Here is a 124,795-nt window from a genome sequence, read left to right as displayed (position 1 = left end):
TCAGAGAGCAGCGTCCCTTGGGACAATCATAGCCCCTCTCCCGTTTGGAGCAGGGTCTCCCAGAACCTAGAGCCTTGGACCTTAGCTAGGCCCTGGCCAGTTCCCTCAGTGGGAGATCCCTGGCGCCACAGCCGGTGTCAACGGGTGGCTTGTGGTGGGAGGATATGGGGTTTGGGTAGCAATAAATCACCTGGCGACAATTTGTTAGTCATAAGCATTTATGCCTTTGCCTTGTCCCCATCCCCACTCCCCTTTCTTCCCTTGAGATCTGGGTAAGGGTTGGATAGAAAGGGTCAGAGAAGCTGGGTGTGGTGGTGCACACTTGGAATCCTACTACTTGGGAGGCTGAGACAGGAGGATGGCAGGTTCTCAGCCAGCCTCAGCTACTTAGTGAGGCCCTCTGCAACTCAGTGAGAACCTGTTTCAAAATAAAGAAAAAAATAGGGCTGGGGGTGTAGGTCAGAGGTAGAATGCCACTGGGTTCAACCTCCAATAACACACACACACACACACACACACACACACACACACACACCCCAGAAAGGGTCAGAGAGAGAATGCATGGTGTACATAGGATACTGTCCCCACTGGAGAAACTGAGCTGTTTCTATTGCCTAAGCAAATAATGAAGGTCCTTCTGGGTAGACCACCACCATGAGGTGGGTTAGGAGACTGGCTTCGAGACCGGTGACAGCTACATAATTTGTAAAGCCTGGTGGAGAGTGAAAATTCAGGGACCTTGTTCAAACAGCAAGAACAGCCAGGTGTGGTGGCACATGCCTGTAATCCCAGTATTTGGGAGGCTGAGTCAGGAGAATTGCAGGTTCAAGGCCAGCCTCAGTAATTTAGCAAGACATTGCCTCAAAATAAAAAAATAAAGAGGGCTGGAGGTGTAGCCTGGAGGGAGATTACTTCTGGGTTCAATCCCCTGTACAAAAAAAAAAAAAAGCAGGAACAAAGCTTTATTCTTCCACAGTCTCCCAAGTTCTTTTACTTGCTGATCCATGTCACAGTCCTCCAGGCACTGAGATGCTCAGGGTGAATCCAGACCCTCCCAGGCACTCAGGCTTCTGCTCCACAATTTGGCGGGAAAAGAGCATGTACCCAACTCTAACTCCATTTTCTTGGACCCAGGTCCCTGTTAGGGAAGGAGGGTAGCAGCTCTTCCCTGGTGGCATGAAATCAACCAGAACACACCCAGGGGAAGCTGGAGTCCCAACATACACACATCTCATTTGACTTCACTTCCAAAACATAAATTCAAAGAATTATTCAAACTATCCAGATGGCAACTTCAGAGCTAAGCCCCAAACACAGGATCCCCTTCTGAGGGTGTGGCCTGTAAAGACTGCAATGGTCAAATACCTATTAGGTTGGCCCTGCCTGGGACAGCTCTACCCTGAATCCCCTTTGGCTAATCTTTGTCCAGTGAGGATGGAGACCTTGGAATATGAGCTCAGGAGGGCTGGGAGTTGCAAGTGCTGCTGGTTTTTTCACTTCAATCACAGCTTCAGGAGGCTGTGGCCCTGAAGCACAATCCCTGTCCAATCCCCATCACTCCCTGGCCACAATCCTGGGGCCCATCTCTGTCTTCTCTTGCTCCTACCATGGTGTGAGAAGTCTCACCCAGCTCCACAAGACACTGGAAAGCCTCTTGGTCTAAGGCTTGAGATGCCTTAGCCTTTGGGTTTCTGGGTGAACCCCCCCCTTTTAACCCTCCAAGCCCGACTTGGTGGGTTCTGAGCATTCTACACCTGAATCTGTCAGAAATCTCAGCTGTTTGCTTCCCTGACACACACTGCACAGTCCTTCTGCCCCTCCTCCATTTGCTCCCCACAGCAAACAAAATGAGGATCTCAAGAGAGGTGTCCACACCCTGATCCCTAGGACCGAGGAATGCACATTACCTCTCCCAGGGCAGAAGGTACTTTGCAGATGTGATTAAATCAGAGATGCCCTCCCCCACTCCCAGATGCCTATGTTATGACCCTAACTCCCAGTAACTCAGAATGTGATGATATTCAGACATAGGACCTTTAAAGTGATATTAAGAGCTGGGTGTGGTAACAGGGCTTAGGGTATGGCTCAGTAGATGAATGCCCCTGAGTTCAAATTCTAGTAACACACACACACACACACACACACACACACACACACACACACACACTAAAGAGATGATTAAGTTAAAATGAGACCCTGATCTTTAAGTTAATTTTTTTGGTGGTGCTGGGAATTGAACAAACCTCTGAGCTACATCCCCAATCCTAGTGTTTATTTTTATTTAGAAACAGGGTCACTGGGCATGGTGGTGCATGCTTGTAATCCTGGCATTCCGAAGGCTGAGACCAGAGGATCACGGTTCATGGACAGCTTCAGCTACTTAGGCCCTCTGCAACTTAGTGAGACCCTGTTTCAAAATAAAGAATAAAAAGTAGGGCAGGGAGTGTAGCTCAGAGGTCGGATGTCCCTGGCTTCCTCCCCAGAAGCACAAAAAGGAGGAGGAGGAGGAGGAGGAGGAGGAGGAGGAGGAGGAGGAGGAGGAGGAGGAGGAGGAGGAAGAGGAGAAGGGGAAGAAGAAGAAAAAAAGAAGAAAAAGAAACAGGGTCTCAGCTTCTCAGCTGAACATGGTGGCCCACACTTGTAATCCCAGTACTTGGAAGACTGAGACAGGAGGATCATAGGCTTGCAGCCAGCCTTAGCTACTTAGTGAGGCTCTCTCCAACTCAGTGAGACCCTGTTTCAAAATAAAAAATAAAAAATAGGGCTTGGGGTGTAGCTGGGAGGTAGAATGCCCCTGGGTTCCTTCTCCAGTACAAAAAAAAAAAAGAAAGAAAGAAAAGAAAGAAAGAAATGGGCCCTAATCAATCTCTTTGGTGTTCTCATTAGAGGAAATTTGCACACAAAAGAAACGGGAGGGATGTACACACACAGAAGGAAGACCATGTAAGGAAATGGCAAGAAAGTGACCACCTGTGAGGCAAGGAGAGCCTAGAGAAGAAACCAACACACACACACACACACACACACACACACACACACACACACACACCAATCCCCTTATCTTGATCTTGACCTTCAGAACTGTCAGCTAATAAATTGTCAAGATGGCTGGGTTGTGGATTGCGTGTGTGTGTGTGTGTGTGTGTGTGTGTGTGTTACTAGGGATTGAACCCAGGGGCATTCTACCTCCAAGCTACGTCCGTAACCTATTTTAGTTTTATTTAGAAGCAGGGTCTCACTAGGTTGATGAAAGTCTCACTACTTTTTTTTTTTTTTTCCAGTACTGGGGATGGAACCCAGGGGAATTCTACCTTTGAGCTCCACCCCCAGCTCTATTTTTAGTCCTTATTTTGAAACAGGGTCTCACTGAGTTGCAAAGGGCCTCACTAAGTAGCTAAGGCTGTCTGCAAACCCTGATCCTCTTGTCTCAGCCTCCCAAATGCTGGGATTACAAGCGTGTGCCACCACACTCAGCTAGAGTCTCACTAAGTACTGAGGCTGTTCTTGAACCTGTGATCATCCTGTCTCAGCCTCCCAAGTACCTGGGATTACAGGTGTGCACCACCATGCCCAGCTTGGTTTTATGTTTTTTGAGGTGCTAGGGATTGAACCCAAGGTCTTGCACATGCCCAGCACTTGTTCTTCCACTGGGCCACAACCCCCAGCCTCAATTTGTGGGGTTTTTTTTGTTGTTGTTTTGTTTTTGTGGTACTGGGGATGTAACCCAGGGACATTCTACCTCCAAGCTGCACCCACAGCCCTAATTTTTAGTTTGTTTGTTTGTTTGTTGGTTGGTTTTTGCGGTCTGGGGATGGGACCCAGGGCCCAGGGGCATTTGACCTCCGAGCTACACCCCTTGCCCTATTTTTTTTTTTTTTTTTTTTTTTTTGTGGTACTGGGATTCCTGGAAACCCTTCTACCTCCGGGCTACACTCCTAAACACCTATTTTTTATATTTTTTATTTGGAAACAGGGTCTTTTAAGCCAGTGAGGCTGGCTTCGAACCTGCATGATCCTCCTGTCTCTGCCTCCCAAGCACGGGGATTATAAGCGTGCGCCACCACACCCGGCCCGGCCCTATTTTTTATTCTTTATTTTGAAACTAGGTCTCACTGAGTTGCAGAGGGCCTCACTAAGTAGCTGAGGCTGTCCATGAACCATGATCCTCCAGTCTCAGTCTCCTGAATGCTGGGATTACAAGCGTGTGCCACCATGCCTGGCTTTTTAGTTTATTTTTTGAAACAGGGTTTCACTGAGTTGTGAAGGGCCTTGCTAAGTAGCTGAGGCTGTCCACGAACCGTGATCCTCTGGTCTCTACCTCCCGAATGCTGGGATTACCTTGTGTTGTTTTAAGCACTATCATAACTTATTACAGCAGCTCTGAAAATAAACTCCTACTAGCCAGGCATGGTGGCGCACACTTGTAATCCCAGCATTCGGGACGCTGAGACCAGAGGATCACGGTTCTCGGACAGCCTCAGCTACTTAATGAGGCCCTCTGAAACTCAGTGAGACTGAGAAATAAAGACTGAAATAAATATAAAGACTGAAATAAAGACTGAAAAATAGAGCTGGGGGTGTAGCTCAGGTTTCATCCCCAGTATTGCAAAACAAACAAACAAACACTCCTATTCTAACTGTTGGAAGCTAAGTATTATTTCCTTTCTTTTGGTACTGGTACTGGGGATTGAACCTAGGGGCATTCTACCTCCTAGCTATACTCCCAGGCGTATTTATCTATTTAGTTCTGAAATAGGGTCTTGCTTAGTTGCTAAGGCTGGCCTTCAACGTGCAATCTTCCTGTCTCAGTTTCCCAAGCATTGGGATTGCACTCATGCAATTTACTTAAGTGTCCCAAGCCCCTCCAGCCTCATTCTGTGCCTTCACAACTGCACATCTGGAAGCCTTCTGGGCCCCACTAGCAACAAGGCCTTTCATAGCAGATAGAGCAGGATCATTAACCTGTGTGGTAGCACAGATGCATTGTGTGGGGGGGCTGGACACAGAAACCAGTGTGAATATGGTCACAAGCACACAACTAAGTTGGTGGGTCATCTCTGCTGGGCCATGGCAAGAGGTCTCCCTAGACTCCGGAACACACTGTGGCTCTGTTCTCTGCACACTGTGGGGAGACACCCCACTGAGGCCAGCTCAGGGCACCACAAGACAGGACTCTCAGGGTAATGGGGAAAGTCCCAAGACTCCTAGGGCAAAGCTGGAACAACTGATAACCTTCCAGTGGTGTAACAGACGGGGTCTGTCTGGTGTTATCTTACTGATTTTTTGTCCCCAACCAACAATCTTCCCCGTGTCACTAGATCCCCCTTCTCTCTTTTCCCCACTCCCTGCAGCTGAAGGAGGGCAGGTGGGTTGAAAGCTGCCTTTTGAGGATCCTGTTTTTCTCCTGTACCTTAGTTTCTCACACCTGATTAGGGTCAGGCAATGTCATTCCCCCCAACCTGGCAGGGACCTTGGTGTTTCTGATTCATGGGAATTGAAGTCTTAAATAAGAGAATAAATGAAAACAGATAAAGGGCCACAAAGGCAGAAAGGGATACTGGGGACTGTAAACATGTGGACATCCTTGGTGAGCAGCCCTGCTGGTGAGACGTGGGCTCTATAGCAGGCAAGATTAGGTAGCATTTTTGTTTGTTAGGCCCATTGGCTGAGGGACAAGATCCTACCTTAGGACTAATGGGGATTTTTGTTTGTTTGTGGTGCTGGGGATCTTAAGAATCAACATGGCCAGGGTTATAGCTCAGTGGTAGACTGCACACTTAGCATGTGTGAGGAACTGGCTTCGATCCTCAGCAACACACACACATGCTGCCCTCACTTTAGAGGGCAAAGCAAAGCTCTGAGAGTCTAAATGACTTGCTCAGGGTCATACAGTTTTTTTGGATTCAGCACTAGGACTAACCTAGGTCTTCTAAATCATCACTAGGCCTCTTCACTGCCCCAAGTGCCTGGGTTCCCTGAGAATGGGGGTGAGAGAACCAGGAGGCTGTCTGGGAACCAAGAAAGAAGAGGGAAGCCAGGTACCTTACATTTCTCATTTTAATTTTAAAAACTGACTTTATTCAACTTGGAAAATGAGTACAAATCCCTGGGTATTTTTCTTGGGGGGATTGGGGGTAGGCAGGAAAGAGAAGAAGAAATTTGAGGCAAGGTATGAGCATCACAGTGGCTGCCTCAGGTCCCCTGCCTGGGGAGGAGAGGGGTATGGGCTTGAGCGAGGAACTCAGGTCCGGAGGAACACCATTGTGAGGAGGCCTGGGGGTGGAGAAAGAGAGTCTATGAGCAGCCCCCCTCCCCAAGCCCCTGCTCTCTTTCCTCAGAAAGCAGGCCTTGATCCACGCCACTATGGTGCTCACCTAAGACGTAGGCTGCCACCAACTTTTGTCCCAGGGAGACATGCAGGACTTGTGGCAGCTGGCTGCCGAGTTCGTCCTGGAGTGGGAGCAGCAGGAAGGTCACAGAGACTATGCCCGTCAGCAAGAAGAGGGCGAAGGAGCTGGTGGACAGTTGCTGGCGGGGAGCTGGGAAGCGAGGCTCATCAGCAGCAGCGGCAGTGCCCCCACCCTCTCTCCTCTGGTCCCTCTGCCTTCCTTGCAGGCTTCTGTGAGCCCATCTGACAGGCAGGACCCTCTCCCCACCTCCTGTACCTAAGCACCCAACTCAGGACTGCATAATTGCTCAGTAGAGGGGTCTCATCTAACTGAACTAATAACATGATATTAAGTACTGTGGTTAAAGGTAAGGAATAACTCTTTCCTCTAGGAAGAAACCAGAAATCAGGGGAAATCAGCCTTTTTTCCCCTTACCTGATATAAAGTCTCAACTAAGAATGTTTCCACCAAAAGGGAGAAGACTGAACCCAGAGACTTGCTCAAATCCAATTTCACTCATTTCTAGAGTAGAACTCAAAAATTCCCACTGCCCAACTCACTCTCCTGGAAGTGTCTGGCTGGAGGTGGTGCTGTCCAGGCAGGAGGCCCTGGGTGGGGCGCTGGCTCAGGCTGCCCTTGAAGCTCAAGGGGGTGTGCTGGGGCCCGCAGAACTGAGGTGATGTCCTTGCGTCCCACCACTCGGCCCTCGGCCCCCTCCTCAGACAGCTCAATGCGGAAGCGGTCCTGGATGTCATAGTGGCTGGGAATGGGAGCCACATGGCGAATCACACTAGGGACAAGACAGAAGAGAAGCCCGTTGGGAGGAAGTGAGTGAGCGGAGAGAATCCAAGTAAATCTGGGCTCCCCCTACCCCCGGCCAAGCTTCCCCCTTAGGGAGGCAGAGGGTGGGGAAAACAGCTTAGAGATGACAAGATCTCAGGTCTAAGACAGCAGGTGGCAGCGACCCCTGGCTTCCTGACCCTCCCAACTCACATGTCAATGCAGGACTGAGGCTTCACGTAGCCTTCTGCGTCAAACACTGTGTATTTGGCAGGTGCTGTACACAGGACTGTGGGATGAAGACACACAAAGAGAACCTAGACAAGTCTCGCCTAGGTTGCAACACTGGAGTTCCCTCTATCCTAAGACTGGTTATGACTCTTCCAGTCACCAAGACTGGGCATCTGGCCCCTCCAGACCACACAGCCTCCCACTGCCCACCCGCCAGCGTCCACATCCCTAGCAGGAGACACACAAACATCACCTCGGAAGCGAAGCGCAGTTCCCGTAGGGTTATAGAGGGTCAGCAGCTGCCGGGGTCCGCTCCTTTGGTCCGCCCTGAATACTAGATCCGGGGGAAAGACCAGGACCGGGACGACGGGTCCCGAGGGAGGAGGGGCGCCCCGGGACCCCCGCCCAGGGGCCCCCGGACCCACCAGCTCCTGGTCCTGGGGCGCCCCACGGCGCATGCAGGCTCTGGGCGGTCGGACATCCGAGGGCAGAGCTCAGGGACAGGGACTGGAGTCTAGGGCTGGGGGGCGCGAGAGGCTAAAGGGGACAAGATTAGATCGTGAGGCAGGACCTCGACTGAAGCCGTTGCCTCCTCGAAACCCCGCTTGAGGCGGCTCCGCAGACCCTGGCCCAGGGCCCCCAAACCTCCAGTTCCAGTTCTGCCCAAGTCCCCGCCCCCAAGCCTCACCTCGATGGCCACGCCCACCTCACTAAACCCTGCCCCTCGTAGCGCCCCAATCCCGACCTTCTCTTCGGCTCGCGTCGCGATACCGACAAGCCCCGCCCACGTTAGGCCCCGCCCCTTCCGGCTTGTTCCAGGGCTACCGCCCAGTCTCCGCCCTCTAGAGAGGCCGCGGCTGGAGCGGCCCTTCACACCTCCGGCTCTCTAGGATGCCTATATCTGTGTCTACGACCCCTCCCTGACCTCCGCCCGTTCCCAGTCAGGCTTTGGTCTCCGAACAGCCGTTCGTGCTGTCATGACCATCTTGTGGTCAAAGTACCTGTCAATCAGCTTGTGATCGGACCAACGACGCCATCTTCCGAGAGTCCCTTTCTAGACTTCCGCCGTACGACCCCTTTCATTGGCCTTGTCGGCCTACCTTCCACCTAACTTTATTCTGATTGGTGATCTTAAAGACCAAACATAACGTCTCCCTCCTGGTGCCCATGATTGGCTCGATCTCAGTGACGTAAGAGCCTTACAGTCCCCACCCCTCCACTCTCGAACTCCTTCCCTCAGTAACTCGGAGAGGCAGGCCGGGGCCGGGAGCAGGGCTTTGTTTCTTCCTCCCCACTCTGAGCTCTGCCCCCTCCAAATCACTAGATCTTTTCCCAGGGCTTATCTTCTGTTTCTCTCTTTCTGGCACAGTCCTGGGAAATCATTTTCATTTATAGGGAATTAAGATTCGCTAAACGCCTGGGCGTGGTGGCGTACGCTTGTAATCCCCGCGCTTGGGAGGCGGTGACAGGAGAATCCCGCAGGTTCGAAGCCAGCCGCGCTGGTTTAGGAGACCCTGTTTCGAAATTTTAAAAAGTATAAAATAGGTCTGGGAGTGTAGCCCAGCCCGGAGGTAGAATGGTTTCCAGGAACCCCAGTACCACAAAAAAAAAAAAAAGATTCGCTAAACCCTGCCACTTTGATCATCCCATCGAATCTTTTGCAGGTGAGGGATGAAACCCAGAGGCATTGACCTCCGAGCTACACCCCCTGCCCTATTTTTTATTCTTTATTTTGAAACAGGGTCTCACTAAGTTGCAGAGGGCCTCACTAAATAGCTGAGGCTGTCCGCGAACCACCACCCTCCATTCTCAATCTCCCGAATGCTGGGATTACAAACCTGTGCCACCATGCACGGCTCTCCCATCGAAACGTCAACTCTTTTTACAGGTGAGGAAACAACCTCCTTGACAAGGTGAAGAATCTCAGTCTGTGTTACACAACTACTTAGCAGTGGAACAAATACTAAGTTGATCTTAAGGAAAAACCTTCCTTTACTAAACACCTTGTCATAAAAAGAATCCTAGCCCGGTGTGGTAGTGCACTCTTGTAGTTCCAGTACTTTGCTAGACTGACATAAGGACTGCAGGTTTTGCGTCCAGCCTCAGCAATTTGCGAGGCCCTCCACAATTTAGTGAGGCTTTGTTTCAAAATAAAGAATAAAATAGCTTGTTGTGATGGCGCATGTTTGTAATCCCAGTACTTGGAAGGGTGAGACAGGAGGATCGCAGGTTCACATCCAGCTTCAGCTAGTGAGGCCCTCGGAAGTTTAGTTAGATTCTGTTCAAGATAAAGAAAAATAGGGCTGGGGGTGTAGCTTAGAGGTGGAATACCCCTGGGTTCAATCCCTAAACACACACACACACACACACACACACACACACACACACACACCTTTTTTGCCCACTATCCTGCTTTTGCTTTCTTTTATAAGTACTCCTAATGCTGCATGAAGTAACATTTTTGCTCTTCCATTAGAATGTTCTCTCCAGTAGAGGAGGGATTTTGTTTTCTATTTTATCTTAAACTGTCTGGCTGGGTGTAGTGTCACATGCCTGCAGTCCCTGTACATGGAAGGCTGAGTCAGGAGGATCCCAGGGTGGAGGCCAACACCAGCAATTTAGGGAGACTCTCAACAACTAAGTGAGTCCCTGTTTCAAAATAAAAAGGGCTGGGGATGTAACTCAGAAGTAGAGCACCCCAGGGTTCAACTTTCAATACCAAAACAAAACAAAAACACCCAGTAGCTGCCATGTGGAATAAACAAATGAATTAGCGACTAGGATAAACTGTGCAGAAACCTGACTGGATTTAGGAGAAGAGCCATAAAATATATATGGAAGATTCTGGGTGAGGTGGCACATGCATGTAATCCCAGCAACTCGGGAAGTGAGGCCAACCTTGGCAGAGTGGGGGGAAAAAAATCTTTGGAAGAGAATTCTGGATAAAGGGAATAGCAAACCAGGCTTGGCAGTGTATGCCTGTAATACCAGTACTTGGGAGGCTGAGACATGAATGTCACAGATTCAAAGCCAGCCTCAGCAATTTAGCAAGGCATTGTTTCCAAATAAAAAATAAAATATGTAGCTGGGCGTGGTGGCACACGCTTGTAATCCCAGTACTTGGGAGGCTAAGACAGGAGTATTGCGCAAGCTCAAAGCCAACCTCAGCTACTTAGTGAGGCTCTCAGCAACTTAGTGAAATCTGTTTCCAAATAAAACATAAAATAGGTCTGGGAATATAGCCCAGAGGTAGAAAGCCCCTGGTTTCCACTCCCAGTAACACACACACACACACACACACACACACACACACACACTCTCACTCACTACAGCTGGAGGTTTAGATTAGAGGTAGAATGACCTTGGGTTCAGTCCCCTAACACCACACACACACAGACACACACACCATGGTGACAAAGTACCTATACTCCTGGTACTTACAAGGCTGAGACAGGAGGATCACAGGTTCAAGGCTAGCCTCAACAAGTAGTGAGACTCATCAGTCTAGCAAGAATCTGTGCTAAAATAAAAAATAAAATAGGGAGCCAGGCATGGTGGTGCTTGTAATCCCAGCATTTGTGAGGCTGAGACAGGAGGATTGTGGTTCAAGGATTCAAGGACAGCCTCAGCTACTTAGGCCCTCTGCAACTTAGTGAGACCCTGTTTCAAAATAAAGAACACAAAATAGGGCTGAAGGTATTGCTTGGAGGTAGAATGTCCCTGGGTTCTATCCCCAGTACCGAAAAAGATAAAATAAAATAAATAAAATAAAATAGGGCTGTGGTTGTAGCTCAGAGGTAGAATGCCCCTGGCTTCAATCCCCAGTACCGCATCAAACAAAAAACATTATTCTGTATAAAGTCTATTGAATGAATGAACAAAATCACCGAGATGGGCCCCTAAACCACAGAAATGGACATATGATCCCTTTCTCAGTTAAGAAACATTTATTTGGACATCAAGGGGGCACACAGGCCTGGGATTGGAGCTGGCCTGGGTCTCAGGCCTGGGACTTGGCAGCCTGCATAGGTTGGGAGGAGCACTTCCTCTTGCTCAGATTGGTGAGGATCTGGTCCTGGTTGGGTCGGTAGGCAACCACGAAGCCCTCTGGGTGAAGTACGGGGCCTCTGTTCTCTTCCATCCGGCCCATCATCAGATAACTAGTTCCTGGGGGAGGAGAGATGTGATTGAAAGCTCATATAGCTGAGACATGGTCAAAGGATCCTCGCACTTGGACCCTCTGTGTCTCATCATTTTAGTGTGGTTAAGGGCCCCCTCTCATTTCCCATATCTGTTACCTTTCTTCATTGGTGGGCACTGCCTGCAGGGCACATAGAACTTCAGGGAGGTGTCAGTGGGTGGAGAGGGCAGGTCTAGTCCTCCAGTTTTGTAAGCACCAATTAGATTGACAGTGACAGTGAGGCCTTCGCCGGGGCCCCGGACCATGGACTTCACTGTGGCAGTCACCACTGTGGGAGAATGGGGGTGAGAGATGAGATGAGAGGGCAAGGTGGCAAATGGCTGTGGCTAGAGGCACTGGGAGGGCAGGGTCGGGACGTGGGGCGTCTTACCCACATCACTGGCACAGAAGTGGCTCTGCAAAGTGCCTGTTCTCCGGCACTGCTTCGGGCAGGAGACACTGGGTACATCTAGAAAGGGAGGGCTGTTTGTGGAGGGTGATCTACCCAGCAGGTAAGAAGGACCACTTTTCCCCTAACAGCCTCAGTGATCTGAACTCTGCAGAGCTCCATCTAAGTTTGGTTCTCAGCCCCCACCACCAGCCCTTGGCGAGGAGGGGGCTCCAGTGAACGCTGAATGAAATGAATGAGCCACGGAAGAACTTTTTCTCTTTTTGGTAGTGGGGACTGAACCCAGTGGTTGGCGCTCTACCACTGATCTACATTGCAACATTCCCAGCCCTTTTTATTTTTCTGAGGGTTTCACTAAGTTTCTGAGGCTGTCCTCAAACTTGTGATCCTCCTGCCTCAGCCCTTCCAGTAGCTGGATTACAAGTATGTGGCCACCATGCCCAGCTAAGGAGGAACTTTTTTGGAGCAGCTCCCTTGCGCTGGCATCTCCTTCCCCCTTCCCAGACTCACTGGGGCTCAATGGAGTTGCCTGGGCTTCTGGGGAGGCTTCCGGCTTCTCTGCAGGTTGGAGTTTGGGCTTGGTGGGCAGTTTGACTTTGGGCCCGGCTCCAGCCTTAGGGCCAGGGCCAGTGGCTTGGGGACCTGGCCGGACATCCTCCCGTAGGCTTGGACCTTTTTCTGCAGCACCCCTTGGCAACATTCTGTAGGAGGCTGAGAAGCCATCAGCGGTGACACTGAGATCCGAGACGAACTGGACCAGGAGCTCATTCCCTTCAGAGGAGATGGGACTGCAGGCAGTGATGCATTGTGGCACGAGTCAGAGCAGGTTTGAACCCCGTTCCCGCTGCAGCCTGGTGGCCTTCTGACCTCTGCCCCTCAGCCGCTGGCCTTAGCTCCCCAACTTAACGGTCTCCATTCACCTCTAGATCCAAAGATTGACCCCACGGCCAGCTAGGCCTCTTTGCCTGCTCCGCGTGCTCTGCCCTCCCATTTGGAACACCAAGCTCAGATCCCGCCCCTCAGCGGAACAACACCTCCACCCAGAGACAGGATCCTCACCAGAGAAGACAGGCACTGCTGCCACCACCCACCCGGGTTCCGCCCCCTCACCCAGGGGACGTGTCCCCGCAGAACTTCCCCAGCCTCTTGGCATCGTCGCTCACGGCTCCATTGAACACGCTGACAGAGTCATAGCGGCAGTAGGTGTCGGGCTCCAGGTCAAACTTCCCAAAAGTCAGCGCGATCACCTAATGGTAGTACAAGCGGGGGCTGTGCCGGTGCCATGACCCTCTGACCTCCACCCTGCCCACCTTCTGCATGCTTGCAGCTGCTGTGTCCACCTTGTTCACCACCTGTGCCCCCGTGGCCCCCTCCATAAAGCATTCACATACCACTCGGAGGGGAACCCCCATGGGACCTGAACAAGCTTCCATTCATCAGTTTGGTTGGCAAGGCCAGGGCCTGGCTCACTGTCAAGAGACAGATACCCATTCTTGCTCCCAGTACCAAGCACACTTTCTATTGGTGTACCTTGCTTTCCTAAGATTCATCATAGTTGCAATTTTAGTTTTTGTTTGTGTGCAAGCAGGGTCTGGGTCTGTTTTCGGTCCCTACCAGAGCCAGTCTGGGACTCAGGACACAGAAGATGTTCAATAAATCTTTGCTGGCTGCATACTGGAGGGCCCCGCCTAGGTCCCCGTGGGCAGCCAGGGCAGGGGGCGTACCTGGTCCGGGGGTGCAATGATGTGCCAAGAGCAGCTGATGCCCGGGGGGTAATCGGACTCTGGCCAGTTGGGTGTGGTCAGGGTTCCCTGTGCCTTCTCCAGCCGCCCCCCACAAAACTGGTGCTCTGGGAGGGGAAAAGGGGCGGGGGTCGGGCGGTGGAGACCCTCACTCAGCTCAGGAGAGCTGGGCTGGGTCTGGACAGGCGGCTCAGATGTCTGAGTCTCAGATTGAGGGGATGTAAAGGGGGGCAGAAGAAAAGGGGGAGGTTAGCTGGGAGGGGGCCAGGAGGATCCGGGCTCAGGGCAGGCTTGGGCGGCCAGGGCCCTGGAGAGGAGGAGGAACTGGCTGGACACACTCCCTTCTTGCCCCTCCCCTACCCGCTGCCACACCGCGCCTCTTCCCCTGGGAGATCCCATCTCCCCAACCCGGCAGAAGAGTCTCCTTAGCAGGCTAAGAGAGCCCTCACTTTGTGAGGGTGCCCTCCACTTGGCCCCTTCAAGGAGGTCCCTGCCTCAAACATTTCCAGGGAGACTTCTGCTGCCAAGAGGGGATGATGGGACCGCAATCGGGAGCCCAGGGCTGGGTGTAGGGGGCTCCGGGTGAGGGGAACCTGGTCCCCTAGCCCTGGGGTGCCCCCTGACGCCCCTCGGAGGGAACCCGATTGCGGACGGGGGGCGGGCAGTTACTCACCGTCCCAGTAACCCCAGGCCGCCCATTCCACCCGTGGGTCCAAGACCCATTTCCGCCTCGCGCCAGGGGGGGGGCCTGGAAGAGGGGTGGGTGGGAGCGGGAGGGGGAGAGAAGACGGGGAGGGGGGACTGAAGGGGCAGTTAGTGAGGATAAAGGGCGAGGGAATTTTGGTGGCCCTAGGCTGGGGTGCAGGGTCCTCTGGGGGTTAGGGTGGGGCAGGGGCGGGGCCTGCGCCGGGGCGGGGCCAGGAGAGGGGCTGCTGGAGGTGTGGGAGGCTCACCGGTGCCAGAGGTGGCCCGCCCGCTGTACCAGAGCAGGAAACCTCGTCCTCCTGTGCCCTCGTCCGCTATCATCCGCAGGGTCACCTGGTTGCCGGGGGCCACAAGGGGCGCAGGCCGGAAGGTCCCGCAGAAGCGTCCAAGCCTCTGGCCAGAGGTTCCAGACCCGGCAAAGACCTCTAGAGCATCATAACGGCAGGCGGGATGCAGCTCCAAGTCAAAGACGCGGAAGGAGAGCGACACAGTCTGGCCCTCGGGGACCTGAGGGCAGGGACAGGGCGGGTACAAAGTCAGGCTACATACAACCCTGACAGAAGGCTCCTGCCCTTCCCCCAAGCATTCCCACAGAAATGGCCTGAACTGGAAGGGACCCCATGCCCACGCAGAGCAGAAGGGCTCTGCAATAGCCTGTGGTCTCTGGAGAGATCAGAGGAAAGGAAGGAAGTTGGGAGAATCAGAATCTGAGTTATGGGTTATGAATTAAGGCGCAAGCCTGTAATCTCAGTACTCGGGAGGCTGAGACAGGAGGATTGCAAGTTCAAGGATACCCTCAGCAATATAGTGAGACTCAGCAATCTAGCCAGACCCTGTTTCAAAATAAGGTTGGGGTGTAACTTTTTTTTTGCGGTACTGGGGGTGAAACCCAGGGGCATTCTACCTCTGAGCTACACCCTCAGCCCTATTTTTTATTCTTTATTTTGAAACAGGATCTCACAGAGTTGCAAAGGGCCTCATTAAGTAGCTGAGGCTGTCTGCAAACCATCATCCCCCTGTTTCAGCCTCCCAAATGCTGGAATTATAAACGTGCACCACCACACTCGGCTCGGGGGTGTAACTTGGATGTAGAATGCCTCTGGGTCCAATCCTCAGTAACACACACACACACACACACACACACACACACACACAGAAAGAAAGAAAATAGAATTAAAGTGCAGGGTACTTCTTATTGTGGGGACTGATGACCTTGGGGTGAGGTGCCACACCCCTTGTTGGTTGGGCCCGTCCCTGAGAATCATCTACAAGGGGGTGGTGACCAGAGAGGCCTTCTCACCGTTATGGTCCAGATGCACTCTTTACTGGGGGGGTAGAGGTTGGGGAAACCCTCACTTGCCACGTAACCTGACTCCCCGGTCACGTCCCCTCCACACAGGAACACAGGTCTGAAGAACAGAAGAGGGGTCGGTGAGGAGTGGGGAGAGCAGAGAGAGGGGGGTTCACTAATGAGCATGGGAGGCAGGGCAACGAGGGAGGCCAAAGGGACCCTGGGGGAGCCTCAGCCAGCCAACTCCTGACTGCCTCCCACAAAGGATGAGGGAAAAGTGGGACTAGCCACGGGGACCATCCCTCCAAATCCCCAGAGGCCCCACCCCCATCCCAATAGGAATTCCCGGAATCCTCCTCAGCCCCCCTTCCTCACTCTCCCCGCCTTCGCCTTCGCCCTGCTTGGCAGTCTGAGGAGCAGCCTAACTACTTCCAGATGTAGACCAGCCACGAGGCCTGGGAGGGGGGAGGGGGCGGAGAGATGAGGGGAGCAGCAGCTGTGATGGCCTCCTATAGGCCTGGAGATCAGGCTCCCTGAGCTCCCACCGATGCTCCTGTCCCAGCTAACTGCGCCTCTAACCAAGGCTGGCTTCCTTCCCCCCTCCTCCCCTAAGCTTGCTTTCATTCTTTCCTGGAATCCAGATGTCAGCTACCAAGCAAGTTCAGAGTTTTGGCTCTCCCTTCAAGATCCATGGGGGTCATGGATCTGGGTGCAGGGGGAGACTCAGGAGAGCAGAGTTCGAAGGGCAAAGGACTGGGAGTACTGGTGACCCCCAGGGACTGTGGTCTTGCAGCAGAGGGGGAGGATTTAAGCGTCAGAGGAGGGGGTGGGAAGTCTGGGGGGGATGCTAACAGAAGAACCCCAAAGACTCACAGGCATAAGCCTTCAGGAGTCAAGAGTTCTGAAGCTCACTCAAACCATCAGGAAGATGAGGTTGAGACCTACCTGGTATAGTTGGGGGTCTGGGTCTGCGCAAGAGGCAGCAGGGCACAGGCTGTGAGGAGGGGCCCCAGAAGGGAGGCTGGGGCAGCAGGCAGCATGGCAGGGGAGTGTGCTGGGGTCCTCGGCTGGAGGCAGCAGCTGAGTTCAGCAGCAGCAGCAGCGGCAGCAGCATAAGATAATCAGTGCCAGATGAGGGAGCACCGGGCGTGTGGGCGTGGGGACTGGCCAGCGGGGCGGGCGGTGGGTAGGCGGGACAGGGAGACAGCTGGGACAGTGGTTAAGTCCAGGGGCCTCTCGAGGTCTAGGACACATAATGACCTAAGGAGGAGGTGGAGCAATGCAGGGCAAAGGGAGCATCATCCAGGCATCCAGTAATGTCATCCAGACCCTCACTGTGTCCTGGGCCAGAGCACCCTGTGAGCTGAGCACAGTCTGATCCTTCCTGAGGACTCTGGCTCACCCTAGCCCACGCAGAAGCCTCACCCTGAATCACTTCACTTGCCTCTTGGTCACCTCTACCCCAGCTGCTTTCCACGGTACATTGTACTGCTTCCCTTCTGTCCCGGAACTAGACCAGGCCCAGAAGGAGGAATTCTGTTCATTTATTTGCTCTTCTAAATAGCTGAAGGTGCCGGAGAGGGGTAGAGAGGCACAGTGTCCTTCTTACTAAGAGAGGGAAGGAGGAGGAAGTAAGGGAAAGAAAGAACAGAAAAGACCAGGCCTGGGAGGTAAATGGAGGCAGAGAAAGAGAGACGACTTCCCTGGGCAGAGGGCCGTAGGCAGGGAGAGAGCTTTCTGGAGTCAGAAAGAAATGGTCCCTCAGGGTGGGGATCAGACTGGTAGAGAATCCGACCTGGGGAACTAAGTAGTGTAAGTTGACCAAGTTGTTGTAGAAGGTGGGGCCAGGTATTCCAAGTCATAAAGATTGGGTGAGGTGTGGGACCTGGGAAGGGAAAAGTAAGTGGAGGCTTCAGGTGCCACCAGCTCTCAGCAACACAGAGCTTGAGCCACTTCTGCCCTCCCTCACCCATGGGCCACGCACTGCCCTACCCCTTGCCCACAGCCCCCAAGGCCCTAGGGCTCCAAAGGGCCTCACTTCAGCCTTTTATTCTATTTGTCCATCAAATCTCTTGTCCATGATAGTCAGGTGGGGGCCCCCTCCTGGGCAGCCCCCTGAACATTTTACAAAAGAGCTCCCAGCCCTACCCAGCCATGTCCGGCAGTCCCCACCCCCTCGTGACCCATCCCCACATTCACACAGTGTTCACTGCCTCCACTCTGTCCCTCCTTAGCCCCCGGCCTAGGACCAGATTCCCTCCAGGGGTGAGACTAGAAGAAAGGGGTCAGCTCTCAGGGGTCGAGGAGCCCGGGCCGACCCCACCAGCAGCCCTCTGCAGCATGTCCAGGGCTTCCCAGAAGAAATCCTTCTGTGCGGCCATCAAGGGCATCCAGCCCACGATCTGCTTCATCTTCTCCATGCGGTCCTGCAGTGTGGGGCAGCTGTGGATCTGGCTCAGGTACTCCTCACAGGCCCGGGCTGCACCTCCAGGGTCCTGGGAGCCTCCAGTCCCCAGGCTAGGTTCAGGGCTCCCCACCACCCTGCTGGCTGGTAGGTCCCGATAAGCAGGGTAGTGCTCGATGTCATGGCTGGACAGCATGTAGAGGCATTCTCTGGTGGAGCAGAGGGAGCAGGCACACAAAGGGACCTTGGAGGAGAGAAGGGGCATGGCTTTCGCTGCAGAGGCTCCCAGGAAGCTGGGCTAATCCAATCCCGTGTTTCCCTCTCTGACCAGCCCTGAGCCAGTAAGTGAGCTACTGCTGGCTGGATGCCAGGGCTGTGCAAGGTTGGACAAGGCAGGCGGGGTCTGCTGAGGGAGAGAGCTGTGTGTGTGGCATTTGGGAGGTGGGGTGGAACTGAGAAAATGGGGCCACTGGGCCTCCTCAGGAATGCTGTGGACTCTCTGGCTCTCTTGCTCTTGCCCCCCTGGTTGCCCACCTGCCAGACCCTGATCTGACCTTGACATGAAGCTTGACGAAGGAGGCACTGCCCTTAGGCCAGCCAGGGAGGCGGCCTCCAGCCCCACAACCACAGCCCAGCAGCTCCTTGCTGAAGTCTGAGCCCTGGCTCAGCACCAGGGAATGGTTGAGGCCGCACCACAGGGCAATGGGGCACTGCAGATAATGTACCTGTGGACAAATGGCCAGGCTGCTTGAGTGTGGGAAACACTAAGGGACTGGGGGCTGGGGCAGATCAGGAAAGGTTGAGTGGAAAGCTCAGTGCAGAATTTAATCTAGGGAGGGAAGAATCAGAAGCCTGCACACTCTCCCCATCTCAGGAGGCCTGCACTGCTAAATTGGAATACCACTAGCTGTCCCCTTCTGCTACCCCTGCAGCCCCCAACAATCTGTCACTAGGGCCTGGTACTTTTTTTTTTTTTTTTTTTGCAGTGCTGGGGATGGAACCCAGGGGCATTCCACCTCTGAGGTACACCCCCAGCCCTATTTTTTATTCTTTATTTTGAAACAAGGTCTCACTAAGTTGCCAATGGCCTCACTAAGGAGTTGAGGCCGTCCACAAACCATGATCCTCGTGTCTCAGCCTCACAAGTACTGGGATTACAAGCGTGCACCACCACGCCTGGCTTCTTTCCTTCTACTATTCCTCCCTTCCCTCTCTAGGATTTTTTTTCTCTCCATCTTTACATTCCAATGGCCACCCTACTCTGGGAAAAACAAATTTTCCAAACTGATTTCTGCTGCGTCCTACCTCTCTTTTTGAAGCAGAATTGGCTGTGTAACCAGTCTAAGGTTGACCACATTCTTGTTTCTTACCACAGCTAGTCTTTCTTGAACCTCCTTGGGATCTGGCTTCTCTCCCTACCACACTACTGGCATGGTCTTTCCAAAGGCACTTGGCTTCCCAACTGTTAACCCCCAGGCCTTGCCTGTATGCTTATCCTTCTAGGGATACAAATAAGTAATTTAGGAGCCTTAGAGAAAAATTATAAAGTACTAGCAAGTGAGAATTTTGAAACTGCTGGAAATTCCACCACCAACCATTAGCATTTTGCTGGCTATTCACCACTGTTGCCTAAACAAATACACATTAGTTGTGGTTTTTTGTTTTTATTTTTTGGTCCTGAGGATTAAAATTAAAGGCATTCTATTTCCGAGCTACACTGCTAGCTCTATTTTTTTATTTTTCTTTTTACTTTTTTATTATATTTATTTACTATTTTTTTTTTTGTGGTACTGGGGTTCCTGGAAACCCTTCTACCTCTGGGCTATCCTCCCAGTACCTATCTTTATACTTTTTTTAAATTTGGAAACAGGGTCTCTTAAGCCAGCACGGCTGGCTTCAAACCTGTGCGATCCTCCTGTCTCCGCCTCCCAAGCGCAGGGATTACAAGTGTGCGCCACCATGCCCGGCTCTAATTTTTCTTTTTAAACAGGGTCTTGCTAGGTTACTGAGAGCCTCACTACTTGCTGAGGCTGACCTCAAACCTGTAATCCTCCTGTCTCAGCCTCCCAAGTACTAGGATTACAAGCATGTGCCACCACACCCAGCTTAGTTGTATATTTTTAAATAAAAAGAGGATTGTACTATGCAATCCACTTCATAAAGTTTTTGTTTGTTCTTGTTTTTAGGTATTGGGGGTTGAACCCAGAGCCTTGCCCACTTTAGGCAAGAACTTTACCACTAAGATTCATCCCATTATTTTTATTTTATTTAAGTTGCTTGAGCTGGCCTCAAGCTTGCCATCCTCCTACCTCAGCTTCCTGAGTACAGGCATGTGCCACCATATCTGGCTCCTCATAAAAGTTTTTTTTTCACCTAAAACTAAGGCATGACCATCTTTCCAAGCCAGCAAATGTGCCCCTACATTATCACTGTCACCACTAACTACCCTCACACTCTCTCTTATAACTTTCTGCTCCCAGGCCTCCTGTCCCAGATGCAGCGCTTCTTCCTCCCCTACCTACGGTGGTAGGGATAAGAGATTTGCTGCTCTGTTTTTGTCATTTCAACCTTGTTTCAACTTGGAATCTAATTGCCAGCTAGACATTTCCCAATTTAGTGTTTCACTCTTGCTGCAAAATAGCCAAACTCATACTCTTTCTTTTTCCTCAAAGTAGTAATCAGTTTCAAGGGCCTGTCCATTTTCTCCTAAAACATCTCCCATGCTTGTTCCTTTCCACTCTCACTGCCACGTGGCAGCCAGGCCCTTGTCTCAACTGCTGCCGTCCCTCCCCAGCCTCCCGGCGCCTTCCCACTCTTGGGCCTCCATGTACCACAGCCAGCTCACCTGGGCAGTTGCTGACTTTTCCCGTTCTAGAACCTGCAATGACTTTTCCCCAAGTCTACCCCTTTCTGTGCTTGCACCTACACCTATTTCATATCTCACTAGTTCCAATACACCCTCTCTCTGCTTTAATTGGGCCAGTCTTTTCACTGCTGCATATATTTGCAAGCTTTGTCTCTGTCTCCACCTTCACTGCATGGAACACTTTTCTCTATCCCTATCTGCATTTTATCGAACTCACAAAGCTCTGCTCACATCTCACTTCTAGTTACTCTAGCCCAATCAGGTGCCCCAGCCTAGCCCTTTACTAAGTTCCTAATGTATTTACAGCACACACAAATTCCTATTGCACTTACAAAATGCACAGCAGAGAACGGACCTCCTGTGCCAACCCTGGGTACGACCATGCAACAGCATCACGGGCATTACATAAAGACTGGCTTAACTCTCCTGGGGAGGAGAGAGTGGACTCTATCAATTGGTAAAGTGGGTAGATGCAAGGTTAGGGAATTGAAGGGAGAGAGTCAGAATGAGAGTTACTGGGAAACAATCTCACCTGTGTGGGTTCCCCTCGGTCCATTTTGTCCCCCGTTCCTAGTTGCCCATATCTGTTATTTCCCTGCATAAATATTCGGCCAAATTCATCCACCAGGCCAAGGTGATTGTAGCCAAGAGCACAGAATAGGACCTAGGAGTTAAGACAAAAAGGGCAGGTAGGCATTCAGTTCCTTCCAGAGGAACGCTGAGCTCCAGAGCCTCCCAACTGCTAACCTGCCACCCCCAGCTGATCTCTTGCCTCATTTTGGCCCCTCTCCCTGGGCCCCCTATCCCGCCTGATCAGTCATGTGGTCCCCGCTCATATCTCAAGCCCTCTGCCACTTCCAGTCCCTAGAGTCCCAGCCCTCTCATCTGCCCTTTCCCTCCAGGATCATACCTTGGCAGGCAGTGAGAGAGCGAGCGGCATCTGCTGGTCCAAGGGATCAAAGGCTTGAAGGGTCCCAAAGAGATCACGATACACCCCTGGGGTATGCACCTCAAAATACACTCCCCCCTGGTCTGGGGGGTCAGGAGCCCTCAGCTCAGCAGCTTTGGGCACCCATTTCCTAGGGATAAGGTCCCACCTGGGATGAAAGCTACAAATTCCAGGGAGTCTTACACCCACTAGAAATGCATTAGCTGCAATGCCTGGGAAGCCTAGACACATGCCCTAAGGGTTCATACCACAGAGCTGGGATAAGGGTAAGGGGTGTCAGCATTTGGAGGGTCTGTCCCTCCAAGGCTAGGATCTTGAGAGGAAGTGAGGTGCTTCCTACCTGTTATGTATAGGGTGCTGCTCTGGTTGGAAGCCATGCAGGTCACACGCAGGTGAGGCAGACAACGGGACACCTTCCTGAGGGCCAGCTGAACTGTGTAGGAGCGTGGCTGGTCCAGCTGGGTCTCATTCACTACCAAAGAGTAAATCTTCCCTTCCTCTGGGGAACAAAGGGAGGCGTACAATTATGTGGGAGTGGGGACTCACCACTATCCATATTAATATCCCATTGAACTCCCAAAGCCACACGGGGTGAAACATTTACTGCCCTAGATAGAGTAGGGCTGAAAGAAAAAGGGTAGAGATGAAATAAGGGAAGAGTGGCTGTGGCCTCACGTCTCCCAGATCCCATTCCCAAAAGGGGAGATACTGCAGCCTGAGAGATGAGTGGAGAGAAAACCTAGCAGTTAGATGTAGCAGAATCTGAGTGTCAGAAAGAATAAAGTCTGGGGATTTAGGGCCCTGTCTGGCATTCAGAAGTCCAGAAGGGTTTCAGGCTTCAGAGTATGGTCAAGTATAGTGGACACTGGGAAAAAAATGGGCATTGGGGGTATAAAGTGAGGTACCTGGCATGGAGATTGGGGGAATTAGAATTTTAAAAATCATGGAGGATCGCGGTTCGCGGACAGCCTCAACTACTTAGTGAGGCCCTCTGCAACTCAGTGAGACCTGGTTTCAAAACAAAGAATAAAAAATAGGGCAGGGGGTGTGGCTCGGAGGTAGAATGTCCCTGGGTTCCATCCCCAGACCCGCAAAAAAAAAAAAAAAGAATTTAAAAAATCAGAGCTGGGCATGGTGGTACATGCCTGTAATCCCAGCACTTGGGAGGCTGAGACAGGAAGATAGCAGGTCTGAGGACAGCCTCAGCAAGAAGTGAGACTCAGCAACCTATCAAGACCCTGTTTCAAAATAAAAATGAAATAAGGCTGGGAGTGAGTGTAACTCAGAGGTAGAATGCCCCTGGGTTCAATTCCTAGTAATACACACACACACACACACACACACACACACACACTCAGGCATTTATTAGAGCCATAGTTTCCAGACTATTTTTCCCCCAGCAGGATCCTTTATTCATATAAACTAAGATGCAAAATTCTATACCACGAGACAGATAAAAGGGGAGCTGTTTGGATTGAAAGCCAGAGCAGGTGGCACACAGGAGCCTATCTGAAAGGCCTCCATCGCCCTTCCTGCAGCAAGGCCCTTCAGAATCTTAGAAACCATCTGCAAGCTAGTGCTTTAGGACACACCTGTGAGCAGCAGCAGAGCCCGCTGGGTCTCCTGGCCAACGAGCACAATCTGTTTGAAGCTCATGGAATGGTGGAATGTCATCTTGAAGACCCGCTGCCCGCTGGACTGCAGATAGACCTCTACACAGTCACAGGCCCGGCTGCCGGTGGTGCCTACCATTCCTGGTTGCTCCCGAGTGGCCAAAACATACAGGTATTTACGGTAAACCGTGTCACATCTTGGGTCCGAGGCAAACTATGGAGAAAGGAACAAGGGTGCATGGGATCTAGCGTCTGGGAATGGGATGAGGCTGGAGCAAGTGGATGGGAGATGAGATTCTTGGGTCCAGGATTGGGAAATGAGGATTTCCCAAATTTTTTTCATATTCCTGGTAAGGGAGGGTAGATGTTCTGAGAAGTGCACCTCAGGTCTGGGGGCCTCAGGCCCTAGAGGAGGAGTGGGTTCTCAGCTGCCAGGATCCTGCTACTCACATCCTTAGCTCCACGACACAACACGACGTAGCGGCAGGCCCGCTTCCACTGGATCTGGCCAAGAGTGGAGGAGACCAGTGCGTTTTTGAGGAAGAAGAGAGTCCCCACGTAGTCGAGAATGAAGACATGATCCTTGGTAGGCAAGAAGCGGCGGTAGCCATGGGCTAGCAAGGGAGCCACACTCTTGCTGAGACATCGGCGCCGGCCTCCAAATGCCTGGAAATACAGGCCCTTCGTGTCTGGAGAAGAGGAGATAAAGGCTTAAGGGGTGGGCTTGACATAAGGAGGATGGGTCAGAATTTGGGCAAACTAGATCTTTCCCAAGATGGGGGAATAGATTCCTTTCAAAGGAGACCTAGGAAGCTTACATTATACCCATCTGCCCCACTTAAACCTAAGGCTGCACGTGTGCTTTTAAGTGAGCACCTCTTTGGTCTAACCTTGCATCAGGGATATCAAGGAAAAATAAGAATAAATAATAGAAAAGAGGTTTAGTAAGAGTAAAAAGGAAGGACCAAGAAAGGCCAGTGACTTCCCTCATCCCCAGCTGTGGATCTGCTTTCTGTTTTGTTTTTGTTTTTGCAGCACTGGGGATGGAACCCAGGGGCATTGTACCCCTGAGTTATACCCCTAGCCTTATTTTTTATTCTATATTTTAAAACAGGGTCTCACTGAATTGCAAAGGGCCTAAGTAGCTGAGGCTATCCTCAAACCAGGATCCTCCTGTCTCAGCCTCCTAAATGCTGGGATTACATCCATGCGCCACCATGCCCGGCTAGTTTTCTGGATCAGTCTTTTCCCCTAATCTCCCTGTCAGTGAAAGAAGTAATTGGACAGGGGCTTCCTGGAGTGGATGGGGTTTAGAGCACAGTTCTTAAACTGAGGGTGATTTTAACCTTCTGGGATACTGGTTGTTACAATAGGAGAGCTATTACTGGGATTTAGTGAGTGGAGGCTAGAGATGCTGTTAAGTATCCTACAATGCCCAGGACAGCCTCCACAACAAAGTATTATTTCACCCAAAATGTCAATGGTGACAAGGTTCAGACATCCTGGTTTAGAGGAGAGAAAACTCAAGGTTTGGGGATTGGGAGGTGTCTCTAGAATAATATTTGGTATATGGAAGGAGACTGAAGGGGTCTGTGAGTGGGACATCTATTAGAGGGTGGCCCTAAAGCCTTGGAGGAAGTATGCAGGGGCGTATGTTTGAATCTGACATATTTCTTCCAGAGCAAAGGGCCTGAAAGGTTGGCAGGGAGAAGTAGGTATCATCAGGCAACTTTACAGAGCAAGAGGGTTCCCAGAATAAGGAAGGACAGACGTAAGGAAAAGGGGAAGGTGTGTACAGTTAAGGATGGCAGCTCTCTTCCAGGGCCGGACCCCAGAACCCTGCTCTCGGAGGCGTGGACTGAGCCTGCGGCAGATGCGTCTCCACACGCCCTCAGCGTCACACACTTCATGGAAGTAGTGGCAGGTCTGGCCTAGGGCGACCACATCTCTGACTGGAAGGAAGGAGATGATATGCTCCACCTGAGGGTGGGAGGAAGGAAGTGGAGGTCATCATCAGCCCCTCGCTGCTCTGGCCCCGGTCCTTCATTCTCAATACTTACCCTCCCCCACAAAGACTCACCAGCTCTGGGGGGAATAGCTGGACAGAAATAGGGTTCCCTCTCCCTTTCTTCTCTTCATCCCCAGGTTCTGGGCCGCAAGAAGGGCAGCTCCGCTTCACCTACCAGAGGAAAAGGGGGAGTATGGGGTCCTGCAAGGGCCATATCTCTTTTGCTCCATGCTCCTGACCTGTCTTTCATGAACTCCTGACTTGGGGCTCATCTGATTCCATTTCTGTGCTGTCAAATCCTCCCATCTCTCTCCAGGTCCACGGGCCATCCCTCCCTGTCTGCCTTGCTCCTTGGCCCAGCTTCTTGACAAAGCCCATCCCCAGATCTCTCGCTGCCATCTCCCTGCCCTGCCCTGCCCTTCCCTTGCCTTACCACCCCCCTCACCCTGAGCCCCTCCTCCCGTCCGCACAGCCCGGTCAATTTTTGCAGCTTCTGTCTCCGGCTTCTCCTCACCATCCTGACTGTCCCCTCCCTGCTCCTGCCCTCATCTCTCCGGGCCCCGTGGCCCCCCGTACTCAGCTCCCTGGCCCCTGTCCTGACTGCCTTTCCCACACCATGTCCCCTGCCTGGGCTTGAGGGACCTCTGGGGCCCCTCTACCTCTTAGGCCCCTCCCCCATGGAGTCTGGGGCAAACAAACCTCCCTGTGACGTCACTGCCCAGCCACTGTGACCTAGTCTCCTTAATCTGGCCAGGACCTCACTCCTGGGTTCTAGCTCAGCTCTATCCACTGAACCGCTCGTGGTATGTGCATTTTACTGGAGAAATAAAATGTGAATTACTGATAGATGAGGCCTTGACTTTCAGGGAGTAGTAGTAGATTTTTCTACTTGACACCCTTTCAGCACTAACTGTAGAGAAACACTGGTGAATCCTTCATATCTCAGCAGGCTGGGGCCTCCTGGAATTTGTAGTTCAAGGGTATAAACTCAGAAAAGAAAGAAAAAAGTATAAACTCAGTTTGACAGGTGAGGGGGAAAGGGGACCCTGCTGTGACCACTTAGCTCACAAAGGCCTGCACCAGATGAAAGTGGGAACAATTTAGCATAGCTCTTTAGTCTCATGAAAGCATATCCAAAAGCAGACTGGTCTCCTGGGGATCGGTAACATCACTGCATGTATGAAGGACAAGCTGTTAAGGTGGGGAGAAGGGATAGATTTGTTCTGAAAGCTTAGGATATCTCTCAGCCTAGGCTCTGAGCTTGTGAGAGTGACATTTAAGAGAAATAGCAGAAGCAGAGGTTATGTCTGACCAGGTAGGAGCAGAAGCAGAAAGTCTACAATGATAAATCCAGAGTAGCTGGCTCTTCCAGGGACTCAGAGAAATCCAGTTTTATTAAAACAACTAGGATTACATAGCCATTAGCTGAGTTGACTAGCTGACAGACTGTTTACAACCCACTCCAAGTCCCTTTTTTTTTTTTTTGGGTGGTACCCAGGGGCATTCTATGTCTGAGCTACAACCCCAGCCTTTTGTTTTGAAATAAGGTCTTGCTAGGCTGCTGACAGTTTCACTACTTTGCTGAGGCTTGTCTTTGAACCTGTGCCTCCCAAGTGCTGGGATTACAGCTATGTACCACCATGCCTGGCCCAAATCCCTTATGGTAACTAGTAAACTGCTCCTTTGGGATGCCCAAGAAGGAATTTTAATAAGTGTTTGGCACATCAACATCTCAGATTTAACTTAGGAGAATGCAACTTCAGTTTTCAGGCAACGATCAGCACAGGAGGTGGACTTTTATCTTTCATTACTACAAAGGATATTAAGATTTCCAAATGGATCAAAAAAGCACTTTCCGCTGCCTTTTGCATTTGGATTCCTTTTCTCCATTTCATCCCAAGAAACAAGTTTCAAATATGTCCACTGTAAAAGCAGAGGAAATAAGTAAGCTTAGGGGAAGGATCTGGCATGGAGAGACCAGGTTACTAGCGGCAGCTGCCAGGATCTTGCTGTTTGCTCTGCTAACTTATCAACTTTCTCTTTGCTTCCATTTCTTTAATCATAAAATAAAAGTCTTGTTCCAGATCAGGGCCTGGGGTCCTTTCTAGCCTCTAAAACCCTCAGGTCTGGTCATCACAATTCCTGCCCAGGGGAGCTCCTCTGGTGAAGCTGGAGGACCAAGCAATTGCTTCTCCATGAGCTGGTGGGGGTATTTAGGTTCCGGGAAGTCGCCAGCCCTCCTCAGCCCGGGAACTCCAGGGTTGAGACTCGCTGGGCCTGATCGCAGCCGGAAATGGCCCCCGCGGCCTCTTCAGGGGGAACAGCTGCCTGTTGGCTGGCCTCCGGCTTTTCCCCGGCCTCTCTCACGCCCTTGTCGCTAGCCTAGCCCCCTAACATCAACAGCTTGCAAACATTACCCTATCCCCTGCTCTGCGTTCCTAGCCGGCCGAGTGCACGGCGCTCACTTCCTTTACTTCAATCTCAAAGTTCTAGCTCACCCGCCTCCTCCTTAGCGAAGGGACCGCCTTCTCGCCCATGCTATTGGTAGGTAGAGCCATCCCTCAGAGAAGAGGCCAGACCAGGTTCCCTCCGGAGGCTCTAATTGGTCTTCTTGACAGTCACTCGCCTGTATCTGGCCTGCGATTGGTCTTCGGTGGAAGAGGACCAGGCGCCTTTGGTTTGCGGTCTCTAGGTCTCTTATCCCTTCTAGTTGAGCACCGGCGTCCCCGCCTCCTGGTTGGATCTGATTGGCTCCATCTCCAGCCCTAAGCATTATGATTGGATACCTCTGTGCAGGGCGGGCCGGCCGGGAGCGTCGGCCGTTGGCGAGCGCTCCATTCTCTCCCCCTCCCTTTGCTCGCCTAGCTCCGCCGCCGGAGGCTCCACCCCCCTGGCGGGTTCTGATTCGCCGCTTGCGACGCGTTTCGGGACCACGATTGGCCCGCGGAGCCCTTGACCCCGCTTCCTCCTCTTAGAGGCGACTACGGCGGCTCCGAGGAGGGGGAGGGGAAAGGAGGGACTGCTGGTCCCGTCAGTCAGGCAGCGGGAGCCGCCGGGAGCGGATGGCGGCGGCGGTAGCGGCCCCACTCGCCGCCGGGGGTGAGGAGTCGGCGGCCGCGATCTCCGTGCCAGGGTCTCCGAGTCTGCCCGGGAGCCGCAGCGCAGAGCGGGCCCTAGAGGAGGCTGTGGCCACTGGGACCCTCAATTTGTCCAACCGGCGCCTGAAGCACTTCCCCCGGGGCGCGGCTCGCAGCTACGATCTGTCAGACATCACTCAGGCTGGTGAGTGCGTCGGGCCCCCGGCTCTCAGCGACCCTCATTTGCATAGCCCCGCCCTGCGCGTTTCCCGCCCCGCCCGCGTGTTTGGCCCGCCCCTTCACCTGGTGGTCGGGGTGCTAGCCGCTCCCGACTGGCGTAAGTCTACGGCCACCCCTCCCTGCTCTAAGAACCACCCAACAATGAGCGCACTTCTTGTTTGGACCGAACGCCTCGGGTTTCTGGCTGAGCGTTGTGAGAACCCCCCTTATTTGCATATTGTGCACCTGTAGACTGGTCCCGCCCCTCACCTGGTTGGCTTATTTGCATGACCTTTTCAATCTCAGTTCTGATCTTTCTATAAAGGAGTCCCAACGAACTTTTCTAACCACGCTTTTCTCTTTTCAACTCTTCCCTTCAGTTCCACCGAGATCCGAGCGGCCCCAGGCATCCCCCTTCCTCTGTATCACCCTAATAACTGAACGTTTCTGGTTGCTTTGCGGTAGTCCCGCCCCGTAAGGTCCAGGTCCCTCTCCACTCGTCACCCAGCCAGCCTATTTCTCAGAAGCAAATCTCCTACCTCCCCTCTTTTCCCCCTAAACTCTTCTGCCTATTATCCATCAGTCTCTTATTTGAGACTCTTCCTTCTTCCTGTGTCTGTGAAATCACTTTGGAGCCTGTGACCTCATAGGGACCCTAGAATTCCCTATTCAGTTTCTACTTTCCCTTGGGGAGGGACTTGAGGTAGTTTCTGAAAGGAAGGAAATTGTATCTCCTAGTTGGGAGTGCCGGTCTCCCTGGAGACTTTCCTTCCATTCCCCACCCTCAGGATCCCTCTAATCATGCCACCTCCACCCTGGCGTCTGTTGATAGGTGCGGGTGGGGGGCTCCACTATGACAGGTGAGTTGGCCTCAGCTGCTCAGGAGGCAGCTTATGACCTTGGGCTGACAGCTGGGAGGTGGAGATCAGGGGAAGGGAGGACTGCATTCTCCAACTTCACCCCAGGGGAGCCTACTCCTGCTCCTTTCATTTTCTGGGTGGGGAATGTGGGGTTAGATGAAAGAGTGTATTTCTCCTCAAGCAGGTGCCCACTCACTCAGCTGGCCCAGGCACATTCTGCTGGTACTGTTCTGGGGAGAATCCTTCCACTTTTCTTGCCCGTTATACAATGAGTGCATTGGGTGAATGGGCAAGCCCCACAAGCCATTCCTATCCCTCCCAGGCCCCTCCTCTAGCCCCCAAGCTCCAGATTGACCTCAGCAGCTGTGTGACACTCACAGTCTGTTCCCTTTCCCCTCCCCCTTGCTTGTTTTTTGACAAAGACCAAATGTTATTCTTTACTTCCTTAGGGCTCTGTCTCAGTGAGTGAACTCTTGGGGAAAACTACCAAGAACTTCAGGGCCCCTCCCAGCTTCTGCCCCCTCTCAGCCTCCTCCCCCAGCATTCCGGCTCAGGGTGCAGCCAGGGCTCCTTGCATGGTGAAGGGAGAAAGTCTCAGCTTCCGGAGAACCCTTCTCTGCCCTTCTCAATCCTTTCAGGGCCCAGGTTCTAGGCCAGTTAGTTTCCATCTGGTCCAGATTTCTCTCTTCTGTCCCCTCTTCCAAGCAGAGTGGTCCTGGCCTGGGGTGGAAAGGGGAAGTAACAAAAACAGAGTTGTCCATACCCTGCCCTTCATATCTTCTTGCCCTCCAACCCAGACGACAGCCTATGGGGTCTGCTGTTGCATCATTCTGAACCCTCTCCTGCTTTCCTAGCTCTTTGAGTGTCTTCCCTGCATGTTCCATATGCTTAGAACCCTGATACCTTGTGGACTCTGCTCCTGGGCTGATAGTAGGAAGAGTCCTGAGGTCGGGGGGGAAGGGCTGCTCTAACAAAGGAGAAGTGTAGCTCATTCTCTCACAGACCACATCCTGTGCCTCTTGGGCCCTACCTCCTCCAGCCTGGGCTCCCTTCTGCTCCTAGCTTTTACTCTACTACTGTTTACTCCATCAGAACCTGGTCTCCATCCTCGTCATCTACATGCACACACACATACACATATACATTTATGGACACAGAAGAAGCAGGCAGGTGTTGGGTGCTGGTGGGAGGATCAGATGTAGTCATCTCACCCTCTCCGGAACTGTCTTCTCCCGTGCCAGGTCTTCTGTCTTTGTGTACCAGGGTTGGAGCACAGAGGGAGAGTGAGTGATTTCTGGGACTTCAGGCTATCATCTTCCCTGGAAAACATAGAACCTATCAGAGACAACCTGATGGATTGTTTTCATTTCATGGAAATGAAATGTCCTGTCACAAGACTCATTTCCCTGGGGATATGCCCCAGCTTCCCTTCCCTTTATCTTTTGCTTCCCCCTACCCCCAACCCCCACTAGAGGGCCCTTGAAGAAGCTCACCCTTTTTGTTGCCTGGAATTGCCCCCAACAGCCCTGGACCCCTTCCCTCAGCTCAGGCTGAGTTGAGCAAACGGAAAAGCAGACTTCTAGGGGTCTATTCAGTCAGTGTCTCCAGACTGGAGACAACCCCCAGTCCTGCCCCCTGGCACTGCCTTGGCCAGTCACTGCTCGAGGTGGGGGTTAGTGGCCTCTTCCTTCCCCTTCTCCTCCTCTCTCTATTCCCACCACTTCTCAGCATCCCCAGGACAACATGCAAAGTTACTAAACTCTTAAGGTCTGGGTTGGTCAAAGAGAAGTAGAGGAAGGCTGATGGAGCTGGAAGAAGGTAGGAAGGAGGCCAGTTGTTGGACATGGGAGCCCAGTGGAAAGGACCTGAACTCAGCTTCTGCTTCTCCCTCCCAGTCCTTGGGAATCTGGAACTTCATAGTCCCTTGGTCAGGGTGCTAGTAAAACAAAAACAAAAATTCTATTGCTCAGTGTCAGGGGCCTTACTAGAGCCAGGACATAGTGACCCTTGGTTTTTCCCCTGTGATGAAGACAGATTGAGGTTGGAAGGAAGGGCTCTCCCAGTAATCCCCAGAGGCTTTCAGTTTTCTCTCCTTGAGCCTTCTAGCCCATCACCTTATGGCTTTCTTTCTCTTCCTCCCCTTTCCTTTTCTTTCTTTCCCTTTTTCTTTCTGTTCCTCTCTTTTATTTCCTTATCTTTTCTTTTTGCGCTAGGGATTAAACCCAGGCCCCACCTTGTGTGTTTTCTTGCACACCCTTTTCCTCTGATCTTTTGCCTTCCACATCTCCTGATGGCTCAAAACACAGGGAACCACAGGGATTGTAGAATCCAGCCACCCTTCCAGGAGAGCTCTTCATTTGTTAATTTGAAGATGGTGTTCATGGTGTATCTTCACACCTCCCCAAATATAGGCTTCTCCAGCTTGGTGACCTTAAGGCCTTTTTCTTCACTTTGCCTTTCTAGTTATGCTTGGGTATGCTCCACTTTGTAGAAGACTTTGTTGTCTCTCTAAGGAGCCAAGGTTTATGGGCTTGATTCGTGTGTGTGTGTGTGTGTGTGTGTGTGTGTGTGTGTGTGTGTGTGTGTTACTAGAGATCGAACCCAGAGTTAGGCCCCAGCTACACCTTTAGACACTCTTTTCTATTTTTTGGTTTAGAAACAGAGTCTCACTAGGTGGCTGAGAGCCTCACTAAGTTACTAAGACTGATCTTGAACCTGCAACCCTCTGTCTCAGTCTCCTGAGGGGGCTTAATTCTTTAGGTCTACTGGGGATAGGAAGTTGGGTGGCTGGTTTAGGGGATATTCAAGGTCCCCTTGTGCAGGGCTGGACTTTTCCATAGCTCTCCCCTGACAATTGCTTCCCCTAGACCTGTCCCGGAACCGGTTTCCCGAGGTGCCTGAGGCAGCATGCCAGCTGGTGTCCCTGGAGGGCCTGAGCCTCTACCACAACTGCCTGAGATGCCTGAACCCAGCCTTGGGGAACCTTACAGCCCTCACCTACCTCAATCTCAGGTAGGGGAGGAGCTTGTCCTTATCAGCCTAAAGGACCACTGCATAGTAGTACCCTGGTGCCTAGTAGTACCCTGTCCCTTAGAGGAGGGCACCACAGCGATATCTTGCCTAGGGAGTGAGCCTTCTGCCTTTCTGCTTTCCACAGCCGAAACCAGCTGTCATCGTTGCCACCCTACATCTGCCAGCTGCCCCTGCGAGTGCTCATTGTCAGCAACAACAAGCTGGGAGCCCTGCCTCCCGACATCGGCACCCTGGGAAGCCTGCGACAGCTTGTGAGGATGGGGAAGTGGGCCAAGAGAGGGACTGTTGAGCCAGGCACAGGGACTTTTTGAGAGAGAAGCTGGGGAAAGGCAGGAAGGGTGCTAGGGGAAAGGCTTGGACTAAAGGCAAGTAGGCAGAAACTGACAGGAGGACAATTTCTGGTGATCCTGGTCTTATGGCTCCTTCCCTGCACTATCTTGACTCTAGGATGTGAGTAGCAATGAGTTGCAGTCCCTCCCTGTGGAGCTGTGCAGCCTCCGTTCCCTGCGGGATCTCAATGTTAGGAGGAACCAGATCAGTATCCTGCCTGATGGTAAGAAAACCAAAGAACTAGATGCTCAACTCTTGAGATGCATGTATGTGTGAGGGGCATGTGTGTGTGTGTGTTTTCATCAACTCAGGCTGCTATAACAAAGATACCAGAGACTCGGTGACTTATAAACAACAGAAACTTATTTCTCAGTTTTGGAAACTGGGAGATCAAGATCAGGGTGCCCATGCGGTCAGGTTCTGGTGTGTGCCCTGTTCTGTGTTGTCAAGTCTTCTGAGACTGCCAGCCCCTTATTGTGTCCCCATCTGGTGGAGAGCAGAGAGAGCTCTCAGGAGTCTCTTCTATAAGGTCACTGATCCCTTTTATGAGGGCTTCACCCTAAAGACCTAAATAATCACCCAAAGGCTCTACTTTGTAATACCATTCCTTTGAGGGATATGATTTCACCGTGAATTTTAGTAGGAAACAAGCATTCAGTCAAAAACACTATACCATCTTGGAGACATCACAAACAAGAAATCTTCCAAGAAGAATCAAGTCTTAGTTACCCAGGGTTTTATGATATTTAAAACTATAAAGCTGGGCGTGGTGGTGCACGCTTGTAATCCCAGCATTCGGGAGGTGGAGACTGGAGGATTGCGGTTTGTGGTCGGCCTCAGCTACTTAGTAATGCCCTTCGCAACTCAGTGAGACCCTGTTTCAAAATAAAAAGACTAAAAAATAGGGCTGGGAGTGTAGCTCAGAGGTAGAATGCCCCTGAGTTCCATCCCCAGTACCACAGAAAAACAAAACAAAAATATTATAAGCTGAGCGTGGTGGCACATGCTTGTAATCCCATACTTGGGAGGCTGAGATGGGGGATCACAGGTTTGAAGACAGCCTTAGCAAGTAGTGAGACTCATAAACCTATCGAGTCCCTGTTTCAAAATAAAAATTAAAGCCGGATGTGGTGGCACACGCTTGTATTCTTGGCATTTGGGAGGCTAAAACGAGAGGATTGCGGTTCGCTAATAGCCTCGGCTATTGATTGATTGATTGATTGATTGATTGATTGATTGAGGTACAGGAGTTGGAACCTCACTAAGTAGCTGAGGTTGTCCACGAATCGTGCTCCTCTTGTCTCAGCTTCCCAAATACTGGTATTATAACTGTGGGCCACCATGCCCGGCTGCAGCCTCAGCTATTTAGTGAGGCCCTCTGCAACTTAGTGAGACTCTGTTTCAAAAATAAAGAATAAAAAATAGGTCAGGGAGTATAGCTCAGAGGTCCAATGCCCCTGGGTTCTATCCCCAGACCCGCAAAAAATAAAAAAAATTAAAAAATTAAATAAATAAAATAAAAATTTAAAAATTGGGCTGAGGTGTAGCCTCAGGTTCAATCCCTAGTAACACACACACACACACACACACACATTATAATTTTTTTTTTTTTTTTTTTTTTTGCAGGTCTGGGGATGGAACCCAGGGGCATTTGACCTCTGAGCTACATCCCCTGCCCTATTTTTTTTTTTTTTTTTTTTTATTCTTTATTTTGAAACCAGGTCTCACTGAGTTGCAGAGGGCCTCACTAAGTAGCTGAGGCTGTCCACGAACCACGATCCTCCGGTCTCAGCCTCCCGAATGCTGGGATTACAAGTGTGTGCCACTATACCCAGCTTTTTTTTTTTTTTTTTTTTTTTTTTATGGTGCTGGGGGTGGAACCCAGAGGCTTTCTACTTATGGGCTATACTCCCAGACCCATTTTATATTTTATTTGGAAACAGGGTCTCACTAAGTTGCTGAGAGCCTCACTAAGTAGCTGAGGCTGGCTTCCAACCTGTGCAATCCTCCTGCCTTGGCCTCCCAAGCGTGGGGATTATAAATGGTTTTATTTACTCTTGACCATAGCAACCCTCTGAAGCTGGCAAAGTAAGGATCACTAACTCTGTTTTACAAATGTGGAAACAGGCACAGAACTAGGGGCGAATAAGTGGGTCGGCTCTATGTACACTCTCAAGGTTCGTAGTGGTCTTCAGGGTCAGGATGTAAGCAGCAGTCCCTCCTTGGGGAGCTGTGCAGGATTACCACTTACCCCAGCAGGAGCTTTGGACACCTTAATCAGGTGATGCCCTCCTCTCAGGACTCTGAATCTGGGCCCTTGTACTAGAGCCCAAGCAGCCCTGTTTAATGAGCTAATTGTTTTTGTTTTTGTTTTCGGTACTGGGGATGGAACCCAGGGGGCATTCTACCTCCAAGCTACACCCTTAGCCCTATTTTTAAGTCTTTATTTTTATTTTGAAACAGGGTCTCACTGAGTTGCAGAGGGCTTCACTAAGTAGCTGAGGCTGTCCGCAAACCACGATCTTCATATCTTAGCCTCCCAAATGCTGGGATTACAAGTGCATGCCACCACACCTGGCTTCTTAATGAGCTAATTGTGATGCACCAATATACAGCCTCTGCTCAGAAGCAGGCACACCTTCTTTATTTGCCAGCATCATTTTTGTGTGTGTGTGCTTCCCATGTTTAGGTTAGAGCCAGGCAGATGTGGATGATGTGACTAAGATCTGGGGCCAACTCGCAAGGATTTAATGGGGAGACATGAACACAGGGAACTGCTAGAGCCCAGGGAGCTGGAAGGAAGACACGGCTCCGCTTGGGGAAATATTTTTCCCCAGAAGCTTAAGCACAGCATAAGCTGACCTTGGCAGGAGGATTTTCATCCTTCTTCATACAGGCAGAGGAACTACCATGGGCAAAACATGGAGGTTGGAAGGAATATGGTTCAGCAGGAATGCAGTCAGAAGGGCAACCAGACAGGCAGGAAGGGTCTTATGCCATGCTGAATGTGGACTTGGTTTTGAAGGACAAGAGGGGAGTCAGGTGGTCATCCATTTACCCCACTCTTTTTGCACCTTCTTTCTTTCTTCTGGTTTTTTTTTTTTTGTTGTGTTTTGTTTTTTTCAGTACCGGGATTGGAACTCAGGATCATTGTACCCCCGAGATACACCGCCAGCCCTAGTTTTTTGTCTTTTTTATTTTTGAAACAGGGTCTCACTGAGTTGCTAGGGGCCTCATTAAGTAGCTGAGGCTGTCCACGAACAGCGATCTTCCAGTCTCTGCCTCCCGAATGCGGGGATTACTAGCATGCGCCACCATGCCCAGCCTCCTTTCATATTCTTTTGCTTTAACAAAATACCTGACACTAAGTAATTTATAAAGAACAGCAGTGTATTTGGCTCATGGGTCTGGAGGCTGAGAAGTCCAAGAGAATGGTGCCTTCCTGCTGCATCATAACATGCAGATGGAGTAAGCTGGGAAGAGAGTTTCCTTTTGCAGCAAAGCCACTCCCTGGACAACCATTAATCTATCATTCATGAGGGCAGAGCTCCCATGACCCAGTTTTACCCACTGGTCCCACCTCCAAATATCATTAAAATATTTGAAATTTGGGAGATGTATTCAAATTCAGTATTAGGGGTACTAGTTATAGTTGATCAGGGCTCTCCCTGGGCCATAAAGGGATCCAAGCAAAATGCCCTGGGGAGCTGGCGTGGTAGCGCATGCTTGTAATCCTAGAATTCAGGAGGCTAAGACCTAAGATGGAATCGTGGTTTGCAGACAGCCTCAGCTACTTAGTGAGGCCCCTTACAACTCAGTGAGACCCTAAAGAATAAAAAATAGGGCAGGGGGGAGGAGCTCTGAGGTAGAATTCCCTGGGTTTTATCTCCAGTACCGTCAAAAATTTTTTAAAAAGCCCTGGGGATATGCAGAAAGAGTAATGAATTCCTTTTGGAAAGATTCATGGAGGAGGTAATGTTTGAGCTGAACTTTGTAAGATGCATGGTCTTGGAGAATGGAGTTCCATTTTTACTCCCAGCCCAGTGCATAGGATATGGAAAGGCTTAAAAGCTGAGGGGCTGGAGGGATGGGTGGTAAAGTGAGAAGCGTGGCTGGAGCCAGATCATGAAAGCCCTGGACCATGCTGGGATAGGGTGCTGTGATTTTTTTTTATTGTGTCCAGGGCTGCTCTGAATCCAAACTGTGCCTTTTAAGAATTAGCAAAAGTCAACAGTGCATTGTGGCACATGCCTGTAATCCCAATACTTGGGAGGCTGAGACAGGAGGAGTGTTAAATTCAAGGATAGCCTCAGCAAGTAGTGAGATCTTGTTTCCAAATAAGAAATAAAATTGGGCTGGAGGTGTCCTCAGTACCACCAAAAAAAAAAAAAAAAAGAAAGAAAAGAATTAGCAAAAGTCGCCCTCCCTGTGGGTAGGCAGAGCCTCTCCCTTGTGACAGGGCTTGGCTAGCTCAGAGCAGATGAGGCTGCAGCCGGTGGATGCTCTTGGGAAGGGCACAGCCCACTGAACTCCGCAGTCCTGGCTGTGTGGCGCGGGAGGATTTTGAGCAGTGGGTTTCAGTTTAGTCTTGTGCTGATCACGTGAGAATGAAAAATTGATTGCAATGAAGATGGACAGGTGAGGAGGGATATGCAGGGCTGGGCAGGAGCTGAAGTTCATACAGGCCTTGTAGGAGCTATATGTGAGTAGGAAGAAGAACTGGGAGGTTGCTCCTGGGGAGTGACCATAGCCAGCTGGGGCAGAGGCTCTGCTTGAGTCAGGGATGACCAGCCGGCCAGAGCAGAGGGCAAGGAAGGGAGCACTAGGCCCCAGGCTCGGGCCTGTCCTGACTCTTCCCTCACCCACCCTTCAGAGCTGGGGGACCTTCCTCTGGTTCGCCTGGATTTCTCCTGTAACCGTGTCTCCCACATCCCGGTCTCCTTCTGCCGCCTCAGGCATCTGCAGGTCATTCTGCTGGACAGCAACCCCCTGCAAAGTCCTCCTGCCCAGGTGAGGTATGGGCCGAGTGGACCATGGGGACTGGAGTGAGGTTGCGGGGGGTGCGGTATCCCTCTGGTAGCCCAGCTTTGTGGAGCTGCTTCTCTCCCCTTTATTCTCCTTCATGTCCCGCCTCACACAGATCTGCCTGAAGGGGAAACTTCACATCTTCAAGTACTTATCAACAGAGGCGGGGCGACGTGGGGCTGCTCTGGGGGACCTGGCTCCTTCCCGCCCCCCAAGTTTCAGTCCCTGGTAAGTCCCAATGGGAAGGAAGAAGGCCCCTGGATACTTTGTGCCTCTTTCTGGCAGCAGGGACTCCCTGGCTTCCAGTGGGAGGGTGAGGGGCTGCTGTCAGCATGGGCTGACCAGGTCTCTCTGGCTCACCCCAGCCCTGCTGAAGATTTATTCCCGGGACGTCGGTACGATGGCGGGCTGGACTCAGGCTTTCACAGTGTTGACAGTGGCAGCAAGAGATGGTCAGGCAATGAGGTAAGGGTCTCCTTTCCAAGAGTGATGGGTGGTGTCATCCCTGGAAGAAGACCTTTGTGCTGGGGACCTACTGCCTGGTACCTATGAATCTCAGAGTGACAGGCAGTGGCCAGAGCTCTTCCTTCCCTCTCCCAACTATCTCAGGGAGGGCTGGCTCAGCAACAGACCCCAGTCTCGGTCCCTCACAGGCTTCCAAAGGCCTGAGGTTCTGTGAGTCCCAGCACTACAGAGAGTCCACCTCCCATCTTTGCCTGCTTTACAGTCAACAGATGAATTTTCAGAGTTGTCATTCCGGATCTCAGAGCTGGCCCGGGAGCCTCGGGGGCCCAGAGAACGGAGGGAGGATGGCTCTGGTGAGTAGCAGTCAGGCTAGGGAGGCACAGGGTGGATGAGGGCCTGCAGGCTCCCATCTGCCTGCCGATTAACGTCCCCTGGCCCTTCCAGCTGATGGAGACCCAGAGCAAATCGACTTCATTGACAGTCATGTCCCTGGAGAAGACGAAGAGCGAGGTGCTGCTGAGGTGAGGACCCAGGCACTTCTCTCCTCCAGGAAAGGAGGCGCTGGAGGGAGGGAGGGACTGCAGCAGGCGCAGGGGACCAGGCATGCTTCAGCCTCTGCTGTTCTCTCTTCAGGAACAGCGGCCACCTGAATTAAGCCCTGTGGCAGGGGACGGGGAGAGGGCACTGAGCAGCAGGTACCCCAGCCCCTGAGCCCACACTTGATCTTATGAATCCTATGCTTGCAGCCCTCCCTCCTCTCCCTGACCGGCAGTGTTTCTCTCCCTTAGGAGGGAGGAGCCGGCAGGGGAGGAGCGGAGGCGCCCTGACACTTTGCAGTTGTGGCAGGAACGGGAGCGGCGGCAGCAGCAGCAGCAGCAGCAGCAGCAGCAACAGCAAAGTGGGGTGTGGGGGGCCCACAGGAAGGACAGGTATGGGCTCTGGGCCTGCTGGTTCTGTTGCTGGACTGTGGGCCTCAGACGTGGATGGATGCTAGTACCTCCCAAGCTACTCTGCCCCTTGGGTCTGCGACTTCCCTGGCAAATCTGACACCATGTCTCCTGCCTCTTACAGTTTCTTGAAGATGGGGGTCAGGGCTGCTGGGGGCGGTGCTGCCACCTCATCTACTCAGGCCTCCTACAAGTAGGTTTCCTCCCCAAGACCTCTCCCCACACACCTCCCCCTGACTCTCACCACTAATTCCCTTCCATCTTTTCTCAGTGGGCCACCAAAGTCCAGTGCCACCCAACTGGGAGCCATGGTGGGGCAGGGAGCCCCCACACCCGTCCCTTCCTCCCAGGAGCCCCTTCCTGTGTCTGGGCCAGGTAGGAGAGGGACTTTGGGAGGAGGATGGGGGGCTGGGACCCGGTGGCCTGAGGGAAGTAGGACACCGCAGGGACAGTCTCACTTATCCCCGCCCCTGGCTCTGACCCCCAGCAACAGCACCTGCTCCCCGGCCTCTAGGCTCCATGCAGAGACCAAACAGCTTCCTCTTCCGTTCCTCTTCTCAGAGTGGTTCAGGTGGGTCTCCCTGCTGTCCCTCACACTGCCCCAGCAAGGGGCTGGTGTCACCCAGTGCCTGCAAGCTCTCCGTCTGTTGCTCCTTTGTGCTGAGAATCTCACAAGCAGAGACGCGAGAGGTGTGGGTGCTGGGCATTGGGAGCCGGCTACTGTTGGCAGTGTGTAATGGAGACAGCCAGCCCGAGCCTGCCTTTTCTTCCTAGGCCCCTCCTCACCAGACTCTGTCTTAAGACCTCGGCCATCCCCCCAGGTTCCAGATGGGAGGGAATTAATGTCTCAGCTGCGCCAGGTAAGCAGAGGTGGATCTGTGGGGCAGGGTCTGGGCTCGCTGGCACCGGGCCTCCTCCAGCTTCCCTCCTCCCTCAGCTCCCTCTTTCCCACCCTGGCACCTCTCCTGAGGTGGAAAAGGGGCAGGCATGAGTTCCCTGCTGTTCCATTCACCCCATTCCTCCCTCCCCCTGCTCCTAGGTCCTCGAGTCACAGCTGCAACGGCCCCTGCCTGAGGACCTAGCTGAGGCCCTGGCCAACGGGGTCATCCTCTGCCAGCTGGCCAACCAGCTGCGGCCCCGCTCTGTGCCTTTCATTCACGTGCCCTCCCCTGCTGTGGTCAGTTGGGGCCAAGGGGAGGAAGTAGGGGATGGGACAAGGGCTGCTGTGGTCGCTTCCTTACCCTATGTTTTTTCCTTACCACCCCCAGCCAAAGCTCAGTGCCCTCAAGTCTCGGAAGAATGTGGAGAGTTTCTTAGAAGCCTGTAGAAAAATGGGGGTACCTGAGGTATGGGGCTGTTCTCTGCTCTGAAGGGTGGCAGTGTCCTGGGCTCAGCTGAACACTCTGCGTGGTTGGCGGGGCTCTATTCACAGGGGTGTCTGCTCCTAGAAGAAGCACGTCAGCATGTCCCTCCTGCACGTCTCCCTGCCCTGCATGTCTGTGTGTTGGTGTGGCTCTGGCCTTGGCGTGGGAGGGCGGGGGTGGGAAGACTGGCTGACTGCTGCTGCTGACATCTGGCCTTTGTCCTTGTCATCTGCCCTACCCCCTTCCTAGGCTGACCTGTGCTCGCCCTCGGATCTTCTCCAGGGCACCACCCAGGGGCTGTGGACCACACTGGAGGCCATGAGGCGGGTGGGGGGCAAGGCCCCTCTGCCTGTCTGGCCCCCCTCTGGTCTGGGTGGCTTCATCATCTTCTACGTGGTCCTCATGCTGCTGCTCTGTCTCGTCTACACTAGGCTCCTGGGTTCCTAGGACTGAAGCTACCCCCACTTCTATTTATGATTCCTGCTCAATCCTGTCCCCCACTGGTGGTGCCTTCAGCCCCTGCCAAAGACACTAGTGTCCCCCCTCACAAGCACTGACCTCAGAGGCCCCACTCTGGTGACCCCAGACCCTGGGCTCCCCGCCTCTGGCCTCCCTCCTATAGCCTCTCACTCACCACTCCTCACTGTCTCAGTGCTGATGGTGCCTTTGTGGCCCGGCCCCTGTACCCCATAGGGGTGGCAGGAGCTTGGATCTTTCCCTCCCCTCCTTCCTCCCTCCCTCCCCCCACTGGCTGCTATGGGGGGCTAAATTATCTCTATTTTGTAGAGAGAGTTCTATATTTGTAGGGGATGTGGGGGCCCAGGTGGGTCCCTGGCTCTGTGTATAAACTGTACAGACTGGCGCCTCTGTGTGAGTTTGTCTCTGTTCCCCCTGACCAGGCCCAGCCCAGGTGGGGCCCGTTGCGCCCTGTGTCAATCTGCCTGCTGCAGCGTTTTCCGGAAATGACAGGCCTCTCCTACCCCCTGAGCCTTAGTCCAGTTTGTCATCTTGCTTCTATTACCCGCTGGCAGCTTTCTGTGTATTTTATTTGTCCCCAAGCCTTAGATGCAGTGTCTACCAGAATGCCCCTGACATTTACCTTTCACACCTGCCTTGGGCAGGGAAGCTGAGCGGAGGGGGTGATGGGGGAACTTAACCTGGGCCCCTCCTCCCAGGAGTCTCTGTGCCAGCCCCACCACATCCTGGAAGAGGAGGCGACCCCAGGAAGGGGCCTCCCCTACATCGCTGCTGTCGTCCAAGCACTACTAGAACGGCCTTAGCGGTAGAGGTGCGGGCTCAGGGCTGCCTGACCCCGGAATAGAAGACCTGCCTTGGGCTCTGCCCTCTTTAACAAGGACTCGGTGAGGGCGGGCCTGGGCCTTGACCTGGGGCACCCGACCACCCTTGGGCTGCCTCTGCGCGCAGCTCAGGGTCTGGGCGGAAGCCCTGGCGCAGATGTGTCAAGCACAATAAAGAGAAGCCGGAAGCCCTTAAGGTGGGCCCTCAGGTGTGAGTGTCTGTCAGCGAGAGGAGCGCAGGGTGCTGCGGGCCTGGGCCTGCGCGGCTGCAGGTCCACTGCGCGTCCGGGCTGGGGGGCCGGCCCCGCAGACCCCGCCGCCAGGGGGCGCGCGCGGAAGCCTGGCGGGAGCGCGCGCCACGTGGCGGGGAGGTGCGCAGGCGTCGCGCGAGGCCTCGGAAGTGGGCTGGGACCTCGCGCAGGGCGGGCGGCGCGGCCGAGGCAGACGGAGCAGGCCTGGCGGACTGCGCGGGCACAGCCAGCTGCCCTGCGCTCCTGCACACGCGGCATGGTGCCCGGGCCGTGGGGCTCAGGTGAAAAGACGCTGGAGAAACCAGGCCCCTCGGCGGGCAGTAGCCACGGCGAAGCCTGGAACTCTGGAGAGGAAGCCCTGGGGGAGCCAGGGCCACCCCCACAGGACAGGTGAGGGCGCTGGGGACCCTGGGTGACGGCCAGAGGCGCCACCAAGCCCAAGGAGGTGTTTGGACGGGGACGCAACTGGAGAAGCCGGAGTGAACATCTCCCGCCCTTCCCCCAGCTGGCAGCCCCAGCCCCTCAACCCTTCCAGGACCCAGAGGGAGCAGCTGCCGCCCCGCCACCACCCAGGTTTGGCAAATGAACAGTACCCAGGAGCCACAGGTAAGCACAGGGCCTTGCTGCCTTTACCCCCAGCGCTGTCGCCCTGACTCAGCCTCTTCTAATCTCTTCAAGTGTCCCCCAGGCCCATTTCCACCCCAGATGGCCTGGGAGGTGGCCCCCTCCAGGATGACCCTGCTGTCACCCTGGGACCCCAACTACGAGGCCAAAGCAAGATCTCGGCTGGTGTGGGTGAGTTGGGGGACCATATGGCCCTGGCCAGGGCAGCAGGGATGTCTTGGGAAGGGACTAAGACCCCAGTGTTCTTCTCTGTCCTCCACAGGGGGGTAGCTGTGGGTCTGGTGCATCCTTCTCAGGCCGGACACTGTGTCATCCCTCCTTCTGGCCCATGTATGAGGCTTCTGGCAGGGGCCCTCGTCTCCTGGCTCCCTCCCCAGGGCATCAGAATGGAGAACAGCCACCTAGGGATGCAGGTACTGATCCCAGTGCCCTCTCTCGGGACTGATGCCCCACAGACTCCACTGGGAAGGGTACAGCAGTGCTGGGGTGCGGCCCCCAGGCTGCCACACTAGCAGGTTCTCCTCCTCAAGGGGTCCCAGTAATGTGCTGTGAAGATGTCTTTCTCTTGGACCCTCTGCTGCCCCGTGGGCAACGTGTACCCCTGTACCTGTCCAAAGCCCCTCAGCAGGTGAGAGCAGCTGCCCTCTGCCCTCCCCCCACCCCCACCCTCTGTGCAGAGCCTGGGAGAAAACATTTCCCTTCTCTACTCAGGCCATGGGCTCCTTGAAGCTGCTGCTCCCGCCCCCCGTCATGTCCCCCTCGGCCCAGCCCTCCCCACCCCAGGGCGGCTCCACCACCTGGCTCAGTGAGCCTGAACTGATCGCCCTCACTGGCCTGCTGCAGATGAGCCAGGGGGAGCCCAGACCTGCCTCCTCAGCAGCTCTCCAGGCTCCCGCCAGCCGGACGGCCCCCGTTGCTAACCATCCAGGCCACAGTGGTGGCCGGAGCTGTTCTGGACGCACTGATGCGTCTCTCCCACACACCTCAGACACCCACTGTCCATAGCACCTCTGGGCGCAGAGTGGGCCTCTCGCTCTCTCGGGCAGGTTCTGTTGACAATAAAACTGTGTTGGTTTGCAAAACAGGCTCCCTGTGGCAGCTGGCAGGATGGGGTCTCTTCCTCCACTACTGAATTAGCTGCCCTCTCCTCAAATTCTGGTTATTCATTGGTCACCATGAAACTAAGACAGTTGTCAGCTGGGCATGGTGGCACACGCCTGTAATCCCAGAACTGGGGGGGCTGAGATCAGCCTCAGCAACTTAATGAGGCCCTGTTTAAAAAAAATAGGACTGGGGGTGCAGCTCAGAGATAGAATACCCTTGGGTTCAAACCCTAGCACCCTCCCTACACTCACCCTCACATACACACACACACAAACAAGTCACTGAACAGGCCACTTTTAATGGGTGTGGTGGCGCACAGTACAGGTTTGGGGCTGTACGTACAGTGAACAAGGACTTAATCAGCTCTGCCAGGAATTGTGTGAACCTGTGGCTGGCACTAGGAAAGGCAGACTAAGGAGAAGGCACGTCACTTTTGCAGACAGTAATGGTAACATCCCCTGTGTTCCCATGCCTCCTGCTGTGTCCCCAGTTCAGCCTGGAGCTGGGTTGGGCTGGGTGGGGGAGGCCTTTGGGCTCAGAGGAGACCACAGAGGTGCTGCAGGTGAGTGTAGGCCAGAGCCAGCCTGAGACTGATTCTGTAGAAACACTGCAGAGAAACCGGGTAATTAAGGGTTTCAGCTGTGAAAACTCAGAAGTGGGTACTTGGGGAAAGGGGAGGTAGTTGAGAATCTAGTTTTCTCCGTTAAAAGAACCCAACTATTTGGGAACCTCCTGCAGATTTCTTAGGCGCTACAGCTGGAATGGACAGCAGGCCAAGGGCTAGCAGGGCACCTCTGCAAGTCAGTCAGTAGGCGCGGGCCAAAGTAGGGGCAACCAGAAGGTGGGGAAGGGGGTGGGGAGAAGAACATTACTAACTTTGCCCTGTTTTCCCTCTCCTCCCCTGGCTAGTGCCCTATTACCTCACCCTGGTCTCCTGAAGGTTCTAGAACTCGATGCGAGCGTAGCTGTGCGGACCCGCCCTGGGGGCGTGGCCACGCGCCTCCATTGGAGGGACGAGGTCCAGGTCAATGTAGTTGAGGCAGCTGTCGGGAGGCTGCACCCTGGCAGTGCCCATCCCTATGTAGTCTGGGGCCGCGTACTCGATGCACACGTACTCCCCCGCCAGCTCTGTCAGCGGCGGCTCCCAGCTGCCCCTGATGCCGCGGTGGGTGCCCCCGGGTCCAACTCCAGGCTCCCCAGCTTCGGAATGGAAGCTTTTCATGTGCATGTATTCGGTGCCCCCCAAATCCTGGAGCGGCTGGTGGGAAGCGTCGCTGGCGGCGGGACAAACGCCGGGGGGCACCATCTCCATGTAGCCACCCGCCTCACAGCCCCCCATTTGCACATAGTCAACCCTGGCTCCCATGCTCCCATCCCGGCCGCCGTCCGGATCCAACCCTTTGGGGTTCGAGGCTGCCACCCCCAGCCTCGCCAAGGTCTTCAGGGCTGCTTTCTCTATCCTCTCAACCAGGCCTCTAGGTTGGGTCTCGGTGGCCGGGGTCTCGGAAGGCTGGGGGGCAGGAGGTCTGGAGGTCCTCGTCGGGGACTCTCTGGGCAGGGGCTCAGCTCGGCCACTGCCCCCGAGGCTTTTCATGGCAGCCAGCACGGTCTCGTGAATGCTCTGGGCAATCTCGGCGTCCGGCGCCTGCAGCCACAGCTCCCCGGGGCCCGTGGGCGCCGAGCGGCCGAGCTCCAGGAAGAAAAACGAGTCTGCGTGGCCACAGCGGCGCACGCTGAGCAGGGACAGGCGCAGGGCGGGCGGCGGCGGCGGCGCGCGGGCGCCCCGGGAGCCCCTGCCCCCCGGCGAGCGCAGCAGGCTCAGGGACCCCGGCCCCAGGCACAGGCGGTAGCCGCCGCGGCCCAGACCTCGCGTCCGCCCCAGCCCCCTGGGCTGCAGCGTCACGGGCCAGACGTCCTGGGACGGGGCGAGGATCCAGGCTTCGGGGTCTTCCCGGCAGCTGGGACCTGGGGAGAGAGCGGGTTGGTGGGCTTAAAGGCTGGGCCTGGGGTGGGCGCGGAGGGGCAGGTCGGGGGCCGCCCCCCGCCCGGGCTCACCCGCGGCGGCGCGCAGCTCCAGCAGCGCGCTGTACCACGCCTGCTGCTCCGCCTCGCTGGCCGCCGCCACGCCCAGGCTGCAGTCGCGCGTGTAGAGGGCGAGCAGGTGGCGCCGCGGGTCGGCGCGCTTGCGGACCGTGCAGGCGCCCGCCAGGCTCACGCTGCGCCGGGGCGGCCGGCCGGCGCGGAACTTGTCCTCGCTGCCGTAGCACTCGAGGCGCGGGGGGTCGGCGCGCAGCACGAAGAAGCGGCGGCGCTGGGACTTCTGCTTCCGCAGGTGGCCGCACAGCCGCACGTCGGCGGGCCAGGGCCGGGGCGGGGGGCCGCCCGCCGGCTCCATCCCGGCCACGGACCCCGGGAGGCCAGTGCAGTGCCCGGGAGGCGCGGACCGAGCGGCGTCCCCGGCCAGGGTCTGCCGGCGTGTGTCCTCGCGGGCCTGGACGCTACCGGCCGGGCTCCTCCCGCCCGGAGCAGTCCCCACCCCGGGAAGTTAACCCCCGCGCGCCCGGCGCCAGGTTTTAGCAGCCCGCTAGCCTAGGGCGGCGCTGGGCGCCCAGGACCGAGCCCTCCATCGCAGGGGTGGGGAGAGCGAGCCCGGCTCCTCCAATCAGTGCGCTGGCTGCGGGGGTGGAGGAGCGCGGGGCCGGCCGCTGGAGGTCCGGGCAGTCCGGAAAGCTCTGGTGATTGGAATAGCCCCCTTTGATGGCACCCACGACCCCACTGGGACATGGTCTCCCGTGTACCCCCTTCCCACCCAGGGGTGATTTTGTCTGTCCTGGCAAGTCATTGCGGGAACTGTGGCGGCTGAGCGGTGGGCTGGACGGATTGCTAGGGTGATAGGAAAGTGGGTCCCACGGGGGTTTGGGGTGATAGGAAGTGTCTTTGGGTAGGTGAACTCATGAATTGGTCCCTCCCTGTGCACAGACCAGAGCCTCAGAATCACAGTCCAGCTGGTCACTGAAGGACCTGTAGGAAGAAGCCACCTCCCCCGCCACCCCACTGTGCTCTGCTCCTCACCATCACTGCTAAAAATGCCACCCTGGACCAGCTGAAGGCTGACCACAGACCTCGGTGGAGGTCCGCTCTTTGCCTTTTGCATCCTGAGAGGTTTAAATGGGGGTGGGGATCAGACCTCAGTTCTGATCCCAGGACCGCTGGCACAGTTGGGGTAGGATGGTACTGGCCAGTGAACAGCCTGGCAAAGCCGGGTTGTTGCAATGGGACCTTACTGGACCTCATGACCTCACCCCCATGGCAAGCAAGATTCCTGCTGACCGAACGGGGCCTGTGTAAGTGGACAGGGGAAGGGCTCTCTCAGCAAAGAACAGAGCTAAAAAATGGACCCAAAAGAACCCGAGTCTTTTTCTTAGATTAATTCAAGGACAGACTGAAGAGGAAGGAGCAGGGCTTCCTGGGAAGGAGTCCATTTGAGAGAGGAATACTGGAGAAGCTAGCAGGCCGTGGGATCCCTGAATACTTTTTTTTGGTGGTGGTGCTGGGGATGGAACCCTGGAGTATTTTACCTCTGAGCTACACTCCCAGTCTGATTTTTTACTTTGAAACGAGATCTCACTAATATGCAGAGGGCCTCACTAAGTAGCTAAGGCTGGCTGTGAACCCAGATTCTCCTGTCTCAATCTCCCAAGTACTGGGATTACAAGTATGTGCCACCATACCTGGTTTACTGTGTGTGTGTGTGTGGGGGGGCACTGGGGATTACAAGTATATGCAATCACATCCAGTTTAGAATGTGCCTGTGTCTCACTGGGGATTCTACTTCTGAGCTACACACCCAACCCTATTTTATTATTTATTTATTTATTTATTTATTTATTTATGTACTGGGGATGGAACCCAGGGGCATTCCACCTTCAAGCTATACCCCCAGCCCTATATTTTATTCTTTATTTTGAAACAGGCTCTTACTGAGTTGCAATGGACTTCACTAAGTAGCTAACGCTGCCTGGGAGCCGTGATCTTCCTGTCTCAGCCTCCTAAATGCTGGGATTACAAGCGTGCACTACCATTCCCGGCCTTTTTTCTTTGAAATATGGTCTAAGTTGCTGAGGGCCTCCCTAAGTAGCTGAGGCTGGCTGCATACCTGCAATCCTCCTGTCTCTGCCCCCCAAGTACTGAGATTACAAGTGTGTGCCACCATGTCCAGCCCTATTTTATTATTTTGAAACAGGATCTCACTAGGTTGATGAGAGTCTACTTGCTGAGGATTGTTCTTGAACCTGCAATCTTCCTGTCTCAGCCTCCCAAGTACTAGGATCACAGGTGTGCACCACACCAGCTCTTGAACATCTTTTCATTTTCTTTTTGTGTATGTGGTACTGAGAAATGAGCCCAGGAACATTCTACCTCCAAGCTATACCCCCAGCCTTCCCCACACACACACTCACACACACTCTCTCTCTCTCTCTCTCTCCATATATATATATATATATATATTTTTTTTTTTTTTTTGCAGTACTAAGGATGTAACCCAGGGGCATTCTACCTCCAAGCTACACCCCTAGCCCTATTTTTAAGTCTTTATTTTGAAACAGGGTCTCACTGAGTCGGAAAGGGGCGCACTAAGTAGCTGAGGCTATCCACAAACAATGATCCTCCTGTCATAGCCTCCCAAATGCTGGGATTACAAACATGTGCCACACGCCTGACTTATTTATTTTTGAAACAGGGATTCACTTGGTTAATGAAAGTCTCAATTTGCTGAGGCTGTCCTTGAACTTGCAATCCTCCCGCCTCAGCCTCCCAGGTACTGGGATTACAGGTATGCACCATCATGTCTATCTTCTTAACCTTTTCAAAGGCCATACTGAAAGCAAGATCCTGGGAACCAACTAGCATCACAAGAATGGACATCTGGTCAGGTACCTCCTAGTCAGCAGAAGCTCTGCCAAGGAGCAGGAGAGGTGTTCCCAGCCCAGCTGGTGCAGTGGCTGCCAGCCAGAGATGGGTGCTGACCAGGGAGAGGAGGTGGATGATATGGGGCATCCTTCCATGGGTCCTTAAGCAGCCACTCATACAGAACTGTGATCAAGGCCATCGCCCCAATGTGGCCAAGGGGCTTGATGTGGATACCATGTGTGAAGTCAAAGGATCACAAAAGATGTCTGCACCCCCCTGGGAGAGCAGGATGTCTGCAGGGATCCATAGCCTGCTGTGGGAGCCTTACCCCTCCAGGTTTGATGTGAAAGGTCTCTTCATACCTTTTCCCTACCTCCCTCAACCATTTTACATCTGTCCTGGTGAAATCACAGCTGCTGCCACAGAGACAGCTCCAAACCATTTGGTGTCATTAAGCCCTGACTGCTGGGTAAAGATAACAGTCTGAGCACCAGGAAGTGAGCCAGGTGATTTAGCCCGCTGGGTACCAGGACAAGTCTGGAGTCAAACTGGCCTACATCAGTTGCCCTAGTAACACCACTCACTGCCTTGGTCCTACCTAGGCAGGAATTATTATAGCTTGTAGCCCTGGTAACTTGAGCTGCTCCAGGGACAGAAAGTGACAGAACCTTAGCTCTGCTAGGAGTGCCCTTCCCAACCTGAGAGCTCTACCCTCACACCACCATGCCAGGTGCTGGGCATCCCATTCTCCATCCTTATAGAAGAACCTTACTAGCAGGGAGGAACTCCAAGGCGAGAGACCGGGCAGTGTCTTACTCATTTATGGAGGAGATGTGGGGATATAACTGTACATTTAGCCCCTAATTTTAGCCCCCTCCTTCCTACCTGGTGGCTGCTAGGCCTGACCTGGTAGGCTCCCACATGGAGCATCCTGGATGCTGGCCTGTTTCCTCACCCCCCAGGAGCTGCCCACCTGTGACCCACTGAAGGCTGGAGTCATGCCAGAGGACTGCCTCTCTCTATATGCATGGTCACAGCATTGGCCAGGCGCAGGTGTCAAGGGGAGGACTTGGCCAGGAGCACGGGCAGAGGTGTCCCTCCAGCCTTACAGCACACGCGAATGTGCATATGTAACAGGTTTAGATCTGCAGCTCCCAGGTGAGGCTATGCAGGGAGGAACATGATCGAGTCATTAGACATTTTCTGTCAGGCCAGGGATTTTTCCTTTGCCACTGGCCTGGAGAAAGGAGGCTCGATGGAAGAGGGCCAGGGCTGCCCATGCCAGGGAAAGCAGCTGCAGCCTTAACCTCAGCCTGTACCAAGGGAACTTTGGATTTTTCTGCCCTGGGCTGCACGGCTGACTGGTGCAACTTCTGTGACTGGTCATCCAGCCCGGGCCAGTGAGCTGGCTGGAGTCCAGGTTGGACAGAGGGACTGGGGGTGTGGGGAGGTTGCAGTGAGTTCCTGGGCCATGCAGCAAGGCAGTACCTGGGAAACATGGGTGTAGATGAAACACAGGCGAAAGGCCCTTCAGCTCCCAGTCCTTTAAACCTCAGTGTTTCTGGAATTAGGAAAGGGTGAGGAAAATAAGGTCCAGCTTCCAGCTTTCTTCCCGGTCCTGAGTAGAAAGGAGACTGGGAAGCAGCAATAGGGAGGACAGGGTGAAAGCTAAGGGTGGCAGAGGAAAATCCTGGGAGAAACAGACTGAACGTGGGCATCCACCTGGGAGACCCTAGTGGGAGAGGGAAGGAAGGGAGAGTCTGAGTGGGAACCCAGACAACAGACAGGATGCAGACTGACTCTTACAAAAGGACTGAACTAGTAGCAGTAGCTAGAGGTCTTTCTAGAAAACTCTGCAAGCAGACTGTTGACCCAATGCCTACATCTCTTTGTTGTTTTCTGTGGAAGGCCCAGAGAAATCCCAGGAATGAACAGCTACAGGGACAGAAGTTCCTGGGCCATAGTGGGAGGGGAGGGGCCTCTCAGGCCTTGGAGGCCTCAACCGGGGGATATTTACTTGGCTGCTGTCTTGTCGCCACACAAATAGTCCAGACACACCTAGCTGTTGACACAACAGCCTTGGTGGAAAGGTAGGGGAGGGGGCTGAAAACAGGCAAAGGAGCTAGCTGGTTTGTTGTTGGGTCCACTCCCATCTCCATGTGGCACCTGTCCCCACTAGGTCTACAGAACCCAACCCGCTTCCTGTTCTCCTTAACACAGCACTCTAGTCCCAACAGGGACTGGCCCTGTCTGGCAGTGAGTCCTGTCCTTGACCAGCACAGTACTGTCATCAACCCAGGCAGTCCAGACTGGAGCAGCCAAGTCAAGGGTCATTCATGTCCACAACCTGTGGCCCCTCAAGCTGGCCCCCAGTCAAGACCACGAGAGAGCCATTTTCTTTTCTTTCAAATGCAGTTCTTTTCCAACATTACCTGCCACGAGCTTTGGTGCAGAGATTTGGGAGGGCAGTGGGGAGGTACATGGGGGAAAAAACCCCAGCCAATTGCACAAAGCCTTTCCCTGGGAAATCCCAGGCTCTGCGGGTGGTCAGGACGCATGGCTGCCCTCCCCCCATTCCCTTGGGGCTCCGGCCTTGATGGTCTAGGCACAGATGGGAATTGATCCCATTCCCCATGATAAAGAGCTGTGTGGGAGAGGTAACACGCTAGGTGTGTGTATATGTGTATTTATGTATGTATGTGCATGTATATATATATATATAATAGGCTATATTAGAAAATTCTCTCTATGTATAAATATAAAACATTGGTATCCAAACATGACACCAATGGCTAACTAAAGTGCTTGACAAAAGTCGGGCATGTGTAAGTATGCAGGTAAAACTATGCATCCTGAGTGCCAGGATCAGGGTAGCTGGGGAGGCAAAACAATGGAGGCTGAGAAAAGCGGGTACAGCCCAGCCGGGTGCCACAGGCACGGCCGCCTGGGCCTCAGCCCCAGGGCTGTCTGGTCCCGGGCCCATGCCAACACCAACGCCACGCCTCATCTTTACCCTACTTTCCCCAGTGCATTTCTGTTCAGGAGGAGCACAGCACTGGAAAATTGAGTGTGGGGAAAAGTTGTTCCCATGGGGAAGGCCAGCCGGGCCTTGCCCACAAGTTCTTGCACTGGCAGTGAGGGGAACGCTGTGTGTATGCCGGTGGCGGGGAGGTGGAGGGTTGTCTTCATAATTAATAATCTGAAAAAGATACACCACTGTGGCTCCTCCAGGCTAACCCTGCCTTCTCTCCTGGGCCTCCCCCTGGGTGGGGGCTGGCCCAGGGAGAAGGGAGGAAACATCTGAGCAGCTCACCAGGGAGGCTGTGATTCATCCGCAAGCCTAAAGCAAAAGCATCAGCACCTCCACCACCCCAGGACCCCTGCCCTGCACACCAGGCCCGTTCTGGTCTCAGACCCACAGAAATGCCCACAGGCAAGTGGTCTTCAGAGCTCTAGAGAGCAGAGGGGCCCCAGGAAGCAAGGAAGAGGCCCCCCTCAGGACACAGTGCTACAAGAATGGGTTGGTGGTTGGAGGTTTGGAAGCAAATGGGCTTGAAGAGGTTCCAGTCTGTAAAAAAAAAAATAAAAAGAACAACAGAGTTATTAGATTAGAGGAGAAAAGCTGGAAGCCATAAAAAAAAATGCAGAAGTATACTTCAGGGTTCCTTTCTCCCTCAGAGCTACTGTGCCAAGGGAGATGGAGAGACGAGGGAGAAGACAGCAGGCTGAAATGGCAGGGCCCAGAACGGAGGCCCCACAGCTCATCCACTTGCCCCTGGCTTTGGCAACAAAGGACACCATGAGGAAGGGAGTCTTTCCTGGAGGGATCTGGTTCCCAACACCCCCGTGGGCACTCACCATGAAGGGGTTGGTGGAGATCCCCGCTGGCTGGCTCACTGGCCTCTGCCCCAGCTTAGCAGATCCTAAGTCCCCAAAGGAAGAGCCTAGTGGGCAAAAGCAATAGCTCAGCTGACACGTTCCCTCACACTGCCCCCTGCTTTCCTGGAGGGCGGGCATTTGCTGAACCCAAGGGGTCAGCCAAAGGGACCCTTTCAGAATTTGGGAAAAAAGGTGTGGAGCAGCCAGGTGTGGTACTACACACCTGTAATTCCCGTACTTGGGAGACTAAGATAGGAAGACCTCAAGTTCAAGGCAAGCCTCAGCAATTTGGTGAGACCCTCAGTAACTTGGTGAGACCTTGTTTCAAAATAAAAAATAAAGCCGGGCGTGGTCCACACGCTTGTAATTCCAGCATTTGGGAGGCTGAGACAGGAGGATCAGGGTTTACAGACAGCCTCAGCTACTTTGTAACTCAGCAAGACTGTTTCAAGATAAAGAATAAAAAATAGGGTTAGGGGTGTAGCTCAGAGGTAGAATGCCCCTGGGTTCCATCCCCAGTACTGCAAAATAAATAAATAAATAGCCGAGCGTGGTGGCGCACACTTCTTAATCCCAGCATTTGGGAGGCTGAGACTGGAGGATCTCGGTTCGCGGACAGCCTCAGCTACTTAGTGAGGCCCTGTTTCAAGATAAAGAATTTAAAAAAAAATAGGGCAGGGGGTGTAGTTCAGAGGTCAAATGCCCCTAGGTTCCATCCCCAAACCTGCAAATAAATAAATAAATAAATAAATAAATAAATAAATAAAAATATAAAGGGGATAGGGGTTTCATTTGGAGGTAGAATGTCCTTGGGTTCAATTCCAGTACCACCACTAACAAGATATGGAGCAGAGCCAGGCATGGGTGGTGGTGCACCCTTGTAATCCCAGCATTTGGGAGGCTGAGATGGGAGGATCTTTGGTGTGATTGGAGGCCAGCCTTAGCAATTTAGTGAGGCCCTTTGCAACACAGTGAGACTTTGTTTCAAAATAAAGAAAAAAAAAATAGGGCTGGGGAGCCAGGTGTGATGCCATGCTTGTAATCCCTGCCCTTGGGAGGCTGAGGCAGGAGGATCACACAGGTTTGAATCCAGCCTCAGGTATTTAGTGAGGCTCTCAGCAACTTAGTGAAAGACCCTGTTTCCAAAAAATATATAAAATAGGTCTGGGAGTACAGCCCAAAGGTAGAAGCCTCTGGGTTCCACCCCCAGTCCCCCCCCCCCCCCACACACACACACAAATAGCGCTGGGGGTATAGCTCAGAGGTAAAATGCCTCTGGGTTCCATCTCCAGTGCTGCCAAAAAAAAAAAAAAAAAAAGATATGGAGTAGTCAAGGACAGTCAGCTCTGCTGTTCCCTGGGCCCCCTACTGGTCAAAAAGGGAACTAGTTCAGAGGTCTGTGAGTGGGTACCCTGGATTCTGGATTCTCAAATTCAACAAACCAAGGATTTAGAATATTAAAATAAAAAGTTTGCAGGGCGTGGTGGCGCATGCTTGTAATCCCCGCACTTAGGAGGCTGAGACAGGAGGATCACACAGGTTCAAAGCCAGATTCAGCTACTTAGTGAGGCTTTCAGCAACTTAGTGAGACCCTGTTTCCAAATAAAATATAGAAAAGGTCTGGGAGTGTAGCCTGGAGGTAGAAAGCCTCTGGGTTCCACCCCCAGTACCACCAAAAAAAAAAAAAAAAAAAAGTTCTGCCGAGCATGGTGGCGCCCGCTTGTAATCCCCACACTTGAGAGGTGGAGACAGGAGGATTGCGCAGGTTCGAAGCCAGCCTGGCTGGTTTAAGAGACCTTGTTTCCAAAAAAATATAAAATAGGTCTGGGAGTGTAGCCCGGAGGTAGAAGGGTTCCATCCCCAGTACTCCTCCAAAAAAAAAAAAAAAAAGTTTTGTGTGTCTGTACTGATCAGGTACAGGCTTTTCCACCCTTGTTGTTATTCCCTAAAACAGCTACACAGCATTTATATTGTATTAGAATTTCTAAGTCATCTAGAGATGGATTTAAAGTATACGGGAGGGTGTGCATAAATTCCATGCAGCTGGGTGCGGTGGCGCACGCTTGTAATCCCAGTACTTGGGAGGCTGAGACAGGAGGATCGCAGGTTCGAAGCCAGCCTCAGCAGCTTAGCGAGGCCCTTTACAACTTAGTGAGACCCTATTTCCAAATAAAATATAAAATAGGTCTAGGGTATAGCCTGGAGGTAGAAGGCCCCCGAATTCCATCCCCAGTACCACAGAAAAAAGAAAAGATAGGGCAGGAAGTATAGCTTGGAGGTAGAATGCCCAGATCCCCAGTACTGAAAAAAAAGTTCTACACAAATACTATTTCATTTTATATAAGGGACTTAAACATCTGTGGGTTTTGGTATATACAGGGGTCCTGGAAGCAATCCCAGTGGACACCAAGGGACGACTGTACGGCACGTAGAGTGGGGAGCAGGGAATGAAGGAGGCCGCGTTGAACCCTTACCATTCTGCTGCTGAGTGAGCGAGGTCTGTGGAGGGAACAGTGCTGAGGGAAAGGCGCTGGCAAAGGCCCCAGCAGGGAGCACTGGCTGGGGGAAGCCAGGCCCGGCACTGCTCATCCCAAAGGCAGGACCTGCGGAGTGAGAGGCGGGGCTCGGCAACTGCTGGCAGGTGGGCTGAGCAGTTTTCCTATGTCCCTCCGGATGGGAATGGGGTAGAATTCTTCCCTAAGGGGTGGGCCCCAGTGGAAGGCCTGTCTTGGCTTCCCCCTCCACCTACTGAGCCTGCCCTCTCCCTGCCCTCAGGATCAGCAGGGAAGCCATTGTTGTTATGAACACAGGCACAGCACAGAACTGGGGTGGCTTTCTGTGACCTATTAAACAGTACACACAAGAGTGAATTTTTAACCCTGCTCTATGCTCTCATCTCAAAACTGGCCCCAGTGCCCATCTCACAAGACGGCTGTGAGGACTGACAGATGTGTGGTGCCTGGCAGGGGCCCACAGGGGCTCGGCCCTGGGAGGGGTCTTTGGGAGCCAAGGCAGGGGATGAGCAGGAGTTCAAAGAGGCAAAAGCAGTGCAGTGGCCATGGAGGGCAGGTGAGAGAGAGCCAGGGCCTGGGGGAAGAGGGCAGGGAACGGGTCAGTTTCACTGAGGTGCCCTGGTGGCTTAGGCTACAAAAGGCAAAAGGGGAAGAAGCTGAGTGCCTAGGGCGACACGGGCCGGAGACAAGGGAACCACTGCTATTGCCGGTCAACCCGAAAACACCCTGCGGATCTGGCTCAGGTTTTTAAATTCTGATTATGTGACTTGGGAACTGCTACTTTTAGCCCACCACGTGGCCGGGAACTAAAGACAGGTAGGCCTGGTAAACAGTGGCCGGGGCAGGAGTGGGCTGCTGGCCACTCCTCTGACAGTGAGAGATGAGCGTTAGGGGAGAGATGCAGGGATGCAGGGGAACTGGGGCTCTGCAGAGTCTAAAAAGGACAAAGGCAAGCCAGGTAACGTGGTGCACACCTGCAATCCCAGTACTTGGGAGACCGAGACAGGAGGATTGCAGGTTCAAGGCCAGCCTCAGCAACTTAGTGACACACTACTTCAAAATTAAAAAAAAATAAAAGCTTAGAGGCAGATTATCCATGGTTCAATCTCTAGTAACACACACACACACACACAGAGAAAAAAAATAGTACAAGGGCTGGATGTGGTGACATACATCTGTAATACCAGTACTTGGGAGACTGAGACAGGAAGTCAGCCTTGGCAACTTAGTGAGACCCTCAGTAACTTAGCAAGACCCTGTTTTTAAAAATAAAAATAGAAGCCGGGCATGGTGGTGCATGCTTGTAATCCCAGCATTTGGAAGGCTGAGACCGGAGGATTGTGGTTTGTGGACAGCCTCAATTTAGTGAGGCACTCCATAACTTAGTGAGGCCCTGTTTCAAAATGAAGAATAAAAAAATAGGGCTCAGGGTGTAGCTCAGAGGTCGAATGTCCCTGGATTCCATCCCCAGACCCGCCAAAATAAATAAATAAATAAATAAATAAATAAATAAATAAATAAATAAATGAAATAAAAATAAAAACAGAGAGCTGGGGGTATAGCTTACAGGTAGAATGCCTTTGGTTTCACCCTCCAGTACCCTCCCCCATTAAAAAGGACACGGATGGTGCTGGTGCTGATGGCTTACCTGGGGCCAGGCCATTGGGCTGGAATGGGTTGGTGGAAGGCAGCTGGGGCTGAGCCGCGGGGGTGGCGAAAGGGTTGGTGAAGGCTGCCCAGGGGAAACAGAGGAGGAAGAAAGAGATGCTTATCTTTTTTTTGTCTGCTCAATCCCGTGACCACTGAGCATTCCTTGAACTCTTGGTGTGCATCTTTGCCTGCTCCCCTCCCTGTCCCCACTCATGGCCCTGGACACACCCCAGTCTCCACAGGCAGGACTCACCTCCAAAGGCAAGTCCTGTGCTGCCACCGCTGCTGCCTGTAGTGGCCGACTGGAGCGCGGGGACCTGGCCAGCCATCCCGAAGATGCTGCTGTGTGGGGAGAGAAGTCGGGATGCACATCCTCCAGGGCCAGGGAGATAAGGCAAGCAGGGTACCAGGGGACACAACCCACTGTGCTCTTGTGGACCAGCAGGGGGAAGAGGGGCAGGTGAGGAGGCCAGGAGGAGCCATCAGGATGGGAAAGCTTAGCTGGAAGGTGAGTCCCCCCCATGTCTGGACCCACCTGCCAGGGATACCTCCAGCTGACACCCCAGGTCCCAGGAGGCTGCCCACATCTGTGAGGCTGTTGGGCTGACTGGCAGCTGCAAGTGGAACGGCACCAAACGGGGTGGCCTGGCTGCTCCCTGGGCAACCATAGGAGATAAAACAGGATGACTGGGGTGAGACAGGAGGGAAGGGGCAGGAGAGGAGATGGAGGTGGGCTGAGATGGTGAAGGAGTGGAAGGATGGCAGGAGGGGCACCCCCTGGCTTCTCTGAGCCGGCGCCATCTCCCCATGGCCCACCCAACTTGAGAGGGCTTGTTCCCCCCAAGTTCTGAGCAGGGCGACAGCTTGGCTCTCTTTAAGCTCCCTAGCACTCAAAGCTTCCACTACAAGAAACAAGCAATCCTTTCTCATATCAGGCTGTCCTCCTTCCTGCTCTAGTTTGGCTCATGCGTCCAGATGGAAACCTGTCCTTTCCTCAAACCAGCGTTTCTCTTTATTGACATGTCCTATGAAGGGGCAGGCAGAGGAGCTGTGAAAACATCAAGTCCTGAGCACTCAGGAGATGCACAGGGACTGTGCAGCTACCACTGGATCTGACAAGCCAAAGTCTCCACCCATGCCTGGCTCTTATTTTATTTGGAAACAGGATCTCACTAAGTTGCTGAGAGCCTCCTTAAGTTGCTGAGGCTGACTTTGAACCTGGGATCCTCTGTCTCAGCCTCCCAAATACTGTGTTTGCAGGCATGTGCCACCACACCTGGCGGTAAGACAGGTCTTAAAGGACACACATGGTAGCTGTTTCAGATCAAATCCCAATTGGACAGAGTCCTCCCCTAATCCCTCAGCTTCTATCCTCAGAGTTCAATGAGAGGCCTCAACTATGGCCATGGCCACTGATTCCTGCCCACCCTCAGGATCGACAGAAACCTGTCTTTGGATGGGCCTTCCCTAATCCACCTAGATGAACTTAATTGTTATTCCACTCATAGCACCCTGTTCTTTTCCTTCATAGCACTTGATATATTTGTACTGACATGCATTTGTTTATTTCTGTATCAACTGTATTCCCACTAGAACAAATCCACTGTTAAGGATTTTCTTACAGAAATAACTTGCAAATGTGCAAAACATGTCACATGCAGGGTTATTAAACACAGCACCAATTAGTAGCAAAAGACTGGAAACAGCCAGTGTGGTAGTACATGCCTGTGATTCTAGTACTTGGGAGGCTGAGATAGGATTGCAAATTTGAGGCCAGCTTCAGCAACTTAGCAAAACCTTCAGCAAATTAGTGTGATATTTTTTCAATTTTTTTTTCAATTTTTTTTTTTTTTTTTTTTTTTTTGTGGTTCTGGGGATGGGACCCAGGGACTTTCTACCTCCAGGCTATACTCCTAGACCTACTTCCTATTTTATTTGGAAACAGGGTCTCACTAAGTTGCTGAGAGCCTCACTAAGTAGCTGAAGCTTGCTTCAAACCTGTGCGATCCTTGTCTCAGCCTCTCAAGCGCGGTGATTGCAAGAGTGTGCCACCACACCTGCCAAAATATATATTTGTTTTTAAAAAAAGGGCTGGAGGCGTATTGTGGAGGTAGAATGGCTTTGGGTTCAATCCCCAGTGCCAAAAAAAAAAAAAAAAGGAAGCTCTTAATGTGTTTATTAAAAAATATCTAATAGCATTATTAAGTTAAAATCAAGGTCTAGAACAGTATACACATTATTCTATAAAAAGCATTAAAACCTGAGAAAAAAGCTGGGCAGGGTGGTGCATACTTGTAATCTCAGTGTTTGGGAGGCTGAGACAGGAAGGTTTGAGGATAGTCTCAGCAAGTAGTGAGACTCTCATCAACCTAGCAAGACCATTTCAAAATAAAAAGAAAATAGGGGTAGGTGTGTAGCTAGAATACCCCTGGGTTTAATCCCTAGTAACACACACACCACCACAATAACAACAATAATAACAAGCCCTAAGAAAAGAGAAAAATAAAAAATTAATAAAGAGCCAGGCATGGTGATACACGCTTGTAATCCCAGTACTTGTAAGGCTGAGACAGGAGGATCGCAGGTTCAAAGACAGTCTCAGCAAGTAGTGAGACACTCATCAACCTAGTGAGACCCTGTCAAAATAAAAATAAAAAGCCGGGTGGGTGGTGCACGCTTGTAATCCCAGCACTTGGGAGACTGAGACAAGAGGATCGCACAGGTTTGAAGCCAGCCTCAGCTACTTAGTGAGGCTCTCAGCAACTTAGTGAGACCCTGTTTCCAAATAAAGTATAAAATAGGTCTGGGAGTATAGCCCAGAGGTAGAAAGGCCCCTGGGTTCCACTCCTAGTACCACAAAAAATAAAATAAAATAGGGCTGGGGGTGTACCTCAGAGGTAGAGTGCCCTTGAGTTCAATCTCGTGTGTGTGTGTGTGTGTGTGTGTGTGTGTGTGTGTGTGTGTCTGTCTGCACACACACACACACACACACACACACACACACACACACACAGAATAAGTCCTTCCATGCTTCTTCCCATAGGCATGGCTACAGAAAGCAAGTGAGAAAACAGGTAGTGTGGGGAAGACAGTAGTACTATTTTGTAGGATGGGAAAGTTTTAAATGTATTTGTAGGAAAGGGGGAAGATGCCAGAGAAAGTGAGAATAAAACTCAGGTAAGCCGCTGATTGGGAAAAAAAATAAAAGTCTGTAGCAGATGGGAAAGGTGAGGGGTGACATCTACAAGGGAAGGGAAGGTACTTTTCCGCCCTGAGAGACAAAAGGAAGGAAAAAGGAAAGGAAAAAAATAAAGACAGGAGACAAAAGGACAGGCAGAGCCAGGCTGGTTCTCAAATCTTCATTGCTCTCTGGCCCCTTATGACCACAGCCCGGTTTCTTGTCAATAAAGTTTTGAATTGTGTTGAAATGCCCCTGAATTGTAATTTGAATCTCCATCCTCTTCCTTTCTTCCCCCCAGTGGTACTGGGGGTGGAACGCAGGGGTGTTCGACCTCTGAGCTACGCTCCCAGTCCTTTACACTTTTTGTGGTACTAGAAGCTGAACTCAGAGGAATTCTACTTCTGAGCTACATCCCCACCCCTTAGACCATGTTTCAAAATAAAACAGGGCTAGCCTCAAATCTGCAGTCCTCCTGTCTGTTTCCTAAGTATTGGGATTACACGTGTGTACCACCATGCCCCCATGCCCAGCTTCTCCCCAGTACTTCACCCCCGGTACTGGGGATGGAACCCAGCGGCATTCCGAGCTACACCCCCAGACCTATTTTTTATTCTTTATTTTGAAACAGGGTCTCACTTAGTTGCTGAGGCTGGCTGTGAACCACGATCCTTCTGTCTCAGCTTCCCAAATACTGGGATTCCAAACGTGCACCACCACGCCCGGCTTCCTTCCTCTTTTTTAAAGGATATATTTATCCTTTGTAAGGGGCCCCTCCATGTGCCAGACAGTTGGTATAAATGACAGCCCCCGAAAGCTCAGAAAGGAGCAGGGAACTACAGGAACCTGGTATCTACCTGCTGCCACGTCCTGAATACCAGCTTTGTCTTAGAGTGTCAGCGCCCTCCTTTGCCACCTCCTTTCCAAATGCTCAGACACAAAGCTATAATGCCTTTGTGCACATCTGGCTGTCCATTCTCTCCAACTGCAGAAGCAAGGCAGGTGGAGTTGGGTCTTCTACTGATTCTGCAGGCCCCAAGCCTTCCCCCTGCCTGACTGATCCAGAGTAGATGGAGTTTCCAAGCAAACCCAGATCCCTCTCCTCAGATGAGTCAGACTCTTCAGCGCTGCCCTGAGTCCTCACGTTCCATGAGTTTTCCACAATGAGGACCAGCCTTCACTCTACCAGGCTGGGAGCGGAAGTGCTCCTGCCAGGCTGTGGCTGTGCTGTGCCTCCTTGTGGACACTAGAGGGCAGAGCTGGCCCTAGCCGGTGGCCCGTGCGCGCACACACTGGGGCATTCTCACAAAGGAACCCCATAGATTATCACGCTCTTGTTTGCGGTTCGTTTCACACACTGCTTATGTGTTTCCAGAGCCTCGACTCCATGCAGATGGATTTGTACACATGCCTTAGAGCAGTTTCAGGGGACACTGCAGTTTTAGAAACCTCTTCTTTCCATACTCCTCCTCAGAAATACAAAAATAAAGCCAGGCTTGTCAGAATAGACACCCACCTCTCAAAATCTCCTTTCTACTTCATAGCCAATAGAGAGAGAGAGAGAGAGAGAGAGAGAGAGAGAGAGAGAGAGAGAGAGAGAGAATGAATGTGTGTATGTGTGTGTGTGTTTTAGTGCTGGGGGGATGAAACTCAGGCCCTCAAACATGGTAGGCAAACACAATAGTTTATTTATTTGTTTGTTTGTGCTGGGGATTGAACCCAGAGGCTTTCTACCTGAGCTACACCCCCAGACCTATTTATTTATTTATTTTGCAATACTGGAGATGGAACCCAGGAATGTTCTACCTCCGAGCTATACTCCCAGCCCCTTTTTTATTCTTTATTTTGAAACAGGGTCTCACTGAGTTGCAAAGGGCCTCACTAAGTAGCTGAGGCTATCCACAAACCAGGATGCTCCTGTCTCAGCCTTCCAAATGCTTGGACTACAAGTGTGCACCACTACGCCCAGCTCCTATTTTATTTTTTATTTGGAAACAGGTTCTCACTAAGTTGTGGAGGGCCTCACTAATTTGCTAAGGCTGACCATGAACCTAAAATTCTCCTGTCTCAGCTTCCCAACTACTGGGATTACAAGCATGTGGCACCACACCCAGTCTTTTTATTTTGAAACAGGATCTTGCTAAATTCCTAAGAGTCTTGCTAAATTGCTGAGGCTGGCCTCCAACCTGTGGTCCACCTGTCTCAGCATCCCAAGAACTGGGATTACAGATGTGTGCCACCACACCCAGCTGTGAAATAGTTCTGTGTGTGTGTGTGTGTGTGTGTGTGTGTGTGTGTGTGTGTGTGTTAGCGAGAATTAAACTTTGAAGCATTCTACCTCAGAGCTACACCTCCAGCCCTATTTTTTAAATTTTGAAATAAGGTCTTACTAGGTTTCTGAGAATATCACTACTTGTTGAGGCTGTTCTTGAACCTGCAATCCTGTCTCTCAAATACTGGGATTACAGGTGCGCACTACAATGCCCAGCTGCACAATAGTTTTTATTCTTTTGGGGTATTGGGGATTGAATCCAAGGGCATTCTACCTCCAAGCTCTACCCCCAGCCCTATTTTTTTTATTCTTAATTTTGAAATAGGGCCTCACTAAGTTGGGGAAAGCCTCACTAAGTAACTGAGGTTGACCTCGAACTTGTGATTCTCCAGTCTCAGCCTCCCAAGTACTCTGATTATAAGCATGTGCAACCACACCCAGCACTTATCAGCATTTGATTTTAGCCAAGTCACCAGCCACTGTGAGATGGTGACAATTTTCCTCCCTCGTGGAGATACTATGTGAAAGCTCCACAGTGGCAGGATCCTAAAAAATGCTGGCTGGCTCTGAGTTAGGCTGCACATTGTCTGCTTTTTAAAACAACCCAAAACTGGACAAATGGTTCAATGATAGTAACAGTTGAGGGGCTGAGGTCTTCTCTCTGGGCCTGTCCTATAAATTCTGTCTTTAAAGCAATCAATTATGCTAGGAAGGCATTTCTTGAAACAACCTTGGGCTGGGGACATAACTCAGTGCTGGAACACATGCTTAGCAGGCATGAGGCCTGGGTCAGATCACCAACGCCATTAAAATAACATAACATAAATAAAACAAGAAACAACCTTTCCTAGGCTGTTTCATCTAGTGCTCCTCTTCCCAGGAAGGCATCTCTCTCTTACTAAATTGGATATTCTTGTACCAATTTACACTCCTGCCAACAGTGCACAAAAGGGCCCGTTTCCTCACATAATACTGGCCATGATCAGTTTTGAAAAATTTTGTCAACACCATGTACAAAAATTATCTTATCCTTGTTTGTATTTCTCTGTTAGGTTGAAGGTACTCCTTCCTTCCTTCCTTCCTTCCTTCCTTCCTTCCTTCCTTCCGACACTGGGGATGGAACCCAGGGGCATTCTACCTCTGAGATACACCCCCAGCCCTATTTTTTGTTCTGTATTTTGAAATAGGGTCTCACTGAGTTGCAAAGGGCCTAAGTAGCTGAGGTTGTCTGTGAACCATGATCCTATCGTCTCAGCCTCCCAAATGCTGAGATTACAAGCGTGCACCACCACGCCTGATTTAGGTTGAAGGTATTTCTATATATTTTTTTCTGAGTATCATCTGTTTGTATCTCTTGTCCATTATCCTATCCTACCCTATCCTGTTTCCCAGGGGCATTCTACTTCTACATTCTGAGCTATGCCCCCAGTCCTTTTTACATATATTTTTTTAAACAGGGTCTTACTAGGTCATTGAGAGTCTTGCCAAGTTACTGAGGCTGGTCTTAAATGATCTTCCTGTCTCAGCCGCCTAAGTGTTAGGATTATAGGCATGTGCCATTATGCGTGGCTATTCCTTCCTTCTTTCTTCCAATTGAATCCAGAGACATTCTACTTTTGAGCTACACTCCCAATCCTTTTTTTACATTTTGTTTTGAAATAGAATTTACTAGGTTGTTGAGATCTTGCTACATTGCTGAGGCTGTCCTCGAACCTGCAATTCTCCCATCTCAGCCTCCAGAGTACTGGAATTACAGGCACGTGCCACCATGCCCAGCTCGTTCCTTTCTTTCTTTTCTTTTCTTTTCTTTTGTGGTACTGGGGTTCCTGGAAGCCCTTATACCTACGGGCTACACTCCCAGACCTATTTTTATTTTTGGAAACAGGGTCTCTTAAGCCAGCGCGGCTGGCTTCGGACCCTGTCTCCGCCTCCCAAGCTGGGGATTACAAGCGTGCGCCACCACGCCCAGCTATTCTTTCTTTCTTAACAACAGGTTCAGGGCCAGCCTTAGCAACTTGGGAGGCCCTACACAACTTAGTGAGACCCTATTTCAAAATAAAGAATAAAACAGGGCTGGGAATGTAGCTCAGAGGTATAATGCCCCTGTGTTCAATTCTGGTACTACAAAAACAAAATAAATAAAAACAAAATCTGGGCATAGTGGTACATGCCTATAATCTCAGTACTCAGGAGGCTGAGATAGGAGGATCACAGGTTCAAGGCCAACCTCAGCAACATAGCGAGATTCTCAGCAACTTATCAAGATACTGTTTCAAAATAAAAAAAAAAAGGGCTGGGGGTATAACTTGGAAGTAGAATACCACTGGGTTAAACCCTAGTACAAAACATAAACACACAAATAAATAAAAAGAAAGAGAAAATAATATATATTCTGCCTGCTAGTTATGAGGTTCTACTTAAATTTGTTAAATCAAACTTATTAAACAGTTACTCATATCTTCTTGCTTCTTGTCGGTCCATTTTATCTACTAGTTTGTGAAAGAGTGTTTAATAGTATCCTACTGCCAGGCATAGTGGCAGATGCTTGTAATCCCAGCATTTGGGAGGCTGAGACAGGAGGATGGTGGTTTGTGGTCAGCCTCAGTTACTACTTAGTGAGGCCCCTTGCTGTTCAGTGAGACACTGTTTCAACATAAAGAATAAAAAATAGGGCTGGGGATGTAGCTCGGAGGTAGAATGCCTCTGGGTTCCATCCCCAGTAAAACACACACACACACACACACACACACACACACACACACACACACACACAGTCTCCTACTCTATTGGTTTATTAAATTGTCATTGTATCTTAACAGTTTTTCTTTGACAATCTCAAGGTTACACTGTTAGTTATATTAAAAGGACAGGATTGTGAAAACTTCTTTGTGAATGTTAATTTTTATCAATACAAAATGTCTCTTCTTGTTCTATTAAAAAATAAAACTAGCCAGGCGTGGTGGCACACGCTTGTAATCCCCGCGCTTGGGAGGTGGAGACAGGAGGATCGCACAGGTTTGAAGCCAGCCTTGCTGGCTTAAGAGACCCTGTTTCCAAATAAAATATAAAAAAATAGATCTGGGAGCATAGCCTGGAGGTAGAAGGGTTCCATTCCCAGTACCACCAATAAATAAATAAATAAATAAATAAATAAATAAATAAATAAATAAAATTAAAAAGATTTTAAAAAACCCAAAGCAACCTATAGTTCTCAGTGGCACAGTGGAAAGGCTGTGGACAGAGCGAGTCAGGAAGTGGCAGTTCTGTCACGCTGTAGGCTTCCTGACTAGGTCACTGCTTCATGATTTCCTGTGTAAAATGCCTCCATTTTTTTTTTTTTTTTGGTGGTACTGGGGTTCCTGGAAGCCCTTCTATCTCCGGGCTACACTCCCAGACCTATTTTATTTTTGGAAACAGGGTCTCTTAAGCCAGCAACCTGCGCAATCCTCCTATCTCTGCCTCCCAAGAGCAGAGATTACAAGCATGCGCCACCACGCCCGGTCAATGCCTCCATTTTATAACTTTTTATTTTTCATGGTATTGGGGATTGAACCTAGGGTCTCATGCATGTTAAGCATGCTACATTTCCAGCCCTGGCTAAATTTTAAAGGGATCCTTTCAGACCTCAAAACTATGATTAGAGGACTTGGGGTAGGCTGTGGGGTGGGAAGAGTAACTTACCAAAGCTGTAACTTCCAGTTAGCATCCGACTGGCTGGCAGTGAGGGTGGAGAAGGGCAGGCAGAGGAAGGGGGGGAGAGAGAGAGCGGGAGTCACTGGCTTGCTCCCAGGCACCTGGTCTCTATAGCCCCCAGGTTGTCCAGAGGAAGAGAGGAAGCCTTAAGGCTACAAAGACGGATGTCTGGGAGCTTAAGGAGAAATCAAATGCTTGCTCTTTCTTTTTTTTCTTTTCTTTTTTCTTTTTTTTTTTTTTTTTTGGTACTGGGGATTGAACCCAGGGGTGTTGTGTTCTACCTCTGAGTTACATCCCTAGCTCTTCTTTAAAAAAATTTTTTTGAAACAGGGTCTCTCTAAGGTGTCAAGGCTAGCCTCAAACCTGTGATCCTTCTGTCTTGGGTTCCCACACACTGGGATTTCAGGCACGTGCCACCATTCCTGGCCAGAACTGAATGCTTTAAAAAGGTCTTGAGAGTCTCCAGCGATTGCTAGCACAACATGGAGCTTATAGGCCTTTGCTCTTAGAAGGATGGGTAGGGACTTGTGGAAACTACCTTGAACTTGACCTAGCCCCTTGACCTTTGGGGACAGTGTATCAGATCTTTCTAGAGGAAAGTTCCCATGTTCAGTTTTTCTACTACTCAGGTCTTCTGTGGTTTCCAGTCAGAGATTTCCTAGCGTGGAACCCACACAGCCTCTGCTGAATTGTGGCCATTTTCCCCTTACACGGAAAATAGAACCACAGCACCCCCTCTCCCTCTGCCTTCCCAGAGCTGCTTCTCTGTGCTGCTTCTTTTGCATAGTTCTTTAGGTCAGTGGAGATGTAAATGAAGGATGATGTATGGATGTGGACAGCTGATGCTTTGGAAGAGAGAAAGGCAACTGGTTTACCTGCAGGGGTTGGCTGGGCCTGGAACGGGGCTTGGCCTGCTGGAGGGAGACTTCCAAAGGCAGAAGAGCTAGGGCTGCTGCCAAACGCATCAAAATTGGCAAAGCCCCCATGGGACGGTGTCTGGACTATATGTGAATAAAATATAAAGGTTACATAGAGAAAAAAATATATGCATATCTATATAGCTTATCTGCTAATTCTAACAAAAAATAGTTTTTTTGAGGCACTGGAGGTGGAACCCAGGGGGAGTCTACCTACAAGCTATACTCCCAGCCCTATTTTTATTCCTTATTTTGAAACAGGGTCTCACTAAGTTTTGGAGTGCCTCACTAAGTATCTGAGGCTGGCCACGAACCTGCAATCATCCTGTCTCAGCCTCCCAAGTACTATGATTATGTATGCACCACCATGTCCGGCTAATTCTAAAGGCCCAAAGCCACTCTTCTGGGACATCTGCCTTCTTCAGAGACCTCTTCAGAGGGAGAAGGCAGGACTCTGAGACTGAGAGCCAGAACACACATGGGAGAAGAAGACATCTAGAAGCCTCCCAAGTTTACTCTCTGCCATCTCTACTCCATGGGGCATTAATGTTTTAGTCAGGGTCTAGTTTGGGGCAGGATCATGTGGGGAAAAAAAAAGATTAGGGGTGGGGGAAAGGACTTGAAAAAAAGGAAAACTAGATATCCCTTTACTGGCTATTGCCAATGTCTAGAAAGAGGGCAGGAAAAATAGAACACATAATTAATTCCTTTCCTCCCAATTTTTTTTTTTTTTTTTTTGGTGGTACTGGGGTTCCTGGGAGCCCTTCTACCTCCGGGCTACGCTCCCAGACCCATTTTATACTTTTTTATTTGGAAACAGGGTCTCTTAAGCCAGCGTGGCTGGCTTCGAACCTGCGCGATCCACCTGTCTCCGCCTCCTAAGTGCAGGGATTACAAGCGTGCGCCACCACGCCCAGCCTTTCCTCCCATTTTAATAGAAAAAAAAATTTGTTTTAAAAAAGAGGCTCTTTCAGTGTTCTAAAAGGAGGTACTAGGGGCTCCCAACTGAAATACTTTATGACCAAACTCCCAAACATGATCCCTGCCATACTCTTTGACCCTGATCCTTCCAGCTACACTGCTCCACAATGACCAACATGTGCTTTGGAGTGAAAAGATATAGCGCCATGAAACACTTGGGTACCCCAAGGGACTGACTGTCTTGTGTTACAGGTAACACATGCCGTAGGCAGGTTCTCGCCACAGGTCCCACTTACCCCCAAAGGTAGGAAACGCAGCGAAGGCTGGGGCCACCTGGGGAGCAGCAAAAGGGTCTCCACCAATGTCGGCCAGCAGGTCAGTGCTAGCTTTCTTCACAGAGGAGTGCGGAGGAGGCTGGGAGCTCCGGGCCTGGGATGACCGAGCCTGAGACTGGTTGACAGGCTTGAAAGGAAAGAATTACATATGGCACTTTGAATCCTAGACAGGACCCAGACCCCTCATATCTCCCTAGGTTGTGGGCAAATGAAGAGGTCAGAGAATAACTGCCCTAATAAAGTTTCCCTGGCAGAAGATGCCTTAGTCTTTCTAACTCAATAACTTCCTTATCGAATATAATGCACCAATAAAAAAAAATAAAAAAAAAATAACTCCCTTATCTTCTCAGTACACCAACTTCCAGAACCGCACATTTTAAAGCATTTGAGTCAAGGTAACCCTGAGATACACACAAATGTGGCCAACACTATCCTGGAGTTGCTACCTCCTCAGTTTTCTCAGGGACCAAGTGATGTCCTGGTCCCTTCTGTGTTTCCTTGTAGGGAATGGAATTGGAGTTGATAATCTGACTTTCTTAAATACCACTTTCTGTTGGGTTCTGTCTTTCTAAAGATAGGATGCCCACAGACAACAGAGGCAAGCTATAAGAAACAGCAGGGCTGACAACCAACTCACTTCTCCTGTACTGTTGTCGCTAAGTCCGAGGGGTTTGATTTAGAAAAGTGACACTCCTGTCTCACGCCCTATCTAACCCAAATCTCAACATAAACCTGAAGGGAAGTTCTTAGGAGTTACCTGGCTTGAAGTGGAGGCAGCATCCGTGAGAGATGGCACAGGATCCCCCAGAAGTGTCCGCACGGGTTTTCCTTCTGGGATGGAGCCCTGGACAGGGGTGGAAGCACTGCCTTTGGTGTAAGTGGGCCCCTTGACTTGGTCTGGAGGGACATACCTTTGAGAAACAATAATTAGGCTGTAAATAGAGTGAAAACCTTAGACCATGCTCAGCTTAAGTACTTGGAAAATAGGTTACAGGGGTCAAAATTCTTTCTCATTTTTTCTTTATTGATTCTCTTTTTAGGAGTAATAGAAATTTAACAACTTGGCAAATTTTGGCCTCTCTTGAGTGTACCCTTGGGGCGCGCGTGCATGTGTGTGTGTGTGTGTATGTGTGCACGCATGCATATGCATGCGCAGTACTGGGGATTGAACCCAGAGGTACTCTCCTACTAAGCTACCCCCCAGCCCATTCATTCACTCATTTATTCATTCATTCATTTATATTTTGTAGTGCTGGGGATTGAACCTGGGGCAGTCTACCTATGAGCTACACCCCTCGCTCTATTTTTCATTCTTTATTTTGAAACAGGGTCACACTAAGTTGCAGAGGGCCTCATTAATAGCTGAGGTTGGCAGAGAACCTGCGGTCCTCTTGCCTCAGCCTCTCAAATACTGGGATTACAAGCATGCGCCAACATGCCTGGCTTTTTAAATTTGGAAACAGGTCTCAATAAGTTGTTGAAAGGCTTGCTATATTGCTAAAGCTGGCTTCAAACCTGTGATCCTCCTGTCTTAGACTCCCAAGGACATGCACCACCATACCTAGTTTTATTTTGAGATAGGGTCTTGCTAAGTTGCTGAGGCTGGCCTTGAACTCGAAATCCTCTTATCTTAGCCTCCCCACAAGCTGGGAGTATAGATATGCACCCCAGTCTCCACCGGGATTATAAGTGTGCGCCACCATCCCCGGCCTCTCCCTCCTCTTTTGGCATCTCAAACCATCTGTGTTTCAAGAAAAAAATACATGGATAATGCTGATAGACTGGTGATCCTGTTTTTTCAACCTCTTATTGAGGTCTCCCTTTTTACTTTCTGGGTGTTTCTTCAGAGTCCTTTTCAGTCCACAAAGAAGGTATCGCACCTCTTCCTCTTGGGGCTCACAATCTATCCCATTTTCTGATAAAATTTCCCCCCAATGTAGCACACATGGTCCCTACTCTAGAAGCATTTTAATTTTGATGAGAAACTCAAATGTGGTTTTATCCATGTCAATCCCCGTTCTCTCTGCATTCTCTTCTCCACCTAATAGTTATCCACACCCAACCTCCAATAATGCACACGGCCCAAAGATCAAACAGTAGGAGAGAACGTGGGAAGAGAAAAGGCAAGGCAAATGGATGCTGTTTTCCTCATCAATAAAACAGAATACCCATAAACCAGGAGTGAAATGATGCTTTAAAAGCATAAAGCTAACAGCCAGGCGTGGCGGCGCTTGCTTGTAATCCCAGCATTTGGGAGGCTGAGACAGGAGGATCACACAGTTTGGAAGCCAGCCTCAGCTACTTAGTGAAGCTCTCAGAAACTTAGTGAGACCCTGTTTCCAAATAAAGTATAAAATAGGTCTGGGAGTATAGCCCAGAGGTAGAAAAGCCCCTGGGTTCCACCCTCAGTACCACAAAAAAGAAAAATAGATAAATAAAAGCATAAAGCTAGCCAGGTGCGGTGGCATATGCTTGTAATCCTAGCATTTGGAGACTGAGACAGGAGGATCTGGGGCCATGGGCAGTCTCAGCTACTTAGTGAGGTTCTTTGCAACACAGTGAGACCCTGTTTCAAAATAAAGAATGGAAAATAGGACTGAGGGTGTAGCTCAGAGGTAGAATGCCCCTGGGTTCCATCCCTAGTACCCCCCCCCCACACACACAAAAGCATAAAAAGTATAAAGCTTAGCCCAGCACAGTGCACATGCCTGTAATCTTAGTACTTGGGAAGCTGAGAAAGGAGGATCATACGTTTGAGAATAGCCTCAGCAATTTAGTGAGGCTCTCAGCAACCTAGTGAGACCATTTCAAAACAAAACATAGGGGCTGAGGGTGTAGCTTGGAGGTAGAATGACCCTGGGTTCAATCTCCAGCACCAAAAAAAAACCAAAAACAAAAACAAAAACAAAAAACAATACAATGTGTCCTTTCAGCCATCTCCCTGTCCTTTCATGTTGACTCATTATTTCCAAGTCAGAAGTTAGCCCTAATTGAATGAGTGAAACCCATACCTAGCCTTTGAGAGAAGCCCAAATTCTAACGGGACTGTCAAATGAAACATGTCTTGAATACATGTCTCTACAGCCATCTTTTTCCTCCTCCTTACCATCTTTTCTTCTCATATTTCTCCTGGAGAAACTCCTTCACCTTCTGAGGATCCCTGGAATCTGGTATTAAAGATGTCCGAGCATCAAAAAGACCCAGCCAAATCTTTCTGCAAACCTGAAGGAATAGAGCCAGGTGACAGAGGAATTGGAGCACAAAGCATGAAACATGAAAGATACTTTCAATACATCTTTCATCAGTGTCCCACTTTCAATAATTATTGAGCTCAGATACAGTGCTAGCATCTGGGTAGACCTACAAATCAGACATGATCTCTGTCCTCAAAGAGTTCATAATCTAATGGGGAGGCCATAATTATAATTACATAGTATGACACACATTGAAAAAACAGCCATGAGAATTGTGGAGAACTAAATTTGGATGGGGGTGAAGTTAGGAACAATTCTTTTTTTGTGTGTGATACTGGGGATTGAACCTAGAGGCATTCTACCTCTGAGCTAGACCCCTAGTCTGTTTTGTTGTTGTTGTTGTTGTTGTTTTGTTTTTTTGCAGTGCTGGGGATAGAACCCAGGGACATTGCACCTCTGAGCTATACCCCCAGTCCTATTTTTTTAGTCTTTTTATTATTTGAAACAGGGTCTCACTGAATTGTGGTGAAGGGTCTCGCTAAGTAGCTGAGGCTGTCCGAGAACCACGATCCCCCAGTCTCTGCCTCCTGAATGCTGAGATTACAAGTGTGCTCTTCACTATGCCCAGCCCCTAGCCCCTATTTTATATTCTTTTTTTTTTTTTTTTTTTTTTTTTTTTGGTTGTACTAGGGATGGAACTGAGGGCCTCCTACCTCTGGGCTACACTCCCAGACTTATTTTATATTTTATTTGGAAATAGAGCCTCACTATGTTACTGAGAGAGCCTAAGTAGCTGAGGCTGGTTTCGAACCTGTGTGATCCTTCTTTCCCAGCCTCCCAAGTACTGGGAATACAAGCATGTGCACACCCAGCTCCTTATTCTTTATTTATTATTATTATTATTATTATTATTATTATTATATTATTATTATTATTGCAGGTCTTGGGATGGAACCCAGGGACATTTGACCTCCAAGCTACACCCCCTGCCCTATTTTTTATTCTTTATTTTGAAACAGGGTCTCACTAAATTGCGAAGGGCCTCACTAAGTAGCTGAGGTTGTCTGCAAACTGTGATCCTCCGGTCTCAGCCTCCTGAATGGTGGGATTACAAGCATGCGCCACCATACCCGGCTCCTTATTCTTTATTTTGAAACAGAGTCTCACTAAGTTGAAGAAGCTTCACTAAGTAGCTGAGGCTGGCCACAAACCTGTGATCCTCCTGTCTCAGCTTCCCAAGTACTGAGATTACAAGCCTGGCTCCAAGGATACTTATAAGAGCCCTAAATAGTCCTCTAAGGTGAGCCAATCACCTGCAAGTTAGAAGTACTCCTTGAACCAAGGACAGCAACTTTCAATCAGCAGATTTAGCTGGGGAAGGGGTTTAATTCTCTTGCTTTCTTTCTTTTTCTTTTCTTTTCTTTTTTTTTTTTTTTTTTTTTTTTTTTTTTTTGCGGTACTGGGGATGGAACCCAGGGGCATTCTACCTCTGAGCTACACCCCTGGTCCTATTTTTTAGTCTTTTTTTAATTTTTTGAAACAAGGTCTCACTGAGTTGTGAAGGGACTCGCTAAGTAGCTGAGGCTGTCCGCCAACTGCGATACTCCTATCTCGGCCTCCCAAATGCTGGGATTACAAGCGTGCGCCACCACGCCCGGATAACTCACTTTCGAATACATGACATGAACTTAAACTTGGGCAGTCAAGACTCAAGGCAGGAGAGTAACCTCAGCTTCATTCAGAGGTTGACCCAGTCAGCTCTGGATGCTCATCAACACAGACCTCTAACCCTTTCCTCCTCAGTGCTCAGGGCCACGTCTACAAAGGTGTTGCTACTTCCTGTGGGTCCACAAAAGAGGGGCTAGACAAACTACGATTTATATAATTAAAATTCTATAAGACACACAAATATATATCCATATACATATATATACACGTGTGTGTGTGTGTGTGTGTGTGTGTGTGTGTGTGTGTGAAGAACTCTCACATACAAAAAATTTAAGAGAAACCTGACCCAAAAGAACACTGGGGTTTTCTATCATCTTGAGACAAAGCTCCATTGCTAGACATTGCAACTGCAGCCTTCTCTCTGTTCCCTCGGGGGACCCACCTCATTTCCACGAGACTGCAGGAATACTACTTCAGGCTCAGTGAAAGTTGTCATGGAGATGGACTTGACACGATGAGGGGGGTTCAGGCCTCTCCTGTGGAGGAAGAAGAGAATGCCAGAGAAATATAAGGCAGGGAGCACTGCGGGTGTGTTCATGGGAGGAGGGGGGAAAGGGGAGGAAAAAAATAATAGCTAGGCTCACACAGGAAGAGCCCCCACCCAGGGCTGAGGCTGTATGTCAGGGATAGAGCACTTGCCTGGCGTGTACAAGGCCCTGCACCTGATTTCCAGCACTGGGAGAGAAGGGAGAACCCCCATCCAAAGCAAAATAAGAATGTTTTGTTGGAGCTTTTGAATAAGAGATGGTGGAGAGAGTCAGGGATACAGTGTGACCTGATCATTTGGAGAGGCAAGGCAGAGCCTGTGCTCCAGAAGCTTCTACTAGTCTGGCTCAGATCCCAACAGGTCCAGTGTTCCGCCTGCAGGCTGAGGGGGGCTACTTCCAGGAACTCAGACATGCGACCAGTCCCATTTCCTGTTTTGCTATTGTTTTGAACCTGCAGCACATCCCAAGGTTCCAGAGTCCACAAAAAGACAAAGCCTTCAAGCATGAGGGCAGGCAAAAAAGGCCTGTAACTATTCCTGATAACACTTACAATGCTAAGATGTGAGAATCCTAACCCTGATGCCTCCCTCTCGTCTCCACAGAATGATGGAGTGCGGGTGTGATGGAGAATGTCCCTCTCTTTCAGGAAACTGTTGCTGGAAAAGAAATAATCCAGGCTCTCTTCTTTCTAGATCTTTCAATAAAGCAGGAAGAAATCATGTTCAACCATGAGATATGAGAATCACAGGGGCCAGGAGTACACATCCTGCAGCCATGCTTTCCTGCTTATTCCCCGAGAGTCCAGTTCTCCACAGGAACCCTGTGGAGGGTACAGCAGAAAGAAAGCTTTCCTTACCCCCACGTACCTGCTCTTTGGAATGTTCTAATAGGGGAGATGGGATAATCAGATGAGGCTTCATGGGTCTCCCTTTTCTTTACTTCTTTTTTTTTTTTTTTTGGCAGTATTGGGGTTGGAATCCAGGGGCATTCTACCTCCGAGCTATGCCCCAGCCCCCTATTTTTTTTTTTTATTCTTTATTTTGAAACAGGGTCTTACTGAGTTGCAAAGGGCCTCACTAAGTAGTAGCTGAGGCTGTCTGTGAACCGTGATCCTCCTGTCTCAGCCTCCCAAATGCTGAGATTACAAGCATGAGCCACCACACCTGGCTGGGTTCCCCTTTTCTTCCTCTCTCTTTCTCTCTCACTCTCACTCTCTCTCTCTCTCTCTCTCTCTCTCTCTCTCTTTTTTTTTTCCCCTGGTACTGGGGATGGAAGCCATAGGCCATCTACCTCTGGGCTATACCCTCAGACCTATTGTATTTTTTTTATATATGGAAACAGGGTCGTAATAAGTTGCTGAGAGCCTCACTAAGTTGCTGAGGCTGACTTTGAACCTGTGATCCTCCTGTCTCAGCCTCCCAAGTATTGGGATAACAAGCATGAGCTACCATGCCTGGCTCTTCCCGTTTCTCATACTTTAAGTTTCACTCTGGTCTATACATACTGCCTTTGTTATATTAAAACAAAACTGGCTGGATGTGGTGGCACATGCATGTCAACCCAGTACTTAAGAGAATGAGACAGGAGGATCACAGGTTCACGGTCACCCTCAGCAACTTAGTGAGGCCCTCCACTTAATGAGAACCTATTTCAAAACAAATAACAAGCCGGGGGTGGTGGCACAGGCTTGTAATCCCCACACTTGGGAGGCTGAGACAGGAGGATCACACAGGTTCAAAACCAGCCTCACCTATTTAGTGAGGCTCCCAGCAACTTAGTGGGACCCTGTTTCCAAATAAAATATGAAATAGGTCTGGGAGTATAGCCCGGAGGTAGAAAAAGCCCCTGGGTTCCACCCCCAGTAACACACACACACACACACACCATATATATATATATATATATATATATATATATATATATATATATATATATATATATATGGCTGGGGATATAGTTTAATGATACAATGTCCCTGGGCTCAATCCTCAGTACCAAAAAAGTTAAAGTCAAGCCTCCATATCTTTGGGTTCTACATCTATGGATTGAAAATATTTGGGCAATAAACCCTGTGTCTGCACTAAACATGTAAAGACTTTTCTTGTCATTATTCTCCAAACATCACAAGAGAACAAGTATTCACATGGAAAACACTTATACTGTATCAGTTATTATGAGTAATCTAGAGACAATTTCAGTAGAATGTGAGTAGGGTCTATGCAAGTGCTACGGTATTTTATATAAAAGACCTGACCACCTATGGATTCTGCATGGGGGTTGGGAGTACCATTCCCCCCACAGATACTGAAAGACTATAAATCTGGAATAGAATCCTGGCTGACAAAGAGGAAGGAAGAGATAACAACATTTACCAGATGGAAATCCTAAAAATTCATATAGAAGGTGGGGAAAACATACATTCACACTCAGCTGCGCACAGAACAAAGGTGCTCCTGCCAAGCCTGGGAGAATGGCAGTGCATGTGTCAGTGTAAGTGACAGGAGGGGGGCAGGAGCGGGACGGATGACAGTGCAGAGTGAACAGTGAAGGGCGCGGCTCTTCAGCTCTTTTGGATGATAAATTACTCATTAAGGGATTCTAACAAAGGACAGGACAGGGGAGGCTATAGTGGAGGGCGTTTTCAGCAATTCTGCTGCTAGACTTTTAAGTAAAGGGTCTCAAAATGCCTTTATAAAAGACAAACAATATCAAAGCAGACGCCCTACGGAAAGATAAGAGCTGGGAAGCCAAAAGTAAGGCTTTAGTCCTACACATCAAACAATCCCTCTCTCTCTCCCTCTCCTCTCCTCCTCTCTCTCCTCTCCTCTCCTCTCCTCTCCTCTCCTCTCCTCTCCTCTCCTCTCCTCTCCTCTCCTCTCCTCTCCTCTTCTCTTCTCTTCTCTCTCTCTCTCTCTCTCTCTCTCTCTCTCTCTCTCTCTCTCTCTCTCCAATACTGAGAATTAAATCCAGAGCCTTGTATTTGCTAGGTAAGCACTGAGCTATCCCCCCGGCCCTTTTTCAAATTTTTATGTTTTTCTAGACAGAGTCTCACTAGGCTGGACTCTTGATCCTCCTGCCTGAGGAAGATCCTGAGTAGGTGAGATCACAGGTGTGTCCTGCTGAACGACAGCTCTTAAACATGACTTGCCCTAAAGACTTTTTTTTTTTTTTTTTTAATGCGGTACTAGGTTAAACCCAGGGGTATTCTACCTCCAAGCTACACCTCAGCCCTATTTGTATTCTTTTTAAAACATGGTCTCACTAAGTTGTGGAGAGCCTCACTAAGTAGCTGAGGCTGACCTTGAACCTGAGACTACAAGTACTGGGACTACAAGCGTGTGCCACCACATCCAGCTCTGAAGACTCTTTTTTTTTTTTTTTTTTTTTTTGGTGGTACTGGGGTTCCTGGAAGCCCTTCTACCTCCGGGCTACACTCCCAGACCTATTTTTACATTTTTATTTGGAAACAGGGTCTCTTAAGCCAGCGCGCGCGGCTGGCTTCGAACCTGCGCGATCCTCCTGTCTCTGCCTCCCAAGCGCGGGGATTACAAGCGTGCGCCACCATGCCCGGACTCTACTTTATTTTTTATTTATTTATTTATTTATTTATTTATTTATTTATTTATTTTGGTGGTACTGGGGGTGGAACCCAGAGGCTTTCTACCTCTGGGATGTCCTCCCAGACCTTTTTTATATTTTATTTGGAAACAGGGTCTCACTAAGTTGCTGAAAGCCTAAGTAGCTAAGGCTGGCTTCGAACCCGTGCGATCCTCCTGTCTCAGCCTCCCAAGCACTGGGATTACAAGCGTGCGCCACCACGCCTGGCCTGAAGACTCTTCTGATCACATTTCTGAGATAGTCCAGTTTTTTTTTTTTTTCATAAGGCCTTCCGTTTTTAAATACTTTTATTGGTGCATTATAATTATGCATTATAGCAAGATTCAAAATGATACAAACATACATGCACACACACATCACTTGGTATATTTCTTTTTTTGTGTGTGTGGTACTGGGGATTGAACCCCAGGGCATTCTACCTCTGAGCTACACCCCTGCCCTATTTTTTCTTCTTTATTTTGAAACAGGGTCTCATTGAGTTGCAAAGGGCCTAAGTAGCTGAGGCTGGCTGTAAACCATGATCCTCCTGTCTCAGCCTCCCAAATGCTGGGATTACAAGTGTGCACCACTACACATGGCCACTTGGTGTCCATCTGTCTTCCTTCCTTCCTTCCTTTCTTTCTGGCAGTACTGAGGATGGAACCCAGGGGCATTCTACCTCTGAGCTATACTCCTAGCCCTATTTTTTATTCTTTATTTTGAAACAGGGTCTCACTTGAGTTGCAGAGGGCCTCACTAAGTAGTAGCTAAGGCTGTCTTTGAGTCGCGATACTCCTGTTTCAACCTCTCAGATGCTGGGATTACAAGCATGCGCCACGAAGCCCAGCTTACTTGGTGTATTTCTAAGGCCTCTCTTGCTAATGGCTTTTGGGGTATTTTTGCTTTTGTTTTGGTTTGTACTGGAAATTAGACCAAGAGGCATTCTACCTCCAAGCTATATCCCCAGTTTGACTTCATTTCTTATTTGGAAACAGGGTCTCACTAGGTTGCTGAGAGCTTCAATAAGTAGTCCAGGCTGGTTTTGAACCTGCAATCTTCTTGTCTCAGCCTTCCAAAGTCCAGGCATTATAAACATGCACCCCACACTTGGCTTTCCCTTTGTTTTTAAATTCTAGCCAGCCTGCTTTTATACACTTTCCATGGCTTCTTCTCACTCTAACCACTAGGCCTCCCTCATTCAGAATGCCAGACCTTTCTGAAGTCTGGCTGGAGTTGACTCGCTGTCCCTGTGAGCCTGGTCCTTTCCTTCAACTCACACTAACAAATTTCGCTAAAACACAAGGCACTTTGCAGGGAGGGAGGATACAAAAATTATAAGACCTAGTCTTTGACCACCAAGAGTTTATAAAGAAGGACCCAAGATGCCTACACAAGGTGCCTACACAAGATGTCTTTGTGTGTGTGTGTGTGTGTGTGTGTGTGTGTGTGTGTGTGTGTGAGAGAGAGAGAGACAGACAGACAGACAGACAGACACACACACACACACACACACACACACACACTCTGGATTGAACCCAGGGGCGTTCTACCTCTGAGCTATACCCCAAGCCGTTTTGACAGGTCTTGCTAGGTTACTGAGAGTCCTGCTGTGTTGCTGAGGCTGTCTTCAAACCTGTGGTTCTCCTGTCTCAGTCTCTCAAGCACTTGGATTACAGCGTGTGGCATGCCTGGCTAAAAGAGAGTGCTTGCACGATGACGTAGGATGCTATTCAGTCAGACACTGATGTCAGGGAAAATGTGTGTCCAGGATATAGCAGTAGGGGAAGAAAGAGAAATGGTCATGGGAATGGTAAAGCATGTTATGTTTACATTAGAAAAACAGATTCTCGCCTATCACAAGACAGTCACTGACATTTCCTGAAAGGACAACCAGGGACTGTTAATGAAGTATAAACAGGGAGGTGCACTTCCTTGTTGGGGGGTAGGTAGGGGACTCATCCAGGCATCAATCAAAAAGGGACCTTAGAACAACAGAACTTCTTGTGGCTGAGCTTGGACTGGAGCTTGAGGGGGTATAATAAAATGAAGGAAAAGCAGAGAAAGTAAGAAATGATTTAAGTGCTTTGGGCCAAATGAATCTGATAGAACAGGATGTTTCCATAGCACAGTACAAAAAGCACTGCTCTGACCTTGATGTCTGTAGACTGGATTATGTATAACCGGAGCCACAGTTTGGGGGCAGGGAGAACACTTGCAGCTCAGGAAGAGGGCCTAGTTACATGGCCTATGAGTCAGAGTTTTTCTTTCTGAATCACAGGGAAGCCATTGCTGGCTGAGAGAAGCAATTTGGAAATGAGCTTTCTCCTGCCAGTGGCTGAAAGCGAATGGTCTAGGTGTGTTGCACCGAGTTGGATACAGACCAGGGTCATGCAATTGGCCAGATGTGAGTCACTGGTTTGGAATTAAACAGGCCCAGCCCTCCAATGTGTGCCCAGTGTACGCAGCATAACTCTCAGATTCTTCCCGAAAGAAAGTTAGAAAGAGGCATTGCCCTTCAGCTATCACAGCAAATTCATTCTGTTCTTTCTACCCATGAAGTGCTGGGGAAATACAAAGATAAATTTATTTGCCCAGAATAAGGTAAGTTTTTCCAGCTGAAAGCAAGCACACTGCTAGGATGCAAGTCTGAAGCCAGTTGTGCTGTCTTTATCTACTTTAGTTTCTTTTTCACTGGGCACCTAACAGCATTTGAAATCCTCTGAAATACTCAGTAAGTGAAGCCATCTGCATGCGTAGATGCTGGTCTACCCAATTCTTTCCTTTTCTCTTTCCTCCCCTTTGATTCTATTAAGCATAAAACCATTTCCACAAATACCACACCTTTTGTTTTTCTGTGGTCATCGCTCTCAAGCTGGCCTATATTTTGCTTCTATCTCACTTCATAAAAGCATCGAACCTGCTCAGCTGCTCAGATAAGAAGGTTCTGCCAGGTCAACAATGGAAAAAAACCAGTTCCACCCAGCACCCAAGTGCTTTTATTTGTGCCAAATCTAAACTTGGGAATTCCTTGTCTCTTAATATGTGTGTTCAAATTCATACACCCTAGATTGTGTTTCTTGCTCCTGGGATTCAACTCCTCTGTCTCTGAGCAGATGACAGCTAAACCAGTTTAGATCTTTTCTTGGACTCAAACCATCAAGAAGAGTCCCTATTAGGGACTTTCAATAGTCCCAAATAGAAGGCTCCCCTATTACCCTGCTCCAGGGTCAATCTCACTAATTTTAGGAGACCTCTTCCTAACCTGAATTCTGCTTCAGCCTGTTCCTTTGTTCTTTCTCAGTAACAATAAACAACTTTCCTACTATGTACAGCCAGGTAGGGACCTGATAGTACTATCAGCTACTTTTCCTCTTTCATCTCAAACTTAATCTTTTCTACATTTCTTTTCCTATTTCTCTTCTTCTTTTCATCTCTTTTGGTAATTTATGACTTCCTTAGGCACTTTTTAGGTTGTTCATGGGCCCCCTTATGATAAAGTACCTAAATTAGTAATTTAGTGACACTCTGTTCCATCCACTTCTGCCCAGCGAATATGGAAGGTGAGGGAGGAGGGGAACGAGCAAAGGGACAAAACAGGGGCAAGGTGCATGTGTACCTCTCCAGCCCAGATGGATGGAAAAGAACTGAATTATTGAACAACACACTACAACTTTCCTTCCATGGAAATAAAAATGCTTCAACTAAGCCAAGCATGGTGACACACTCCTGTCATCCCTAGTACTTGGGAGACTGAGACAGGAAGATAGCAGGTTCCAGGACAGCCCCAGCAGCATGGTGAGACAAGACTTTCAGCAACCTTAGTGAGATCCTATTTCAAAAGAAAACAACAACAACAAAAAAGGACTGGGGATGCAGCTCAGAGGTAGGACTCCCCTAGGTTTAATCCACAGTAACACACACACACACACACACACACACACACACACACACACGGTTAAATTAGGAACCACTACTGGCAAGCCAGACTGAGAAACTCTGGCACATGTAGTGTAGAAACTTGTTAGAAATAAGGAGCTGTGAAGTACATTTCTTCATACCCAGTCCAGAGCTCTGCCCACTTTAAATTTGACTCTCATTAGAGTATAGATAGAAGTAAAAGGCACAAAAATCATTATAGTCTCAAGAAGGACCCAAATAGCCAGGTCACGGAAACACATCATAATTTGCTGAAAAATTCGGGTTTCAAAGTTAGTGTCCACCCCTGCTGTCAATGAGATCTCAGCCTCAATGTCCATTTTCTTTCTAAAGAACAGTCCTTTTACCTGGGTGTGGTGGTGCATGCCTGTAATTCTTGTACTTGGTTAAAACAGAGGGATCTATGTTTGAGGCCAGCCTTAGCAACAGAGTGAGGTCCTCAGCAACCTAGTGAAAACCTGTTTTAAAATAAAAAATAAGCCGGGCGTGGTGGCGTACACTTGTAATCCCTAACTTGGGAGGCGGAGACAGGAGGATCGCGCAGGTTCGAAGCCAGCCCCGCTGGCTTAAGAGACCCTGTTTCCAAATAAAAATATAAAATAGGCCGGGCGTGGTGGCGCACGCTTGTAATCCCAGCATTCGGGAGGCTGAGACCTGGAGGATCACGGTTCACAGACAGCCTCAGCTACTTAGTGAGGCCCTCTGCAACTCAGTGAGACCTGGTAGAAGGGTTTCCAGGAACCCCAGTACCACCAAAAAAAAATTTAAATTTAAAATTTAAAATAATAATAATAAATAAATAAATAAGAGCCAGGCGTGGTGGCGCACACTTGTAATCCCAGCATTTGGGAGGCTGAGTCATGAGGGTCCAGGTTTGCGGAAAGCCTCAGCTACTCAGTGAGCCCCTATTTCAATATAAAGAATAAAAATAGGGCTGGGGGTATAGCTCAGAGGTAGAATGCCCCTGGGTTCCATCCCCAATACCGCAATAAATAAATAAATAAATAAATAAATAAATAAATAAATAAGAAATAAAACAAAACAAAAAACAACAGGGCTGGAGGTGTAGCAGAATGCCCCTAGATTCAATCTTCAGTACCACAAAAACAAAGAGAAGGCAAGGTAGTGCACACCTATAATCCCAGTACTTAGGAGACTGAAACTGTTAGATGAATTAGGTTCTTACTTCAGACCCTCCCCCATAAGCTAAGTCTCCTGAAAGGCCCTGGTCTGACCCGTTAAGCTACCATCCCCCTCTGACTGCACCTGGTCACTTATCTGGGAGACCTGCCCCCTCCTGATGCCCTTGGCCAATCAGTGAAAGGGACATTCCCCGCTGACCCTGAGCCAATTACCTGGCCAAACGACCCCCTCCCATGGGACTCTAGCTAATTATTTAAAAGGGCATTTCTCCTAGCCTATTAGCCCCCAATCTGTAACCCCAAGCCCCTATATAACCCTGATCCCAGCACATGCTCCCTCTCTTCCTGGATTCTTCTTTCTGTCACCCTTTCTGTCTGTCTGTCTGTCTGTCCGTCTGTCTCTTCCTTTCATACTGGCCCCTACAATAAATCTCTTGGCTACAAGGTGATCTCTGGTGTGGTCAAATTTTGTCCTTTCAGAAACAGTAGGATTTCAGGATTGCAGGTTCAAGGTCAGCCTCAGCAAGGTAGCAAGGCTCTAAGCAACCTAGTGTGATCCTGTTTCAAAATTTAAAATTAACACCGGGCTTGGTGGCGCACACTTGGTGACAGCCCTCCGCAACTCAGTGAGACCCTGTTTCAAAATTAAGAATAAAATATTGGGCAGAGAAGCTGGGTGTGGTGGTGCACACTTGTAATCCTAGCATTCGGGAGGCTGAGACCGGAGGATCACAGTTCACAGACAGACTCAGCTACTTAGTGAGGGCCTCCGCAACTTAGTGAGACCCTGTTTCAAAAATAAAGAATAAAAAAATAGGGCAGAAGTTGTAGCTTGGAGGTCAAATGCCCCTGGGTTCCATCCCCAAACCCACAAAAAAAATAAAATAAATAATAAAATAAATAACTAAAAAAGGCCGGGCGTGGTGGCACACGCTTGTAATTCCTGCGCTTGGGAGGCGGAGACAGGAGGATCGCACAGGTTCAAAGCCAGCCGCGCTGGCTTAAGAGACCCTGTTTCCAAATAAAAGGTATAAAATAGGTCTGGGAGTGTAGTCCGGAGGTAGATGGGCTTCCAGGAACCCCAGTACCACCAAAATAAATAAAATAAACAAACAAACAAAAAGAATTGGGTATAAAAATAAATCCATAGAGGCATTCAAGCAAAGCAGAACAAGAAAGCACATTTAAGGAATTACTTTGAAAACCAGATGCTTTTTTGTTTTAATAAATGCTTTTCAGTGGTAATTTTTACCTCTTCTCCAGCATTAAATGGCAGGTTCATCCTTTAATAGAAGAGGTATAGCTATAACTAAACAAATAGGCACATGTATAGGTTGGGAAAATTAAAAGGATCCAAATCCAGGTTAAAAAAATTAGGTATTGGAAGAAAACCAAATGAATAAAACTAGGTCAGATTTCGGACCTACAATTGTGGCAGCATGTATGTAAATTTAGAAATGGTAGCACTAGCAGCTTCTCTTGCAGCCCCGCACACCAATGCTGTAGGTTTTTGCTACAGCTGAGAAAATATTTCTCAAGCCCATAGTGGTGGTACACACTTGTAATCCCAGTACTTGGGAGGCTGAGACAGGAGGATCACATGTTCTTCGCCAATTAGACCGCACACTTGTAATCCCAGCATTCCGGAGGCTGAGAACCCAGGGGCATTCTACCTCAGAGCTACACCTCCAGCCCTATTTTTTAGTCTTTTTTTATTTTTATTTTTATTTTTTATTTATTTATCTCTTTTGCGGTACTGGGGATGGAACCCAGCGACATTCTACCTCCAAGCTATACCCCCAGCCCTATTTTTATTCTTTATTGGGAAACAGGGTCTCACTGAGTTGCAAAGGGCCTCACTAAGTAGTAGCTGAGGCTGGCTGCGAATCCAGATCCTCCTGTCTCAGCCTCCCAAATGCTGGGGTTACAAGCGTGCACCACCACACCTGGATTTAATTTTTTTTATTTTTGAAACAGGGTCTCACTGGCTGGGCGTGGTGGCACACGCTTGTAATCCCAGCATTCAGGAGGATGAGACTGGAGGATCGCTGTTTGTGGACAGTCTCAGCTACTTAGTGAGGCACTCCTCAATTTAGTGAAACCCTGTTTCAAAATAAAGAATAAAAAATAGGGCAGGAGATATAGCTCGGAGGTCGAATGCCTCTGGGTTCCATCCTCAGACCCGCAAAAAAATAAAAAGAAAAAAGAAAGAAAGAAATAGGGAGGGTCTCACTGAATTGCAAAGGGCCTAAGTAGCTGAGGCTGTCCATGAACCATGATCCTCTGGTCACTGAATTGCAAAGGGCCTAAGTAGCTGAGGCTGTCCATGAACCATGATCCTCTGGTCTCCGCTTCCCAAATGCTGAGATTACAAGCAAGCGCCAGCATGCCCAGCTTGTGAGACCCTATTTCTAAATAAGATGTAAAATCAGGCTGGGGGTGTAACTTGGAGGTAGAATGCTGCTGGGTTTGATACCCAGTACTAAATTAATAAGAGAGAGAATAAGTTCATGTATGTAGGGATGAAAGCATAGTTACACCGTCCCATCAATATTAGAATGTGGATTTTTCTTCATATCTTAGAAAATTCAACTTTGGCTGGGACAGTCAACTTTGCTACATCAGCCAACCCAGCCAGAGACTCATTAAGTTTCTGAGGCTGGTCGCGAACCTGCAATCCTTCTGTCTCAGCCAACCAAGTATTGGAATTACAGACATGTACCATACCCAGCCTAGCAGGATTTCTTTCCTTCTTTCTTTCCTTTCTTTCTTTCTTTCTTTCCTTCCTTCTTTTTTTTTTTTGTGGTACTGGGGTTCCTGGAAACCCTTTTACCTCCAGGCTACAGGTTACACTCCCAGACCTATTTTTATACCTTTTAATTTGGAAACAGAGTCTCTTAAGCCAGCTGCGCTGGCTTCGAACCTGCGCCATCCTCCTGTCTCTGCCTCCCAAGCGTGGGGATTACAAGCATGTGCCACAACGCCCGGCCTAGAAGGATTTCTTTACTGTCCATGGCCTGCACAAGTAGGTAAACTATGTAAAGGTGGGGAATTTGTTACTACCATATCTCTGATGCCTAAAACAGTGTCTGGGGCTTGATAGGCACTTAATAAATATTTGTCAGCTAACTGAATGAATTAATGTGCAGGCTGTTGGCTTACCACAATTTACTGCTTCCCACTACCACAAAAATCCTAATCTATGGGCAATCGACCATGTAGATTTATAGTGATAACTGGCCTATGAACAACAATAGAGCCATGCCTCTCCACTGTCAGCTGGACTGTGTCCTCTCCTCACTAGGCAGTCAGCAATAAGCATCCCCTGCCTCACATATTCTACCTATGGTCCACCTACCACATCCTAGCCCTTCCCACAGCAGGGACACAGGTAACTTCTTAAGATCCCTTTAAAGGGTTTATATGCTAATTAGAACTTCAAATAATATATGAATAATACCACTAGAGCCCAGGCAAACAGTCACACCTCTGGGAACTCCAGCTCTCTATGTGATATTTCTTTATCTGTGTATGGTATTGTGGATGGAACCCAGGGGCATTCTACCTCTGAGCTACACCTCCAGCCCTATTTTATCCTTTTTTTAGTTTGAAACAGGGTCTCACTAAGTTGCAGAGGGCCTCATTAAATTTCTGAGGCTGGCCTCAAACCTGTGATCCTCCTGTCTCAGTCTCCCAAGTACTAGGATTATAAGCATGCATCCACCACACTCCGCTTCCTCATGATATTTTTCTCTTTCTAATTTCTTTTTTTTTAATGGTGGTACTGGGGGTGGAACCCAGAGGCTTTCTACCTCCGGGCTATACTCCCAGACCCATTTTAATATTTTATTTGGAAACAGGGTCTCACTAAGTTGCTGAGAGCCTCACTAAGTAGCTGAGGCTGGCTTCGAACCCGTGCGATCCTCCCGTCTCAGCCTCCCAAGTGCGGGGATTACAAGCCGTGCGCCACCGCGCCCGGCTTTTTTTCTCTTTCTAATTTCAACATACCTTTAGCTCAGCCTCATTCTTTGGCCCAGTCTCTTGATCATTCACTCTACTCTTGTATCCTGCTAGCAAAGGGTTGAACTCACTTCCATTTCCTAACCACCAAAATAGTTCCCTAAAGTCTATGACCTCAAGAATCACTTCCTTAGTCATTCCCATAATGTTTGATGAAGATACTAAGCAAAAATGTCCTCTCTAAAAAAAATTTTTTTTTAACCCAGGGGCATTCTACCTCTGAGCTACACCCCCAGCTCTGTATTTTATTCTTTATTTTGAAACAGGTTCAAACTATGTATCAGAGGGCTTCACTAAATAGCTAAGGCTGGCTGGGTGTGGTGGCCCACCCTTGTAATCCCAGCATTCGGGAGACTGAGACCGGAGGATCACGGTTCGCGGACAGCCTCAGCTACTTAGCGAGGCCCTCTGCAACTCAGTGAGACCCAGTTTCAAAATAAAGAATAAAAAACAGGGCAGGGGATGTAGCTCAGAGGTCGAATGCCCCTGGGTTCCATCCCCAGACCCGCAAAATAAATAAATAAATAGCTAAGGTTGGCCACAGACCTGCAATCCTCCTATCTCAGCCTCCCAAGTATTGGGATTACAAAGTGTCAGTTACCACACCTGGTCTTTCTAGAATTTCTTTTCTTCCTTTTTTTTTTCTTCTTTTTTTGTGGTACTGGGGATGGAACCTAGGGGCATTCTACCTCCAAGCTACAACCCCAGCCCTATTTTTTTTATTCTTTATTTTGAAACAGGGTCTCACTGAGTTGCAAAGGGCCTCACTAAGTAGTAGCCGAAGCTGTCCTTGAACCACAATCCTCCAGTCTCAGCCTCCCAAATGCTGGGATTACAAGCGTATGCCACCACACCTGGCTTTTTCTAGAATTTCTTGAAACTACAAAAGGGCTGGTTGATTCCTTCTTGGTCCCATTGGAATGTAGGCTTCTAACAAGCTAAACCCTATCTCCTAGTTTGAGGTACAAACACCCTAGAGAGAGCCAGGGCTCCGAGGATACTTCCCTGTTAAAACTATCAAGCCTCAGGCCACCATCACCTCCATTCAGTATCTGCCCAGATCACAGGTGTCTGACTCTTCCTTAGAGAGACCAACAGTAGTGACAGTGACCCAGGAAAGTGGAAAGAATCTGCAAATTGTGCACTGATATTTAAGGAGTTAACTTTCCCAGCAAAAGAAATCAAGTTTTTAATCAGGTTTCTAATGTGGCCCAGATCTCTTGCCTTCCTTCTGTCCTGATTGAGGGCTATTTATTATAGAAAGGAAATGTTACTTGTGGGATACTTTAAGCCAAGATCTAGAAAATAATGACAATAATGTGAGCACTTCCCATTTGTTCTGAGTTTTATCTTTCATGCTATCACTGCTAACCAGGGAATGGATTAATACCATTTCCTGACAGTTTCTTCCTAGGACCTAGCGCGTCCCTTTACTTCTCCCCAGATTCTCTAATCAGATTTTCCTTTTCATAACAGGATCTTCAGGAGCCTACTCTTTCTACTTTTTGCTATAAATTCCTAACCCTTGCCCCTTCTCTCCACAGAGTACTTGTGCTAGTCTAAAGTCTCATCCTCTTAACTTCATTTGAGACTCTGTCTCATCTTATGACACTGTTCTGAGAGGCACAATGGCTTTTACTTAGACCAAAATTGAGTTCATCCACACGACACATAAATGAGACTGATCAGAACACAGAAAGTTGATAAAGAAAGTGAAAGCCTAGCAGAGAAATAGTTGTGAATTATATCTTAGAATTCCTGGATCCTCATTTCTGGTCTGCCATGATCAGAACTAATATCAAACAACAAATGCTGACAACAGCAACCCCCATATGGCACTGGAAAAGTTACTAAGCCTCTTTTTGCTTCTGTTCCCCCATCTGTCATGCAAGAACAATACTGCTTGTTTTTTGGCTCCTAAAGGTAATAGAGTAAAGAAAGCTTTCCTTGTTTAAAAGAACAACAATAAAAAAAAGATTAAAATAATAGTAATAGGCAAAATAAATCCCTTGACAAATTTATAAAAAAAAATAGAGATCTAGGACTGGTACTCACACTGTTAATCACACATTTAATCAAATAATTCTCCAAGGAGGGGAGGTCTTGCATATAGTTAGAAATCTGGCCTAGAAGTGTGGCTCTAAAGTAGTTCTGGCATAACCACATGTGATGTCGTGCCAAGGGGTAGCACAGCAGATTATACACCACCCCCACCCAGTTTAGAGTTTACTAGATGCCACCACCAGCATCTAGCCATAGTAACAAGGAGCTTAAAGGTACAGATGATTACACTTAAGGATGGTTTCTGCAGATCCCCAAATCTTTGGAAAAGTTAAGCACTCTATCAGGGTAACCCATTGGCTCTTATCTCTTACTAGATTTCGTAAGAAGTCTACCTTCTGGGTAGCATTTACATAATACTGCAAGATTAGGATCTGAACCTGAACCCTGGACCTTGGCTTCTTATCTGCTACTATCTCCAGGCTGTCAACTTGGGTTAGTTCACGTATTTTCAACTGTTTCTTGCACCTCACACGCCAGGAGGGCTGCAAGCCAGAAGGAAGAAAAGGTACTCCTTCATCTTGAACCCCGCTTTCCCTACCTCTTTCCTTTTTGCTTTCCACCTACATAAAGTTTCCTTTAAAAGTGCATGCCATTTTTTCCTGGCCCTTTAAATCTCTACTCCCTACCCCGCCCTGTGTTCCCTTCAAATCTCCACACTTTCTCCCTCCCCACCTGCAGTTCCCGTCGCCTCCTTGAGGGAGTTTCTCCATTCCTGGGTGTCCTTCCTCAGCCCCCACCCTTCCCTCTGCAACGCGACTCCAGCTTCCTTCTCTCCCCTGCGCTTCCCTTTCCCACCAGGGCCCTGCAGCAGACGACCCTCTCACGGCCTCAGGCACGACTCCTGTCCTCCACGCTGCCCTCGCCCCTCCCAGCCTGGACCTCCTCGACCATCTGAGCCCCCCACACTCCCCCAAGCCGGCTCTCCGCCCTTCCTTCCCTTCCCCGACGCCGGTCCACTCACAGGAGGCCGGAGCAGGTGGTGCAGACGAAGCTGCCCACGGTGATATCCACGTAGGTGACCCCGCGCTGGGCGCACTCGAAGCAGTGGCGGTTCCCGGCCTGGCTGCAGGCACCCAGCTCCCGCACCCGGCGGCACCACACCTCCGAGGCCGCCTCCGCCTCCGCCTTTCCCCCGCCAATCCCGCCACCCGGGCCTGGGCCTTTCTTGGCCGCCATCACCATCACTGCCCAGTCCCTCCGACCTCCTCCCAGCAAGTCAAGCAATAGCTCCTTCAACCACTGCCGCCTTCCCGCCTCCGCCGCCTTCGCACGCCCGGCAACCCTGACAGAAGCTCGGCAGCCTGCGGCGCCGCGCGAGACTCCACCGCCCCCTGCCTCGCCGGTCCTGCACGCTGATTGGCTAGCCTTATCCCACCTCTTCGCTCTGATTGGTCTGATTTAGAATGGCCTCCCGTTGCCGGAGCGGACAGCGCCACGCCCCACTGCCTTAGGGTCTCAGTCCTCTCCTATTGGTCCGCAGAGGCCCGGCTGCAAGAAGTGTGCTTGTCCTCTCCTTGTCCCCGCCTCCTCTCGCCACTGCCTCCACCTCGGCCCGCCTCCCACTTTCGATTGGCGACTCCTTGGCACTCGGGTTCTTAAGCTAACTTTGATTGGCTATCGAGGTTGCAAAGTTAGCGCGCGAGACAGAGGAGATGTCTCGCGCGTGCGCAACCCTGGTCTTTCCCGACTGGTGCTAATTCCCGCCAAATTTAAAAAATTTGCCCCAGATTGCGCAGATTGATAGCAGAGAAGAGAAGTGACCCTATGAGGGGGAGAGGGGACAGGTGGAGGGAGAAGAGTGCTCTATAAATGTCATTTTACTTACTCCTACTCAAAGTCATTGGTGGAATCCTAACGGTACAATCAAATTAAAGAATTTGCAGTGGATTGCCGGGCGTGGTGGCGCACGCTTGTAATCCCAGTATTTGGAAGGCTGCGACAGGAGGATCAGTGTTCGCGTACAGCATCAGCTACTTAGTGAGGTCCTTTGCAGCTCACTGAGACCCTCTTTCAAAATAAAGAATAAAAAAATAGTGCTGAGGGTATAGCTCAGAGGTCCCATCCCCAATACTGCAATATATATATATATATATATATATATATATATATATATATATATGCAGTAGATTATACAACTGGTACATGTACATGGGCCAGCTGGAATTGGTATCAGTCTCTTGATTTTAGAAATCTTGTCTTTAGCTGGGTGTGATGGCGCACGCTTGTAATCCCCGCTCTTGGGAAGCTGAGACAGGAGGATCGCGCAGGTTCAAAGCCACCCTCAGCTACTGAGTGAGGTTCTCAGCAATTTAGTGAGACCCTGTTTCCAAATAAAATATAAAATAGGTATGGGAGTGTAGCCCGGAGGTAGAAGGCCCCTGAATTCCATCCCCAGGACCACCACAAAAAAAAAAAGAAAAAAAAAAAAAAGAAAAAGAAATCTTGTCTTTAACCAATTCACTTCGTGGAATGGTATTTCATTAGATTTCCAGTGGGAAGAAGCAGACAGGAAGCAAAATTTAAAAAATCAATGATGTATTCTATGTACATAATTAAAGTAAGGTCTTGAAAAAGAGAATGAGTGGTTGGATACTTTACATCAGGTTGGGGAAGGGAATCATCTCTACAACAGTGACATTTAAGCTGAGACCTGAATAACAAAAGGAGTCAGTCATGAGGAGAACTGAGGAGGAGGAGCAGCATTCCACGCAGATGAAAAGCAATGATAAAACCCTAAAGCCAGTGGCCCATGCTTGGAATCCCAGTACTTGAGAGGCTGAGACAGGAGGGAGACAGGAGGATCACGGGTTTGCGGCCAGCCTCAGCAATTTAGTGAGGCCATCTGCAACTTAATGAGACCCCATTTCAAAATAAAAGAATAAAATAGGGCTGGAGGTGTAGCTCAGGTAGAATGCCCCTGGGTTCCATCCCCAGTCACACACACACACACACACACACACACACACACACACACACCCCTAAAGCAAGAAGTTTCTTTGCTGAAGCAGCAAAAAAGAAAACCAGAGTGGTTTAGCGTCCTGAGAGGGAAGAGCAGAGGAGGGGAACCAAGTCATGTAGAACTTTCCAGGCTTTAGAGAGAAGTTTGGCCGGGCGTGGTGGCCCACGCTTGTAATCCCCGCGCTTGGGAGCCGGAGACAGGAGGATCGCCCAGGTTCGAAGCCAGCCGCTCTGGTTTAGGAGATCCTGTTTCCAAATTTCCAAATAAAAAAATATAAAAATAGGTCTGGGAGTGTAGCCCGGAGGTAGAAGGGTTTCCAGGAACCCCAGTACCACCAAGAAAGAAAGAGAGAGAGAAAGAGAGAGAGAAAGAAAGAAAGAAAGAAAGAAAGAAAGAAAGAAAGAAAGAAAGAAAAAGAAAGAAAGGCCGGGCATGGTGGCGCACGCTTGTAATCCCTGCGCTTGGGAGGCAGAGACAGGAAGATCACGCAGGTTCGAAGCCAGACGCCCGCTGGTTTAGAAGACCCTGTTTTCCAAAATAAAAATGTAAAAATAGGTCTGGGAGTGTAGCCCGGAGATAAAAGGGCTTCCGGGAACCCCAGTACCACCAAAAAAAAGAAAAAAAAAAAGAAAAAGAAAAAGAAAAAGAAAAGAAAAGAAAAGAAAGAACGAACGAAAGAAAGAAAGAAAATGAAAGAACGAAAGATTGAATTTTCTAAGTGTGATGGAAAGTTATACAGTCAGAATATAGTTTCCCACTGTGACAGGAACCCCCAAACTATGTCCATGCAGGCTTCTTCCATGTTATTGCTTTATACTGTCTCACCTGCATTCCCAGATTAACCCCATGATCTAGTCTAGCTTCAGCCATCATGTCTATTACAGTTGCAGGAAAAGCCTTTTGTTTTTAAGGACATGGCAGGAAATTGCACATAACCTCACTGGTTCCCACCTCACTGGCTAGAAATTAGTCAAATAACCATACCTAGGTTCAAAGACTCTGGAGAACGTGTATTTATTTTGAGGTTCCATGTGCTCACCTAAACTCCAGAAGTTCTATTACTGAGTAAGTGAAAAGGTATATTAGGCTAAAAACTGTCTCTGCCACAGAAGTCATTCGAAAGATTGTAGCAAGGATAAAACTTCGTATAAATTTCAGATTTTTAATTTTTTTTATAGTACTGGGGGTGGAATCCAGAGGCTTTCTACCTCTGGGCTACATTCCCATACCTATTTTATATTTTATTTGGAAACAGGGTCTCACTAACTTGCTGAGAGCCTAAGTAGCTGAGGCTGGCTTCGAACCTGCACAATCCTCCTGTCTCAGCCTCCCAAGTGTGGGGATTACAAGCCTGCACCACCACACCCGGCTCTTAAATTTTTTTTATTAAAAAAAAAAAAAAAGCCAGGCGTGGTGGCGCATGCTTGTAACCCCAGTACTTGGGAGGCTGAGAGTGGAGGATAGTATGTTCATGAGCAGCCTTAGCTACTTAGGTCCTCCGCAACTTAATGAGACTGTTTCAAAATAAAGGATAAAAAATGAGGTTGGGAGCTGGGGCGTGGTGGCCCATGCTTGTAATCCTAGCATTATTAAAAAAAAAAAAAAAAAAAAAAAAGCCAGGCGTGGTGGCGCATGCTTGTAACCCCAGTACTTGGGAGGCTGAAACTGGAGGATTGCGGTTTGCGGACAGCCTCAGCTACTTAGTGAGGCCCTGTCTCAAAATAAAGAATAAAAAGTAGGGCAGGGGGTGTAGCTCAGAGGTCGAATGCCCCTGGGTTCCATCCCCAGACCCACACACACAAAAAAAGAGGCTAGGGTGTAGCTCAAAGGTAGAATGCTCCTAGGTTTAATCCCTGGTACCACAAAAAAAAAAAAAAAAAAAAGTAAAGCTGGATGTGGTGACCCATACTTCTAATTCCAGTACCTGGGAAGCTGAGACAGAAGGATTGCAGATTCAAAGCTAGCCTTAGCAATTTAGTGAGGCTCTCAGAAACCTAGTGAGACTCTGTTTCCAAATAAAAAATAAAATCGGTTTGGGGGTATAGCTTGAAGGTAGAATGCCTCTGGGTTCAATCCTCAGTACCAAAAAAAAAAAAAAAAGGTGAAATCCTCCTGTCTCAACCTTCAGAGTACTGGGATTATAGTGTGCACAGTCACACCTGGCTGGCGACCTCTTTAGAGAAGTACTACCCAACAGACCTTTCTATGATGATGCAAATATTCTGTATCGAAATGTCCAATACAGTAACTACTAGTGACTTGTGACTGTTAAGAACTTGAAATGTGTCTAGTAAAACTAAGAGATTGGAATTTTTTTAATGTATCTTTCTGTAATGTGTTGCATTGCATTGTATTTCGGTGCTGGGGATACAACCCAGGGCCTCACCTCCTATTGAATCAAGACAGCCACATGTAGCTAATGGGTTATCATATTGGAAAGGATATCTCTAGATTCTTGTTTTGAGCAACTGAGGGTCTAGCGGGGCCCCTTATTGAAAAGGGGGGTGGGCTGAAGAAAGAGCAGGAGGAAGATGCTGATGGCCAGAAATCAGCATTGCTTGTACATGTTGATTTGAGAGCCTCGTGAGGTCTTCAAGGGCTTGATCATATTGGCAGGTAGATGTATAGTCTGTATTTCGAGGTGAGACCAGAGCTAGAAATGTAGGCTTAGGAGTCACCAGTATAGGAGTTATATACAGCCACCAGGCTGGATGAGGTTGTTTGGGCACAGCATGCAGAGGATAAAGAAGGCTCAGAAGCAAGTCCTGGGCCCTCCCATGTGTCCTTTGTTCTACCTATCAAGTTATCACAGCCACAAATGCACTCCAGCATCCCTAAGAGTAGCCAAGTCGCATCCAAATGAGATGTTCCATGCAGATGGGACATCTAATCCACTTTATATATCCCTTTGGACTTTTTTCAGAGTTCACAATTTTCTAGTACTACCCATCCCTCCTATAGTTTCTGCCTCGCCAACAGTTGTTTCTTCCCATCTTGAAACCTTGAACAAATGGGTAAGGAGCGAGTGTGTGTGTGTGGGGGGAATTGGAGCACTCTTTAGACTCTGATAGTTTTCTGTTAGTTTTTGCCACTGGGTGTGGTCTGCTAGGGCAACAGAGGAGGTTGTCCTCCTCTGGTCTCTACTCCACCCAAACCATATCTGAGAATAACAACCCTATTTCCTTTCATAATCAGGGGGAGCACAGCCAGCATGGGGGGACCCTCTTCTGCCATTGCCTTAGTGGCAGAAGGAGTCCCAAATGGCCGGATGGAACCCCCATTGGGTACCCTAGTGAGAATGTATCGCCCTTGGGCAATTACGTGCACAGGGCCTGAGTAACTTGGGAGGTGGAAAGCAATTATTATTGTTAGAGGATAGTAACAGTGAGAGCTGCCACCCTCCACCCCAAACCTGGGTTTCTGGATGTCTGTCCTGGCTGAGGGAGAACTGGCACTGTATTTCAGGCGTGGTTGGGATCACATATCACCATCTGCAAGAGAGTGTCCCAGCCTTGCAGGTGCGGTCTTCAGGATACTGCCAGATCAGTTTTCAGGAGACTGTTTCATTGTTCTCTAAGGCCAGCTGCTTCTGGTGGATAGGAAATATGATAATGGCTCATGGCTGGCCAACTGTCTTCTTTCTTTCAGTGAGAAGTGAGTTTCGTGGTTGGAGCCAGTTTTGTCAGGACCACCTTCTGTTAGGTGAAGTCATTAATTTCAGAGATGGTCAAATAGCCCAAGGTGTGCCTTGCAGAGAAAGCAAGCTATAATATAGAATAAATGTTTCATCCAGAGTATAGAAATCACCTCATGCTCCGTGAAAGAAGAGAGCTGATAGCGTGGATTTCTTTTTTTTTCTTTCTTTTTTCTTTTTTTCTCTTTCTTTCTTTTGTGTAATACTGGGTGAACCCAGGGACATTATACCTCTGACCTATACCTGAGCTCTATTTTTTTGTGTGTGTGTGGTACTGAGGGTGGAACCCAGGGGCTTTTCTACCTCCGGACTATATTCCCAGACCTATTTTATACTTTATTTGGAAACAGGGTCTCACTAAGTTTCTGAGAGCCTCACTAAGTAGCTGAGGCTGGCTTTGAATCTGTGCAATCTTCCTATCTCAGCCTCCCAAGCGCTGGGATTACAAGCATGTGCCACTACACCTGGCCTTTTTTTTTTTTTTAATAATTTTTTGTGGTGCTGGGGATTGAACTCAGGGGCATTCTACCTCAGAAATATACCCCAGCCCGATTTTTTATTCTTTATTTTGAAACAGGATCTCACTAAGTTTGGGAGGGCCTAAGTAGCTGAGGCTGGCCACAAACCCGGATTCTCTGTCTCAACCTCACAAGTACTGGGATTTCAAGCATGTGCCATCACACCCAGCTTTTTAAAATTTATTTATTTATTTATTTATTTATTTATTTGCGGGTCTGGGGATGGAACCCAGGGGCATTTGACCTTCGAGCTACACCCCCTTCCCTGTTTTTTTATTCTTTATTTTGAAACAGAGTCTCACTGAGTTGTTGGGGGCCTCACTAAGTAGCTGAGGCTGTCTGCGAACAGCGATCCTCTGGTTTCAGCCTCCCAATGCTGGGATTACAAGCACGCGCCACCACACCCAGTTTGTTTGTTTGTTTGTTTTGTGGTCCTGGGGATGGAACCCAGGGATGTTCAACCCTCGGGCTATACACGCATACCTTTTAAAAAATATTTTATTTGGCCAGGCGTGGTGGCGCACGCTTGTAATCCCCGCGCTTGGGAGGCAGAGACAGGAGGATCGTGCAGGTTCGAAGCCAGCCGCACGCGCTGGCTTAGGAGACCCTGTTTTCAAAATGAAAATGTAAAAAATAGGTCTGGGAGTGTAGCCCGGAGGTAGAAGGGCTTCCAGGAACCCCAGTACCACCAAATATATATATATATATATATATATATATATATATATATATATATATATATTTTTTTTTTTTTTTTTTTTTTTTTTTTTTTTTTTGAAAACAGGGTCTCACCAAGTTGCTGAGAGCCTCACTATGTATTTGAGGCTGGCTTCGAACTTCCAAAATCCTCGTTTCAGCCTCCCAAGTACTGGGATTATAAGGGTGCGCCATCATGATGCCTGGCTCCAGTTTTTTTAAATTAATTAAATTAATTAATTTTTTTGGTACTGGGGATTGAACCCAGAGATATTCCACCTCTGAGCTACACCTCCAGCCCTGTTTTTTGTTTGTTTGTTTGTTTGTTTGTTTGTTTGTTTTAATTTTGAAACAGGGTCTTGCTAAGTTGATGAGAGTCTCAATACTTGCTGAGGCTGTCTTTGAACCTTCAATCTTCCTGTTTCAGACTCCTAAATACTACTAAGATTACAAGCAGGTGCCACCACGCCCAGATGCCACTGGATTTCCAGTAAGTTCCCAAGAAGCCTAGAGATCTATGAAGCTCTTAGGATGGTTGGTATTCCACCTATACAGGGTTTACTTATTATTTATAATGCTTTTGTTTTTCCCCAGCTGATGGTCTTCATTTTCCAGGTAGAGATCATATTATCCTCAAATAAAATATATAAGTAGTTCCCAGGGACTGGGGGAGAGAGTAATGAGGAGTGACTGCTTAATGCTTATCTGAAATTCTTTAAGGGTGATGAAAAAAAAATTTTTTTTCAGTACTGGGAATAGAATCCAGGGGCATTCTACCTCCAAGCTACACCCCCAGCCCTACTTTTTATTCTTTATCTTGAAACAGGGTCTCACTGAGTTTCTAAAGGCCTCACCAAGTAGCTGAGTCTGGCCACAAACTGCGATCCTCCTGTCTCAGCCTCCCAAATGCTGAGATTACAAGTGTGTACCACCACGCCTGGCTAATAAAAAATGTTTTGAAACTAGATAGAGACACTGTGAATGCACTAAATGCCACTTAATCATATATCTTAAAAAAAGATAAATAAATATCTTTTTTGCAGTACTGGGGATTTAACTCAGGGACATTCTATCTCTGAGCTATCTCCCCAGCCCTATTTTATATTCCTTATTTTGAAACAGGCTCTCACTAAGTTGTGGATGGCCTCAGTAAGTAACTGAGGCTGGCTGCTAACCTGTAATCCCCATCTCAGCTTCTCAAGTGCTGGGATTACAAATTTGTGCCACCACACCCAGGTAATCATACACTTTAAAATGGTTATTTGGGGCTGGGATGTAGTTCAGTGGCAAAGTGCTTGCCTGGCAAGTGAACTGCCCTGGGTTTGATCCACAGTCCAAAAAAAGACAAAAAAAAAAAAAAAAAAAAAAGCCGGTTTGTGGTGGCGCACGCTTGTAATCCCCGTGCTTGGGAGGCAGAGAAAGATCCGGGCAGGTTCGAAGCCAGCCGCATGCGCTGGCTTAGGAGACCCTGTTTCCAAATAAAAATGTAAAAATAGGTCTGGGAGTATAGCCCGGAGGTAGAAAGCCTCTGGGTTCCAACTCCAGTACCACCAAAAAAAAAAAAAAAAAAGTTAGTTGTATGATATGTTTTTCACTTCAGTTTTTTAAAAAGGCAACAGGCCAAGCTGGGCGTGGTGACTCGCGCTTGTAATCCCAGTACTTGGGAGGCTGATGCAGAAGGACCACACAGGTTCAAAGCCAGCCTCAGGTACTTAATGAGGCTCTCAGCAACTTAAGGAGATCCTGTTTCCAAATAAATATAAAATAGGTTGGGAGTGTAGCCTGGAGTTAGAAGGCCCCTGGGTTCCATCCCCAGTATCACACAATAAATAAATAAATAAATATATAAATAAATAAACAAATAGGCAACAAGCCTTTCTTTCATTTTTTTCTTTCTTTTTTTTGTGTGTATGTGTACATACAAAATCAGTGTCTGATCTAATTGGCTGGTGGCCATGTGGGAACCAGCTGTTAAATATTTTGACTATAACCCATGGCTGTGGCCACGGGGGGGGGGGGGGAAGAAGAAGAAGAAGAAGAAAAGAAAAAAGAATTGAACCCAGGGACATTCTAAATCTGAACTGTAACCCCCAATTTTTTTTATTTTTTATTTTGGAACAGGGTCTCAGTAAGTTGCAGAGAGCCTCACTAAGTTGCTGAGGCTGGCCATGAACCTGTGATCTCCTGTCTCAGCCTCCTAAGTCCTGGGACTATAAGCATTCACCATCATGCCAATTCAGGCCTTTCTTTTATGGAGCTCTCTATAGGGTGATCCAGCTGAACCCTTTCCATGGAGAAACTCCAGAGTTAGTGTCTTTAAGTCAGTTCTCTTGGATAGCCATATTTCCCAGGAAAAGACACTTATAAAATCCTGCCTGGAAGATAGAGGCCCAAATGGCTACCAGCAGCTGGAAGTCAGGGGTGGAGGTAGGCTGAGAATCTCGATATTTGATGCACTAGCTTTCTTTAAGTCCCCGTATTTCCAGTAGGATATCCTTATCCTCCCCTGGACTTCTGTCACACAGTCCAGAAACTCTGTTGTGCCTTTTCCAGGAAAAAAAAAAAAAAACAACCCTACTAATCTTATTCTGGGAGGAGATAGAGCAGTCACCCCCCTCATCTATGAAAGGCATAGATTAAAACAAACAGGAACTATTTGAAAAAAGAGAAACTATATAGAAAGAAGAAAAATTGACCAAAGCACTCTTCACATAGCTTCCAATGAAGTGGGTAAAGAGAAACAACAAAATGTTTTTATTAAATCAGAGAGAGCATATGCTCTTATTTTTCAAGTCCTGTCAGTCTTTGGTACCAACCAGCCTAGAGAACTGAATGATATCGGAGCAGCCTTCCTCCTCGGTTCCCATCCTCCTCTTTTTTTTTTTTTTTTCTTTTTTGCAGTACTGGGGATTGAACCCAGGGCCATTCTACCTCCAACTTACATCCCCACCCCTATTTTTTCTTCTTCTTTTTTTTTTTTTTTGAAACAGGGTCTCACTGAGTCACAAAGGGCCTCACTAAGTAGCTAAAGCTGTCCTCAAACCGTGATCCTCCTGTCTCGGCCTCCCAAATGCTGGGATTACAAGTGTGCGCCACCACGCCCGGCTTCCCATCCTCCTCTTAAAGGGCTCTGGGTCTCTGTTGACTCAGGAATAGTTATGGCCAGGAAGGCTGTGACTATATATACTGTGCTGGCTTGAGTTAGATCTTTGTTCTTTAAACTAAGAGATTATTTTGCTATACAAATCAAGCGTAACCCAGGTCCGCCCATCTGTTTAATTCTTGCCAACACTTCAAGCAGAAGCCAAAACCTCAACTCAGTGTTTAGCCATTTTTTTAAACCAATTTACCACACCTACTTGGCTTTTTCTTTTCTTCTTTTTCTTCTTCTTCTTCTTCTTTTTTTTTCTTTTTTTGTGGCCACAGCCATGGGTGATAGTCAAAATATTTAACAGCTGGTTCCCACATGGCCACCAGCCAATTAGAACAGACACTGACTTTAGCTCGAAGTTCCTGGAGGTCAACAGCATTGCTCTACTGGATGTTAACTCTTTAGTTGCCCAGTGTTAGGGAGGTTGGGTGGCCTGGAGGCAGGAAGGTGAAGATGGAGCATGCAAAGGCCCCTGGGCAACAATTTACTAATCAACAGGAGAGCTTTTCAGTATTGCAACAACCAGTATGGTCCCTGGCAGAATGTCAGCCAGGCTTTCTGCAAAGCATAGAACCAGGATGTAAAACCCATTTTGTTTATGATACCTGCCTTCTTTGTTTTTCTAGTTCCCTTTTTTGCCAATGTTATCAGAAATGTCTTCTTTTTTTTGGGGGGGGGGCGAGTCTGAAGATGGAACCCAGGGGAGCTATACTCCCTGCCCTATTTTTTATTCTTTATTTTGAAACAGGGTCTCACTAAGTTGCAGAGGGCCTCACTAAGTAGCTGAGGCTGTCCATGAACCATGATCCTTTGCTCTGAGCCTCCTGAATGCTGGGGATACAAGCATGTGCCACCACACCGGGGTGTGTGTGTGTGTGTGTGTGTGTGTGTGTGTGTGTGTTACTGAGAGTAGAACCCAGGGGCTTTTTCTACCTCTGGACTATTTTATACTTTATTTGAAAACAGGGTCTCACTAAGTTGCTGAGAGCCTCACTCAGTAGCTGAGGCGCTGTCTTTTATTTTTTTGGTACTGAGGGTGGAACCCAGGGGCTTTTCTACCTCTGGGGTATACTCCCAGACTTTATTTGGAAACAGGGTCTCACTAATTTGCTGAGAGCCTCACTAAGTAGCTGAGGCTGGCTTCAAACCCGTGCAATTCTCCTGTATCAGACTCCCAAGCGCAGGAATTACAAGCATGTGCCATCACGCCCAGCAGAAATTTCTTTCTTTCTTTTTTTTCCTTTATGTATGTATGTATGTATGTATGTATGTATGATGTATGTATGTATGATGTATGTATGTATGAATTAATGTATTTGTTTATGATACTGGGGATTGAACCCAGAAGCATCAAACTTCTGAGCTGCACCCCTGGCTCTTTTTTGTATGTGTGTGGTACTGGGGATTGAATTCAGAGCCATTCTACCTCTGAGCTATACTCCCTAGCCCTGTCTTTTTTTTTTTTTTTTTTTGGCAGTACTGGGGTTGGAACCCAGGGACATTCTACCTCCAAGGTACACCCTCAGCCCTATTTTTTATTCTTTATTTTTGAAACAGGGTCTTACTGAGTTGCAAAGGGCCTCAGTAAGTAGCCGAGGCTGGCCGCGAACCACAATCCTCCTGTCTCAGCCTCCAAAGTACTGGGATTATAAGCATGCACCACTGCACCCAGCTCAGGTTCGTAGGTTTAAGGGTAGCAGCAGCAAGTAGTGAGGCTTACATCAACCTAGCGAGACCCTTTTTCAAAATAAAAATAAAAAAGACCAGAGGTATAGCTAAGAGGAAGAATACCCCTGGGGTTCAATCCCCAGTACCACAAAACAAAAAGAAAAAGAAAAAAAAAAGAAACAGGGCCTCACTATGCTGAGGCTGGCCTGGAACCTGTGGTCCTCCTAACCCTCTCACACACTGGAATTACAGGGGTGTGCCGCCGTACCTAGCTGAGGAATTTCATATTGGCTAACTACTTCTTTCTATTTTTGTCTTCCCCCTTCCTCCCCAACAGGGGCTTAACTGATTATTCTTTAAATTTTTCTGTATCCTAAACAAGACATAATACGAGAGATGTAAGTGGGGAGAGGCAACAGATAGCTGGTTACTGGTGACACAGGTCATTCCTTTTTCCTTGGTTTTAGAATTTATTCACAGATGACATGCCAAGATGCATTGTCAGCCAGACAAAATATAATCAACTAAACTCTGAGCAGGAAGAGAAGAAACTTGAGGGGATGAGGTGGCGTAAAAGAGACAGAGACAGAAAGAAATAAAAAAACAGGAGGAAGGAAATAAAGTCATATCCTGTCATCCGTGGTTCAGGCTGTCCTCCTTGATCACAAAAGCATAGGATCCGAGTCCACACAGGTACTTCAACAACTTCCTAGACATTTTTTTTTTTTTTAACCTAGAGCTCTCCTTTTTCCTGCTTGGATTCTGCACACCATCTTTGGTTTCATGTCATTTCCAAAATCTTGTGACCAGATGTTCTTCATTATAAGGTGACTCATCACATTTGTTTGGTAACCATGAATGTAGTGGAAATTACTAGGAGGGGCCCAAGGGACTGGGGAACCCCAGTGCCTCAAGACACTGAGAGTCCAATTGCCAAGACTTTAGTCTTTGATAATTAAGACCTTAATGTGAACCATAGGAACTCGGCACCATTGTGAACGGTGAGCTGTAATTTGGCAACTAACAGTATCTTTATTCTATTGTAAAATATTTGGCAGAAAAATTTTATACCATATTTGAAAAGATATAAGAACATATATTATGCATTGCTCGTTGTGATGCGTAACATTTAACAAGCATCAGTAGGCCCACCACTCAGCTTAAGTAGAATGTAATCAATATTCACTTGGGTGGGGGCATCTAATTTTCAGTGGTTTCTACCTTAAGACACTGGTAAAAGAAGAGTGACTAAATAATATGACAAATTAGTCAATTAAAAATGGCCAAAGGGCCGGGCATGGTGGTGCACACTTGTAATCCCTGCGCTTGGGAGGCGGAGACAGGTGGATCACACAGGTTCGAAGCCAGCCTCAGCTACTTAGTGAGGTTCTCAGCAACTTAGTGAGACCCTGTTTCCAAATAAAATATAAAAATAGGTCTGGGAGTATAGCCCGGAGGTAGAAAGTCTCTGGGTTCCACCCCCAGTACCACCAAAAAAAAAAAAAAAGGCCAAAGGGCCGGGCATGGCGGCATGCACCTGTCATCCCAGTACTTAAGTATCTGATACAGGAGGATCACAGGATCAAGGCCAGTCTCTGCAATTTAGGGAAACCCTCAGCCACTTAGTGAGACCCTGTTTCAAAAACTAAAAAAGTAAAAAGAGTTGGGGGTGTGGCTTGCTGGTAGAATGCCTTTGAGTTCAATGCCAAGTATCAAGAGGAAAGAAAGAAAGAAAGAAAGAAAGAAAGAAAGAAAGAAAGAAAGAAAGAAAGAAAGAAATAGGGCAAAGGATTTAGACAGAAATTTCTGTAAAGAAGACCTACAAATGGCCAATGAACACATGAGAAGATGCTCAACAAACATCATTAGCGATCAGGAAAATGTAAATAAAATTGCAGATCAAGCCTGTCGTGGTGGTGCACACTTGTAATCCCAGTACTTCGGAGGCTGAGATGGGAGGATCACAGGTCTGCAGTCAGCCTCAGCTACTTAGGCCATCTCCAATTTAGTGAGACCCTGTTTCAAAATAAAGAAGAAAAAATCCTAAGAAAAAAGCTACAAGTATAGCTTGGAGGTAGAATATCCCTGGGTTCTATCCTCAGCATCACACACACAAAAAAAAAAAAAAAAAAGAAAGAAAGAAAAAGAAAGAAAGAAAGAAAGATAAATTGAGCCAGATGTGGTGACACACACTTGTAATCTCAGTATTTGGGAGGCTGAGACAGGAGGATCACAGTTCTTGGCCAGCCTCAGCTACTTAGTGAGGCCCTCTGCAACTTAGTGAGACTCTGTTTCAAAATAAAGAATAAAAAAATAGGGCTGGGGGTGTAGAATCCCCCGCGTTCAATCCCCAGCACCACACACACACAAAAAAAAATAGATTGAGTTGGGCGTGGTGGCACACACTTGTAATTCCTGCACTTGGGAGGCGGAGACAGGAGGATCACGCAGGTTTGAAACCAGACTCACTGGCTTAAGAGACCCTATTTCCAAATAAAATATAAAAAAATACGTCTGGGAGTGTAGCCCGGTGGTAGAAGGGTTCCATCCCCAGTACCAACCCCTCCAAAAAGAGATAGATTGAAAACATAATTCCTCATAAAAACTTTCACATGAACATTCATAGCAACCTTGTACAGAATAGCCCAAAAGTGAAAGCAATTCAAATACCCATCAACTGATTAGTGGATAACTAAATGTGGTCTATTCATACAATGAAATATTATTTGACAATATAGAGGAATAAAGTACTGCTACATGCTTGAAAATATTATGCTAGTGCAGAAGGAGGAGGAGGAGGAGGAGGAGGAGGAGGAGGAGGAGGAGGAGGAGGAGGAGGAGGAGAAGGAGGAGAAACAGCAGCAGCAGCAGCAGCAGCAGCAGCAGCAGCAGCAGCAGCAGCAGCCAAGTGCCACGGAGCACACCTGAAATCCCAGTACTTGCAAGGCTGAGACATGAGGATCACAGAGTCAAGATCAGCATCAGTAATTTAGCAAGATATTTTTTGTTTGTTTTGTGGTATTAGAGATAGAACCCAAGGGCCTTCTATCTCCAGGCTATACCACTAGACCTATTTTTTTTATTTTATTTAGAAACAGAGTCTCAGCCAGGCGTGGTGGCACACGCTTGTAATCCCTGCACTTAGGAGGCAGAGACAGGAGGATCGCGCAGGTTCGAAGCCAGCCTTGCTGACTTAAGAGACCCTGTTTCCAAATAAAAATATTTTAAAAATAGGTGTCTGGGAGTGTAGCCTAGAGTTAGAAGGGTTTCCAGGAACCCCAGTACCACCATAAAAAGAAGAAGGAGGAGGAGGAGGAGGAGGAGGAGGAGGAGGAGGAGGAGGAGGAGAAGAAGAAGAAGAAGAAGAAGAAGAAGAAGAAGAAGAAGAAGAAGAAGAAGAAGAAGAAGAAGAAGAAGGAGAAGAAGAAGGAGAAGAAGAAGAAGAAGAAGAAACAAACAGGGTCTTGCTAAGTTGCTAAGAGCCTAGGTTGCTGAGGCTGGCCTGAAACCTGTCTCAGCACCCTAGGTACTGGAATTACAAGGGTGTGCCACCAGGCCTGGCTGAAAAAAAAAAAAAAAAGAAAGGCTGGGGTGCTGGGGTATAGTTCTGAGCTAGAATGTCCAGGGTTCAATTTCCAGTACCAAAAATGATATACATAAAAGGTCACATATTGTATGAACTCATGTATTTGAAATGCCCAGAATAGGCAAGTCCATACACAGAAAGTAATTAAGTGGTTGTCCAGGACTGGAAGAAGTTGAAGTGTGACATCCAGAGGGTATGGAATTTCATCAGGGGATTATTAAAATGATTCAAGCCGGGCGTGGTGGCGCACACTTGTAATCCCAGCATTTGAGAAACTGAGACAGAAGGATCGCGGTTCTTGGACAGCCTCAGCTACTTAGTGAGGCCCTTTGTGACTCAATGAAAATCTGTTTCAAAATAAAGAATAAAAAATAGGGCCGGGGGGTGTAGCTCAGAAGTAGAATACCCCTGAGTTTCATCCCCAGTACCATACATACACACAAAAAAATTCCAAAGCTGATTGTAGTGATATTTGCATAACTGTGTGAATACAATAAAATTTATTTAAATATATATTTTGCTTTATTTTATTTGCAGTACTGGGGAAGGAACCCACGGGCATTCTACCTCCAAGCTACACTCCCAGCCCTATTTTTTATTCTTTATTTTTTGAAACAGGGTCTCACTGAGTTGCAAAGGGCCTTGCTAAATAGCTGTGACTGTCCGAGAACTGCGATCCTCCTGTCTCAGCCTCCCGAGTACTGGTATTACACACGTGTGCCACCATGCCCAGCTAAATATATATTTTAATTAACTAATTATTGTACAGGGGATTGAACCCAGGGTTGCTCTACCACTAAACTACATCTCCAGCCCTTTTTCTTCTCTTTTTTTTTTTTTTTTTTTTTTTTTTTGTGGTTACGGGGATTGAACCCAGGGTTATTCCACCTCCAAGCTACACCCTCAGCAGTTATTTTTTGCTCTTTAATTTGAAACAGTTCTCACTAAGTTTCAAAGGACCTCAGTAAGTAGCTGAGACTGGCCAGGAATCTGCGATCCTCCTGTCTCAGCCTCCCAAGTACTGGGATTATAAGTGTGTACCACACTTGGCTCTGTTTCCTGTTTTGTCCCCCTCCCCCGCCCCCACAATTTTTTTGGACATTCTACTTCTGAGCACCCCCAGCTCTTATTTCATTTTTTACTTTGAATCAGGGCCTTATTAAGTTGCTGAGGACCTTGCTAAATGGCTGAGGCTAGCCTCAAACCTGTGATCCTCCTGTCTCAGCCTTCCAAGTACTGGGATTAAAGGCGTGCACCACCACACCTGGCTCACCCCTAAATTTTTTTTTTTTTTTTGCAGGTCCAGATGGAACCCAGGGGCATTCGACCTCCGAGCTACACCCCCTGACCTATTATTCTTTTTTTTTTTTTTTTTTTTTTTTTGGTGGTACTGGGGGTGGAACTCAGAGGCCTTCTACCTCCAGGCTATACAACCAGACCTATTTTCTACTTTTATTTGGAAACAGGGTCTCACTAAGCTGCTGATAGCTTCATTAAATAGCTGAGGCTGGCTTCGAAACTGCGCTATCCTCCTGTCTCCGCCTCCCAAGCGCAGGGATTACAAGCCTCCGCCACCACGCCTGGCTTCATTCTTTATTTTGAAACAGAGTCTTACTAAGTTGCAGAGGGCCTCACTAAGTAGCTGAGGCTGTCCGCGAACCGCGATCCTCGGGTCTCAGTCTCCCGAATGCTGGGATTATAAACGTGCGCCACAACGCCTGGATCACCCCTAAATTTGATCCGTGTTCCATTCTGTCACCACAGTTTCCTTCCTAAACCTCAGATCCCATTGTGTCACTCTCTCAAAATTCTTCAGAAAGCCAGGCATGGTGGCACATGCTTGTAATCCTAACACTTGGAGGGCTGAGACAGGAGTATCACGGGTTCGCAGCCAGCCTCAGCTGCTTAGTGAGGCCCTCCACAATTTAGTGAGACCCCATTTCAAAATAAAGAATAAACCGGGAATGGTGGTACACGTTTGTAATCCCTGCGCTTGGGAGGCGGAGACAGGAGGATCACGCAGGTTCGAAGCCAGCCTCGCTGGTTTAAGAGACCCTGTTTCCAAATAAAAATATAAAAGTAGGTCTGGGAGTGTATCCCAGAGCTAGAAGGGTTTCCGGGAACCCCAGTACCACCAAAAAAATAAATAAATAAAAAACAGGGCTAAGTGTGTAGTTCAGAGGTAGAATGCCCCTAGCTTCATCCCCCAATACCAAAAAATAATTTTTTTTCAGAGACTCTAAACCGGGTTTATCTCAGGCAGCTCTCCCCACACATGTGCACAACACAAGCACGCACAGGCCCTTCCCTGTAGCCACAGGGAGCCCCTCGCCTTTGTTGATCTCGCCACAGCCCTCCTTTGCTCACCCTGTTCTCTCAAGCTGGAACGTTTGTCAGCCTCACATCCACAGCAACAGCAGGAATTATCTCCATTCTTCCAGGACTGATCATAATGTCCACCACCTTCATGTAACTTTTTCTCCCCATCCTACGCCCTACTTTGGAGCACATGGTCTGGTAGAGAAGATAAAGGAGACAATTGGGTTCTGTAATTTGATGTGATAGTCCTTGGCTGGTATGTGCACAGTGTCCTAGGAGGGTGAGGGAGCAGGGTACAGATGATGTTGTTAGTTGACAGACACATCCACACTCAGTTGACTTCCCAGGCCCAGGGCTTTGAACTCCAAAAGGAAGCATTGATTTATCCTAATATATATATATATAGGCAGTACTGGGGATGGAACCCCCAGGGGCATTCTACCTCCAAGCTATATCCCAGCCTTATTTTTATTCATTATTTATTTTGAAACAGGGTCTCACTAAGTTGCAAAGGGCCTCACTAAGTAGCTGAGGCTGTCTGTAAACTGGGATCCTTCTGTCTCAGCCTCCCGAATGCTGGGATTACAAGCGTGCGCCACCACATCTAGCTCTAATGAATATCTTTCTACCAATCTCCTTTTTGTTTTTTGGGGTTTTTTTGGTACTGGGGATTGGACCTAGAGGCACTCTACCTCTGAGCTATACTTCCAGATCTTTTCATTTTTATTTATTTATTTATTTTATTTTAAAACAGAATCTCACCTCAAACTTTGAGCCTCCAATCTCAGCTTTCCAAGTACTGGGAATTTAGGTGTATACCATCATACTCAGCCAATCTACTATTTTTGTTAAGATCAGGTGCCATGCTTTTTAATTTCTGTATCTATAGCACTTAAGAGGGCTCCTGGACAGAAATGGCAATAATACATCTTTACAGAAAGCTGAATTAGTGGGAAAGGGTGCCTAATGATGTTTGGAGGAAGGGTAGGAAAGACTTCCTAGAGGAGGTAACACATGAGTTGAATCTTAGAATGTGGGTAGAGATGGGGCGGAGGTTGGGGAGGAGGGTTGCTCCAGCAGAGGCCCTGTGAACTGAGGCTGCAGGTGCAGCAGGAGAAACCAGCCTCTCTGGGGAGCTGGAGGGAGGTCAGCCCTGCTCAAACCAGTTTTGAGAAGAGAAGGCAGATAAGGCTGGAAAAGGCCAGATCGATAGAGTTGTTCCTACTGCCTTGATGGATTGGAAATTAATGCAAAAAGCTGTGGAGAGCTACTCCAGGTTTTTATGAGTATAAACTTGAATGGGCATGAGTGGTATTAAAGAGATAGAATCTAAAATTCATAGACTCCAACCAATTTGGAGGATTTTTTTTTTTTTTTTTTTTGGTGCTGGGGATTGAGCACAGGATCTTATGAACGCTGGATGGACAAATGTTCTGTAACTAAGCTACATCCCCAGCCCAGAGCTCTCCTCCCTTTCTCCGTTCCCCTTCGCTCCTCTTCTCCCCTCCAACAACCTAGCAAGACCCTGCTTCCAAACAAAAAATAAAAAGGGCTGCATGTGTAGCTCAGGTAAAAATGCCCCTAGGTTCAATTCCCTTTAGTACAAAAAATAAAATAGGGCTGAGGATGCAGCTCTGGGTTCAATCCTAAATTCCATAAATGAATGAATGAATAGAAATGATGGCGGGTGTCTTCTGAGGCCAGGCCATAAAAGATATCGCACTCCACTGTGCTCCCTCTTGGACTGTGCGTTCTGGAGGAAGCCAGCTGCCATATCGTGGAGACATTCAAGTAGCCGGTTGAGAGGCCACCCAGGAGGAACTGAGGCTGGCTGCCAATAACCAGACCCAACCTGCCTGTCAGACAGTGAATCACCTGGAAGCAGATCTTCCAGCCTCAGTCAAGACTACAGGTGACTTCAGTTCCCCAGCCTCTGGTCTTCCAGCTGAGGCCCCAGATGTTGTGGAGCAGAGCCAAGCCAGTCCTGCCGCACCCTGAATCCCAACCCACAGAACCGTGAGTGAGTAAGTGAAAACTGTCATGTTAAGCCACCGTGCTTTGCGGTAATATGTAATGCAACGTAAGATAACTGGTAAGTGGTGGCAGGTGTACACAGAATGCTAAGGGAATACAAAGAATGGGTACTTAACTTTATTGGGGGTCAGGGTGGGGGTTAGAAGGCTTTCTGAAGGAAAGGAAACTTGCTGGGCATGGCAGCACACACCAGTAATCCCAGTACTTGGGAAGCTAACACAGGAGGATCGTAGGTTTGAGACCAGCCTCCCCAACTGAAGGAGATTCTCAACAACCTAGCGAGAACTGGTTTCAAAATATAAGATTAAAAAATGGGCTGGGGAGCTGGGCATGGTGGCAAATGCTTGTAATCCCAGTTTTTGGGAGGCTGAGACAGGAGGATTGCAGGTTTGCGGCCAGCCTCAGCCACTTACTGAGGTCCTTTGAAACTTAGTGAGACCCTGTTTCAAAATAAAGAATAAAAAATAGGACTTGGGGTGCAGGTCAGAGATAAAAATAAATGCCTCTGGGTTCCATCCCAGTACCACAAACAAGAAAGAAAGAAAGAAAGAAAGAAAGAAAGAAAGAAAGAAAGAGAAAAAGAAAAAAAAGAAACCTGGGTGTGGTGGCATATGCTTGTAATCCAGCATTTAGGAGGCTGAGACAGGAGGATCATGGTTCAAGGACAGCCTCAGCTACTTAGTGAGGCCCTCTGCAACTCAGTGAGACCCTGTTTCAAAATAAAGAATAAAAAATAGGGCTGGGGGTATAGCTCAGAGGTAGATTGTCCCTGGGGTCCATTCCCAGTACCACAAAAATAAATAAATAAATAAATAAATAAATCAACCAACCAAGCATGGTGGCTCACATATATAATCCCAGTATTTGGGAGGCTGAGAGAGAAGGATCGCAGGTTTGTGGCCAGCCTCAGCTTCTTAGTGAGGCCCTCCACAAGTTAGTGAGATCCTATGTCAAAATAAAGAATAAAAAATAGGGCTGGGTATGGCCAGGCGTGGTGGCACATGCTTATAATTCCTGTGCTTGGGAGGCGGAGACAGGAGGATCCCGCAGGTTCGAAGCCAGCCTCTCTGGTTTAAGAGACCCTGTTTCCAAATGAAATATAAAATAGGTCTGGGAGTGTAGCTTGGAGGTAGAAGGGTTCCATCCCTAGTACCACCAAAAAAATAATGGCTGGGTATAGCTCAGAGATAGAATGCCCCCAGCACCAATAAATAAATAAATAGATAGATAGATAGATAGATAGATAGATAGATAAGGCTGGAAATCTAGCTCAGAGGTAGAATACCCTGGGTTAATCCCTAGTACCACACACAAAAAAAGAAAAAAATATATTGAGACAGGATCTTGCTAAGTTGATGAGGGTCTCTATGTTGCTACAGCCCTGTCTCAACCTCCCAAGTACTGAGATTACATGTATGCCACCATGCCTAGCTCTAACAAGTTTATTAAAAAACAGAAGCAAAAACAAAACAAAATATTCTTAGCTCTTCCTTCCTATCCTGCTGAACAAGGTGACAAACCCTTCCCCAATAATAGGCTAACGATGGTGATACTGACTTTCTAGAGAGTTTAAACAAGTGTAACTCCAGGCCAGAGACACAAAGCAGCCGAGAGCAGAGGGCTTAAGAGGGAAAGGGAGACCTTCTGCCAGGTCCCTCCTATTTGCTCAGGGTGATCACCCGCCCCTGTCCCAGTCCCTGTGGTTGACTGATGGGCTCTTCTCTGGAGAAACTAACTGGCCCAAGGGAAAGACCTTGGGGTATTGATATATAAATAGGGAGCTGAAGGTCACACCAGCCATTGGCATGAAAGACAGAAACCAAAGCAACAAAGAGAAAAATGACCTTGGAGGAAACCAGAGCCAAAGCAGAAGAAAGCTTTTAAAAATTAATATTGTTGGTTGCTGGATAGATAAGAATAGATATTTCATCCCTGAAGTAAGCACAAAAGACCAACAAAAAGGAGCATTCAGAGAACAAAAAGGGCTCTTGAAAATTAAAAATGTGATATTTAAAATGAAAGATTCAGCCCGGGCATGGTGGCACATGCCTATAATCCTAGTACTTGGGAGGCTGAGATAGGAAGATCAAAGGTTCTAGGACAGTCTCAGCAAGTAGTGAGACTCTCATCAACTTAGCAAGACTCTGTTGCAAAATAAAAACAAAATAGGGCTGGGGGTGTAGCTTGGAGGTAGAATGCCCCTGGGTTCAATCCCCAATGCCATAAAATAAGATAAAAAAATCATTAGAAGAGTTGGAAAATAAAGATTAAAAAAAAAAATCTCCTAGCCAGGTGTGGTGGCGCATGCTTGTAATCCCAGTATTTGGGAGGCTGAGACTAGAGGATCTCGGTTTGCGAACAGCCTCAGCTACTTAGTGAGGCCCTTTGCAACTCAGTGAGACCCTATTTCAAAAAATAAAAGACTAAAAAATAGGGCTGGAGGTGTAGCTTGAAGATATAATGTCCCTGGTATCCATCCTTCCTACCAAAAAAAAAAAAAAAAAATTCTCCTGGACCATAGAACAAATGATAACAGTGTTTGTTAAAAAAGTAGGAGAGAAAAATAAGAAAATATAGGGTCAGTTCAGGAGACTGATCTAGCAGTAAAAAACAAGTTTCAAGCCAGGCATAATAGGGCACACTTGTAATTTCAGTACTTGGGAGGCTGAGAGGAGCAACACAGGTTCGCAGCCAGCCTCAGCTACTTAGTGAGGCCCTCTGCAACTTAGTGAGACCCTGCTTCAAAGTAAAGAATAAAAACTAGGGCAGAGGGTGTAGCTCGGAGGTTGAATGCCCCTGGGTTCCATCCCCAGACCCGCAAAAAATAAAATAAAATAAAATAAATAAAATAAAAAGGAAAGAAAGAAATAGGAAAGAGAGGTGATGGGGATCCTAGAATGAAAGTCATGAAGTAACAAAAGGGTAAGGGATGCAGGGCAGATGTTGCCAATAAAAAGATCAGGCAGATGGATTGCCTGATAGAGTAAATTTGTAATAGATACATGGGAAACTGGACCCCCCCAAAAAAATTGAAAGCCAGGAATGGTGGTGCACACCTGTAATCTCAGTACAAAGAAGTTTTGTTGTTATTTTTTGTACTGGGAATGGAACCCAGGGGCATTCTACCTCCGAGTTATACCCCCAGCCCTTTTTTTTAAAAATTCATTCTTTCTTTCTTTCTTTCTTTCTTTCTTTCTTTCTTTCTTTCTTTCATTTATTTTTTTGGTGGTACTGGGGTTCCTGGAAGCCCTTCTACCTCCGGGCCACACTCCCAGACCTATTTTATATTTTTGAAACAGGGTCCAGGGTCTCTTAAGCCGGAGCTACTGGCTTCGAACCTGCTCCATCCTCCTGTCTCCACCTCCCAAGCGCAGGGATTACAAGCGTGCGCCACCATGCCCGGCTTTATTCTTTATTTTGAAACAGGGTCTCACTAAGTTGCAGAGGGCCTCACTAAGTAGCTGAGGCTGGTCACAAACCTGCGATTCTCCTGTCTCAGCCTCCCAAGTACTGGGACTAGAAACGTGCGCCAATATGCCCAGCTCAGTTTTTATTTTGAAACCGAGTCTTACTCAGTTGCTGAGGCTAGCCTCGAGCCTGCAATCCTACTGTCTCAGCCCCCTCAAGAACCAGAATTGCGGGTATATACCACCACACCTGGCTATATAGTTTGTTTTTTTGTTTTGTTTTGTTTTGTTTTTTTGCGATGTTGGGAATGGAACCCAGGGGCATTGTATCTCCGAGCTATACCCCCAGGCCTATTTTTAGTCTTTTTATTTTTTGAAACAGGGTCTCACTGAATTGTGAAGGGCCTCGCTAAGTAGCTGAAGCTGTCCATAACCTTGATCCTCTGGTCTCTGCCTCCCGAATGTGTGTGCCACCACGCCTGGCTATATAATAGGTTGTTTTTTGTTTTTTGTTTTTTTGGTGGTACTGGGGATGGAACCCCTCTACCTCTGGGCTACACTCCCAGACCTATTTTTTTATATTTTATTTGGAAACAGGGTCTCTTAAGCTAGCGAGGCTGGCTTCAAACCTGCAAGATCCTCCTGTCTCAGCCTCCCAAGTGCGAAGCAGGAATCACAGGCACGCGCCACCACGCTTGGCTATATAATATTATTATTATTATTATTATTTTTTTTTTTTTGGTGGTACTGGGGTTCCTGGAAGCCCTTCTACCTCCGGGCTACACTCCCAGACCTATTTTATATTTTTTAAAATTTGGAAACAGAGTCTCTTAAGCCAGCAAGCCTGGCTCCGAACCAGCGTGATCCTCCTGTCTCCGCCTCCCAAGCGCGGGAATTACAAGTGTGCGCCACCACGCCCGGCCATATAATAGTATTTTTATTCTGACCTGACCAAAATTTATAATCTGACCAAATTGGGAAAATGAGGGAAGGGTCGTGTGTGGGACCTGGGGATGTGAGAGTTAAATCTCATTTTCTTTTTTAAGAAATCACAGATCATATCTGAAAGTAAAAATTGAGAAATAGCTGCACAAGCATGTTACTTAGAAACAAGCAGGCGCCTACCCAAAGAATTAGCTGGAGGACCTGAAAATGGTTGAATCCAAGCAGCAGGTCAAGAGCGTGAAGAGGGGGAGCTGCTTTCCTTGGTCACGAACCTCTTAGGACAATTCAACTTTTAAAGTTCTGCACATGCCTAACTTGAAAAAACTAAAAACAAATTAATCAAATCAAAGGCTGGGTGGAAGGAGCAATGGAATGGAACCAGGTCTATGAGGAGGGTGGAATAGTCTGTTCTTTTGCATTTCAAATGAAGGGCAGGGCACCTCGAACTATTTAATATGTGCAATGAATAGTATAAAAAGATACTCAGGATTTACATTTGACAAGTTTAGAACGAAGCTATGGGGACAGATTTTGGGAGACAGAGTGTGATAGAGAAATAAAGGAAGAGGCGAGGGAAAAAGAAAATAATAAATGCCTTGGTTTAGAAAGACATAACCCCCAGCCAGGTGCGGTGGCGCACACCTGTAATCCCAGTACTTGGGAGGCTTGAGACAGAAGGGCTGCAGGTTTGAGGCCAGCCTCAGCAGCTTAGTGAGGCCCTCAGTAACTTAGTGAGACCCTGCTTCAAGATAAAAAATGAAATAGGACTGGGGGTGAAGCTCAGAGACAAAATGCTCCTGGCTTCAATTCTCAGTACAAGAAGGAAAGAAAAGAAAGAAGAAAGAAAGAAAGAGAAAAAGACATAACCCAGACTCTTAAATACAAAGTGAGGAATGTAACATGGAGAAACGAGGAAATCTGCAGGGCTGCTTGGGAAATGTATGCTCTTATGTTGATGCTTGCGTACCAACCAAGTAATGATAGAGACCTAGCCCTTGACAAATCTCGAAATTTTGTTCAATAGCTCAGAATGGGGAGTTGGGGGTCATAGTGGCACATGCTTGAAATCCCAGGACTTGGGAGGCTGAGACAGGAGCATCACAGGTTCATGGCCAACCTCAGCTAATTTGTAAGGCTCTCTGCAATTTAGTGAGACCCTGATTCAAAAATAAAGAATAAATCTGGGCGTGGTGGCGCACGCTTGTAATCCCTGGGCTTGGGAGGCTGAGACAGGAGGATTGTGCAGGTTTGAAGCCAACCTCAGCTGGTTTAAGAGACCCTGTTTCCAAATAAAATATAAAAAAGTAGGTCTGGGAGTGTAGCCCAGAGGTAGAAGGCCCCTGGGTTCCATCCCCAGTACCACCAAAAAATAAATAAATTAATAAATTAATAATAATAAATAGGGTTGGGGGTACAGCTCGGAGGTAGAATGCCCCTGGATTCAATACCCAGTACTGCAAAAAAAAAAAAAAAACAGCTTAGAATGGGATTATTATTAGACATTCTCTATCACCACAACTACCATGGAACTAATAGATTCCTCTGCTTTCAAGACGCAGATAGCCAGGCATCATGTCACACATTGGTAATCTTAGTATTTGGGAGGCTGAGACAGGAGGGTCACAGTTTTGAGGTCAGCCTCAGCAATTTAGCAAGGCTCTCAGCAACTTGGTGAGGCCTTGTTTCCAAATTTAAAAGAAAAAAAAAAAAAAGAGAGCTGGGGGTATAGCTCAGAGGTAGAATACCCCTGGGTTAAATCCTCCCACAATATGGATAGATAGATAGATAGATAGATAGATAGATAGATAGATGATAGATAGATAGATAGATGATAGATAGATACATACACACACACACACGCACACACACACACACACACACACACACACACACACACACACACACACAGGGCTCAGCTGAAATCTACCTCTTGGGGATCTTCCAGGCCATACCGATCTTGCAATCTTTGCTGTGTCTACTCATTGCCTAGAAAAAGAATATAAGAATGTCTTGTCCTACCACTCATTTGGCCACGGCCTCATGACATTGTTACGTAGGCACATTAAACTGCTGTCTCTCTTGAGCTGCCGTTTAACTTTCCCTTCGGCTTGGTTATATGTGCCCGGGGAACAGGCATCGTGCCTGTCCACTGAGGAAGCGTCCATGGGCCAGCGCCCAAGGAGGCTCGGGATTGGAAGCCTTCTCTGCCACTCACTGTAGCTCACTTGCCCTCTCTGTCACAGTCCTTATTTATTTATTTATTTATTTATTTATTTATTTATTTATTTATTGGTGGTACTGGGATCCTGGAAGCCCTTCTATGTCCGGGCTACACTCCCAGACCTATTTTATATTTTTGAAACAGGGTCTCCTAAGCCAGCGCGCGCGGCTGGCTTCGAACCTGCGCGATCCTCCTGTCTCTGCCTCCCAAGCGCGGGGATTACAAGCGTGTGCCACCACGCCCGGCCACAGTCCTTATTTATAAAGAAAAGATTAGAGCTGGGGACAGTGGAACACGTTTGTAATCTCTGTACTTGGGAGGCTGAGACAGGAGGATCGTAGGTTTAAAACCACCCTGGGAAGCCGGGCGTGGTGGCGCACGCTTGTAATCCCCGCGCTTGGGAGGCGGAGACAGGAGGATGGCACAGGTTCGAAACCCGCCACGCTGGCTTAAGAGACCCCGTTTCCAAATAAAAATATAAAAAATAGGTCTGGGAGTGTAGCCTGGAGGTAGAAGGGCTTCCAGGAACCCCAGTACCACCAAAAAATAAAAAAATATATAAAATAAAATAAAGTCACCCTGGGCAACTAGTGAGACTTTCAGCAACCTAGTGAGACCCTGTTTTCAAATAAGAAATATAATGGGGCCTGGGGTGTATCTTGGAGGTGGGATGCCTCTGGGTTCAATCCTCAGTACCAAAGAAAATTGAATCAAATTATATAAAATTGCTAATATTCTGTCAGATTTGACCTTCCCCAATGACAATTTTATAGGATTCAACCTAATAAAACTGCTACCTTAGGTGGTATGAGGATTAAATGTGATGTTAGTTGCATCATAGGCAAGCACTGCCCCGCTAAACAAGAAGTGGACCTGATCGTAAGCCACTCAGATCTTGTGGAGCAAAAGCAACGCCCAAGGGGGCAGGGAACCAAACAGAAAGAGCCCGGCCCCTGGTACACAGTAGGCTCGTATCCGCCATGGACGGCTAGTGTCTAGACACTTATATGAGCAAGAAACAACCCCCTTATTTAGATTCAACCACTGTCATTTGGGTCTGTCTTGAAGTAGTTAAGCTGATAGCTTGATAAAGTATGTAGGTTGCTGGGCGTGGTGGCGCACACCTGTGATCCCAGTACTTGGGAGGCTGACACAGGAGGATCACAGGATCACAGCCAGCCTCAGCTACTTAGTGAAGACTTCTGCAACGTAGTGACACTCTGTTTTGAAATAAAAAGCAAAATAGAGCTGGGGGTGTAGTTCAGAGGTAGAATGGCCCTGGGTTCAACCCCCAGAGCCACAAAATAAATAGATAGATATAGAAAGATAGATAGAATAAAAAGTTAACATGTGTGAGAAAGAAAGGAACCAGGTATTTCTGTGTAGAGATTTCTGCATGGTGACACAGGCCTGTGATCCCAATAGTTGGGAGACTGATGCAAAAGGATGGCAGGCTCAAGGTCAGCCTCAGTAACTTAGCAAGACTCTTTCAAAATAAAATATAAACTGGGCGTGGTGGCACACGCTTGTAATCCCAGCATTTGGGAGGCTGAGGCAGGAAGATTGCAGTTCGCGGACAGCCTCAGCTACTACTTAGTGAGGCCCTTTGCAACTCAGTAAGACCCTGTTTCAAAATAAAGAATAAAAGATAGGGCTGGGGGTGTAGCTTGGAGGTAGAATACCTCTGGGTTCTATCCTCAGTACCTCAAAAAACAAAATAAGCTGGGCGTGGTGGCGCACGCTTGTAATCCTAGCACTTGGGAGGCTGAGCCATGAGGATCACACAGGTTCGAAGCCAGCCTCAGCTACTTAGTGAGGCTCTCAGCAACTTAGTGAGTACTCTGTTTCCAAATAAAGTATAAAATAGGTCTGGGAGTATAGCCCGGAGGTAGAAAAGCCCCTGGGTTCCACCCCCAGTACCACAAAATAAATAAATAAGTAAATAAATAAATAAATAAAATGAAAAATAAAATATAAAAATATAAAGTACTTGGAAGGCTAAGACAGAAAGATCCCAGGTTCAAGGACAGCCTCAGCAACTTAATGAGATTCTCATCAACCTAGTGAGACCCTGTTTGAAAATAAAAATAAAATATGGTTGAAGGTGTAGCTTGGAGGTAGAATGGTAGAATGCCCCTGGTTCAATCCCCAGTACCACACACATATAAATAAATAAATAAATAAATAAATAAATAAATAAATAAATAAGGCTGGGGTTTAATACAGTGGTAAAATACCCCTGGGTTCAATCCCCAGTAATACACACACACACACACACACACACACACACACACACACACACACACCTGCCTAGGGACTTGAAACATGATGTCATCATCTGAGATGAGCAGTCTAAGGTTTGTAGAGGGCAATCCATCTGGTGGCAGTTCAAGTACACTATTTTGAGGTGAGCCTAGGGCCAACTGCCTTGTTCTTCTGGTGCCCAGGAAAGAAGACGAGGCTGGAAATACTGGTTTGAGAATCACATGTGTCTATATGATTATTTTAACCTTGAAAAAGATGTGATTGTCTTGGGAAGACATGTAAATACAGAAAAAGGCTCTGCTAGTCAAGTGTCTTAGCCTGCTTGGGTGGCCAGTACAGAACGCCACAGACCAGGTGGCTTCTAAGCAACAAAGATTTATTTCTCACAGTTTTGGAAACTGGAAAGTCCAAGATCAAGACACCACAAGATTCAGTGTCTACTGAAGGTCTGAATCCTGGTTTGCAGAAGGCCAACTTATGTGTCTCCACATGGCAGAAGGAGCAAGGAAGTTCTCTGGGTCCTATCTACATGGCAGAAGGAGCAAGGAAGTTCTCTGGGTCCTATCTATATATCTCTCTCTCTCTCTCTCTTTCTCTCTCTCTCTCTCTCTCTCTCTCTCTCTCTCTCTCTCTCTCTCTCTCTCTTTCTCTCCTCTGTACTAGAGATTGAATACAGGACTTTCTACCTCTGATCTATATACCCCAATCCCCAATCCTCTTTATTTTGAAACAGGGTCTCAGTAGATTGCTGAGGGCCTCACTAAATTGCCAAGGCTGGTCTCAAACTGTGGTCCTCCTGTCTCAGCCTCTCAGGTACCTGGGATTACTGGTGTGTGCCACTGTGCCTGGCTTCTGAGCTCCCATTAGTAAGGGCACTAGTCCCATTCATGAGAGTTGTACCCTTGTGACCTAATCACCTCCCAAAGGCCTCATGTCCTACAGTTAGCACCTTGGGGGGAAGGGTTTTATCATACAAAATTGGGAGTGGACAAAAACACTAAGTCTATATCGTAAAATAGTGAGAATATTTAATAGTCATGGTTATTATTATCATGGATGAAGTGCTTCACCATGTGCCGGAGGCCAGCCTCAGCAACTTAGCAAGAACTTGTTTCAAAATAAAAAATAAGGAGCCAGGCATGGTGGCGCACGCTTGTAATCCCAGCATTTGGGAGGCTGAGACAGGAGGATTGTGGTTGGCGGACAGCCTCAGCTACTCAGTGAGGCCTTCTGCAATTTAGTGAAACCCTGTTTCAAAATAAAGAAAAAAAATAGGGCTGGGGGTATAGCTCAGAGGTAGAACACCCCTGGGTTCAATCCCTAGTACCACAACAAATAAATAAATAAAATAATAAAGGGCTGGGGCCGTGCGTGGTCGTGCATGCTTGTAATCCCCGTGCTTGGGAGGCAGAAACAGGAGGATTGAGCAGGTTCGAAGACAGCCACGCTGGCATAAGAGACCCTGTTTCCAAATTTAAAAAAAAAAAAAAAGTAGAAAATAGGTCTGGGAGTGTAACCCGGAGGTAGAAGGGTTGTCCAGGAATCCCAGTACCACCAAAACAAACAAACAAACAAACAAAAACAAACAAAAAAGGGGCTAGGGGTGTAGCTCAGAGGTAGAATGCCCCTTTCAATCCCCATTACCCCACCCAACACAAAAACAAAACAAAAAACCACAGAAAAAATTGTAAATAAAGTTATTGGGTTATATGATAAGAATCTACAGGTACCCTGGTCTTTTTCTTTTTTCTTTTTTTTTTTTTTTTTTGGTGGTACTGGGGTTCCTGGAAGCCCTTCTACCTCCGGGCTACACTCCCACGGGCTACACTCCCAGACCTATTTTTTAACTTTATGTGGAAACAGGGTCTCTTAAGCCAGTGAGGCTGGCTCCGAACCAGCGCGATCCTCCTGTCTCCTCTGCCTCCCAAGCGCGGGGATTACAAGCGTGCGCCACCACACCCGGCTTCTTTTTCTTTTTCTTTTTCTTTTTTCTTTTTTCTTTTTTTTCTTTTCAGTACTAGGGATTGAATCCAGGGGATTCTACCTCCAAACACATCCAGCCCTATTTTATTTTTATTTTGAAATAGGGTCTCACTAGGTTGATGAGTCTCACTACTTGCTGAAGCTGTCCTTAAACCTATGATCCTGCTGTCTCAGCCTCCCAAGTACTGGTATTACAGGTATGTGCCATTACATCTGGCTTTTTGTTATTTATTTATTTATTTATTTATTTATTTATTTATTTATTTATTTGCAGTGCTGGGGATGAACCCAGGGACATTCTACTTCCGAGCTACACCCCCAGCCCTATTTTTTATTCTTTATTTTGAAACAGGTCTCAGTAAGTTGCAAAGGCCTCACTGAGTAGCTGAGGCTGTCCATGAACCTTTGATCCTCCTGTCTCAGCCTCCCAAGTACTGGGATTACAAGTGTGTGCCACTTGTTCTTTATTTTGAAATAGGGTCTCACTAAGTTGCAGAGGGCCTTACTAAGTAGCTGAGGCTGGCTGGGAACCTGCAATCTTCTTGGTTCAGCATTCCAAGAACTGGGATTACAAGTGTGTGCCACCATGCCGGTAGGTACCCCATTCTAAGCATTAATATAACCTAATGTAGCTGGGCGAGATGGCACATGCCTGTAATCCCAGTACTTGGCAGGCTGAGACAGGAGAATTGAAGTTCATGGCCAGCCTCAGCTACTCAGTGAGGCCTCTGCAATTTAGTGAGACCCTGTTTCAAAATAAAGAATAAAAAATAGGCCTGGGGTGTAGCTCAGAAGTGGAATGCTTCTGGGTTCAAACCTAGCACCAACAAAACAAAACAAAGTGAAAAAGAAAACCTAACTCAGGGCCGCTGGATATTAGTGCTGTGGACATTTTGGACCAGACATTTCTCTGTTGCAAAGTCTTTCCTGGTTGCTGTAGCTGCTGAGAAGCATTTCTGGCCTAAGCAGCTCAACTCCCCACCCTCAGCTGTGACAACCAATAATATTGGCAGATGTTCCCTGGGGGGCAGGATCACCCCAGTTAAGAACTATAACTACTAGTAGGCACATCTCGTGGGTGGTCCAGGCTCCTCTTAGGCTGCAGGACCATCAGAGACAGGGACTCATGTCCATAGGGTCCACCAGGGTGCCTAGCATCTCTAGGTCACCTTCTGGCTATCCGGCCTCAACCCGCTCATCCTCTGAGAGGAACATCTGCTGCTTGCCTCTTCAGCAGGGTGCCTCCACCACTGTGCCCCATCTGGTTGCTCTCTTCTGTTTCCTCGTCTTCACCTCCAAGAGCAATGGCTGTCCCCTTGCTGTCCTCTGTGCCCCTTCTACCAAACACATGCATGCATGCATGCACCCCCCACACACATACATTCTGTAAAACCCGAGTGACCTCCCTTTCCAAGAAGTAAAGAGTGATGGTTTGAAAGGCCGGGTGTGGTGGTGCAGGCTTGTAATCCCAGCGTTTGGGAGGCTGAGACAGGAGGATCACACAGATTTGAAGCCAGCCTCAGCTACTTAGTGAGGCTCTCAGTACTTAGTGAAACCCTGTTTCCAAATAAAATATAAAATAGGTCTGGGAGTATAGCCCAGAGGTAGAAAAGCCCCTGGTTTCCACCCCCAGTACCACCAAAAAATAAATAAAAATTAAAAAATAAAAGAGTGATGGTTTGCCGGGCGTGGTGGTGCACGTTTGTAATCCCCGCACTTGGGAGGCGGAGACAGGAGGATCGCACTGGTTTGGAGCCAGCCTCGCTGGCTTAAGAGACCCTGTTTCCAAATTTAAAAAATACATAAAATAGGTCTGGGAGTGTAGCCCGGAGGTAGAAGGGCTTCCAGGAACCCCAGTACCAAAAAAAAAAAAAAAAAAAAAAGAGTGATGGTTTGAGCTGGGCATGGCGTCCCACATCTGTAAATCCCAATACTTGAGAGGCTGAGGCAGGAGGATCATAGCAACTTAGTGAGATCCTTATCAAAAGAAACTTAGGGAGACCTTGTTTTATTTATTTATTTTTATTTATTTATTTATTTTTTTGGTGGTACTGGGGTTTCTGGAAGCCCTTCTACCTCCGGGCTACACTCCCAGACCTATTTTTATATTTTTATTTGGAAACAGGGTCTCTTAAGCCAGAACAAGCGGCTGGCTTTGAACCTGTGCCATCCTCCTGTCTCTGTCTCCCAAGCGCGGGGATTACAAGTGTGTGTCACCACGCCCGGCGAAGACCTTGTTTTAAAATAAAAAATAGAAAGGATTGGATGTGTAGCTTGGAAGTAGAGAGCCCCTGGAGTCAATCCCTAGTAACCCCCCAAAAAGTTTCTATTCAAAACTGTCTTCAGAGCCAGGCATGGTGGCACACACTTGTTGAGGCCCTTTGCAACTCAGTGAGACCCTTTCAAAATAAAGAGTTAAAAATGTGGCTGGGGAGCTGGGCGTGGTAGCTCACGCTTGTAATCCTAGCACTTGGGAGGCTGAGACAGGAGGATCACATGGGTTCAAAGTCAGCCTCAGCCACTTAGTGAGGCTCTCAGAAACTTAGTGAGATCCTGTTTCCAAATAAAATATAAAATAGGTCTGGGAATATAGCCCAGAGGTAGGAAAGCCCCTGGGTTCCACCCTAGTACCACCAAAAATAAAAAATGTAGCTTCGGGGGTAGCTGTGAGGTAGAATCCCCTGGGTTCCATCCACAGTTCTGCAAAAACAAAAACAAACAAACAACAACAACAACAACAACAACAACAACAACAAAAACTGTCTTCAGCCAGCCGGGTATGGTGCCACACACCTGTTATCCCAGTACTTGGGAGGCTGAGACAGGAGGATCACAGGTTCAAGGACAGCCTCAATAAGTAGTGAGACTCTCATTGACCTAGTGAGACTCTGTTTCTAAATAAAAATAAAATGAAGCTGGAGATGTAGTTCAGAGATAGAATGCCCCTGGGCTCAATTCCAAGTGCTACCAAAAAAAAAAAAAAAAAAGAAGAAGAAAAAAAGGCAAAGATAAAAAATAAAAAATGGGGGAGGGACCTTTATGTTTAGACCTTTGACTCACCCAGCTCCAACCTGAAAACTGAGAGAAAATTGTTCTCCATTTTTTTAGATTTTCATGTCTCTAAGTAGACCAAAGGTAACAGTTTATGACCCAATTTAAAAGATACATTTTACGTTACTAAACTAGCAAAGTAATTTCAGATCTGAATAGGCAGTGAAATTAATAATGCATATACTTAGCCGGGCATGGTGGCGCAGGTTTATAATCCCAGTACTTGGGAGGCTGAGACAGGGGAATCACACAGGTTCAAACAGCCTCAGCTACTTAGTGAGGCTCTCAGCAACTTAGTGAGTTCCTGCTTTAAAATGAAATATAAAATAGGTTGGGGGTATACCCCAGAGGTAGAGGCCCCTGCGTCCCATCCCCAGGACCACACACACTCACAAAAATAATAATGCATATACTTAAAATCTTCCTCTTTTGCCAGGCATGGTGGCATATGCCTGTAATCCCAATACTTGGGAGGCAGAGACAGGAGGAGTGCAGATTTTAGGACAGCCTCAGCAATTTAGGGAGACTTCAGCAACTTAGCAAAACCGTTTCAAAATAAAAAATGAAAAGGGCTAGGCTGTAGTTTAGAGGTAGAATGCCTCTGGGTTCAATTCCCAGTACCAGAAAAAAAAAAATCCCATTTAGTTCTAATTTTTCCAGGTTTCCCCTCATTACTCTGAAATTTCTGGAATGTGTACATGTTGCCTCTGGGCTTTAAGGCAGGAATGCCAAACACAATCAGCATAAGGTCACCACTTGGTCAGTGGAAATTTTGTAAAATGATGGCGACACCATCTCTGGTGTTTGCAGCTTGTGGTTTCTGGCTCCCAGCCATTTTTGGCAGCGGAAGATTGCCCTGAGGTGGTGGCAGAGGTCAGTGCCTGGGCTGGATGAGTCCTCACCCCCTCCTGGGGCAGTTTGGAGGTGTTAGAAGAGCAATGGAAGCTGGAGTGTGCAGGTGTGTGCGTGAGGGACCTCTGGGTCTGAACAGCAAGAGCGGTTCACACTTCCTGGAAACTGTAGGTGGCACTTTAAGGAAGTGACCAAGTGCATTCAGGGATTCCTCTTTTCTTTTTTGGGAGAGGTACTCGGGATTGAATTTAGGACATTCTCCCTCTGAGCTACATCCCCAGTCCTATTTTATTTTTTATTTTGAAACAAGGTCTTGCTAAATTGCTGAGTCTGGTCTTGAACCTCCTGCAATCCTTCTGTCTCAGCCTCTCAGGTACCTGGATTTCAGGCATGTGTGCTACCACGCCCAGCTCAAGGATTCCCCTCCCTTCCTTCCTTCCTTCCTTCCTTCCTTCCTTCCTTCCTTCCTTCCTTCCTTTCTCTCTCGCCTTTCTTTCTTTCTCTCCTGCCTTCCTTTCTTTCTATCTATCTTTCTTTCTTTCTTTCTTTCTTTCTCTCTCTCTCTCTCTTTCTTTCTTTCTTTCTTTCTTTCTTTCTTTCTTTCTTTTTCTTTTGCAATATTAGGGATTGAATTAGGGACATTCTACTCCGAGCTATACCCTCAGCCCTATATTTTATTCTTTGTTTTGAGACAGGGTCTCACTAAGTTGCAGAAGGCCTCACTAAGTAGCTGGGGCTGTCCTTAAACCTGCAATACTCCTGTCTCAGCCTCCCGAGTACTGGGATTCCAAGTGTGCACCACCACAGCCCGCAGGGATTCCTCTTTCTACATGACAGTTGGCCC

General features: G+C 48.6%; 7 protein-coding genes across 11 annotated transcripts; 2 read left to right on the top strand and 5 right to left on the bottom strand.

Moving 5' to 3' along the window:
- Nucleotides 1–6,241: 6,241 nt before the first annotated feature.
- Nucleotides 6,242–7,858, bottom strand: MOSPD3 (motile sperm domain containing 3; the record flags this gene model as incomplete). Of its 2 annotated transcripts, none has more annotated exons than XM_080704618.1 (5): nt 6,242–6,273; nt 6,375–6,539; nt 6,950–7,179; nt 7,383–7,458; nt 7,654–7,858. In XM_080704618.1, the coding sequence occupies 5 exons, from the start codon at nt 7,856–7,858 to the stop codon at nt 6,242–6,244; spliced, it is 708 nt and encodes a 235-aa protein (XP_080560744.1). The 2 variants fall into 2 exon arrangements, with proteins under 2 accessions (XP_080560744.1, XP_080560745.1); XM_080704619.1 differs by having other exon boundaries at nt 6,950–7,149.
- Nucleotides 7,859–11,400: 3,542 nt separating this feature from the next.
- PCOLCE (procollagen C-endopeptidase enhancer) lies at nt 11,401–16,767 on the bottom strand (the record flags this gene model as incomplete). The annotated part of the gene is made up of 9 exons (XM_080704446.1): nt 11,401–11,567; nt 11,699–11,869; nt 11,972–12,049; nt 12,500–12,777; nt 13,100–13,236; nt 13,714–13,838; nt 14,685–14,943; nt 15,737–15,845; nt 16,673–16,767. 9 exons carry the CDS (start codon nt 16,765–16,767, stop codon nt 11,401–11,403), a joined length of 1,419 nt encoding a protein of 472 aa, XP_080560572.1.
- A 1,245-nt stretch (nt 16,768–18,012) lies between these two features.
- FBXO24 (F-box protein 24) lies at nt 18,013–28,104 on the bottom strand (the record flags this gene model as incomplete). Of its 2 annotated transcripts, none has more annotated exons than XM_080704286.1 (10): nt 18,013–18,375; nt 18,686–18,856; nt 21,530–21,661; nt 21,908–22,029; nt 22,287–22,445; nt 23,539–23,773; nt 24,010–24,248; nt 25,356–25,539; nt 25,640–25,738; nt 28,066–28,104. In XM_080704286.1, 10 exons carry the CDS (start codon nt 28,102–28,104, stop codon nt 18,013–18,015), a joined length of 1,743 nt encoding a protein of 580 aa, XP_080560412.1. The 2 variants fall into 2 exon arrangements, with proteins under 2 accessions (XP_080560412.1, XP_080560413.1); XM_080704287.1 differs by lacking the exon at nt 28,066–28,104 and adding an exon at nt 26,013–26,294.
- A 525-nt stretch (nt 28,105–28,629) lies between these two features.
- On the top strand, nt 28,630–42,167 carry LRCH4 (leucine rich repeats and calponin homology domain containing 4; the record flags this gene model as incomplete). 2 transcript variants are annotated; one of them, XM_080704085.1, is made up of 18 exons in its annotated part: nt 28,630–28,849; nt 32,591–32,735; nt 32,881–33,007; nt 33,204–33,309; nt 37,960–38,096; nt 38,227–38,339; nt 38,477–38,576; nt 38,839–38,929; nt 39,021–39,097; nt 39,210–39,271; nt 39,365–39,505; nt 39,648–39,716; nt 39,795–39,898; nt 40,011–40,094; nt 40,298–40,383; nt 40,563–40,700; nt 40,792–40,869; nt 42,063–42,167. In XM_080704085.1, 18 exons carry the CDS (start codon nt 28,630–28,632, stop codon nt 42,165–42,167), a joined length of 1,983 nt encoding a protein of 660 aa, XP_080560211.1. The 2 variants fall into 2 exon arrangements, with proteins under 2 accessions (XP_080560211.1, XP_080560210.1); XM_080704084.1 differs by lacking the exon at nt 42,063–42,167 and adding an exon at nt 41,137–41,334.
- Nucleotides 42,168–43,141: 974 nt separating this feature from the next.
- On the top strand, nt 43,142–44,065 carry SAP25 (Sin3A associated protein 25; the record flags this gene model as incomplete). Its single annotated transcript, XM_080703862.1, has 4 exons — nt 43,142–43,231; nt 43,323–43,473; nt 43,591–43,688; nt 43,772–44,065. 4 exons carry the CDS (start codon nt 43,142–43,144, stop codon nt 44,063–44,065), a joined length of 633 nt encoding a protein of 210 aa, XP_080559988.1.
- A 1,042-nt stretch (nt 44,066–45,107) lies between these two features.
- LOC308268753 (uncharacterized protein) lies at nt 45,108–46,559 on the bottom strand (the record flags this gene model as incomplete). The annotated part of the gene is made up of 2 exons (XM_080703861.1): nt 45,108–46,153; nt 46,220–46,559. 2 exons carry the CDS (start codon nt 46,557–46,559, stop codon nt 45,108–45,110), a joined length of 1,386 nt encoding a protein of 461 aa, XP_080559987.1.
- A 6,024-nt stretch (nt 46,560–52,583) lies between these two features.
- AGFG2 (ArfGAP with FG repeats 2) lies at nt 52,584–89,784 on the bottom strand (the record flags this gene model as incomplete). 2 transcript variants are annotated; one of them, XM_080702496.1, is made up of 13 exons in its annotated part: nt 52,584–52,643; nt 52,934–53,019; nt 55,429–55,557; nt 57,116–57,199; nt 57,371–57,456; nt 57,653–57,773; nt 66,249–66,281; nt 67,136–67,261; nt 68,395–68,560; nt 69,191–69,344; nt 71,540–71,655; nt 73,738–73,831; nt 89,564–89,784. In XM_080702496.1, the coding sequence occupies 13 exons, from the start codon at nt 89,782–89,784 to the stop codon at nt 52,584–52,586; spliced, it is 1,476 nt and encodes a 491-aa protein (XP_080558622.1). The 2 variants fall into 2 exon arrangements, with proteins under 2 accessions (XP_080558622.1, XP_080558623.1); XM_080702497.1 differs by lacking the exon at nt 66,249–66,281.
- Between the last annotated feature and the right edge of the window lie 35,011 nt (nt 89,785–124,795).

Source organism: Muscardinus avellanarius, assembly GCF_963383645.1.
Source record: "Muscardinus avellanarius genome assembly, chromosome: 10".
NCBI lineage: Eukaryota > Metazoa > Chordata > Mammalia > Rodentia > Gliridae > Muscardinus > Muscardinus avellanarius.
This window is presented reverse-complemented; position numbering and strand designations above follow the sequence as displayed.